General features: G+C 45.4%; 1 protein-coding gene across 2 annotated transcripts; it reads left to right on the top strand.

Moving 5' to 3' along the window:
• Positions 1-44270: 44270 nt before the first annotated feature.
• Positions 44271-143731, top strand: LOC119187864 (fatty acid CoA ligase Acsl3). Of its 2 annotated transcripts, XM_075878750.1 has the most exons (17): positions 44271-44459; positions 46659-46796; positions 75962-76162; positions 77463-77640; positions 81254-81360; positions 88544-88679; positions 90406-90483; positions 104553-104622; positions 104722-104780; positions 105252-105316; positions 105450-105521; positions 125534-125673; positions 130184-130356; positions 132563-132637; positions 137387-137575; positions 138669-138947; positions 143169-143731. In XM_075878750.1, the coding sequence occupies exons 2-17, from the start codon at positions 46680-46682 to the stop codon at positions 143435-143437; spliced, it is 2208 nt and encodes a 735-aa protein (XP_075734865.1). In that variant the 5' UTR covers positions 44271-44459; positions 46659-46679; the 3' UTR covers positions 143438-143731. The 2 variants fall into 2 exon arrangements, with proteins under 2 accessions (XP_075734865.1, XP_075734866.1); XM_075878751.1 differs by lacking the exons at positions 44271-44459; positions 46659-46796; positions 75962-76162; positions 81254-81360 and having other exon boundaries at positions 77504-77640.
• Positions 143732-144179: the final 448 nt, after the last annotated feature.

Below are 144179 nucleotides of genomic sequence, written 5' to 3'. Positions count from 1 at the left end.
AGAATATGTTTTTGAAAATATGTTTCTTTAGATTCTGGGATATTGTGTCCCAGACTTTCAACTTGCATTGAAGAGACGATTTGTCATAGATCCCGTTATGGGAAACAAGTTCATAACGTCTACTCCAAGACGTCATTTAGATTTTTGTCCAAACGCGCGTGCGCTATGACTGTGTCAAAATTTAAGGGAAGTGATCGTTCCACTCAAAAAGTCTATCCATGTATGTTTTGCAGATAACGCGAGAATGGCAAACTACACATCAAAAGAGCAATGACTGTCGTGTTCAAAGAAAGAAATACCGTAAAAACTCCCAAGCGTTTCCCCGAGGGTGAACATGGTTAAGTGCGAATACACGGGGTGATGCTATGAGGGGTATTTATTAATTCGCACTATTATATTTATTAATCACACTATGGTGCCTTTATGGTGTAATGGTTCCTGGGAATCGCAATTTGATCACACGGGGGAGTTTACGTTAACTCACTGGCGAATGCCAACGGATTTTAACTTTACTCCCCCTCACGACCCGCTCTCGACGGGAGACTGATAGAGAAGGCGGGCGCGCGAGAGAAAGGGGTGCGCGCGCAGCTGCAGCGAGCGAGAAGAGCGGAGGAGCGAGCGAAGGGGGAGGGGGTATAAGGCGCGTTACTGACACCGATATCAACGTCGCGTCCGTGGCTTATTCAGTAGAGCGTCGCGCTGCGGCCCGCCAAGTTCTCTTTCTTTTAAAGATAGAGAGAAGACTGCGGACGCCGCCGACGGCGGCGGATGGTTTGGGGTCGCTTATAAAGTGTATTCACACTTAAAACAAAACTCATTTCTCATGGCAACGTGATCGACAGTTCGCAAGCATTTTTTTTTTACCGATTACTCGGGTCAGCAACGCTTTCGATGCTTTAGACATGTCGTTGCTTATATTGCTTCGATGAATTGATTCTTACACGCCCCAGTGGCAGCCCAAATTGACCGTCGTTATTGAGTACATAGACGTTAAATTTTTATTATGTGCGCTACGTTTTCGTGGCATCTGCAATGTGACCGCATTTGCGCATTTTTAACGTCGTAAACATGAGGCTAGTCTCGAAGCTGCATTTTATATGTTATTATTAAACAATGCAATCAACCTTGATACTCGATATTTTTTCAATCGCTTTTTTATTAGAACTTGAGGCCCGTATATTATGCCTCTTTGCGTTGTTTTTGCCAGCGGTGCTGGTGTACCGATGTCCTGTTTGAGCGTGTTCAGTGCGAATCAACTTTCTAGCGTGGCCCCTTTGCCAAAGCGAGCGGTGGTAGTCTGTCTTTGTGTGAAAGTTGGATACTGGGTGCGTCACGCTTCAGTGGGCGCCAAGCATTTCCATTGCTAACAATATAAATGCAGTTGGCCCACAGTGACGGTAAGAAACTGTACCTTCTTTAAATTGCGCACGCGAATTTAGTTTTGGTGTGAAAGTCATACCAGTCATACACTCATATTTACGAAGAATATTTTTGGTTCGTGGGGTAGGCTCATTTTTTAATTTAAGGGTGAACACTTTCAGGCACTCAAGCTGCGGTAATGGAAAGAAAGAAAAAAAAACACTGGAAGCTTTATCTCGACGACAGAAGCAACGTTGACTCAATGCTGTTGTCAAGCCATTGATGCGGGACTTTGCCACACCTGTGAACGTTGCAAAGTCACACAACTTGTGAATGAAGGTTCAATTGATACTGACGGAATGCGTACATATAAGTCAACTTTTTTTTCATCATGTTAGTGTTGCATCAGACGATATTGGTGGAGTTGCCTCTAAAAGTGGTGTGTTGGACTCGCTTAGGGGTACTGTGCTTGGCTCTACAAGTGATGTGGTCCAAGACTCGTATGAGTGTGCCGTGCCTGGGCGTATTGCATTAGACATAGGAACGACTACCGTGTTTTTTTAGATGAACATTTCCTCTTTATTGCTGTGTTGCAGCGTAGCTGCCATTTTCCTGCATCAAGGTAAGCCAGAACTTGAATGTTTTGCAATGTCGTTCAATATCAGTAGTTGTTACGTCTTTCCTCTTATGTGATGTTGATATGGTAGAATACTATGGAGATTGTTCGTGAGCATTTTTGTTTTCGTGGAGAAATGGCATAGCTTGTAAGGGAATACGCCAGGAATAGTGCACACAGAAATATTTTGTGTAAAGTGCCCACTTGCAGTGCGCATGCCATACAACAGCTGCTCTGCATTTTTCAAACAAGTAATTAATAACTTTGCAAACTCACTTAAAAAATAGCAGATCCCACGTACAGTGGGAATCGATGATATGTGAAGCACGAATGAGGAATCTAGAATTTTCGCATTAAAATCATCACAACGTTACAGAGCAGCTGTGAATTATGCCGTACCAAACCTCCGCGTCATGATTATCATGTTTGTGCCTAGCATTTGTGTCGTCCATTCACGTCACGTATTACCAAATTTGGTATGTTTGAAGCTAATGAAACGGCTGCGAGCGCGCTAAGAGCGTAGCATGTAGTCACGTTTTACATGACACACATGCCATTATTATAATGTTTTCACCAGTCATATACATTCGTCATGCACTCTCATCATGTACCACAAATATTGGTACATGCGATGCTAGCGTAATGGCTGCGACCGCACTATGAGCGTGACATGTAGTCATGTTTTACATGTAGTCATGTTGTTACATGATATGCATGTAATCATTATCATGTTGCACCAGTCATATACCTTCGTCATCCATTCTCGTCACGTAATACCAAACTGGGTATACATGAAGCTAGCGAGGTGACCGCAACTGCATCATGAGCGTGGAATGTAGTCATGCTCTTACATGACACGCATGTCATAATGATCATGTTTGCGCCTGTCGTATACCTGTGTCATCTATTCACGTCACATATAACAAATTTGATATATGGGAACCTTGCGAAACAGCCGCGAGCGTATCATGAGCGTGGCATGTAGCCATGTTCTTACATGACAGGCATATCATGATCGTCATGTTTGCACCAGTCATGCACCTTCATCACCCATTCACGTAGCGTAATACCAAATTTTGTATATGCGAGGCTAGTGAAACGACCACGAGCACATCATGAGCGTGGCATGTAGTCATGTTCTTACATGACACGTATATCATGATTATCATGTTTGCGCCAGTTATATACCTTCGTCATCCACTCACGTTACGTAATACCAAGTTTGGTATATGTGAAGCTAGTGAAACGACCGCGAGGGGACCTTAAGGGTGGCGTGTAGCCATGACTTACACGACACGCATGTCATATTTTTCAGGTGACGGCCTGTCACTTATGTTCGCCATGCAGTCATGTCATACTATACTAGTTTTGTAATATGTCATGAGAACAAAACCACTGCAGGAGCATGCAGCAAGATCATGACGTGTAAATTAGGATATTTATCACATACATGTCATGATTTTCATGTTATGACTGGTCAACAATGCTTGTCATACAGTCATGTTACACCATACCGATTTTGGTATCAATTCCATTATTCAAACGGCCAGGAGAGCAAAAAGTCATTGGCGGATAGATAGATAGATAGATAGATAGATAGATAGATAGATAGATAGATAGATAGATAGATAGATAGATAGATAGATAGATAGATAGATAGATAGATAGATAGATAGATAGATAGGGTCAAACTCACCGTAGTTTGCTAAGAAATGATTCAAATTAAAAAAATTACTAGCTCTATTTTATTCTGAAATAGAGCTCATATTTTTTTAAACTACTTCTGCGTGTCTCGATAAGTACAAATTTAAAGAGCTGGTCAGTTTGAATCTGATTATTTTTCATGATGTATCTGGTCTTCATAGTTGAAATTTCAGCCTCATCAAATGCCTATCATCTGAAGAATGCTTAAGGTAGAATAAATTTATTACAAGTTATTGATATGTAGGGTTTAACGTCCCAAAACCACCATGCATATGATTATGAGAGACGCCGAAGTGGAGAGCTGCGTAAGTTTCGACCACCTGGGTTTTTTTAACGTGCACTATAATCTGACAACGCTGGCCTACAGCATTTTCGCTTGTATCGAAAATGCAGCCGCCGCCAGTGGGATTCGATATCGCGACCTGCGGGTCAGCAGCGGGTACATTACTCACTAGACCACCACGGTGGGACAATTTATTACAAGTTAGTTCACTGGCGTATTTCTTGTTATTTAAAATGTCTTACCACAGTGCTTTGTTAAAACACGTATCTTCTTTACTTGTTTTTGTCTTGTGTGTAGTTTACCTTCACTGTTGCGTTTGAGCATAGCACGTGGGGTCCACTACAGTGCGAGGTTCTGTAGCATGCCCGAGCCCTGGAGCACATTGATGGAGAAACTGATTTTTTTTTTTTGTCTTCAGGCACCGTCATACTCGTCCTTGCGGACGCGCCTTACTGCGCCTGTAGTCTGACCTTCGTGTCTGACCTTTTCAATTACATTTTGTGCAGTATTGTCTATCACGAATAAAGCCTCTTTGCAAAAAATTAGAGTAATTACTACATTTCAGAATGCCTGCCTGCTCATTTACATGAAAGTTAATTTTGAAGTGTGCATATTTTGTGCTTATCCGATTTATTATCAGCTGAATAGAAGCTTCCATGTAGATCTTTGAGCGTAGGGTAGACGGAAAACTATATTGCGAATTTTCTTGGTCACCAGCACGACGTCTGACACAGTAAGGGAGTAAAACGGCAATAAAGCGCTTCCTGCTCCTTTTACTTTCGGTGGTAGTCGTCAGGCTACTAACCAAAGAAATTATAATGGTTTACTTGTAAACTTTTGTGCATAAAAATTTACTGGCACAGACACGCACATAACAAAAAAAGCGAGACAGGCGATATAACATGTTAGAAGAGGGCTGACTTAGGCTTGTTGGTTTGCCGTACTCGTAACTCTTGCACGTAAAAGACGTAAACAGGAACACAGATAGGCCTTTCCATGTTCTTGTCTACATCTTTCACGTGCAATAGTTTAAGAGTATGGCAAACCAATAAACCGAAGTTGGTATCCTTCTAATTTGTTGTAATTGCTTGTTTTAAATTTCTAGTCTACTACAGCAAAAAAAAAAAAAAAACGTCTAGGAAACGTTTACCTTGGTCTTGCAGGACTTCTTTTAGATCACAACTAGCGATACGCAAAAAACTAAAAAAAAACATCTAGAAAACGTATAAACTTGGTCTGGCAATACTTCTTTTAGATGACTTCTAGCGGTAGATCAGCACAGCTATCCAACGGTCAGATTGCTGTCTACGTCTATGAAATGTCTCCACCAAGACGTCTATTAGCACTTTCGACTAGCCCTTCAAGATGTTTATTAGGCGTGAAATAGCTTCTTTTGTGTTTTATGGAAGTTAGGATACGAGGGGGGGGGGGGGCAAGCTAACAAAATGATTGTTATTTGAAGGCAAGCGCATTTTCCTGCACGTCGTGCTTACGCAGTGCAAGAGATTGGCATTTGTTTCCTTACCCGATCAGCTGCTGAGACAGCCTCAATGCGCATGAAGAGCTGCACTCTGTATAGCTTCAGTCCGTTGTTTAGCTTCTCAACGCATACAAAGTACTGGATTCAAAAAAGCACTTCTTGATATATATATATATATATATATATATATATATATATATATATATATATATAACCCCAAGGTATTGAATTTTCGGAAGTCGTGGACACTGCATACGCTACTATTTAAATTAGCCAGTTCCATATTTTTGTGTTCGGTGAATCAACTTTTTAAGAAAAACAATATTATCTAGGCTTTTATGGGCAACCCCGCCAAGGTCGTCTATTGGTTGTGGCACTAGAGTGCTGACCGAAAGGTCGCGGCATCGAATCCCGGGGGCGGCGGCAGCATTTTCGATGGAGTTGAAAATGTTCTATGCCCATGAACTTATATGTACGTGCACGTTAAAGAACCCCAGCTGGTCTAACTTCCTGAAGTCCTCTACGGCGTCTCCTATATTCATACGCTGGCTTTCAGACGTTAAACTCCAGATATTACAGTTATATTAGGCTTTCATGGGCAAAAACCGCGATATATGAAACACACCATCGTGGAGGGCACCGGCAAATTTAACCACCTGGTGTCCTACACGGACTTCTAGCATCTCGCCTTCATCGAAGTGCGACGGCTGCGCCTAATTAACCTTTTAATTAAGTACTTTACCTCGTACACTGCAATGCACTAGCATGAATTGAAGCTTATATTTCAACAAGGCATTCCGATGGAGGCGGAAATGTCGAGGCCCGTGTGCTCAGATTTGGGTGCACGTTAAAGAACCCCAGGTGGTCAAAATTTCCGGAGCCCTCCACTAAGGCGTCTCTCATAATCATATGGTGGTTTTGGGACGTTAAACCCCACAAATCAATCAATCAATCAATCAATCAATCAATCAATCAATCAATCAATCAATCAATCAATCAATCAATCAATCAATCAATCAATCATTTCAACAAGGCAGACCCACTAGTAAAGAACGTCGAAACCTGCACCAGTGTTCAGATGGGCGCTGTGAAACTTACTTAAAAACTCACGGGTGGTGCGCTTAATTTCACACAACGCCAAGAATAAGGACACGACGAACACAAACTTAAAATGGTGGTAAGACTTGGGATGGGGGGGGGGGGGTGGATTGATGTAGTGTCGTATTCTGAAGCTCAAATGTTACTTGAAGAACACTGCCCTTCGTGGCAAAGTTAGGGAACTTAAAACTGGCATCAACCTCAAAGTACTTTCAAAGTCGATATGACCTTCAATGTAAATGGGTACAATTTACAGCAACGTATTAACTAGGTGCTCCTTTTGGACCGACTCATGAGGAGAGCACGCAAAATATCAGAAAAAAAACACGTGCCCACGCTCCCATGAGATCATATCATTTTGACTTCCTACCTGAGGGTAATCCCTTTTGAGCCCGTTACTTCCTGATGCGCGCTGCAGTCTAGTGACGTGTCATTTTTCAGATTTCGTAGACTTTCTTTATTACCCCCCCCCCCCCCTAAAAAGCACACATAGAATTAGTACGTTGTTGAAAATAGCGCAGTTAGATGACATTTCAACACGCCTGCATATGCCTTATTGATAATTTGATAATTAGGTGAGTACCTATTGAGTTAAATACACAATCGGTGCGAATTAAATAGACCTTATTACCGAAAAGGTAGCATCAGCTACTGCAGTGTAGACCCTTTTCCTAATTGTAAAGCTAGCTTTCCTGCTATGCAGTTTGCCCTACTAATGGCAGCTAGTGAGTGACTTTCGCCTAACAGAGTGTTCAAGCGTGGAAAAACATGGAAAATATGGGTTTACATATCTCAACATTAATGCGCGTAATATACAAGCCCCAGCGCGTTTAACTAAGACCTGGTCTCCATTTGAAGTAGGACAGGTGCCGCCATTAGTAGGGAAAAGATGCAGGGCCGAGAAGCGCACTTGCGAATTATGAAAAGGGCACGCCCTCTAGGTGTGCCTCGCGTATAACGACGTCGATCCCTCTTCAGGACACCTTGTATGTTCGGGACACACTGTATGCAACAACGATTACTCTCGTGCCGTGCATGAAACGTATTAGAATATGGTACATTGATCTGAAATGAGCAAGTTTCCGATCCCTCAGCCTATTTTGTTTTAATACATTGATCCTAAAGAAAATTAAGCCGATGCGAGTGCGTGTATCACAAGAGAAAGAGGACAGTGCGAAGTCTAAAACAACCATAGTCATGTGTAAACCATCGTCAATGTATACGCCGCATCACAATTGAGAAATATATTGCCATGCATGTTTCCAATTGCTTCCTTCTCGTGTCTTCAGCTTTCATCTGCAAAAACCGCTAAGCAACGCTCAACGCAGAACGTGCCGCAGTGTTTTAGAAGTCTCGTGATTGTTCGAGCTCATTTTGTCAAGGTTACGCGTTGGGCGTGAATAGTCGAGTTTATTCGATAGCTTACGCGAGTACCTGCGATAAGGATCGAATGTACGTTGTGGCATGTGTAAGTACCAACGGTCCTCATCATAGACAAGATTATCGATGGCTGGCGCGCTGTTCAACACTATCACTGTCAGTTTGTATTGCTTGTAGTTCGACTTCGTGTTTTACAGACACAAGTTCACCCACATAAAACATTTCGTCTTGAACTAGCCGACTGCGACCTTCTTCAACGTCATGTCTACGTGACAATATTAGGTTAAGAAGATCTACATTGACGATGTATTACGCAATGTCATGCGAAGTGACCTAAATAAACTTATTTGACCACTTTTACGCAATAAGAGAACGTAAACATTTATCATTGTTACCATTCAGGGCTGCACCATGGTTTCGTCATATAAAATGAATGTTATGCAACTGGTCGCTTCCCCACTAACCTTTAAATGTTTCTTTTTAAATTCCAATTAATCTTTAGGAAAATAGTTCAACGTCGTAATATGAATACATTGACGTGATATCATCATGTAGAGAGTGTTGTCTTTGTTATTTAAAACGAAAGCTTAAACGAAGCTGAACTTGTCCTCGAAGATATCCCCAATACGCTCTTTTGTCGGCAGGCTGAAGTTATGTAGGCACCTGGTAATAATTCTTCGTCTTTTTGCTCGTGCTTTTTTTACATCTTTTACTAACCTTTGCACTGACGTTTGCTACGCGCAATATTGCTGCGCAAAAAAACAAACAAAAACGACACACAGGGAGGCTTACCACGGGGGAAAGAAGTTAAGAGAGCGTGTCATGGCCTTGAGCGCGAGCGATGAGTTCTAGAGACCGGATTATAGGCACATGCCTATTATGTTCCTTGGTTCATATCGTGCCACTTCAATATATGAGCATGAATGAGATGTGTAAAAGGGCTTTCATAGTGTTGTTATAGTGCCTATAGACGCCTATTTTTGACCTTCGTGCCTTAATTTTAATAGGTAACTATGAATACTTATTTTACAAATTGATGCCTCTACAAATGCCATTTAAGCTAAATGTTTGCTTCCGAGTACAGTTGGAGACAGTATCCAAGTGACCTGGCTAAATTGAGCTCTAGGAGCTCTATAGGTAGCAACCTGTACTCAATCTCAGAAGTTCCCTTCAATACTGTCAGGGCTACAAAGTCCCCTAGAGAATTGAAAGTCTGAATAGCCTATATACATGTATTCATTCACGTTGCGTCATCTGCTCAACATCTCCCCGAGAACGAATGCGAAACCGCGTAGTGTCATTGGAGAAAGGTAAAATGTAGGTAAAAAAACACAGAGTTCTGCGCGCTTTTTCTTTTGTTTGTGATATACGTCTTAACGGGCACTTCACCAGGTCACATGAGAACTTTTAGACACGGGAAGTTGTTTCGTTCCACGGCTTTATACAGATTTATACCACAAAAATTACTTTGCATGCATGGTTCATTGCGAAGCGCGAAAGCATGATGCCAGGAGGTGAGCTTGAAGCCCTTGACACTCGCCCTGTGCAGGCTTCGCAGGCCAAATTTCTCCCCTGCCCTCTTCGGTATTGAAGCCCCTCGGAGCTGGAAGATTACACAACGCAGACGCATCAACACGTCATGCGCACACAGGGTTACATTCGCATGGCATGCCAAGTGATTTTGGCATTCTTTCTATTGTATATACCACCTGTTTCTGTGGAATGTATTCCTGTATTTGCGCACGTTTGGATAAGCTGGCACGGGTCATGTATCCTATCCCCGAACCACAGCGCTGCGTCGTTTGAGCTGTTCCAAATAGCAATGCCCAGAAACAAGCCAAGCATTGTCAGAGCTGGTAACGCAGCATAATGCGCGCGAACGGCGAGGACACTCAACGCACCCGAAATGGAGGCAGCTTAGTTTCGCATCTCGCTCGATACGAAGGTTAAAAAAATGACTGCGTATCACAGGGTGAATAATGGTGGAGAGTGGGGCGAAGCTGGGTCCGCACGCCGTTGCCGCGCCAATTCGGCCTCCCGCGCCCGCACGGTGGGGTCGCTTCTTCGAGCGCGAGCCGCCACCGCCCTTCGCTCACGCGGCTCGGCAGCCTTGGCCATCCTCCGTCGACGAGCGCCTCTTGGCGCGCGCGCCAAAACGGTGCTTTTATAGTACTATAGAGCGCCCCCTTGCACAAGGGGCGCCATCTATGACCGGATTGAAGACTCAACGAGCGGTGGTTACAAACAATAACAGGAGACGAACGGGTGACGCCACAAGGACCTTCGCCCTTAAAGAGATAACGTGCACAGAATCCGTATGAATATTTCGATACATTTATCAACCTTCATACTTCCATTCAACCAAGATATTACACATATCACACACGTACACTCGAATAATGCTCTCGGTGTCATGTACTACTTTTACATACACAGGACCATTCCTTGTTGTATACATTACCTCCACTATGTTGTGGCGCGCGTCTGTTAAGTGAAGGACAAGCGGCTTTCAGTCACATTTCACCTGTTTCCAGGGTGCGTAGCGTAGCCAATCTTGGAAGCCATGATCGTGAACGCCCAGTGCATGCATTTCTGTTGCCTGTACGAAGTGTTGAAATGTGGTGAGGGGCCGTTTAAGGTGGTCGGAGACAGAAAAACTTGACCCTTTATGATTAGACCCAGTTAATACGAGACTAAAAGACCCTGCTGGCTTATTAGCACTAAGGCTATATGCTTCAATGCTGCCCTTACTCAGCCATGCCGGAAAGAACAAAACCCGGGAGCATGTTTATTCGATAGTGGACACTTAGCACACCATGCTGGACAATAAGGGCAGAAACCGCGTTCAGGAAACCTTGCTGAAAAGCAAAAGACTGCGTGGCTATGCTAATTCATTCGCGCCTTTGTACCATTATAAACTAGAACACATTTTTTTTCTTTCTTGTCGTAGACCCAGGTCCCCACATATTGCTTCAAAAATTTGAATTTTTGTAAAATGCCATTGTGCCTATGATTGTTATTTTTGGGGCATAAAACTACGTTTTGCCCGCCAAATTTTGGCGGCTAAAACCGAATTTATAGTTCCTATGAATCCGGCCTGGGACATGCGGTTTCTCCCTATTTGTGTCATTCATGTGTGCGAGTACGGCTACTGTGTAATCTTAGCACACTATGGAGCGCGGCACAATCTCCCTGTGGCAAGATGCGCATCTGACCCAAACGGTGCTCTTCGGTTATATCGGCTACGAGCCAATAGCATGTCATCTGTTATTAGACGTAAAGCAGCAGGCATTCCGCTCACTGACAAGAGAAAGGAAGGTCCTATAAACATATTCCGTGCTTGTAAACATCGGTGGGCACCGTCGAAATACTGAGGCGCTTGTCACCGCTTGAGGCGCTGTGTCATTGAGGCGCTTGTCACACAGCTCGCCACCGCCGCGGGAGGCTTTCCTACGCGCTGTGCTCGGAGGCAGCTTAGCAGCTGCTGTCTCAGTTGCCACGTGATCATAAAAGGTGGCACAAAAATTGAGCTATAGGAGGAATACCGTGCCGCAACGTCGCTACAAGAGCCTCAGTATACGTAAACGGCACCTAAAGTTGTTCACAAACAAGAAATAGGTCTATATGAAGAGATCTCGCTTGAGAAAATGACCGCGCCGCGCTCCGCTTCTAGACTCCTTGACGCGTGTGCCTGCAAGATTTGGCTGAAATGTTCATAGCAGCGTCTGCAATCCACAGCATGTGTTTTCTTACCAAGCAGGGATGGTTGGTGACAAACAAACGCTGGGAAGAGAAAGGACACAATTTCACATACGTAAAATATGTATCCCTCCACTCTACTTCGTTTTCTTTTCAAATGGTCCCTGCATCTCATTCCCTCGATTCCGGATACTAAACCGGACTTGTGAGTATGGTTTTATTACCTATGTTGCTCTCGATCGCCTTTCCGCTCTCTGTTTGTCTGAAATGAAGGCAGAGTCTAAATTGGGCGGGGTAACGTACTAGATTCGCGTTTGGATGCTCGTACATGACTTGCAAATATGACTAAGTATGCTGACAACACACCGTGAATACAGGTTTATGAGCCTTGAGTACAGGTCACACATTTTTTTTCTTAAAACCATCTTTCTGTCTCTTTCACTGATGTGTTATCGCCTGTTGTAGTAGAATATAACTCAGGATACATTTTTTCTTTATTTTCTTTATTCATCAGACACCCCGCAGTGCCCGAAGGCCTTATGGGATTGGGGTTGCATCAATAAGTGAATTACAGTTTTGTAAGCACTCAAATACACGTTTGTTCATACATAAATGACTGAAACACATCTTCGTTCACACATATAATATAAATTTGTTCCCCAATAAGTACATCATCGTTCAGGTTACAGTACGAACTTACAACACAGAATAAAATATATGATCATTCTTTACTATTATTGTGACTGGCGCCTGAGCTGACGAGGGAGCGGCGCTCTTTGGATCCTCAAACAAGTAGCCGACCGGCCGGCTGCCTATGACCGCCAGGCATTGTCCTTCCTAGACGGAGGGTGAGGCGTCGTGTCGCCAGGACGGAGTAAGTGGTTCGGGAGACGACAACGAGTACAGCATCTTCTTTGGAAGAGACCGCGGTGGCCGCTGCAAATCACCTCGCTAATTAAGCGAGCAGTTCGGTGGACCCTTTGATGTATGCTGTCATGAGCTTAGGACCCCTCGACCAGCGGCACACACACGACGAGCCCGCTGGCGCCACCTTGGATTTCAGTGATCACGGCTCAATATTGGATGTTCACGTGGGCCGTGCATGCTCGTCCCCCTCGCCAGTTGTGTGTGATATGTGATTGAACAGTACCATCTTACCCTAATCTAGGGATCTGGGGAGCACATAACCTTTAAAATGAGCCACCCGGCTCATTTGAAGGAGCGCCATGTAGAGGAACGCCAGATTCGAAAGCTCGTCATATAAGAAAGAGCTCGTCATGTACGAGAGCTCACCTTGTATATGTTGTAAATAAACCTTCATCAAGTCTCTCTTCCTCCTGACTCGACAACTTCATCCCGGACCTCTGGTGCCTGCAAACCTTGGTCGCAACAACTGGTTGGCAGTGGTGGGATACGACTCAGCGACGGTTAACGACATGAACCGCACGTCAGCCGAAAGCCCTGAAATTCCGCGGGATCCGCGCAGCGCACCACAACCGCACGCAATGGGGTGAGGGCCTGGCTTTGCGCTTGAGATATATCGAGTCTTTTAGCCGTGACCCATTGAAAGATAGATATAATCAACAAAAGCGTGGCCACTGTGGTTGTTATCGCAGCACAGAGCAACAGTGAATGTTTATCTGATCTAGTAGGTTAAGGAAAAGAAGCTTAGGTAATTCGATAGAAACAAGTGTTAAAGTTTGTGGTAGTTTTAAGGGTAAGTTGCGGGAAAATTAGTGATGTGAAAATCAGTAGTGAGGATTCAACAGGAAAACAGGTTAGAGAGGGAGGTTGGTCACGCAGTGGTACTTGTGTGCTTAAGCTTGTGGTTTCCACTGTGGAACTTGCCAGGCTTCAATTTCTCCAGACCTAGAATCGAAACGCTGGTGGGTTTGTGTTTTGTCACAGCTGAGCCAAGACAAAGAAGTAGTCATGGACCTCAGGAAATTGACAAGAGAGAACCTGCTGAACCTGTGTTGGGATCTTGACCTAAATTTTAACGACGATATGCCAGCATCTCAACTCCGTGAAATAATTATTGAAAGCAAAATAGAAAAGGCGGAAGTCGAGCATTTCGTGAATATGTATTTATTAGATCAGGAAGAGGAAGAGAAGCGCAATCGGGACAAAGAAAAAATCGAGCGCAGAAAGGAAGAACACAGGAAGAAGATGCAGGAATTAGATGAGGAGATAAAAAAGGATACATGGTAAAGTGGAGGTATTGCAGCAAAGAGGCCAGACATCCGTAGATGTAGCGCACGAACGGTGCGATGTAGCGGTGGTGCCGTTTAACACCGAAGAGAAAGCTACAGGCCGGACATTTACAGATGTAGCGCACAAACGGTGCGATGTAGTGGCGGTGCCATTTGAGTCCGAAGAAAAGGCTAGTACCTATAAGGACATGGTTGAGATTCGAACCCGTTTCGAAGAAAAAGAGCTCGCGGTCGAAGCAGGCAGTGTAAGGGTTTTGTGGTTGCGGAAACGGAGTTAAGATTAACAGAGTGTTCCACGAGAATTAAACTTTGCAGCCCTATAGACGATGTTGATGAGCGTCAGAGGCGGACGAAAGGCTCCAAAGTTGGCACCAAGAAGTGTTCAAAACGGACAAAGCGTCCGAAAAACGAAAGCGCAGCAAGGCTCGCGATCAGCGCGGCGCGTTTGACGAGGACCTTCAAACGGCGTGGCGGATTCGCGAGAAAAGGCCCGTTGTCTTCTCTGACTGGATTGAATTGCATGCGTCTGAGCGGCCGGAGAGTAAAGAAAAGAAAAGCGCAATCTACGCGGCCGCAGTCTAACGATGAACTGATAGGCAATCATCAGGACTGTGTGCGCGAGACCGCGGAGGAGCAAATCGATGATGAAGAACGTCAGAGTGGGACGAAAGGCTCCCAGGTCCGCGCAAAGAAGCGTGCACAGGGAAGAAAGCGTCCGAAGGGCAACCGTAAGGCAAAGCTCGCGATGAGCACAACGCGTTTGAGTAAGGGCTTCAAACGATGGAATGAAATCGCGAGAAAAGTGCCGTTGTCATCTCTGACGGGTCTGTATCGTATGCGTCCGAGCCGCCGGAAAAGAAAAGCGCATTGTACGCGGCAGTGTTCGCAGGATAAATTGCTAAGCAATCATCAGGACAGTGCACGCGAAAGAGCTAACAAGCATGTGGGTGCTGATGAGCATCAGAGGTGGGTGAAAGACTCCGTAGACGGCACCAAGATGCGTGCAAAACGGAGAAAGCGTCCTAAAACATGCAAGAGAAAATCGCGACGCGTTTGAGGAATGTATTCAAATGGCGGAGCGCAATTGCAAGAAAGTTGCCGTACCGCAAGCGTCGGAACAGCCCGAGAGCAAAGAAAAGGGAAACGCATTGTGCGCGTAAGCGGTCAGAGGGCAGGGGACCCTTCTGTTGTTCTCGCGGCGCATTGGACGGGGTGCGCAACACAGAGGTAGGTGGGTTTTGCGAAGTGGCGGGAAGAAACGACGGCAAGTCTGTTTCGAGGAACGTCGCGGGGTTCGCTAACGAAGGGATTTACCTTTACGCGTGTTTTACACCCCGCTTGACGAGAAAAGCCTTCCGGGCGCGACCACCGCGAGTTCGACTCAAAGTTGTTGAGAATAGCTGTTAGCTTCTCAAGGATATTGATTCAGGACTGTTGAAAGGGATGTTATGTTTGTTTACCTTAGTGATTTGGTACATAACTAGTTTGAACTTTGTTTTCGTTAGCGCTCTATTGTTTTGGTAGCCTATATGCGTTTTATATATATCTATCGGAAAAATAGTAATACGCATTAGAGTGAGTTGCAGGGTTTAAGAGATGAGCTACTTCAAAATTAGGTGACAACAGCTGACGGAAAATAGTGTATGGTGTTTCCGTTACATGTAATGCGTAGACACAAAGAAATATAATGTTTTTGTACCACTAGTTGAATAGTGACTACGTTGCAGTTGAGGTCGAAGCCGTAGAGAAGAGTCTAGCAACTATGATGGTAACGGCAGGTTCCAGAATGAACTGAGTTTGATAACTGCGAATGTTGCTACGTATGAGAAGAGGCCGACGAAGGCCAGAAAAAGGCCAGAAAAAGTACAACCAGGTGCTTTGCCAGGTTAAATCTAGCGAAACAGCTAAGATAGTTTTAGAACATCTGGCACAGACACAGCGAGGCTGTCTCGATGGTGAATCTTACATGCAGGGTCCAAGCAGATTTCGGATTCGCTCGGAGGATTTCAAGCTGGATGGTCGTGCCCTCGCGATCTCCGACGCCAGCGTAGCTCCCACCGACTGGTTCGCCCTCCACGGTCTCCTGACGCTGTGCAGCTCTCGCATTGTGGTGCCCCACCCTTGGACTGCTTCGACAGGATCCCCACTTTCCTATTCTTTCTATTTTCCGTCGCTTGCCTCTCGATTTCTTCATCTATTTCCTTCTGCTCTTTTAGCCCTCCTTCCCCCCACCCCTATAAGGCACTGCGCCGTGTAACCACTCAGGCAGACAGAAATTAGGTGCCTTTTTCCTCTTCCTTACAACCACCACCACCACCAAGCAGATTTCGACCCGCTAACACCAGCTTCGGACGAGCAGAGTGTACAGAAGATGTGAGCAACAGGCTCAGAAATGCCCCTTAAGAAGAAGCGTAGACGGAAGCGGCATCGTAAAGCAAAGAGTACGACAAAAAGCACAGCCGGCTTGAAGAACTTTGGTAAACGTTCAGAGGGCAGTTTAAAGAATTATGCGTTTGTCGTCGGCGCCGGAGTGGCTTTGTATGCGTGCGAGCCGCTGAACAAAACGAAACAGAAAAAGCACGTAGGGTGAACAGGCAAACGGAAGGAAGGGGACAGTCAGCCTTTCGTCGCTCTATCGACCACATGTTTGATGGGCCGCGGTAGTGCGAGGTCCGTGGCTCGCTAATAGTAACTGAGCGAGAGTAAGAACGCTGGTTGCCAGAGAGGAGCTTTGCGGGGTCGGAGGCGAAGCGAATGGGTTTTGCCATTGTTTTATTTCCCGTTCGCCAGGAAAGACTCACACGACGCGACACCACGCGTTCGTCTGAAAAGAAAGTAGACAGCCGTAGGCTTTTGACGATGTTCACTGGTAAATTCGTTTTGTTTTGAAGTTTGAATTTGACAGTTAAAGTTTGTTTTGGGTTTTAGAATGTTTGCTTTAGGTCTGTAGACTACTAGACAGTGTCTAGGTAATTAATTTTTGTTTTTTTTAATTTCTTTGGGCATAGTACGTTTCTATAAGGTAAGCGTTGTGCGATTGCATAAACGACACGCATAGGAGCCTGCATCATGGTAGATGCGTGTAAATGAGCAGGGGCGTCGTTATGAACTACGTACGACTGAGCACAGAGACGCAAAGGTATTTCTTGCAAGTTTTTTCAGGGTTCATGCGAAGGATTCTTTTGTTCTAATGTTTTCTTCGCATGTGTCCGGTGTGGACATCAGTACGGAAAGTTAGTTCGAGAATTAATGTGCTTTTATAAAGATGGTAACCGCAAAGAAGAATTAGTAGTTCATCCACGCAGGTGAAGCATGACAGTTGTCCCTTCGTCAGCTCTGAGGGAACTGACGACTAGCTTTGGCGGCACAAAATTTTGGGAACTAAAAGATAGCGTGAAGCAAATGGCTTTATCTATGAGTATGAGGCCTGCTAGTTGACAGCGGATTACTCACGCTTGCACACGGATATGCCACGGGAAACGCATCTCTTCACAGTTAGCTTTCTTGAAAACAGTTAATGTGAAGATTATTCTCGAATCAGGATTGGGAGTTTTGGTGAAAGCTCAGAGAGACGTTCCAGTTGCTGCTTTGTGTTTGGTGATAATAATTACGGAAGGTTGTTCAGGAAATTTTTCGGACTCGATGTGTCTCTCAGTGCGGGCAGGGCGCTCTCCCATGTCTGTGGTGGTGTGTATGAATGCTTTTCCCAGACGATGGACACAGGGAACGAGTGGGAAAGAGTCTTTAGCTGGGCGTCATCGGCAGTGGCCTGGAAGACGGCCCCACACTACGACACTTCGGGCAATCTGTGCAGCTGGTCACCCTAAGGTCGAATCTCCCACCGGTGGACGAGCTGTTCTGACTGGCGCCCGAGCTGACAAGGGAGCGGTGCTCTTTGGATCCTCAAACAAGTAGCCGACCGGCAGGCTGCCTATGACCGCCAGGCATTGTCCTTCCTAGACGGAGGGTGAGGCGTCGTGTCACCACGACGAAGTAAGTGTTTCGGGAGACGACAACGAGTACAGCATCTTCTTTGGAAGAGACCACGGTGGCCGCTGCAAATCGCCTCGCTAATTAAGCGAGCAGTTTGGTGGACCCTTTGATGTATGATGTCATGAGCTTGGGACCCCTCGGCCAGCGGCACACACACGACGAGGAGGAGCCGCGCTGGCGCCACCTTGGATTGCAGTGATCACGGCTCAATATTGAACGTTCACGTGGGCCGTGCATGCTCGTCCCCCTCGCCAGTTGTGTGTAATATGTGATTGGACAGTACCATTTTACCCTGATCTAGGGATCTGGGGAGCACATACCCTCTAAAATGAGCCACCCGGCTCATTCGAAGGAGCGCCATGTAGAAGAACGCCAGATTCGAAAGCTCGCCATGTAAGAAAGAGCTCGTCATGTACGAGAGCTCACCTTGTATATAATTTAAATAAACCCTCATCAAGTCTCTCTTCCTCTTGACTCGACAACTTCATCCCGGACCTCCAGTGCCTGCAAACCCCGGTCGTAACACTATGTGTACTTGCTTTACAGTTAGCCTATTCCAATGTTTAATTGTTGCATAAAAATATATTAGCACACATGTTTGTTTTAGCTGAGTAATCCAGGGTTTTGCGACTATGAACAAAAAGTTTTGAAATGTAATGAGGTGTGTAGGTAAAGGTCTTTGTTAATTCCAGCTTTTATAGAGTAATACATCTAAATAAATTTTATACTCTGTTTGTGGCGGCGGTCAGACACTTCAATCCTAGCTCAGCCTTCATTGTAGTGCAGCTCTTCCTTCTGCCGTACCATCCCAAGGCGAACCTGGCTGCAAGCTTTTGTATTTACTCCAGAGCAGCAATGAATGTTATCTCGGCGGGGTCCCACAAGACACAACCGTATTCTAAGATAGGTCTGATGCAAGTAGTGTACCCTGCACGTTTTAAACTGACATGCGAGCATCACAGGTTTCTTTGAATTAAATTAAAGCTTTATCAAGTTTGGTTATGAGAGTGTCCACCTGCGGCCTCCATGAACTTTCAGATGATAGCAGTACACCTAGGTACTTGTGTGTACTATCTTGTTTTAACTGTACATTCTTCAGGTGGTAACGTGACTGAAATGATTTTATCCTTTTGATGAATGAAATATGTACGCACTTTGTTATGTTCACATTCATTTTCCATTTCGTACACCAGTTATGAATGAGTGATGAATCTTTAGGAAGTTCTAATGCATGATTGTGATCGGAATTTTTTTCCGCCACTTCGCCGACTTTGAGCGTATCTATCTATCTATCTATCTATCTATCTATCTATCTATCTATCTATCTATCTATCTATCTATCTATCTATCTATCTATCTATCTATCTATCTATCTATCTATCTATCTATCTATCTATCTATCTATCTATCTATCTATCTATCTATCTATCTATCTATCTATCTATCTATCTATTTATCTATCTATCTATCTATCTATCTATCTATCTATCTATCTATCTATCTATCTATCTATCTATCTATCTATCTATCTATCTATCTATCTATCTATCTATCTATCTATCTATCTATCTATCTATCTATCTATCTATCTATCTATCTATCTATCTATCTATCTATCTATCTATCTATCTATCTATCTATCTATCTATCTATCTATCTATCTATCTAGCCGCCAACGACTTTCAATTCTACTGACCGTTTGGATAATGGGATCTGTTCGAAAATTGGTGTAGCATACATGACTGTATGATTAGGATAATAGAGCAGTCATAACACGAAAATAATTACATGTGTGTCATGAATGTCATGATTTACATGTGAAGGTCTTGGTGCTCCTGTGGGGATTTCGTTCACATGACATAAAGCAAAACTGGTGTCACGGGGTCATGACGTGGCCGAAGACTGGAGACTCCGTGTTGGAAGTCTCCTGTCATGTCATACGTGACACTGGTATGGTATGACATGACTGCATAGCGAACATAAATGACGGGCCCTCACATGGAAATCTTGACATTCGTCTCATGTAATAAAATGGCTACATGCTACGCTCATGATTCGCTCGTGGTCGTTTCATTAGCTTCACATCTACCAAATTTCGTATTATGGGGCGTAAATAGATGACAAAGATATATGACTGGTGCAAACATGATAATCATGATATGCATGAAATGTATAGAAACGCGACTGCATGCCATGCTCATGATGCGCTTGCGGCCATGTCGCCAGCTTCGCATATACCACATTTCGTATGACGTGACGCGAACAGACGACGAAGATAAGTGACACTTCCAAACATGATAATCATGACATACGTGTCATGTAGAACATGACTACATGCTATGCTGATAGAGTGCTCGCGGCCGTTTCGCTAGCCTAACGTATACAAAATTTGGTATTAGGTGACGTGAGTGTATGACAAGCACAAATGCTAGGCGCAAACATGATAATAATCGCATAGAAGTTATATACGGTATAATCTACGTCCACCTCGTAAAGTTGCACTGATTTCAATGTGACAATTCAACCTTCCTCATTTGTGCTTCGGATATAATCGATTCCCTCAGTACACGGATTCTACCCACTTTTTCCTATTCTATTAACACTAAGCTCGACAGGAAGCATAGGCAGAATGCCCATAATTGTTGGATGATAATTATAGCTCTGTTTATGTAAGAGTAACGAGTGGAAAAAGTTGTTTAGGCATGCTGCTTTATCTGCGTCATTGGTAATTACCTTCCCATTAGATTTTAACTCATGTATTGCAAAGAAATTTGAGCGACACATTTTTTAGTACTTCCAAAACATTTTGGGTTTTAATTCCAGAATTCGTGCTCGATTTGAATACTTCCTCAAGCCACGGCCAACAAAATATGTACTCGACAAATTAAAAAAAATGAAAGTTCGTGAAGAATGAGTTCTTCATGAAGACAGACAGACAAAGACACAGGCAGGCAGGCAGGCAGGCAGGCAGGCAGGCAGGCAGGCAGGCAGGCAGGCAGGCAGGCAGGCAGGCAGGCAGGCAGGCAGGCAGGCAGGCAGGCAGGCAGGCAGGCAGGCAGGCAGGCAGGCAGGCAGGCAGGCAGGCAGGCAGGCAGGCAGGCAGGCAGGCAGGCAGGCAGGCAGGCAGGCAGGCAGGCAGGCAGGCAGGCAGGCAGGCAGGCAGGCAGGCAGGCAGGCAGGCAGGCAGGCAGGCAGGCAGGCAGGCAGGCAGGCAGGCAGGCAGGCAGGCAGGCAGGCAGGCAGGCAGGGGACTCAATCGACGTCCTGAGGAGCCAGTCAATGCAGTCCTCCAGAGAAGCCCTGGCTTGCTGTTGGCTAATGCCATGTTGGAACCGGTAGACTATGCTTGTCTGCTTTCTCACGGGCCTTCTGGACTGTCTTAAACTGTTCTTCCTTTTTGGAGCTCCTGACATTTTCCTTTTATTGTTCTGGTGGGGCTGTGAAGAGAGCTTCAATATCATTTTGCAATATAGAAAAGCTTCTTCTAAACTCCTCGCTAACCCTCAACGCCACCTCTACCTATTGCAATTGTTTAATGCAACATAAGTTAACCGGTTGGGCTGTATCTCATATTCCATCAGGCTTTGAGCAGGCAGGAAAGCAGCAATTCCAAGAGAAGAAGCCGTAATACAAATAATGAACAACACTGATGTTACTTAGAGCCACGCTCCACTGACTGTATTCGGTGTAGTCGGGTGGAGCAGAAAGACAATGAATAAATCAGTCAATAAATAAATAGAAGATAGGCACAGGAAACGGTACAACATGGTCTATTTTCACCAAAGTGGCGACACGCATGCTGTTTTACGCTGGCATGGCACTGGATTCAAACTGGTCTGTGCATTTTACATGACACGTAACATGCACCACTGGTGCAGCAATTACGTGACCGTGGCGATTCTTGTTCTCTTTTCATTAAAATCACAGTCTGGGAAGTCGATTTCCTTTTTTTATGAGGCACTATCTGTACAACTCTCATCTTCTGGATGAGCCTATGCTTATGAATGGATATAAGAATAAAGACCTTGACGAGCTGCGCTTGTCGGGATGAAACGAAGCGCACGAGGGTTGTGCGAGCGTCGTCCCTGTTTAAAGACGGACATGGGCCAGCACGATCGAGATCGCTTCATGCGTGAAAGCGACGAGGCTGTATGGAGAGCCCTCCGTGCTCTTCTGTGCCCCAACCCTTCTGCAGCGTCAGCGAAAGAGACTGTTGAGCACGGCAAAAGTGTGGGCTGGCGCAAATGCTTCAATGAGCACTAGGTCACAACCAAGGGTGTTCGTGCGAGGATGAAATTTGCGAAGAACGAGCATGGTGGACGAACGAAAAAAATTAACAAGAGAGAACAAATGCATTACTGCTTTATTCCTGGACGAGTAATTCAAGCGAGATGAAAGGCGGAGAAAATGAAAAAAAAAATCGGGACGGAATGTTTGTTCCAGTTCACATTTTTTAACAAAATTAATCATTCTAACTAATGGTGAAATAAAAGATTGCTGAATAAAGCAGCAGGTATTCATTTAGTTGTTCAAAATGTCTGGTATTGTTCTGTTTGTAACAAAATTTCCAAATGTGAGAAGATGAAAATTGGTGTTAAAGAAAGAGAAGTTTTTTTTTGGGAGGCTTATTAGCTGAGCTGACAGCGCAACTCTCAAGGGTATTGAAATGCGCTTTTAGATGTTCTCTTGGGGAATATGGGAATAAATATGTGCATTTCACCACAAAGGGGGAACCTTAAATGCGGTAGAAACAAACTGGAATGTCACGCAAAAAACGGAAAGCAGCTGGAAGTTTGCAGCATGCTGCACAAGGATGTCCGAAAAAAACACAAGCAGGACATGCATGCACTACCAGCTGTCACAGCTCAACACTTAACGCGTGCTGCTCAGACACAATGAGTGACGCGCGAAATGAACGAACTGGATTACACAGGACAAGCGCGGACTAACAACTGTCGCCGCTGTTACATTCATTTCTTGCAGCGTAATGTTTTCCCAAGCGTACCCGTTGCAGTGAGCGAAGTAAGCTTCGAGCGTTTTGTAACTTCAATGCAAACTTTGCAGTGAAAGCAAACTATGTAGAAACTGCTCCTACGCCTTATCCCGGGATAAGTGCGCGCGCGGGTGACCCCACCCTGTAGGGAAAAGTACAGAAGGTAGATGCTAGAGGTGTGTGCGCATTGTAACGAACACTGCGCCTACCTTTCAAGAGCATCCTTCGTGCCTTCTGCTAAAAAAGCACATTGAAGCGCTCTGAACTCCAAGTATTGCCAGTGGTAAATTGTGTATATACATAGCTCACCTAAAAAAAAAAAATATATATATATATATATATATATATATATATATATATATATATATATATATATATATATAAATATACATATATATATATATATATATATATATATATATATATATATATATATATATATATATATATATATATATATATATATATATATATATATATATATATATATATATATATATTATACTACACTGATGGGAAAATTCAATGCCAAGGTAGGGAAGAAGCAAGCTGGCGACCAAGCAGTAGGAGATTATGGCCTCGGTACTAGAAATGCCAGAGGAAAGCTACTAGTAGAATTTGCAGAACGCAATAATTTACGGATTTTGAATACTTTCTACCGAAAGCGAGGGAACCTTAAGTGGACATGGAGGAGCCCTAATGGCGAAAATAAGAACGAAATAGACTTTATACTGAGTGCACACCCAGGCCTCGTGCAGGATGTGGAAGTGGTTGGCAAGGTAAGATGCAGTGACCATAGAATGGTACGGTCTTGAATTCACCTAGACTTGAAGAAGGAACGACAGAAACTGATATGCAAGCAGTCAATCAATGAGATAGCACTGAGAGGAAAAGTACAGGAATTCAGAGTCTCACTTCATAACAGGTACTCGGCTCTTAGTGAGGAAACCAACCTTAGCGTAGATAAAATGAATGATAATTTGACAAGTATCATTACGGAGTGTGCAGTGGAAGTTGGAGGCAGAGTAGTTAGACAGGACACTGGCAAGCTTTCCCAGGAAACGAAGAATCTCATTAAGAAGCGTCAAATAATGAAAGTCTCAAGTACAGCAGACAAAATAGAACTGGCAGAGCTTTCAAAGTTGATTAATAGGCCTAAGGTATGCGATGTGAGAAGGTATAACAAGGAGAGAATAGAGCACGCTCTGAAAAACGGAGGAAGCGTCAAAGCAGTGAAGAGAAAACTTGGAATAGGCAAAAATATTATGTATGCACTAAGGGACAAAGAAGGCAAAATAACTACCAATATGAATAGGATAAATAAAATAGCGGAGGAGTTTTACACAGATCTGTACAGTAGCCGGAACAACCATGACTTTAATACTGTAAGAACTAGCAGTAACCCAGATGACACCCCACCAGTTATGATAGAAGTAGTCAAAAAAGCTTTGGAGAGCATGCAAAGAGGCAAAGCTGCTGGTGAGGATCAGGTAACATCAGATCTGCTGAAAGACGGAGGACAGATTGTGTTAGAAAAACTAGCCACCCTGTTTACAAGGTGTCTCCCGACAGGAAGAGTACCAGAGTCTTGTAAGAACGCTAACATCATCTTTATACATAAGAAAGGAGATGACAAGGACTTGGAGATTACAGACCGATCAGCTTGCTCTCCGTCGTATACCAGCCATTTACAAAGGCAATTGCTAACAGAATTAAGAATACATTAGAATTCAATCAACCAAAGAAGCAAGCAGGATTTCAAACAGGCTACTAAACAATCGACCACATTCATACTATCAATCAGGTAATAGAGAAATGCTCAGAATATAACCAACCACTATACATAGCCTTCATAGATTACGAGAAGGTGTTTGATTCAGTAGAAATATCAGCAGTCATGCAGACACTGCGGAATCATGGCGTCGACAAAGCATATATAAACATCCTGGAAGAAATATTCTGGAAAAAAACTGCCACCCTAATGCTCTATTAAGAAAGCGACGAAATACCAATTAAGAAGGGTGTAAGGCTGGGGGATACAATCTCTCTAATTCTGTTTGCCGCGTGCTTACAGGAGCTTTTTAGAGGCCTAGGATGGGGAAAGTTAAGAATAAGAGTTAATGGAGAATACCTTAGTAACCTACGCTTTGCCGATGACGTTGCGTTGCTGAGTAACTCAGGGGACGAATAGACACTTATGAATACGGAGTTAGACAAGGAGAGCAGAAAGGTAGGTCGTAATTAATCCGCAGAAAACTAAAGGGATGTACAGCAACCATGGAAAAGCACAGCGCTTCGAGTTAGGTAATAGTACACTAGAAGTTGCAAAAGACTGTCTACTTAGGACAGGTAATAACCGAGGAGCCGAACCACGAAATTGAAGTAACTAGAAGAATAAGAATGGGGTGAAGCACATTTGGCAAGCACTTTCATATCATGACAGGTAGATTGCTACTGTATTCCAAAAGGAAGGTATATAACAGCTGCATCATGCGGGTACTTAGCTACGTAGCAGAGACCTGAGGACTTACAAAGAGGCTTCAGCCTTAGTTGAGGACGACGGAGCGAGCAATGGAAAGAAAAATGGTTGGTGTAACCTTAGGAGACAAGAAGAGAGCAGAGTGGATTAGGGAATTAACGGTGGTTAAGGATATCATAGTTGAAATCAAGAAGAGGAAATTGACATGGGCCAGGCATGTAGCGCGAATGCAGGACAAGCACAGGTCATTAAGGGTAACTGACTGGATTCCCAGAGAAGGTAAGCGGGTTACGGGGAGACAGAAGGTTAGGTGGGCGGACGAGATTAAGAAAATTGCGGGTATAAATTGGCAGCAGCAAGTACAGGAGCGAATTAACTGGCGGAACATGGGAGAGGCCTTTGTCCTGCAGTGGACGTAGTCAGGCTGCTGCTGCTGCTGATGATGATGATAGTAAGGATGATGATGATGATAGTAATGATGAAAACGATTATGATGATTACGATTATGATATATACCGGTGATCACACACTTCCCGGCCATTGTGATGTGACCGAGGAGCGGACCCAGGCTGTCATACAGGCGCCGGGGCCGGAGGAACCTTCACGAGGCTTCTTGATGACAAAAAACACACAATTTATTTACATATTTACAGGAGTGCAACATTCTAAACGTCGAGACGCGCCTTTAAACGAGACATCCCAGGCCGAAACAAAGGCGAGAGAGAGAGCTCCAGTGCACTCTCGACGCGCTCTTCTTATACACCACAGAGTATCCTAAAATTAACAAGAGGGGAGTCTGACACTCTGAACATTCAGCGACCATGAGAATGATGGGTAGTACACAAATTTGCCTAGTCTCCGAACTTGTGCGCGGCGAGTCACACTTGCGGCAACGTTTATTGCTGGTTTCGGTTTCATTTTGAAAGTAAAAAATGACTCCTTTTCAATTTTGTGGCCCAATTCGAAATGGCAACTCTAAAAGAATAAGGTGGTGAGGCGGAATTGCTTGGCATTTGTTAATTTTTGTTTCGTGAGGAAACAGCTCTAAGCCACACGAACATACACGGAGCTAGAAGCAGGCCAGAAGTACGAAGATTATACAAATTTGTGCGCTACTCATCCTTCGCACGCTCGCTGAAGCGCCATGCGTTGCAGCTCCCATAGGAACTAGCGCCGGAGTTCCCTCAAGTGTATATTGTGAAACTATATGCTATATACATCGGTTAGTGCGTGTGCTTCTTGTCAAATGCCGACTGCGTGTCCCAACGACGCTGATGAGCGTTCCGTGTGGCACACACGGACACCTCTCGTGTTTTAGCACGACGTGGACCGTGTTTGAAGGGTATGTCGTTGAGCGCCCCTTGCGGGCCGTATCCTTGCATTGCCAGTGATAACAGCCTGTCCGCTGCCCGAAGAGGTCACTTAAGGGCTGCAGTGACACTGCTGCCTGAAGTGGCTGTTGTGCGTCTCCGTAGGCTCCACGCTGATTAACCACAAGGCACGCACCTACGTCCCACAGTAGATCATACAGTAGGCACACTTTGGCATCGCCATAACTTACAGCACACCAACACACTCTCGATACCAGCAAGCCGCTCAACAGCTGCCGCAACCCGGTTACCGCTGCTTGGCTGTTTCCTGATTAGCTATGGCATGAAGCAACGCACTACACCCAATGCATATCACGCTTAAGTAATTGAGTCCCAAACCATGCGAGTGAAACTATTCACATGCTCAAGAAACTCCAGACCAAACACGTCTTTAAATGAGCTTTTTTGAGACGCATGTCTTTAAACCTGCGTTAAACCACCGGCATGCTTCAAGGAATTTCCTTTCACGATGCAGTAATGCCAGGATTCAAACCAAAGCACTTGTTTCCGGACACGCGCAGATGGGAGCGTCCGAATGACCCTGGCGTGCACGCACGCAATTTCCTTTGGCTCAAACTCAAGCAGACTAATTATCTTTTAGTAAGTGCCCTCAGTAACACTAAAGACTACAGAGAATACCTCAGCCTTCTCGCCGTATTAGAAGATGTGCCCTGGCAATATGCATTGTCAGTTAGTGCCGCTGTATCATTGTATGCTACCCAAATGACAGTTCCACTTTGGCCGTCTGGCCCATCCACATCGCTATCTACTTACGATAGCACCTCAGGCTGCCTGCTTTCTGGTTTGACGAGTGTGTATAAGTACACTATTGCTGCTCAGTCGAAGATACCTCATCTACCCTAAGCAAAGAAAAACTTTTATCCACGAGCGAGTCATCTTGGCTTCCGGCCATGCTTTTGACGCTTGTTATCTTCGACTGGCGATGGACGCTGCATTCACCAGCTAGCCCAAACACGCCTTCCATTTATATGGTGCCTGGTCTATCATGAATCTCTGCATTTACTCTGGCTTGACCACCGGCACGTTTCACCAGGACGATACGAAGCTTAAGCCTCAATCGTTTCGTTTTCCTTTTCATGAGCTGCAGCTTCCTCTTTACGCCTAGTGGTCTCTCTCTCAAGCGCAAGCCGCTCTCGTTCTTCGGCTTCCTAACGACATGCCTGTATGAATTTTCAACAATCGCAAAGCCTCCTCATCCACGCCGGAATTCTTAATCGCATGTATCAAATGTGGCTTCCTATGTATCATGGTCACGTCAATACTCAGCTCCTCGCACAAGCACCAAATCCGGTTCCCTCAACCTGTTCAAATCCGTGGTCACCAGTGCAGACTTCCGTGGCTCTAACTGCTGTCAAGGTATACCTCTATAAACACTGCCTTCCCAAAGCAGTACCAATATACTGCTTTGTATAAACATCACCATCTATCCATAAGACCGCGTAGAATCTCTATGGAAAGCGAGCACTCACCAGCATTGGTACCAGGAAACAACGCGAACCGAATCCAACCGAATCCAACCAAATCCCACCGCTACCAACCAGTTAATGTGAACGAAGAGCAAGGCATAGGCGTTTATCCAGGAGCGGGGAAGAACCCTTGTGAGGCTTCTTGATGACAAAAACACCAAATTTGTTTACATATTAACACGGGTCAAGCACACTAGGCGTCGAGACGCGCCTTTACACGAGACATGACTGGCCGTAACGAAGGCTAGAGAGCGAGCCCCAGCGCACTCTCGATTGCGCTCTTTTATATACCCCGGTTCGTGCTCGCGCTTCTTGTCAAACGCCGACTGCGTGTCCCAGCGACGCCGTTTCGCGTTCCGTGTGGCGCACACAGACACCTCTCGCGTTCTAGCAGGACGCGAACCGTTTGGACGGTATGCCAATGAGCGTCTCTTGCGAGCGGGATCTTTGCATTGCCAGTCCTAACAATCGGCAGAGAAACATGTTCTATAAATGCTCATATTTCCCCAGCCGTACAAGTTGACCCCAGGGTGGTCAATACTGTGAACGTGATTCCGAAGCTTTCGTGTAAGCAGAAGGAACAAATACTCAGTATTTTATAAATGTTCAGTGACTGATTTGCTTCTACCAAAAAAAAAATGCCCAGCTTACTGAAGCGTATCGTGAGGGAATGCGAATGCATTGCGTCCATAACGACATTTCGCACGTGAGAACCCAGCGTTTAGAAGAATAATGGTTTCTTCTTTTTCTTACACCGTGCAGCCAATAGCACCGTTGGCCGCACGTGGTACTTTCTGGTCGCGAGAAACGTGGTATGCGTTTTCATTGATTTAATTGATTGATATGCGGGCTTTAACGTTCCAAAACCACGATATGATTATGAGAGACGCCGTAGTGGAGGGTTCCGGAAATTTCGACCACCTGGGGTTCTTCAACGTGCACCCAGATCTGAGCACACGGGCCTACAACATTTCCGCCTCCATCGGAAATGTAGCCGCCGCATCCGGGATTTGATCCCGGGACCTGGGGGTCAGCAGCCGCGTACCTTAGACACTAGGCCACTGCGGCGGGGCTAGGGTAGAAGACTAACGAGACGTCCATGTACGCAGGCAGATGAATTCTTTTTGTTTTTGTATCAATGTTTGACGAGTATATGACCACATAAACCGGAAACTGCTACATGTGTCAGTTCAGAGAGGTCACCGGCTGTGAGTGTTAATTAAATAAGCAGGCCGTGCGCGTGCCTTCAGAACTGCGTAAACCCTGTGATCTTGCTTCTGGTGGCCATGGCATCAAGCAGTGTGAATATGACACTCAGCACCTCTGTTTTTGACTTCGGGCGATGAATGCACAATGTCGCAAATCTCAAACATGGTGAAAGTTGAACAGCTCCTGCCGTGTTCTGTATGGTAGAATAATGCTCGCTCGTTACTTTGTGATGGACGAATGATGAGCTGCCGGCCAGTTTTTCAGCAAAAAAATTTGCGTTAAGTGCGGGTTAAGCTGTTGGTGGTGCCAGTACATAATAAAGGATGGGTTCAGAGCATTAGGACATGGAGGTTTGCGGTGGCAGTCACATTGTGAACGAAGTTGCGAATAATGAAAATTGCAGTTTTTACGCTTCTCCTATGCAAAAAAAAAAGTAGATGATTTAAGTATTCTCCAAGAAAATTAAAGATACAATACTTTAATAGACACATTTTTATTGTTTCATACACGCAATAATGCGGCATTAGGCTGATTCAGATATTTTTCGCGGTTCCACGAAGTCCGAACTCACGAGCTTTTACACTAAACAATTCTGCAAATCTCTTTAAATATAGAGGAAGGCTTATTTATACTCAGACCTACTCCTACAATTTTGATAGAGCTCTCTTATAGACAACAATTAGTTGTGCATTGTTGCAGCCACGTATTCAGGTGTATTGGGCTTTATATAGACCTCGAAGCACAAATATATCTAACTTTCGGTCTTTTTTGGACGTTTGCCTAAGCTGTATTATTGAAACAGTTTAAAAGTCATCATAAAATCAAATAACATCTTTATTTCCACTATGTACAATCTTACAGATGGAGGGTAGTGTTATCAAGCACACGTACTGATGTATAACAACACAGTACTCTTCACACCTGTCATGCTCTTGCTTATCATGAAGGGTAATGTGACCTTTTCTGTTTAGTTATAAAGCCAGTAACATTTCACATTGGTTTTTTTTTCTTAAGTTAGTAAAATCATATCTTTAGGAACGCAACTTCGAGGTAGTCTTAATTAGTCACGCGTCCGATATGAAACTACTTGCAAGAGTACCACAAGGAAGTATTTCGGGCACCTTAATTGATTGTATTTATACTTATGATTTGCGAGTATTGATCATCGTGTAAAATTTATTATATATGCAGGCGACTCTACAATGTATTCAACCACTAAAAGCTCTGAACATGTCACGATTAGAGCCAGAGAAGAGTGATATCAGAATTATCATCTTGGGGCACCGCAAACTGGTCAAGAATACACGTCAATAAAACAAAGGCTGTAATTTTTTGGGGAAAAATCAAAACATTGCGATTCAAACAAATTTACATCTCAATAACTCCATTCTGCTCATTGTACATACGAGGATGTCTTGGTGGGCTAGTTGGTAGTGTATCAAGGAAGGCTACAAGCGCACATCTATAGACGGTTGTGAAGGAAGAACACACCAGACAGCTGGTGAACCTCAAGTATTGTTGTAGTTCAGTGCTTGCCTTGTGTGTTCCTCATTCACCCTCGTCTATGAGCGGTGTATCCTATAATACTGGGCTCACCTTTTAATATTTTTGTGTTCTATTTGTAAGACATTTATCATTGAATGTTCGCATGGAAATGGTAGTGGTGAGGTCTCTAAGCTGAAAAAAAATACTATAGGTGCCGAGTTTTTTTTTGTCACAAAGTATCGAAGTTATTTCGCGAAAATTCCTGTTTCTATCATATATGAATTACTGTCATCTTTTATAGGGTATGGCAACACTTTCTAGCATCAGTAGCATGTACATAATGCAGAAAATAGCTGTCCGTTGTCATTACTTGACGCCAACAATGTCCCACACTTTACGCCAAAGAACTGTATACGAAAAACTGCATTTTTTATGAATGCCCTACATACGCGAAAATATATTTTAAGAAGCTATAAGAACAGTATTGAACGACATGATAAAAATTATTTTGAATTTAAAGCGAGAACATAAAACAGCCAATACAAGGAGATCTGAAATGTGAAAACTGCCAAGGTGTAGAATGAATTATACATGTCACATACTATTTTTTAACTAAACCCTGTCACTTAAACACACACACACACAAACACAAACACACACACGCACACACGCACACACACGCACACACAAACACACGCGCACACACACAAACGCACACACACACACGCACAGAAACATACACACACAAACACACGCACACACACAAACACGCACGCACACATAATTTCATGATGCTTATTGTACGATACATAATAAGGATGTATGCAACTGCAAGTGTTAATGTGGTAATGCTTATGATGCAGCGTATTTCCTGTAGGTATAAAAAATATTGGCTTTCTCTTTTCTTGTACCATCAGTATCAATTTTTATCAATCATATCATATCATAACATATCAATGTTATCAATCATAACATTTGTGTATGTAGTGCCAAATACTTCCAGATTTCTGTTTCGTTTTTATGTTTGCTCTCGAAATTGTCGTATATTGTGTATGATAGCGAGTAGTGATTTCAAGTATGTATAATGATGTTCTTTTTCTCAGTTGTGAGTGTGAATATCCCATCGCTTCTGTTTTATTGTGTGAAAATGTTTTTCTTAATTGTTGTTTTGTTGCTGCTTGAAAATGGGGCCATGGAGCACGTCAAACCTTGCTACACATCATCTGTATGAAGTTGTGTACTTGATTTGATTTTACTTGTTCCACCTTTCTAGAAATCACTTTAAAATATATATAATAAATTTGGAATGTCCGTTCCACAGTTGACATTGCTGCAGTAAGCTATGCCAGTTTTTCAATGCCTTGAAGTGACGGCCACTGTCACTAAAGAAGTGCATTGTGAGCATTGTGAGGCAGAATTTTAATGTAGATAAAACATGCTTGTTTCTTGCATGTGTGCACTGCAAATATTTCAGAGCTACGCCGAAAGCACGTACTACTCATGAAATTTAGCACATATAAACACAATGACGGTGTTTGACAACTTTTCCATGCCCCTCAAATGTACTTTGTAGGCTTCTAGTAAGACAGAAAATTTGGACGTTCAACTTTCCGTTTATCAATACGTCACTGAGGCTTTTCCCACTATTGTTTAGCCTTATGCAATCTATAGGAAACCGCATTCAAAGGTGCCTGTATAGGGCAAGACAGGCTTGCTTCTTTTTTTCTTCGTGGTACGAACATAATTTCTTATCCAAAGGGACGGGTGAAGTGGGCGTAGGGGTTGTGACGTTTGTTGCTATCGAGGTTGTGGCACTGTGACAGCTGGGTACCATATCCTTTCGCTCTAAATAGCTCCGGAGAACAACAAGACCCAGAAGCATGAGTGAGCTGAGACATAAAGTGCGGTTTCTTCTCATCGGTGCAGCGTGACCTGAACCGAGTGAAAGACGTGAAAGGGTGTGCCACGTTTTTTTTTTTATCTACACAAGCTCTTTGTGCGTGTTTTTTGATAGTTGCTGTCCCTCTCATTTTATATCAGCCATAAATACGCCACGAGCTTCAAATAAGAGCATTTGTTTGTAACCTTCGATGCCATATTAATCATGGGTGTCACCAACCACAATTCACGTTTGGCCAAAGACGGCGCTTTTTGTCGGTGAAAAAGCTATCCATGTGGACCCTTAAGGCGGTACCACTACTTTGATGGTAGCTATAAGAGAAGTGCTAATCTGGATGGATATGCTTGTACTCTGTCGAAGTAATCAGCATAATAATGGCATTGGATTTAGCGTAAATTTCGTTGCTGGAAGTGCGGAAAAATAGAAAAAAACATTGCCAGATTTGACGTACAATGGGAATCGATAATATTTGAAGCACGATTGAGTATGGTTACCACGTCACTTTAAAATCAGTACAATGTTACGAGGTGGATCTAACTTATGCCGTACGTGATTTCCATGTCATGATTATCATGTTTGAATGTGTCATATAGCTTCTTCGTCTATTCACGTCTCATGATCGCAAATTTGGTATATGTCGAGCTAGCAAAACGGCAGCGAGCACGCTATGAGCGTAGCATGTAGCCATGTTTCAGATGACACGCATATTATGATTACCATAAATAGACGTGTCATTTACGTTCATCGTCCATTCACGTCTCCTAATACTAAATTTGGTATATGTGGAGCTAGCGAAACGGCCGCGAGTGCGCTATGAGCGTAGCATGTAGCTATGTTTTACATGACACTCATGCCGGGATTATTATGTTCCCGCCACTCACATACCTTCGTCATCCATTCAAGTGGCGTAATACCAAATTTGGTATCTGTGAAGCTAACAAGACGGCCGCGAGCGCATCATGAGCGTGCCATGCATTAATGTTGTTACATGGCACGCATCTCATGATTATCATGTTCGTACCAGTCACATACCTTCGTCATCCATTCACGTGACGTAATACCAAATTTGGTATATGTGAAGCAAACGAGACGGCCGCGAGCGCATCCTGAGTGTGGCATGGAGTCATGGTGTTACATGACACGGATGCCATGATTATCATTTTTGGACATGTCATTTACCTTCGTCATCTATTCATGACGCGCAATACCATATTTGGTATATGTGAAGCTAGCGAAAGTGCCGTGAGTGCATCATGTTACTTCATGACACGCATACCATCATTATCATATTTGCACCAGTCATTAACCTTCGTCATCTATTGATGTCACGTAACACAAAGCTTGGCATGTGTCGGGCTAGGGAAATGGCCGCGAGTGGACCTTGAGCGTGGCTTATAGTCATGTTCTTACATGATACGCATGTCATGATTTTCACGTTTGGGTCTGGCACTTGTGCTCGCCATGCAGTCATGTCATACTATACCAGTTTTAAAACATGTCATTTGAGCGAAACCTCCGAAAGAGCAGCAAGACCATGAAATGTAAATCATGACATACATGTCATCATTTTCATGTAACGAGTAGTCACTTATGCTCATCATACAGTCATGTTATGTCATTCCAATTTAGGTATCGATACCATTCTCGAAACAACCAGGAGAGCGAAAAGTCGTAGGCGGCTGATAGATAGATAGATAGATAGATAGATAGATAGATAGATAGATAGATAGATAGATAGATAGATAGATAGATAGATAGATAGATAGATAGATAGATACGCTACATGTCGCTGAACTTTGATAAGAAATACTTCGCATTTAAAATAAGCAAGCAGATATTTGATTGGCGACCTTTTCTATAACGTTGTGCTGCGTTCTGGGCTTACTGGCTCGCATGTGGAAAGGTGCAATGGTGTAAGCGACAATGAGTGGTGACTATTGGTTGGCGAACTCACTCATCAGTCGACTCACTCAAACCCAGATAAAGCCGTGAGTCTTAGTCTGAGTGAGTCCGGGTCAGTAATATTTTGGTGAGACTAAGTCAAAGTTTGTCCAAAGAACAAAATCAATTTTTTGAGTGAGTATAAGTGAGTTCCACTTTCTTTTGCCAGTCTATGGTGGTGACAGTAAAACAGTGCAGCATGTGTTGAATACAACGCACCACGTGTATGTTATGAACCGTTTCCGATGGAGGTGGAAATGTTGTAGGCGCGTGTGCTCAGATTTAGGCGACGTTAACGAACCCCAGGTAGTCTAAATTTCCGGAGCCCTTCACTACAGCGTCTCCCATCATATGGTGGTTTTGGGACAGTAAACCCTACATATTATCGAACCGTAAGCCTGCCATATATATATAAGTGATGAAAGAAATGTTCGTAAGCAATCCCATATATAACTCTCGCCCCATACCTCATAATGGCTGAGCACCATTTGAAGAAACAAACAAACAAACAAAAACTAACAAAACAATAACCCAATCTAGGTGGTACAAGCTATCTCTGCTTCGTTCCATACTGAACCCATCATTTGTTCGCCTCACTGGTTTCAGCCTCTGTAAATATCCTGAAGATATCTTTGGGTATACTCTTGTCAAGCACGTTAATAGCTCATTAGGTATGTTGTGCGTCGGCTGTTTCATATCTGGGAGTGGCGCAGCGCTTCGAAATACGCCATACACTGACGGATTTGTATAGTTCTCTCAGGCCGTAATTATTTATTGTGAATTAAAATGCAATAAAGGAGAACTTTCGCGTTCAGGAACCCTGAAACTCACCCTTCATAACCTTCAAGAGAACCCAAAATTTTGGGCTTCTTAAGACAGTGACACGGTGACTGAGTCGACCAGTGTGTACATTTTTCGATAAATGAACTTGGTGGGAAACGGCAGCCTACATCAAAAGCGAGGAGTATTGAAAATTATTGAGGTGCCTTTCTGATTTCAAATAACAAACGAATGAATGTTACAATACGCGATAAGTTTTGTTCATGTAGAGGAATACTTTTGTGGTGAGTTTTCAGATTTACCTGTTGTAAACACGAGAATTAAATTCCGCGTGGTGCAGTGCATAGAAGTAGTATAAATAATCGCGCTAGTTTTATTAGTCTACGAATTTTCAGAAAATCTTGACGTTGCCTCGTAAATTTTATTCCTGGCTAACATCATTTTTTTACGTAGGCTCCACGTGCAGGCTATGTCAAAGTGTACTTCAGTCGTTTGAAATATTTAACAATTAAAGAAAACAAACATGATTAGTGAGATGAATACTGATTTTATACCAGTGGAAATGTACAAGACTGAAATTAATTTTGTAGACTCCACCTACAAAATTTACCTAAGTCATTCGGCAACACTCGTTCATTGTATGTATTTTATTTAGCTTCCACTGCATCCAATAAAATAGAGAGTTGTAGCTTTCTTATTTGCTTTATGAGATGAAAAGCCTATTATACAAATTCATCGTTTACTTATTAGGGGAAAGCACTTCGCTTCCCCGAGAAGCATGTAACCCCCCATGATCGAGTCATAATATTTTGACAGCCCTGCGGTGGCAATACTTTTCTACTCTGTTTTCACTCTTACTCTGCCCCCCCCCCCCCCCCCCAAATGTAACTACGAAACGGAAAACAGGTGCTCGCTGGCCACACTATTGGCTTTGTTTAAATGGTTTAAAGAAGCTATAGTGCCTGAATTTCTTTTATGCGGTCACCGTACTAAGAAAGACACCAACTTAGGTTAGAGTGTGATCTTGGTATCAGCCGGATATATCACAAGGCCAAATTATAGTGAGCGGTAACCAACGAAGGACTCTATTTTATACCGTTTATTTATTTATACATTTATTTGGTTAGTCAGTTAGCAAGTTAGTTAATTTGTACATTGTTTCAAGCACAATTGGTCAACACCAAAGTGGAGAAGAGTTCTAAAACAGGCAAGTATGGAATTAGTATAAATATAACGAACCCTGAAAAGAAAGAATTTCAATAATCAAAAAAGTTCTTTATTTAGAGGACGCATTTTCTCTAAATGAGTCTACACTAGTGTACTTCAAAGAAATTCAACCGCACTCACATAAAAGACACGGTGATTTTTTTTTTTTTTAAGATGAAGAAGCTCGGGCGCAAGACCTCCGTTTTCTGCCTCTGGAGGAGTCAGCCAACAGTGATTCTACGGGAGGGTTGGTATTCTGGCAGCAGCTTAAATCATATAGAAAAATGTTTCTCGTTGCTTTACTTCGCCGCATTAGGCTACCTTTCACTCACTCTCATGTTACTTCCGATGGATCGACTGTTTTACGGCCCGTTTACCTCCAGCACTGCCGGCTGTGTTCTAGCAGTACTGGCTAATGGTTTGAATACCATATCAACATGGCAATTGCAGCTCCTTTGTTCTCCATAAGTCCGCAAACTTACCGAAAGTCATTTATACATAGAAAAAAAATGCGGTTACCTTAAGTCTCTCCTTTAGAAGTTCAACGCGATAGCGATATCCTAGTCCGTACTTTCAAGCACTTGGTGCATGAAATAGTTTCGAACTTGCTAAGCACTACTACGTAGCCTTCAGGAAATAAGCACAGTGACGAGTGTGTCTTTTGTAGTGGGCGACCGGTTTCAAACGGTGAAATCATTATCATAATCGCAAGTTTTGACGCCCGATGACAATGTATACACTTCTACTATGCATTATTACTGCAATATTGTTACGAGAAGGAGACCAACTTGGAGGGGTAATCACCGAAGTATTTACAGCCGGCTAGGCGAGCAGCGCCAGCCACACAGATTAGCTCGCGCCAGTCTATCTGCTTTGTCTTCTTCAACTCCATGCACTGGCACGTAGCATGAACCCCGGTGGCGGAGGCACCGTCCCGGTGCTTTAAAGGTCGTTATCTGACGCATTCTTGTAGGGCTTGATCCGCGAGACGTGTACAATATCACTGGGCCGCATAGCAGATGATAATGAATAGATGGGGCTGATCTCGTAGGTGACAGGTGTTACTTGACGCAATATACGGTAGGGTCCCGTGTAATGAGACAGAAGTTTTTCTAATAGGCCCAGCCGACGATGAGGGGACCAGAGTAAAACGAGGGTACCGGGAGCGAAATGTACGTCTCTCTGTTCCGCATCGTACCGATGGCATTGGCTGGTTTGCGACGCCATCAGCCGAGCGTGAGCGAGCTGACGGGCATGATCGGCTCGCGCAATCGCGCCGCGGGCATGCTCGCTGGTGGAAGAGGTGTGAGCTGAGATGACTGTGTCCAGTGGTAAAGTCGGCTCTCTTCCGTACAATAAGTAGAACAGTGAAAAGCCCGCTGTGTTGTGACGGGATGAATTATACGCGAAAAATGTGTAAGGTAGGTCAAGGTCCCAGTCTCGGTGGTCGGGCGACAGGTACATAGCGAGCATATTTGTTAAAGTGCGGTTAAACCATTTCGTGAGGCCGTTTGTTTGAGGGTGGTAAGCGGTTGTCAGTGTGTGTTGCGTAGAACAAGAACGCAGAATGTCGGCGATGACTTGGGATAGAAATGTACGGCCACGGTCTGTGAGAAGCTGTCTCGGAGTACCGTGAATCAATATAACGTCTCGTAACAAGAAGTCAGCGACGTCGGTTGCACAGCTGGTCGGTAGAGCTCACGTAATAGCGTAGCGTGTAGCGTAGTCTGTAATAACGGCTATCCATTTGTTTCCCAATGTTGATGTGGGAAATGGACCAAGCAGGTCTAACCCAATACGGTAAAATGGTTCCGCGGGCATGTCGATTGGTCGAAGATGGCCAGCGGGTAGCAGCGGCGGTGTTTTACGACGTTGACATAGGTCACACGTGGCTACGTATCGGCGTACCGAGCGAGCAAGGCCTGGCCAGAAGAAACGGTGCCGGACGCGCACGTACGTGCGGGATACGCCAAGGTGTCCAGCCGTGGGAGCGTCGTGAAGTTCGGTGAAAACACAGCGACGCAAATGCTTAGGCACCACAATGAGAAGGTCGGGCCCGTCTAGTCGAAAATTGCGACGGTATAGCACACCCTTTTGAATGACAAAGTAGCGGACGGAAGCATCATTTGGGGATGATTTCATACGGCTGATGATGTCAAGCAGCTCTGGATCACGCTTCTGTTCTTTCCCAATATTAAGGAAGTCGGACACTGACAAGATAGAGTTCTCCGTGGGCTCGTCAGTGTCCTCAGGATCGTCGACAGGGTACCGGGAGAGGCAATCGGCATCGTGGTGTAGGCGGCCAGATTTGTAGACCACGGAATAGGAAAACTCTCGCAGGCGCAAAGCCCAGCGACCAAGGCGGCCTGATGGATCTTTTAGAGAGTTGAGCCAGCAGAGTGCGTAGTGGTCGGTAACTACCGAAAATGGGCGTCCGTATAGATAAGATCGAAATTTCGCCACTGCCCATACAAGAGCCAAGCACTCACGCTCTGTGATCGAATAGTTACGTTCAGGGGCGGGTAAGAGGCGGCTGGCATATGCAATAACGCAATCACGCCCACGTTGTTTCTGAGCCAGCACTGCACCAATGCCATGTCCACTTGCATCTGTACGGATTTCTGTAGGGGCAGCAGGGTTGAAGTGTGCCAGAGTCGGAGGAGTAGTGAGAAGAGCGATGAGAGTCGAGAACGCAGAAGCCTCTTCGGAGCCCCATGAAAACTGGACTTCTTTCTTGAGGAGCTGCGTAAGCGGCCTCGCTATTGGCACAAAATTTTTCACGAAGCGTCAGAGAGAGAAGGTGATTCTTAAGAAAGAAAGGAAGAAAAAAGTGAGCCCCGTAACTGTCTGCTTCAGTGAGCGACACCTCAACAGTAGCTCACAAGGGATGGGGGTGAGGAGGGATAAAAGGGGTAAGATTAAAGGTGTATAAAAGAGGAAGAGACGTGAGGTGGCAAGCCAGAAGGAGCGACAACAAACTGAGGGGATAGGAGAGATCTGAAAGATGGAAGCACGGTCACTGGAGTCCGTGGACGAGGCACACTTGCGAGAGCTCTTCTCGGCGTCGGTAGATGGCGTAGGGCAAGTCCAGTCGTTCAGAGCGACACTGTCATCGAAGGTGGTCGGTACAGGAAAGTTTTTGACAGTGCTGATCTTGGCCGAGTCTGGTTGTACACCGTTGACGTCTACTAAATGGCCAAGCACTGTGATTTCATGGCATCCAAAGTGACATTTGGACGAGTTGAGCTGCAGGCCAGCATGACGGAAGATTCCTATGACGGCGGAGAGGCGTTCTATGTGAGTTTCAAATGTCGGTGAAAAGACGATGACGTCGTCGAAGTAGCACAAACAGGTGGACCATTTGAATCCTTTGAGCAGGGAGTCCATCATTCGTTCGAGGGTGGCTGGAGTGTTACAAAGGCCGAAGGGCATAACCTTGAACTGATATAGGTCATCGGGGGTGATGAATGCCGTCTTTCCACGGTCCATTTCATCTACCTCTATCTGCCAGATGCAGGAACGAAAGTCTATGGAGGAAAAATAGTGGGACCCATAGAGGCACTCAAGCGCATCATCTACACAGAAACGCCGTGCACCGTCTTTCTTGCGGACTAGCACTACAGGAGAAGCCAAAGGACTGCAGGATGGTTCAATGATGTCCTTGGCGAGCATTTTGTCGACCTCACTTTGGATAATGTGACGCTCGGCCGCCGACACCCGATATGGACGCCTATGAATAGGATGCTCATTACCAGTGGTTATGCGGGGTGGCTCATACCAGTAGCTTTTCCCAACTGATGGCCGCTGATGTCAAAAACGTCGATGTAGGACAGCAGAAGCCGGTGGAGCTCATCAGTCTGCTGCGGCGTTAAGTTGGAAGCGATCATCGACGTAATAGCGCTGTCGGAGCAAGTGGCAGATTGATGTTGAGCGTGGGGGTCAGAAGGAGCGGCCATCGCGAAAACATCTGTCTTCTAAGGTGCAGAGCAACGCCAAAGAGATCCGTTGTGGCGAAACTTGAGGTGTCAAGCTAAAGTTGACAACTGGGAGGCACGTAGAATTTCCTGCGACGGACAGAATGGTGTGCGGTAATGTAATGCCACGGTTTATGAGGACATCTGTGATAGGGGTCTGAACATAGTCACCGTCGAGAACTGGTGGTATTGAGACGAGCTCTATGTAGGTCAGTGTCTGTGGAGGGAGGCACGCGTGTCTCGTTTCGCAGAGGCGACTCGGCCGTTGTGGAAGAGGTTCTGTTGCGGGCAAGTGTAGACGGAGCATACTGGTCGAACAGTCTATGAGGGCAGAATGCGCGGACAGGAAGTCGAGGCCTAAGATTATGTCGTGGGGGCATTTATCAAGGACGGTGAAGAGAACAACTGTGTGTCAATCCGCAATGCTCACACGAGCGGAGCATATTCCAACGATACATGCTAATCCACCATCTGCAACACGGATGAACTGAGTGGTCGCAGGTGTGAGAACCTTCTTGAGCTTGTGGCGAAAATCACTCGTCATCACGAAAAATTGAGCGCCGGTGTCGACAAGAGCAGTGACATGTACGCCGTCTACTTGTACGCCTAGGAGGTCCCGTTTTGTCGATATTGTCAAAAGAGGATTTTCGGTCAGTACGAGCGATGCAGCGCCACCTCCGGGGGCTGCAACACTTAGTTTTCTGTCGGGGAACCTCGCGGGAAGGCGGGGAAAGATGGTCGGTGGGGCTGTGGAGAACGAGACTGGCGAAGTTGGGGGGATGGAGAGCGGGAGAAGCTGGGTTCAGAAGCAGGTTCCTGGGCAAAATGGTCGCGGCTGGTCTCATGGCGATAGGCAGGACGTGCATAGAAAGTACGAGAGGACGGTTGTGCAGGAGGACCCCAGCGACTTCTGCAATGGCGAGAAATGTGCCCGATTCTGTGACACGAGAAGCAGATCGGCTTGTCATCGTGTTTTCGCCATGCGGACGGATTGCGTAGCGTTGAGGGAAAGCCGGTCGGGAAGGGACGTGCAGGCGTGTATTAGGGCTGATAGTCGGTGCGGGGAGGCGGTGAGATAGAGTGAATTCCCAAGCTGGCGATTTCCTGCCGAACGACTGCTTGTGTGAGAGGCAACGTAACTGGCGGAGAGGGGTCAGGGGACGTTGGTCCCACCTTAGCTGGAGCAGCCGCTTCAAGTTTCTATATAACGAGTTGTGTCAAGTTGTCACAAGTGTCTGGTGGATGATATGTGTCGAGACACGAGGACGTCGTAGTGGTGTTCGGGAGGCGCTGGAACTCATGGGAGATGCGTCTGCTTTTAGCTTGTTGGAACCGGCGGCACTCTTGAATGATAGCATCAACAGATTGTTGGATACCAACAAGTTGAACGCATCGTCGGCGATACCCTTTAGGATATGCGCAACCTTTTCAGGTTCGGACATGTTTTCGTCAGCTTGGCGGCATAGTGAGAGGACAGCCTGAATGGAACCGATGGAGGGCACCGTGGAAGATTGTGCGCGAGTCGACAACTCATTTTTCAAAGCTTCACGACGACCACAGATGTTGCCAAAAAAACTGACGGATCATTTCCTTGAAGCTGTTCCAGCTTGTTATGTCATGCTCGTGGTTGTCAAACCAAACACGAGGGGTTTCGTCGAGATAAAAGATGACGTTTGCGAGCATAAGAGTGGGATCCCACCTGTGAGTGGCGCTGACACGTTCGTAGAGGCGTAGCCACTGGTCGACGTCGGAACCCTCGCTGCCCAAGAACACGCCGGGGTCTTTGAGTGCGGGAAGCGTCACGAAAATTGTTGCGGGTGCTGGGTTGACAGGCCGGGCAGAAGGGCGGGCGACCGGAGAGTATGTAGGCGAGTCTTCAGTGGTCATGTTGTAAGCGGCGAGGGAGCGTCCGCTTCGGAGTTCCGTGGCGAGGACGGGGATTGCACAACTCCACTAAATATGTTACGAGAAGGAGACTGACTCGGAGGGGTAGTCACTGATGTATTTACAGCCTGTTAGGCTAGCAGCGTTGTTGTTGTTGTTGTTCTCCTATTGTTAGTGGCGCATACCCACTGTGGGGGATTGGCCAAGAGCAGCGCCAGCCACACAGATTAGCTCACGCCAGTCTATCTGCTTTGTCTTCTTCAACTCCGTGCACTGGCACGTAGCAATATTTCATGGTGTATGGTGAACAATGTACAGAGGGCACGCGCGTTCAGGTAGCATGAAAGTTACTTTAGCTGCGTGTCCGATAGAGAAAGTTATTTTCACTGCTTCCCCAAGCGGCGGCGGGCTATGTGGTAGAACATCCACTTGCCATGCAAACGACCAGGGTTCAATTCCAGTCGCACTCAAACGACTGGGGCTCAATCATCCCTCTAAAACAGCGTTCTCTACCTATTTTATTTGCATCGTTGTCCATTTCCAGCCACGCGTAAAATGATTTTCGCTAAAAAGCGACGATGCCAACGCCGACACCGGAATTTCTGTGAAACGAGCTCTTCCACGCTATCACGTTAAAACCAGTGTTCATGAGGCTCTTCTTCATTTCTTGTGACAAATATCACGAGACTGTTGCATCATCAAGTGTGTGACTAATTGATCCAATCCCTTTAATTTTTTTGTTATGGTTCTCATGCGAGTCCATAGAGCCACTAGGTCTTCCTGATTTGTCTTTTTCAGAAGCTGCATACTGGTTTTGCGATGGCACCTCATGCATGACCGCACACTCTCGGCATACCGCCGCTTAGTTTCGTTTGTAGTTGTGAAGCGCTTAATTTAACATGTACGTTTATTTCTTTTCGGAGATGATTTTATTAGTTCGTTGCTAGGGCTCATGGTGCTGTATAACCTTTCGGTTAGAAACGTAACTATCAACGGGTTAATTTTCTCATTTTCGGATTACATTTCACTACGCTTCACTACAGCATTTCGATTACATAACGCCGTAAACCTTTACCTACCATTCTTACTGACTGTTTGGTAAAATGCACTGCATTAGTTTGGCATAAAATGGAATTAAACCCTACTTTCTTTTTCTTTGATTATCTTCTGTTCAGTGTTTTTCTGATTGATTGATATGTGGAGTTTAACGTCCCCAAACCACCATATGATTATGAGAGAGGCCGTAGTGGAGGGCTCCGGGAATTTCGACCACCTGGGGTTCTTTAACGTGCACCCAAATCTGAGCACTCGGACCTACAACATTTCCGCCTCGATCGGAAATGCAGTCGCCGCCGCCGGGATGTGTTTTTTCTGCTATGGGCGGTGAATGGCTTGATGATTTCTGTTTCCGGCTGTTCTAGACTATCCTCTTATTGGTTAAACACTGTGGATAGGAACATCTTAATAGTCATGGAACATCCTAATGATCATCATCTATGTCACCCAGTCTTGCGTTGGCGTCAACGTTTGGATGAACTATTACTTTTATTTATCCGTTACTGTTATAACTGCTTCTGCGAATTACCATCCGGTTCATCTACATCCTTGTCCTTCCTCTTTCCTTCTTCCCTCCTTTTCCACCCGGTTCGTGGCCTTTCACTCACAGTGGATGCCTGCCAACCATATTACGGAACCATCATCATCGTCTTGGCAGCACAGATTCTGTTACGACGAACGAGGACGACGAAGAGGGCACAGGCTGGCGCTGTCATGGCACGTCGCCTGACTGGTCCACTCACTCGCATGCCACCGTAAGCAACTCCTGCGAAATTGGCCTCCCAAAAAGAGGCCCGGGCACGCACCTGATTGAGGTCTGAAGGGTGGCAGCCCCTGCAAACGCCCTTCGAAAGATCCGGTCAGTGAGCGGTGAGTGTAAATTTCTTCGTTCGGCATTCGTAATAGCAAATCCCTTTCTTCAGATGACAACTAACTTGTAAGTAAGCATTAGAAGGCTGGTAATGCTAAACATTGAACTGTGGCACAATTGCGTCGGAGCGAATATTAGCCTTACATAAATCGTTTTTTTTATTTAGCGTTGTAGCTAATATCTGCATTACCTGTCGGAAAGAAAGCTGTAAACTGCTTTCTGGAAGCTGGTTCCTTCAATCGATTTCTATTCTTGCTCGGCGACGGCAAGAAGATATTCACCTCACCAAACTATTCTCAATTTTCTATCCCCACACCGCGGTGGTCTAGTGGCTAGTGTACTCAGCTACTGACCCGCCGATCACGGGATCTAATCCCGGCTGTGGTGGCTGCATTTCCGATGGACGCGGAAATGTTGTAAGCCCGTGTGCTCACATTTGGGTGCACGTTAAAAAAACCCCAGGTGTTCAAAATTTCCGCAGCCCTCTCCTATGGCGTCTCTCATAATCATATGGTGGTTTTGGGATGTCAAGCCCAACATATAATCAATGAATTTTCTATCTAGTACTGAAAAGGCCATTGAGCAGAAGTGTTGCCTACATGCACAACATTTTCCCCTAATAGTGAGCAGATTCGGTAAACGCAACGTTCATCCCGTGTTTTCAAGCAGCATTACTCTGTGATACGTGTAATGGCATAGAGTTTCTCACAATCATACCTAGAGAGAAATCTGGCGCTAGTGAGCTGCTAGATGCAAGGGATTGACGGGATACGTGAGCTTCGAACTTGACTCGGATTTGTATACCTCGAAGACGCCTCTGGCTTCAGGTTAAAATGATATATCTCGCTCAAAGAGCACCTAATTAGCTATTTAGTTTTGTCATTGCGCGGAAACATATTTTATTTAGCACGGGAACCTTCTACGTTGATGTACAATTTTACGAATCGTAAAAAGTTACGAACATCCGGTAAACTTGGCAGGCAGACGACAAAGCAAGCGTTCTTTCCGCCACGTTTATGTCGTCTGTTTCTTTCCTTCGCCGTTTTGTTGTGCCGTCAAGGTAAGTGCACTTTCATTTTAGAATCTACTACGAGTGAGTGAGATCCGCTTATGAACGGTTTGTTTTAGAGAAGGTTTGTTTACGCAGTCCTATTCGCTTTTGAGCTAAAGCCTCGCTCAACACCAGCAAACACAAGCCTCGCAGACACATATACCGTCATTCCCAGCGCTCCAACATCGCACCTTAAGAAATTCGCATAGACGGTGGCGCCACACTTTTCTTTAGGTATTTGTGAGAAACTCTATGTGTTCTGGCACGTATGAGTACTATACACTTCTCTATAGCGTAGCGTGCAATGTTCACCTTTCGGTGCAAGATACTGACGCTAATAAACACGAGAACTTGAAAATCAGACACGCCTAGCCACTAATTTAAGTACAACACTTTGAATATGCCCTAAAGATGCAAGAACACAGGTTGCGTGCGAGTGGGTTCACCGCAGATATATGAGGAAGGAACCAACAAATAAACACGTATGCAAACCAGAATATAACAAATATACTTTTCCAGTCCTGCTATTTTTGTGTTAGTGAAACTGGCCGTTGCCTGAATGAGCATGAGCAGACGACACGACTGTTTGTGAAGTTTAAGACGACATTAAGCAGAGCTAGTTGGTATGTGTTGATCATAAAAGAAGGCAATGCGTCGAAACACGAAAGCAAGAAATGTGAAGCTGGAAGTACAATTTTGTGTTGTCTCGTGCTTGTGCTTGCAGCTATACTTCAGGGCTATTCTTGACTCTTGTTTAACAGACTTGCGAATGCCGTTACGCGCCAGTGCACGATCGTCGTCCAAGCGGCACATGTTCATGCGGGCTAAGAGCATTGCTAAGTCGATACATGATTCCAAGCCCACCGTGGCGGCTCACATGTTTTGGTGTTCAGTTGCTAAGCGTGAGAGCGTGGGTTCGACTCCCGAATACCAAGGGCGCCCTTTGGTGTGGGTTAAATTTTAAATATTCGTTTTCATAGCTTCGCGTGCGTGCTAAAATTTCCTAGGCTGTCAAATTTAATATGGCGCCCCTCACTGTGGCCTTATTTGTAGTAACTTGGGGCATTTTGCACGTATAAATCTTCACGTTTTTGTGTATTTGCATGAAGTATTCATTTGTAACGTACATCTCTTTATTTAACCGTAGGTTCACCTGCAGTCCGCAGCGATGATATTCGGAATTTTGCTGCGAGTTATCGTCATCGTCTACGACTTCATCACCTTGCCAATTTACCTAATCGTACAGCGGCCATGGATTCAAATGCGAAAGCAAAGTGTCGTTTGGGTAAGTTGCGCTGCGGAATGCGGCTTTTCTGTGTCTTTATTTAATCATTATGAGGACTGTTCACAAAATGTGTTAATATTTCGATTGGTTTTGAGCCGGCATAAGGATAATTCCTTCTCACTCTTTTTTTATGCTATCGCAATTACATTAAAACTCTCGAACGACTTCGTGCCATCAGTGTTAGCACCGCCATCATTTCCCTTTTTGATAAGATAACCCCGCATATTGAATATTTCATCCGCGAGTAGAAGATTCACAAACGCAGGTGACAAACGCGGCTGATGCAGAGATGGAATGTGCCAGTCGTCTCTGTCGCATGGATGGAGAACGCGGCAACGACATCACCACGAGTGCGAGGCCTGCTGTCGATTGCTCGTCAGACAAATAAGAAACACACCAACCGTCTTCGGTAGGGAGCGTAAAAGGAAGCTAGAGGGGAAAGCGCGGGGGGGGGGGGAGCTTTGTTAAAAGGGCGCGGTCGCTAGGGTGCCGGCAGGCATCAAGAGACGGCTGGTGAACTTGCTGTGCTCTCGACGCTAGGCTACTTCTCGTTTAGAGGACATCACGAAAACCACTTCGGTGCCTCTAGCGTCGAACAAAACAAGAATTTTGTTGAGCTAGGCGAGATTGGATTCAAGAGACCCACCTACTATCCATACTTTGTATTACATACATATTAATTGTTGCCACATTCTTTGCTTCCCCGCAAGGTGAAAACGTGTTTTTTTTCTCCGCGGATGCCGTTTTTGAGATTTTTCCACGTTTCTGCAAATTTATAAGCGTGGATATTTTTAAAATCTGCCTTACCACGTCAGCGGAGGAGTAAGCATGGCTCTGGAGAGAGTGAACGATGGGTATGCAATTCCTCGTTTGCGCCGAGTGCGTCATGCTGATTATACGTCAAGTTAATTCGTTGGCAAGTAGTGTCAGGACAATTACAAATATTGGTTCAATACATAACTAGAACACTGCCTTACATTAAGCATTATGTCCACTGATGTTACTGCCTGCGTTACCTCTACACAATGCAGCCTCAGCCGCAATTGTCGGTGGGAAAAGTCGAGGCTGATAGACTGTTCATGGGCTTTGAGGAAGCTACTCAACAATTAACAACATGTATAATGCTGGTATACAATTATAAGCATTTCATTGAGTTGGTGGTGAGCATCACAGAGAGAACTTAACGTGCACTATAAGTGCCCAAGGTAACATCCTATCGAATGTAGGCAAAATCACGGCTCAAAAAATAAGTGCGCTGCAACCTTCCATCGCGCAAAAGGAATGGAGGGGGTGGAGGGACTGTATGGATCCGGCAGAGCCTTACGTACTTTAAGCGGCCGGGCTTGGTCGCGTGTGCGCTATATTGACAGCGATTAGTAGACAGCTGATACATTTGCACGCGCTGTTTTTGCTCATCCCCAACAGTCAACAGTTTTCTGTTTGCTCAGTTCGCACTGACGTGATAGGTAGCACGAAGGTTGCTTCATTTAATGCAGTGGCCGCACGTCATTACGCCTGCGTTTTGTTGATTTATGGCAGATCAGATGCTAAAGAACTTAGCTGCGGGGCTTACTTCATATAATAATCCAATTTGTTGCTGTCGTATTGATCGCTTCACTCTTGAGGTCAAACTGTGACTTTTTTTTTCGCAGCTTTAAAAGGGTGTTGCCATCAATTTTCGAGGCAATACCAAGCCTGTTGTGCATTTGCTCTGTATGCAAGTACAGTCGACACGAAGGGTCGGACAGCAATGTTTAAAATATATTATAATCACTTTCCAACGTGTTCCTAAATGCTTGTTCTCCCAATAGAGAACCATCGCTAGCGCGTCCAGCACCGACGTAGCTCTGTAGGATGGGCAACGAAAGTTTTCGTGAAGTCGCGCCAAATCTGTAGTGACGTGAGTGAGATCTCCGGACCTCTGCTCCCTCCGCAACGTGCATACCAGCAAAACATTGGTTACAGGATCACTCGTGGCTGCTGCAGCTAGCCATGGCAACTGTCAGTGCATTTCTTTTGCTGGTGATCTGTAGCACGTGCGCGTGAGAGTGGATCATACTCAGCTCTACATGCGTCACAGCCTTCTGGGGTCACGTGACCAAGCCACCTACACTGCTACTACGTCACTGTCCGATTCAGCCCCAGAGACTGAGACCAAAATGTGTCCACTTAAGTAAGGCAGCATTAAATTATTTTGCGAGGATACATGAATCTTGGTACGTGAATCATGCTTCTGGAGCTGTAAAAACTTGTAGCAAAGCCACTAGCAAGCCACAAATTTGGTGGCAACACTTCATTAAAATCAGGAATGGCAAGATTGGTGATGTTTTTTCAAGAGGCTGGAAATAACCTGTTTACGAGGTGGTCATTAAAAGTGAGGAAAGCGGGGATAGAAGGGCGAAATTTTAGGCCGTATAAATTTATATCAAGGTAGCAGAGATTGGTGGCGAGAAAGTCAAAGGGAGCTTCCGTGAACGTAAACTCCGCTGTGCTTGCATAATTTTCCGCTCTAGTCTCGCCATTTGCGATGACAAAATGAATATATTTTCAAGCTGTTATAATGCGTTTCTGACAATTGTTTTATGCGGAATATATTTTGCATCACAGCTGATGCAGGGTATATGAACACTTGCAGTGAACCTTCTGTAGGAGCCCCTGAGTCAAGAAGTTGGCGGTGTGTTTCTACCACAGCCTTCTACGTGTCGTGGGAACAACTAAGAGTATTAAAACATGTCAGTTTCGCCAAATGAGCTAAGCAGTGAATGCTACACAAGTAATCGGGATGTCACGTAAATCACGGCAAGCAGGTCAAAACTTGGAGCGCGCTGCTTTAGTGCAAAAGACGCATGAAATGAACACACGGGACGAGTGCGTACAAACAACGTTCGCAGCCCGACACAGAACGCTCTGACCAAAGACAAAGGGCGCACGAAATATACGCACAGGTATACAGGAGACAGGGGTGAACTAACAAGTGCCACAGTAGTTACTTCATTGTGTTTGAACAATGCGCTCTTTCGCAAACGGGGCCTCTGTAGCAAGCGAAGTGACCTTCGTATGTTCTGTAACCTAAATGCGAATTATCCGGTGAAAGCACACGACGCAGATATGTCCCCACCACAACATAAGAGCTTCCCCTTGGCCCGGGAGACTATGCCTCATGGGGCAAAGTGAAGATTTACGCGTAACCCATTGCATCGGGTGAGGTGCAGAGAGCTCACTTCGCTGGTAAGGCAGAGAAAACGTTGATATTCTCCGGAGATCGGCATACCACCTGGGGTAAATGGCATATATAGTTAGCCGTTAGTTCGCTCAAGGATGTGCGCAGCTGTAGCCAAGAGGTTAGTGCCATGTGCTACAGAGCGAGAGGTCAACTGATTGATACCGCGAGTCGGAAAAAATCTTCCTGAATATATATGAATTGTAACAGACAACAATGCCAAGGAAAGTATAGGGGAAGTTACTAGACCGAGTTGTAAGGTGAATGTGAAGAAAGAAAAGTGGGTGAAAAGATAAATTGGCGTAGGCAGGTTCCTGCCCACACCAAGTTATCTTTTCACCCACTTTTCTTTCTTCACATTCACCTTACAATGCGGTTTAGTAACTTTCCCTACACTTTCTTTGGCATTATTGTTTGTTAGATTTCTCTAATATTGTGTCAAAACACGGAAAAGCGAGCCCTTAAATAAACACTTCTCTGCCTCTTATATATGTATATATATATATATATATATATATATATATATATATATATATATATATATATATATATATATATATATATATATATATATATATATATATATATATATATATATATATGTATATATATATATATATATATATACGACGATGGCGTAGTGGTTAGAGCATCCGCCTCGCATGCAAGAGGTCCGTGGTTCAAATCCCAGTACCGCGCAGTTCTCAACCAGATTTAAAAAAAAAACTGCGTATTAATGGAACTGCATTAAGAGGCCTGGGGTGCGGCCTCACCGGCAAACACCGCCGAGAACGCACTCCCTCACCAGAGAAGGATTGGCCACCCTGGTGCAGTATCTGGCCACTACCTCCCACATGCTTACGTCAAATAACTCACGGCCCTCAGTCCCCAGCAGCTGCGAAGCAACTGACCACGGCGGCGGTCAGATCTGCAACGCAGCAGAGGGTGCTAAGAATCTCTGGATCCGGACAGGCCGCCATTGGAACCTGAACTTGGCAACGTTTAATGCTAGAACCTTATCTAGTGAGGGAAGTCTAGCTGTACTATTCGAGGAGCTAGAGGGTGTTAAATGGGATATAATAGGGCTCAGTGAGGTTAGGAGGACAGATGAGGCCTATACGGTGCTACAGAATGGGCACGTCCTTTGCTACAGGGGCTTGGCAGACAGAAGAGAACTGGGAGTGGGGTTCTTAATTCACAGAAACATAGCTGGCAACATAGAGGAATACTATAGCAATAATGAAAGGGTGGTAGGTATCGTAATTAAACTGAATAAAAGATACAAGATGAAGGTAGTACAGGCTTACGCGCCTACATCCAGCCATGACGACGCTTCAGTTGAAAGCTTCTATGAAGACGTGGAATCGGCAATGAGTAAGGTAAAAACACAGTATACTATAGTGATGGGCGACTTTAATGCAAAAGTAGGGAAGAAGCAGGCTGGAGACCAGGTAGTAGGAGAATATGGCATCGGTACTAGAAACGCCAGAGGAGAGCTACTGGTAGAATTCGCAGAACGCAATAATTTACGGATTTTGAATACCTTCTACCGGAAACGAGAAAACCGCAAGTGGACATGGAGGAGCCCTAATGGCGAAAATAAGAACGAAATAGACTTCATAATGAGTGCACACCCTGGAATCGTGCAGGATGTGGAAGTGATTGGCAAGGTACGATGCAGTGACCATAGAATGGTACGGTCTCGAATTCGCCTAGACTTGAAGAAGGAACGACAGAAACTGATACGCAAGAAGCCAATCAATCAGCTAGCACTGAGAGGGAAAGTACAGGAATTCAGAGTGGCGCTGCAGAACACAACGTTTATAGATATATTTCAGTTTCGAAACTCCGCCGCCGAAGCCGGGCGCGTCTTACTCCTAGGGGGTGTGAGGGCGCTGCGGTCGACTTTTGCGCGGTGCCGACGGGCCGGCCGGTGCAGGCCTGCGTTTCGGTGTGCCAGTGGCCATGGTTTTCTGGGTCGTGCTGTGGGGTTGCTCGTTGTTTTCTTCTCGTTTTGTGGTTGTGAACTGTGTATGTGCTGTTAGTGAGTGACTGCCAATAGATTTGCTCGTTGTTTTCTTCTCGTTTTGAGGTTGTGAACTGTGTATGTGCTGTTAGTGAGGGACTGCCGATAGATTTGCTCGTTGTTTTCTTCTCGTTTTGAGGTTGTGAACTGTGTTTGTGCTGTGAGTAAGCAACTGCCGATGATAGATTTGCTCGCTGTTACGAACAGTCAACAAAGTCGCCGGCGTTCAAGGCCAGCCGCTCTCCCCCACGAAGTGCTGTCCGATTCCTTGCCGTGTACCAGGCTTCACATGTGAAATGCCATAACATTCAGCCAACATGCCGACGTGTTTTGTGCCTGGCTGCACAAGCGGATATAGGAGTAACCCCGACAAGCGGCACTTTTTTGCCCCACCGTCGGACCCCGAGCTTCTTGACAGGTTGCGAAGGGCCATTCCCCGCGCTGATAAGTTGCTCAGCAAAACATGCAAGGTGTGCGACGTTCACTTTCAGCCGGCAGACATCACAAAAACATATAAGCATATCATCAATGGTGAAGTGGTGGAGGTTGAGCGGGGTGCATGGGCTCTGAAAAGCGGTGTCGTTTATTTATTTATTTATTTATTTATTTATTTATTAGAATACCCTCAGGGCCCGTAGGGCATTACAGAGGGGGTGGGTAGAACATATATAACACACAAGAAAAAAAGACAAAATAAAGAAACAAGTATCAGATGCGCAAATCAGGAAGGCAACATAAGTCAACTAAAAATGTATAAGAATTCAAGCACATACAAGACAAAGATAGATTATGGAAACTGCGTATAGTTACAAGCATTGCTGAGAAATTGCAGTCTTGAATAACAAAGTTCCGACGCAATTCCCGAACTTAGCCTGCTATCTGCATTCTGCACCGAAGAGGCGGCGGTCGCCGAAAAAGAGAGCAAGTGCTTGTCGGCGTGCAGAGACTGTGTCTTGCCACCCACCTCCCGAAGAGCCAAATGAGCTTCCGAGTGATTGCGAGAGCACTGATCTCGCGTACATTATCGAGAACAGTGCCTCACTGCGGCTACCTCGGAATTGGCAGTTGTCAATTGTGGAAGATGAGCCAGAAAACAGCCGTCAAGCAGTTTTCTACGAGACAGGGATGAGCGCAGGTGTTTTCTCTATCATGAAGAGCGTTGTGATACGAGAAGGTCTTACGTTATTTCAGCGAACGGAAAACTGCTGCAAGAGTCGCTTGTTGACGTGCGGGTACGCTCCCAGAAAGACGTTGAAGCGATAGTGCAAATTGTGCACAGTATGAAATTCTGCCTTGGGTGCACTCGCAGTGAGGTCAACGGTTCCGGAAAATCTGCAGAAGGAAGTGAAGCTGTGCACCACAAAGACTGTACAGTTTTGACAAATGCTGACAAAGGAATGTGTGCCATGTGTGTTGGCACACATTGAGAGAGAAAGCAGGCAAAACTTGTTTGAAATTACACAGTTGTTTCCTGAAGTGTGTAAATAAAGAAGATTGCATTTTGAATTTTATCACTTGATTGTCTCGTGTTCTTCACCTTAGTTGCATGCATGCGTGATTTTTTGTCTAATGTGGGAAACTGGCAGTAAAAATACCAGCGAGAAATATATGCAAAGCATTAAAATACTAGTGAGGACGAGGCATACCCGGCCCTCGTTTGGGCATACCCGGTCCAAACGAGGGCTGGGTATGCAGGGCGCAGTTAAAGCATAAGCTTGTGGCCTCGAATGTTCCGAATGCGTAGAAAATAATACAGCGGTGCGTTGCAACACGCATTAAGAACATCACACACCAGAAAGGAGCGCTTAAGATTTAAAAGCTGCAACGGGCGTAATAAAATCAGACGGCTTGCTAAGCCCGCTGCGCAAGCGCAACGTTGGAGCTAGCAGACGACGCTCGCAACGATAGCGCAATTCTCGACTGCAGCGCCGCGGTGTCAGGAACCGCAGCGGGCCGGCTGCATTCAACGGCCGCGGCGGCGAGTTTCTAAACTGAAATATATATTTATAAACGTTGGCAGAACAGGTACTTGGCTCTTAGTGAGGAAACCAACCTTAGCGTAGATACAATGAATGATAATCTGACGAGTATCATTACGGAGTGTGCAGTGGAAGTTGGAGGCAGGGTAGTTAGACAGGACACTGGCAAGCTTTCCCAGGAAACGAAGAACCTAATTAAGAAGCGTCAAATCATGAAAGTGTCAAGTACAACAGACAAAATAGAACTGGCAGAGCTTTCGAAGTTGATTAATAGACGTAAGGTATGCGATGTAAGAAGGTATAACATGGAGAGAATTGAACACGCTCTGAAAAACGGAGGAAGTGTCAAAGCATTGAAGAGGAAACTTGGGATAGGCAAAAGTCGGATGTATGCACTAAGGGACAAAGAAGGCAAAATAACTACCAATATGGATAGGATAGTTAAAATAGCGGAGGAGTTTTACAGAGATCTGTACAGTAGCCGAGACAACCACGACCTTAATACTATAAGAACTAGCAGTAACCCAGATTACACCCCACCAGTAATGATAGAAGAAGTCAGAAAAGCTTTGGAGAGCATGCAAAGGGGCAAAGCTGCTGGTGAGGATCAGGTAACATCAGATCTGCTGAAAGATGGAGGACAGATTGTGTTAGAAAAACTAGCCACCCTGTTTATGAGGTGTCTCCTGACGGGAAGAGTACCAGAGTCTTGGAAGAACGCTAACATCATCTTAATACATAAGAAAGGAGATGACAAGGACTTGAAGAATTACAGGCCGATCAGCTTGCTCTCTGTAGTATACAAGCTATTTACAAAGGTAATTGCTAACAGAGTAAAGAAAACATTAGAATTCAATCAACCAAAGGAACAAGCAGGATTTCGAACAGGCTACTCAACAATTGACCACATTCATACTATCAATCAGGTAATAGAGAAATGCTCAGAGTATAACCAACCCCTATACATAGCCTTCATAGATTACGAGAAGGCGTTTGATTCAGTAGAAATATCAGCCGTCATGCAAACACTGCGGAATCAGGGCGTAGATGAAGTATATATAAACATTCTGAAAGAAATCTACAGGGGATCAACTGCTACCATAGTGCTTCTTAAAGAAAGCAACAGAATACCAATCAAGAAGGGTGTAAGGCAGGGGGACACAATTTCCCTAATGCTATTTACCGCGTGCTTACAGGAGGTTTTCAGAAGCCTAGAATGGGAACAGTTAGGGATAAGAGTCAATGGAGAATACCTTAGTAACCTGCGCTTCGCCGATGACATTGCATTGCTGAGTAACTCGGGGGACGAATTGCAACTCATGATTACGGAGTTAGACAAGGAGAGCAGAAAGGTGGGTCTTAAAATTAATCTGCAGAAAACGAAAGTAATGTACAACAACCTCGGCAAGAAGCAGCGCTTCGAGATAGGTAATAGTGCACTTGAAGTTGTAAAAGACTATGTCTACTTAGGGCAGGTAATAACCGCAGAGCCGAACCACGAGATTGAAGTAACTAGAAGAATAAGAATGGGGTGGAGCACATTCGGCAAGCACTCTCAAATTATGACAGGTAGATTGCCACTCTCTCTCAAGAGGAAGGTATATAACAGCTGTATCTTGCCGGTACTTAGCTACGGAGCAGAAACCTGGAGACTTACAAAGAGGGTTCAGCTTAAATTGAGGACGACGCAGCGAGCAATGGAAAGAAAAATGGTAGGTGTAACCTTAAGAGACAAGAAGAGAGCAGAGTGGATTAGGGAACAAACGGGGGTTAAGGATATCATAGCTGAAATCAAGAAGAAGAAATGGACATGGGCAGGGCATGTAGCGCGTAGACAGGATAACCGCTGGTCATTAAGGGTAACTGACTGGATTCCCAGAGAAGGGAAGCGGTTAGGGGGAGACAGAAGGTTAGGTGGGCAGATGAGATTAAGAAGTTTGCGGGTATAAATTGGCAGCAGCAAGCACAGGACCGGGTTAACTGGCGGAACATGGGAGAGGCCTTTGTCCTGCAGTGGACGTAGTCAGGCTGATGATGATGATGATGATATATATATATATATATATATATATATATATATATATATATATATATATATATATATATATATATATATATATAGGCATGGTGGTTGAGTGGCCGTAGCGTTGCAAGTAGTCAAGTAGATCCTCCGTGAGCGGTCACAACGTGGTTTATTTCGACGTTTCAGCCTACAGTCTGGCCTTCATCAGGATGGTGGGTACAGTTTATTGGTGCTCAGCTTTATACAATCTTGAATCAGAGGGAGAGACAGAGAGAAAGAAGAAAAAAAGAAGATAAAAGAAAAAAGGAAAAAAAGGAAAAAGAAAAGAAGAAAAAAGGAGAATATGAGGTGGACTCCCCCAGGCGCCCCCTTTCACTTTTCCTTGTCTTTCCCCCTCCATCTCTCTCCCTTTTCTCCTTTTCACCTACCTTTAAGACGTCTGCGGTCTGTGTATCCTTCCTTTCACTAACGCATTGTTCCCGACCAGATGGCGTCTCCTGGCTCTGGCGGTTCGGTGTGGGGGAAAAAGAGCTTTTTTATGAAGTTTAAGCCTTTAACTGCTCAGGGCCCCGTATATATATATTGTAAAGCAACGTTTTGGCTGCAAGACACTTCTTTTACTTGCCGAGCCTCTGCCCCACAACACAGGTCAGACTGATGATGATGAGTATGTACAGATGATAAGATGACGCGCATGAATAATGCTCACACTTATCCTTCCCCCCCCCCCCCACGCGTGATCGGCCAGCCCGGACACGTCTTAGACGGAAACGGAACGTCGAACGAATGGCTTGAGACGCGATACGTGGACAATCTCCGAACCACGACAGCGACAATTCGAAGAAACGTCGCTGGGAGTGACATGGTAGTTCACTGGTGACGTCTGTTCATTAATTGTATAGGGTCCAATGAAGCGTGACTGAAATTTATCGCACAATCCTGGAGTACAAATGGGCGTCCAAAGCAACACTTCATCCCCCGGACTGAAGGAGACGTCGCGATGAGAGCTGTTGTAGCGTTGCTTGCGATCTTGCTGATTGGCTTCTGTATTAAGGTGAGCCCGTTGCCAACATTCCTCGAGCCTTGTGATGAATTGCCCTGATACGGTTGCCGAGGCGTCAAATGGAACATTTAGGAAAGAGACGTCGATGGTGAATGTCGATGAAAGGCCGTACACGCGGTAGAAAAGCAAGTAGCCAGTAGTTCTTTGAACAGCGGTGTTATGGGCAAATGTCACAAAAGGCAAAATCGCATCCTAGTTGTCGTGGTTTGGTGCGATGTACATCGATAGCATGTCTGTTAGTGTCCGATGAAATCTGTCAGCCCATTAGTTTGGGAGAGGTAGGCTGACGTCGTCTTATGTACTGTACCACAGGTTGTGAGCAGGGTTTCGATTATGGTGGACAGGAACGTTTTGCCGCGATCACTCAGGAGGACGCGAGGTGCACCGTGACGCAATACAATGGCATTGAGAAAGGAGTCTGCGACATCTGAAGCAGGACTTGTGCGTAGTGCAGCAGTCTCTGCGTACCTTGTCAGGTGATCGACAGTAGTCACAATCCAACGATTACCTGCTTATAATGGAAAGGAACATCTTGCCGCGATCACTCAGGAGGACGCGAGGTGCCCCGTGACGCAATACAATGGCGTTGAGAAAGAAGTCTGCGACGTCTGAAGCAGAACTTGTGCGTAGTGCAGCAGTCTCTGCGTACCGTGTCAGGTGATCGACAGCAGTCAGAATCCAACGATTACCTGCTGGCGTGATGGGGAGAGGTCCTAGTAGGTCTATGCCAATGATGGCGAAAGGAATCTCGGGAAACGGGATGGGTTGCAGAAGGCCAGCGGAAGACGAAGTTGGTCGCTTCCGCCGTTGACACAGATGGCAAGATGCAACCTACTTCGCCACAAAAGTAGAGATGCCAGGCCAGAACAAACGTTTCCTGATGCGGCTTTGTATTTTGTGAAATCCCAAGTGGCCTGCATTCGGGTCGTCGTGAAAGGCTTCGAGGACTTGGTGACGTAGAGAACGCGGAAGTACTGGAACCCAGCGGTGTCCATCAGAAGTGTAAACGTAACGATGGAGCACAGTGTTATCGAGCTTAAATTGCTGTAGTTGTCGGCGCAATCTAGCATTAGGAGTAGGTGATATACCATTTAGGCGTTGAATAATGCTATTGCAACGTGATCATCAGGCTGGCGTGTGGCGAACTCGGTGCAGTGATTTGAAGCCGGCGTGTCGATAACCGCAAGTTGTGATAATGTGAGGGGTGCCGCAGTGTTTTGCCCACCAGACGAGCAATCACCTGACGTACTCGATGATGACAGTGGAAAGGGGCAGCGAGAGAGAGCATCTGAATCTTGGTGTCTTTTGCCAGACTTATAGATGACGTCAAAATCGTACTCTTGTAGGCGGAGCACCCAACGACCGAGGCGACCAGACAAGTTTTTCAGTGACGATAGCCAGCACAAGGCGTGATGGTCTGTAATAACTGTGAAGTGGCGTCCGTAAAGATACGGTCGAAATTTTTGTATGGCCCAAACGACAACAAGGCACTCCTGCTCAGTTATGGAGTAGTTGTGTTCAGTAGCCGTAAGAACACGAATAGCATACGCAATAACTTTTGCCGTGAAGTGGCATCCCGCTGTAGAAGAACTGCACTAATGCCATGGCCACTTGCGTCGGTGTGGAGACATGTAGGTGCGTTCTCATCGAAATGGCACAGAACAGGGTCGCATGGTAAAGCATGCTTCAGGGCTTAAAAGGTACGCTCGCAGTCGTCGTTCCAAGCGAAATTTCATCCGGATGTCAGCAGCTTATGCAGTGGCGACGCGATGGCTGCAAAATGGCTGATGAAGCGGCGGAAGTAGGACGCCAGGCCCAGGAAACTTCGTAAGTGTTTCTGATTTTCTGGCTGAGGGAAGCGTATTACGGCAGCAATCTTGTCAGGATCGGGGCGAACGCCATCTTTGCTGACTAGGTGGCTCAACACCTTGATGTTCATTGTTGGCGAAATGGCATTTCTTTGTGTTTAGCTGAAGTTAAGCATTAAAAATACACGTCAGAACTTCGTCCAAACGATCAAGATGCTGACGAAAAGAAGAGGAGAAAATGACGATGTCATCTAGATAACAGAGACATGTTTCCCATTTTAGGCCGCGAAGAACTGTGTCAATCATGCGTTCAAACGTGACAGGAGCATTACACAAACCGAATGGCAAAACGTTGAATTCATACAGCCAGTGTGGTGTTGCAAAGGCAGTTTTTTTTTTGTCCGCTTCGTGCATAGGTATTTGCCAATAACCAGACCGTAAATCGAGGCTGGAGAAAAATTTAGCGCCTTGCAGAGAGTCAAGTGCGTCGTCGACTCGTGGGCTTGGGTACACGTCTTTGCGCGTGATCTTATTAAGTGCTCGATAAACGACGCAGAATCGCACCCAACCATTCTTCTTTCGGACTAGCACTACAGGTCATGACCACGAGCTGGACTAAGGCCGGATAACATCTCGTTTGAGCATATCAGCAACGTTGTTCTCCATGATTTTCCGCTCTGCGGATGACACTCGCTATGGGCGGCAGCGTATATTTGTATTGCCTGCCGTTTCAATTCGATGTACGGCGACGGAAGTGCGACCTAAAAGCTTGGAATTGACATCAGGTGAAGCGCTGTGTTTCTGAAGGATACCCAAAAGTTCTTGCTTTTGCGCAGACGTGAGATCGGGATTTATTGTGGCTGTTAAAGCAGCCATTGAAGCATCGTCATCAGTACTCGTAGAGAAAGATGGCGTGTCTGCGTGAAGGGGCACCAGAGAAAGTGGTTCGGTATCTGTGAAGCAAACCACACTGGTGCCCCGGGGCAGTGCAACAGGCAAAGAAGTAGGGTTAACTGCCGTAACTAATGCTCTGCCATCATGAAAGCGCACCAGGCTAGGAGCGATGGTAAGCCCACCAGAGATGTAGCGTCGACATGGTGCTAGGAACACATCATCAGTACTGATCTTGTCTAATGTCAGGGTCAGAATATGCTCCTTACCTGGAGGAATAAAACAGTCATCAGCGGTGACGAAGCGCTGGCTATGAGCATCTTTATCGGACGAAAGCGCAGTATCTGACATGCGAATGACCCTCTGACGGCAAGATATCACGGCTGAAGCTGAGGAGAGAAAGTCCCACCCTAAAAAGAGCGCGTTAGTACACGATGACAGAACGAGGAACTGTACATGGTGAAAGATGCCCTCAATAAGAACTCGTGCTGTGCAAACACCAGAAGGCTGAACAAAAACCGCATTAGCACAGCGAAGGGGAGGGCCATCATACGGTGTCTTCACTTTGCACAAACGGGAACACAAGTCCACACCAATAACTGAGAGCGATGCACCTGTGTCCACCAAGGCTTCAGTTCATATACCCTCAACACACACTGAAAGTACACTTGAAGGGCGTTCCGGAGGAGTTCGATGCAGTCCACTAATTGCAGCTTTCCCTCCTGAAGCTGCGCTGTTTAGTTTTCCGGGTGGTGATCAGACGCCGTGGTAGCCGGACGAAGTGATGACGAGGAACGGCGCATAGGCGACGGAGAACGACGGCGCAAGGAGCGGAAGATACTGGCTGCATCGAAGTGCTGTGAAGATGGTGAGCGGCGTTGGTGCAGTTGGTACGGGTGGCGATGTTGTGGAGCAGGGGAAACTCATCCCTCTCGAAGTCACCATAGCCCCGCCTTTCGTCTTGTTGACGTCGACGACAGAACCGTGAGATGTGACCACGTATTCTGCAATAATAGCAAATCGGTCGAGATGGACGCCAGGCATGGAAAGAAGGGGGTGGTTCCCTTGGAATGAGGACATTCAGTGAAGGCTGCGTAGCTGACACATACTGCGGAGATTGCTGCGAAGGTGACGCTGCAACCACCTGAGCGTATGTCGGCTTTGGAGTGGTATGCGAGTTCGGGACTTGCTCACACGTCATAGATGCTACTTCCTCCCTGACGATGTTGCGGAGGCTGCCTGCAGAAGGCGTTATGCGGAGCTCACAAGACGACGAGGTGGCCTGGAGTTGCAGCTCCTCGTAGATCCTGGACCGTATCAACGCACGGAGCTCATTGTCATGCGCTGGCCTGAGATCTCCTGTGTCAGGTTGTAAACGTATAAGTTGAAGGTCGTTGAGTCGCTGACACGTACTGATGATATCTGCGACCGTGGTGGGGTTCTTTGCCGCTAAAGCGATAAATGCGACGGGGCCTATGCCCTTGAGCAGGTGGCGAACGCGGTTATGTTCCGCCATCGAGCTGTCGACGTGACGGCATAGGGCGAGGACATCTTCAATGTACGAGGTATTAGACTCGCCGGAGTGCTGAACACGTTCAGCAAGCTTCCATTTGGTTATGTCTGCACGGACAGAAGGGTTGGCAAATATCTGACGGAGCTGCTGCTTGAAGGTAGGCCAGTCCGAGAAATCCAGTTGATGGTTGAGAAACCATGTCTTACCGACCCCCGTCAGATAGAATGGTACGCGGGATAGCTTCACAGAATGATGCCAATAGTTAAGCGCACTCACATGGTCGTACTAATCCAACCAGTCTTCAACGTCTTCACCGCGAAGGCCGGCGAACATCGAGGGATCTTTTTGAGGGGCGGTGACAGTCCATGAAAGCATGCCCAGGGGTGTAGGCGGGGTGGATGGAGCCATGTTGTTGTGCTCGTCTTGCGACATAACCGTGGGCTGACTACGCAAACGGCGACTCGACTGCAGCTCCAGGGATGGTTGGTTGTCGAAGATAACAAAAAAGCGCTGCAGGGAGAGGACCAGGGGACCGGAAAGCACTCTCCACCACTTGTAAGGCAACGTTTTGGCTGCAAGACACTTTTTACTTGCCGAGCCTCCGTCCCACAACACAGGTCAGACTGATGATGATGAGCATGTACATGTCAGATGTCGCGCATGAATAATGGTCACTTTATATATATATATATATATATATATATATATATATATATATATATATATATATATATATATATATATATATATATATATATATCTTGTGATGTAACAGTAAAGGCAACCTTTATTAGGCCCGGAAGACACGATGAAGCGACCACGCCCAAGGCACAGAACTCAGACAAACCAAGTCCCCACAGCAGAAGAAGATGACGACCACTCATGATGATGAATATTTGTAAAGATAGATGATGTGCTTAATGAATGCCTACACTAACTCCCCCCCCCCCCCCCACGTGAAAGCGGTCATCCTGACCGCAGTTCTTGGCCGCATTTTAAAGCGAAGATGAACGCCGTATGAAAGGCTTCATGCGGGATACGTGGACTATTTCTGCTGCCCTGTAGCGGCGGTCCGTCGGAAGGAGAACGGGTGCCACGCGATAATTCACAGGAGACGTTTGCTCCAAGACAGTGTAGGGGCCAATAAAACGTAATTGAAACTTCTCGCACAGTCCGGGAGTGCAAATGGGTGTAAGAAGGAGGACTTCGTCGCCAGGGCTGAAAGACACGGCACGATGGGAGGCATCATATTCAGGCTTGCGATCCTGTTGCTTGGCTTCAGTGTTGACGCGAGCCAGCTGGCGGCAATGAAGTAGACGAGACACGTATTCTTCACTTGAAGATGAACATGGTTTGACAGGCGCAGAGAAGAACGAAACATCGAGGAAAGAAGAGGGGAAGCGACCGTGGACGAGGTAGAACGGCGAGTAACCGGTTGTGCGCTGTACAGAGGTATTATACGCAAAAGTGACAAATGGCAAAATGGTGTCCCAGTTTCTGTGGTCGGGTTCGATATACATCGCAATCATGTCTGACAGTGTACGATGGAAGCGCTCAGTCAGGCCGTTCGTCTGAGGATGGTAACTGGAGCTTGTTTTGTGTGTAGTGCCGGCTGCCTTGAGCACTTCTTCGACGAGTGCTGAAAGAAATAGTCTTCCACGGTCGCTCAGGATTACACGAGGAGCTCCGTGTCGAAAGATTATTGCTCGAAGGATGAAGTCGGCCACTTCCGAAGCTGATGCAGAAGGTACGGGAGCTGTTTCGGCGTAGCGGGTCAGGTGGTCGACAGCTGTAACTATCCAACGATTGCCCGTGACAGTCATAGGAAGCGGACCATACAGGTCAATGCCAACTACCTCGAATGGTTGCAGGGGACACGGGAGCGGTTGTAATTGTCCACTTCGAGTTGATGTAGGTAGCTTGCGACGCTGACAAAGGGCGCATGAGGCAACGTACTTCGCGACAGAGGTGGACAAGCCTGGCCAGTAGTAGTGACATCTTATGCGGTCATACGTTTTCTGGAAGCCCATGTGTCCAGCAGACATGTCGTCGTGATATGTCTTCAGGACTTGAGCCCGAAGAGAGCGAGGTAGAACGGGCACCCAGCGTTGACCATCAGGGTGGTAGATATGACGGTACAGGACGTGGTTGTTGAGCTTGAATTGCGTCAGCTGTCGGCGAAGACGGGCGTTAGGGGGCCGGCAAGTCCCGTCAAGACGGTCCATGATGCGGCGACAGTAAGGGTCAGCACGTTGGTGAGATAAGAACAAACCACACTCGCTTGGAGAAGTTGGGTCCAAAGTAGTTAATGACGAAACATGTAGGGAAGAGACGGCCGAAAGCTTCTCGTGTGCAGCAATGGCGGGTTTGTTAAGCGGCTCCGAAGAGAGCGGGCAACGCGAAAGGGCGTCGGCGTCTTGATGCTTGTTTCCCGACTTGTATGTGATAGTGAAGTCGTATTCTTGTAAGCGAAGAATCCAGCGACCAAGGCAGCCGGACAAGTTCTTGATTGTCGAGAGCCAGCACAAGGCGTGATGGTCCGTAACCACAGTAAAGTGGCGGCCGTGGAGATAAGGTCGAAACTTTTGTATCGACCATACGACCGCTAGGCACTCCTGTTCGGTGATGGTATAATTCTTTTCAGTAGTGGTCAGTGCACGGCTCGCGTATGCGACGACTTTCTCACGTGAAGATTTGTCTCGCTGTAGAAGAATTCCACCAATGCCTCGACCACTAGCGTCTGTATGCAGGAGCGTAGGCGCGGTTTCGTCGAAATGGCAGAGGACTGGTTCGGATGTGAGTGCACACTTCAGTTGGGCAAACGCCGCTTCACATTCAGGAGACCACACAAAGGCGACGCCTGATCCGAGCAACTTGTGCAATGGTGAAGCTATTGAGGCGAAGTCTCGAATGAATCGGCGAAAATAAGAAGCGAGGCCGAGGAAACTGCGCAAATCTTTGGCTTTTTCAGGACGCGGGAAGTGTTGGACAGCGGAAATCTTGTCAGGATCGGGACGAATACCGTCCTTGCTTACGATGTGGCCTAGCACTTTAATCGTCTTGCTCGCAAAACGGCACTTCTTGGTGTTCAGCTGAAGGCCTGCGTTTGCAAGGCACGTAAGAACTTCGTCCAGTCGTTGCAAGTGCTGAGGGAAGGTTGACAAGAAAATAACGATATCGTCTAAATAGCATAAGCAAGTCTTCCACTTCAAGCCTCGTAAAACTGTGTCGATCATCCGCTCGAATATATATCACTCTTAGCAATATTGACATACATGTCAGCAAAAAGACATTCATATATACGCAGCATTTTGTAGATAGCGGAGCAGCAGTGCGCGATACAGAATATGGGAAGGCAAGGTGACTTTAAAACATGAGATACAGATAATATGACGGACACTCGTGATATCGCAACATTTGTGAATGAATAGAAACAATAAAAGAAGCCAATACCATGTTAAGTTATGTTCGTTGTCAATGAAGTATACATGAGCATAATATCACCATTGATGTCGCAACGTGGTAACAGAGTGTGCATGCGTTCTGGTCAACTAACTGATGTGTCACCGATGGCACCGCAACGTAATCACAGCAGTGAACAAACCTGTATGTGGTCTACGGCGGTTGATTTATCTGTTTTGCCGGCAAAAACGTAAGCCTCCCTGGGTTCTCGTTTGGTCCAGACGCTATTGCGTTAAATTTATGAATAAGAAAAGATTCACGAACTTCCCTTTCGTAATACAATTTAAAACCAGATTCGAGTATTGTGGCAGTTATGTTGTCGAAAGAGTGGTCTGGTATAGCGAGGTGTTTGGACAGGGGAAGGCTAGGTAGGCCCAAGACGTGTGACCTGTGATTATTGAAGCGAAAGCGGAAAGCTGTCTCCGTTTGACCAATATATTGGAGGTCACATTATGAGCATTGAAGCAAGTAGATTTCATTGTTCGTGTCGCAGTTGAAATTTCCTTTTATCCAGACTGAAGTTTGACGCAGAGCTCGTCGTACGCACGTATTCCCTGACGAAGGCCGGTCCCCGGACGTAACGTTGGCAATAAAGCATCGTTTTTCGTTTGCTCGTTTGCTTCATCTGGTGACTTATAACTCGACCCGAATCCAGGAAGACTTTCAAGAAATACCAAATACCTATGGATTCTGGTAGGACGGCAACGAAAACGATCAAATGGAAATTTCCGAAGACGACTGTTTCTATGGCTTTCGTTGGCGACTCCCAATCGAAGTATCTGTTTCAGCACAAGTGTTGCGATATCACAAGTGTCCGTCATATTATTTTTATCTTATGTTTTCAAGTCACCTTGCCTTCCCATATTCTGTATCGCGCACTGCTGCTCCGCTATCTACAAAAATGCTGCGTATGTCTGAATGTATTTTTGTTAACATGTATGTCAATATTGCTAAGAGTGATTATTCACAATTGGGGGACCCCATGCTATATGTCCTTAAGAAGTGCGTGTTACTGTCATATGCACGTATGCCCTGACGAAGGCCGGTCCCCGGCCGTAACATTGGCAATAAAGCATCGTTTTTCGTTTGCTCGTTCGCTTCATCTGGTGACTTATAACTCGACCCTATATATATATATATATATAAATATATATATATATATATATATATATATATATATATATATATATATATATATATATATATATATATATATATATATATATATATATATATATATATATATATATATATATATATATATGTATGTTGTATACGAGGGACTATTGGTCAGCTACCAGCTCGTAAAAAGTTCATGTCTTCGTGACACCACACAGGCTTATAAAAAGAGTGTGCCACACTCGCCGCCATGGCTACAGATAGCGCTGACTGACACTCCAACGTTTAAATTCATATATTTACCCAATAAAGTGGCTGGGAGGATAGCCGCCGTTGTAGCTCAGTGGTAGAGCATCGAATGCGTTATTCGAAGGTCACAGGTTTGATTCCTGCCCATGGCAAGTTATCTTTTCTCCCACTTTTCTTTCTTCACATTTACTTTACAATTTGGTCTAATAACCTCCCCTATACTTTCCTTGGCATTATTGTCTGTTAGATTTCATTATTATATCGTTACGGGGAAGATTTATTCACCGACAGCAGGTCTTGCTAACGGCTTAAAGAGAGAACAGTCATGCAGGTCAACGGGGGAAGCTCGAGAGACCAACCCACAACAACCACGTTGTCGTCTTCCTCCTTTCGGGTGCCATTTCAGCTGTGCCGAAGTGACAGTTCCATACACGTATCATCATACACGTCTCGGTGCCTGTTAAATGAGCGAGTCTGCTTTGTAGGGCTTGAGACGGGAAACGTGGACTATTTCCGTTCCGGGTGCAGCAGCCGATGAGTTTGTGGTAGCGGCGATCTCGCAGGTCACAGGTGTGACCTGACGATGGACTCGGTAGGGCCGAGCGTATCGTGATAGTAGTTTCTCGCAGAGGCCGACCCGTTGAGATGGGAGCCACAGAAGAACAATAGATCCCCCAGAAAAAAACGGCATCCTTATGTGCACGGTCGTAAAGGGACTTTTGTGCTGTCTGCGACGACGATAACCGAGCGCGGGCTGCCGTGCGTGCCGTGAGAGCACGGGTGTGCGCATCCTGAGCGTACGAAGTGGAGGATGATTGGTCTGATGAAAGCAGTGTGTAGAAGGGCAGTAAGAGATGACGTCCGAAGAGTAGATAAAATGGGGAGTAGCCTGCTGGTTCATGACGCGACGAGTTATAACCGAAAGTGGCGAACGGCAGAGCTATGTCCCAATCAGTGCGGTCAGTAGATACGTACATGGAAAGCATGTCTGTCAATGTGCGGTTTAGGCGCTCTGTAAGGCCGTTAGTCTGAGGGTGGTAAGATGTGGTGAAGTTGTGACGAGTAGCACAAGATTGGAGTAGATCATCAACCACACGAGATATAAAGTAGCGACCCCGGTCTGTGAGCAGGTGAGACGGAGCGCCATGCTGCAGAATAATGTCGTAAGCAGGAAGTCGGCAACGTCTGTTGCGCAGCTGGTTGGTAGCGCTCGAGTGACTGCATACCGAGTGGCATAATCTGTGGCCACTGCAATCTATTTGTTTTCAGCTGATTGATTGATATGTAGGGTTTAACGTCCCAAAACCACCATATGATTATGAGAGACGCCTTTTTATTTTCAGCTGTAGAAGTAGGAAAGGTACCTAGCAAGTCCAACCCCACTCGAAAAAATGGCTCGGCTGGAACTTCAATAGGTTGAAGAAGACCGGCAGGGGGAGTCGTAGGCTTCTTTCGGCGCTGGCAGAGGTCGCAAGATGCGACGTAACGGCGAACGGAGCGGTAGAGACCCTTCCAGAATAATCGTCGTCGAACGCGGTCGTAAGTTCTGGAGACTCCTAGATGTCCAGAAGTTGGAGCGTCGTGGAATTGACGCAGAACATCCTTTCGCAGGTGATGTGGTACGACGAGTAAACGTTCCGTGCCGTCGGGGTGTAAGTTGCGGCGGTACAAAACGTTGTCTTGAAGCAGGAATCTGCTAGGGGAAAGGACAGCATGACGCGATTGAAGGCGGTCAATGATGGTGAGCAGCGATGTATCTCGGCGCTGTTCGTCGGCCACGTTCAGAAAGTCAGTGATGGCTAAAACGCAGGCATTAGATTTCAAATCAGTGGAGTTATGTGGATCAATGGGATTCCGGGATAAGCAGTTAGCATCGCTGTGCAGCTTTCCAAATTTGTACACAACCGAGAACGTATACTCCTGTAATCGAAGTGCCCATCGGCCGAGTCTTCCTGTAGGGTCCTTAAGCGTTGACACCCAGAAAGCGCATGATGGTCCGTGATGACTGCGAACGGACTTCCGTATAAGTACGGATGAAATTTCGCAATGGCCCAAACGAGGGCTAAGTATTCCCACTCAGTGATGGAATAATTTTTTTCCGCTTGCGACAGAAGGTGACTAGCGTAGGCTATTACACGGTTGGTGCCATTCTGTATCTGAGCGAATATAGCACCAATGCCATGGCCGCTTGCATTGGTGCGAAGCTCTGTTGGAGCTGCTGGATCAAAATGAGCCAACACAGGTGGTGAAGTGAGGGCGGTAATCAACGACGCGAAGGAATGTTCTTGGTCCTTCCCCCAAGAAAAGGCCACATTCTTTTTAAGGAGATCCGCGAGGGGCCTAGAAATATCCGCGAAGTTGAAGGCAAAGCGGCGGAAGTATGAGCATAGCCCAATAAAACTGCGAACTTCTTGTGTGGAACGCGGAACCGGGAATACTCGGACTGCCCGGACTTTGTCAGGGTCGGGTTGAACACCAGTGGGGACAACAAGGTGGCCGAGTAGTTTAATCCTCCGGCGTCCAAGTGAGCATTGCGACGAATTTCTTTGGAGACCAGCGCAACTAAAAACGTCAATAATTGCCAAGAGACGAGACAGGTGGCTTTCGAAGGAGGGCGAGAAAACGATTACATCGTCCAGATAGAAAAGGCTGGTCGACCATTTGAAACCACGAAGAAGAAAGAGAGTCCATGATACGTTAAAAAGTAGCAGGGGCATTGTACAACCCAAAAGGCATGACTTTGAATTGTTAAAGGCTTTCGGGTGTGATGAATGCTGTCTTCTCGCGGTTGTGATCATCGACCGAAAATTGCCAGTATCCGGATCGAAGGTCAAGAGAGGAGAAATAGTTGGCGCCGTGGAGGTAGTCGAGCACATCTTCGATTTGGCGTAGAGGATAAACGTCCTTCTTGGTGATCCGATTCAGGTGGCGATAGTCGACGCAAAAGCACCAGGTGTTGTCCTTCTTTTTAACTAAGACCACATAAGATGCCCAAGGAGTCGATGAAGGCCCAATGACGTCTTGCTGAGTATTTTCTCGACTTCCGTCTGTATAACTTTGCGCTGAGCACGTGACACGCGAGAAGGACGTTTGTGGAGTGGTCTGGCGTTGCCGGTGTCGATGCGGTGGGTTACGGCACTTGTGCGGCCCAGGGGACGGTTGTCGACGTCAAAGATATCCAGGTAAGAAAATAGAACACCCCGGAGCGCTGCAACTTGGGAAAGTAAGAGGTCGCTGGATATCATTTTGTTGAGGAACGCCTTATATTGCGGGGTGATGACAGGTTTCGCCACGGTCTTAATGCCAGGGGTAAAAGAGCAACTCGAACATTCATCAAGGGTGGAAGGATCGGCTAAAGTGATGCCTTGGGGAAGAACTTGGTTCGACATAGAGAAGTTCAGAACTGGAAGTAGCACCGTGTTGTTAGCAACAACCACTATAGTACGTGGTAGTGCGAGGTGGTGCGTAAGGCTCAAATCAATGAGGGGAGCCACCAGATAGTCTCCATCAGAAACAGACGGAAAGGGCGACATAGGAATGTACATAGTAGCCTGGGGCAGTAGCCGTAGAGACTCCACGGATTGTAGCCGAGTGCGACTTGGAGGAGTGAAATCGGAGCACAAAGGCAATTCGAGCCGTAATATACCGGTAGAACAATCGATGAGGGTGGAGTCGGCGGTTAAGAAGTCAATTCCAAGGATTAGTTAGGTCGTGTGGGCAAGCATCAAGGACTGCGAAGAGAACGGAAGTGTGGTGGCCGGCAACAGTAACGCGGGCAGTGCACATGCCAAGCACCGATGTTCAATTTTCGTTGGCCACTCGAACAGTAGAGAACATAGCAAGTGTGAGAATCTTTTTTAGGCGAGATCAAAGTTTTGAAATCTTAACAGATACTTGGGCACCAATGTCAATTAGAGCAATAACGGCGTGGCCATCAACGAACAGCCGAAGTAAATTGCGTCTTGAGTTTGTAGCCGGTTGAGGGTTTTCGTTCTGAGTCGTCAACGCAGCGCCACATCCAGCAGCTTCACTCGTCAGTTTCCCAGGGAATGACCAGAATAAGCCGGTGACGGAGAGCGGCAGCGTTGAGGGGACCGTGACGGCCAACCCTGAGGTGACGGCACAGCGGCTAGACCAGTTTTTTTGGGCGACGACGTCAGCGTAGGACGGTTCGGAGCCTGGAGATGAACGGCGATGTGAAGGGTCCTGAAGATGGTCATACGAAAAAGCTGGTTGCGAATAGTCTTCATGGTCCTGACGGTGGTGGAAACCGAGGAGACCAAGCTGCTGCAGCGACAAGTGGAGCAGAGTGGTGGTCAGCGTGGTGGACGGGAGTGCTCATGGGCTGTGGCATGATCCTGGCGGGCTGGGGAACCTGGATACCCAGGTTAGCAAACTCCTGACGTACGACGGCTTGAATAAGCGAGACTGTTGCCCAGTTGTCTTGCGCAAGGGGCTGATATAGCGGGTGCCATGGCCTCCAGCTTCAGGCGAACAATCCTTTTGATATTGGCAGGAGACGCAAGTGAACGGGGCACTGCAGAATCCTCGCAAGACGAAGTCGCAGCGGTGTTTGGTAGTCTAGTGAAGTGGTGGGTTATTCGCCTGCTTTTAGCTTGTTCGAATCGTCGGCATTCAGATATGATGGAGTCGACAGTGGTACAGTTCTTACACATTTGTATGTTGAAAGCATCATCAGCAATGCCTTTGAACACGTTGCTGATCTTGTCCGCCTCGGAGATGTTTTTGTCAGTCTTCCGGCACAGTGCCAGTATGTCTTAGACGTACGTGAAGTATGACTCCGTCGATAAATGAACACGTGACGCGAGTTCCTGCCGGGCTGCCATCTGACGAGCAACTGACCGACCGAACAAGTCGCGAAGCTTTTGCCTGCACGTATCCCAGCTGGTTAATTCTTCTTCATGCATCTCATATCAGGCGCGTGACGTACCCCGTAGGCAGAATTGAATATTTGTCAGCATAAGCGTCTCGTCCCTCCTATAGTGCTTGCTGACGTGCTCGAATAATGCAAGCCATTCTTCGACGTCCGTGCAGTCCGTCCCGGAAAACGTTCCAGGGTCAAGAAGATGGAGGAAATTACAGGTGATGGAGCCGGTGCGGATGGCGAGGCCTGAGTGCCGGTTTCAGGCATCGCGGCTGGACAAAGCTGGCGTCCACTGTGGAGTTCCAGAGCTGGGTTGTGTGAAGACCCCGCACCTTCCACCAAAAGATGTTACGGGGAAGATTTATTCACCGACAGCAGGTCTTGCTAACGGCTTAAAGAGAGCGCAGTCATGCAGGCCAATGGGGGAAGCTCGAGAGACTAACCCACAATAACCACGTTGGCGTCTTCCCCCTTTCGCTATTCGGGTGCCATTTCAGCTGTGACCAAGCGACAGTTGCATACACGTATCAATATATATATCATTTGGTTTCGTTCTCAGTGTTTACAGTGGTTCTTCCTCCTTTTACTTTCTTTCTTTTTTTCCTTTTCGTCTTTTTTCTTCTCTTTTTTTCTTTCTTTCTTTATTCTTTCTTTAGTTCTCTCTCACTTTCGCAAACATCTTTCAAGGCGAGAGGGACGCGGCAGCAACGAAGTTTGGAAGTTCATGTTAGTATAACTCATCCCCTGATAAAGGGAGGACCCCTCCCGAAACTGTTGGGAAATAAATATATTTATCCTTGTTGACAACGCTCCCGTTGTAACCGGAGGCAAGAAAGTAACCGCCACTCCTTCAAAGCGACTACGTAAGAGGCCGGAAGTAATCATTCCGCCGGTTCCATATCACCAACGTCGGGTTCTTTTGCTCGCCACTATAGATGACGGGAATAGAGGCATGGTTGCTGTCGCTCGCTCCCGTTTGAACGTGCTACAAACAGCCACCAGAGCACGCGGGCCACGTGTTCGCGTGTTGATTGATTGATATGTGGGGTTTAACATCCCAAAACCACCATATGATTATGAGAAACACTGTAGTGGAGGGCTCCGGAAATTTCGACCACCTGGGGTTCTTTAACGTGCACCCAAATCTGAGCACACGGGCCTACAACATTTCCGCCTCCATCGGAAATGCAGCCGCCGCAGCCGGGATTCGAACCCACAACCTGCGGATCAGCAGCCGAGTACCTTAGCCACTAGACCACCGTGGTGGGGCGTTTCGCATGTTCCCTTTCATAAAAATTGACACTCTACAAGGATACGTCCTCCCTCATTTCTAACTATTGTCGCAGCCGAAAAGCAGCATGCAGTACCACCAGCACCTTTGGTTTTGTTTCGGCACTGCGCATTCACACCGCCTCTAATAGCCGCCACTCTCATCTGCGGTAGTGGCCGAGAAGTGCGTGCTATAACCACCAGGGCACCCCGGAAACTCCAGCGTTGGTTCCCGATAGTCACGCTTTAAACGTGTGCCCATGCATTGATGTCTGTGGCAATAGGTTTGCGGCCACTTTTCGCTTCAGGGTTTGTGCCTCATAGGAATAGACCTTGGCAGATGTTCAAACTAATGGTATACAGAATAAAATTGGGGCACTTGCCGCAATAGGGAATCATGTGTAGATGCGAAGCAGCGGGCGCTAACGCTTACACTGGCGGTGATGTTGACGTTGGCGCTCATCAAGCGAAAGCTAAGGCGTCATTGACTGAATTCCGAACATGCGGTCCAATGCCAACATATATGGGGGGATCAGTGAACGGTTGTGTAGAGCGAAAAGTCGATTTTGTTATAGCAGGCAGCCTTGCGAGGAGATAGAGGGCTGGGCAGGGACAGTTTTGCGACTGTCTAACACGGTGAGAGGCTAGGCAGACAGTGTCTTCAATGCGCACACTGCGAGAGAAAGTGTGACCTACTTGGCACCGCCTCAACACCTGCAGCCATGGGAGCGTGGGGCGGACGGAGGGACAGCGTTACACAGGCAAGTTAAAGAGCTGCTTCGCATCTAAAAAATTTATTTGTTTCCCCTCGTAGTTTTCGTCCACCCAAAAACCCGTGTACCGCCATAAGCAACGTCTGTGGCCGGATTTCACTTATGAATGCGTGCAGTGGACCCAAAAGTTGTCACTTAAACAGAATGAAGAAAACTCTGAGCGTCTCAGTTATCGACAATCAGCGTACAGCATGCTAACAAACGCCATTCCACACGCACGCTGTCGAAATCACGCTTATCGCGATCAGGTTAGCGGCTATATCTGTGAATGCGATGTCGCCCAGCAAGGTGGTGTGCGAGAAGTTAAAGCTCAAGCGTTGTCCCCTAACTGGCGTGGTACACGGTCACCGCTGTAGATAGCGCGCGCTTCAGGCATTATCTGCTCCACATGACATTGCTTGTTACAACGCCTCCTTTATTTCTTTAAACGCCAATGCAAACGCACGCTTATCAACGGCAGTCGTCGGTTTGCCTTAGTTCATGGAGTGGTCGTGATGCGGCGCTACGTGAGGGGTCGTGCTGTTTATGTCACACGTGCTTCCGAGCTCTTTCCCCCGGAGAGGCGATCAATGTGTTTCTCACTACAATATCATGCGTCTGACGGATTGGTTCCTTCGTGTTCTTTTTTTGTGGCTCGAAGCAACGCCTCCGCCTCATCCCGGCGCAGCGCGTCCAGTAGCGTTGCAGTGACGCTTCCCCATTGGTTGCCCACATAGCGCCATGAACGGCGACACGCTCTCTGAAAACACCGTAACTTTTACAGAGCCAGCGGGACCGCCAACATAGTGACCACGAGGAATTCAAGACGCCACCCCATAGATCCGCACACAACTGAACAAAAATACTTCGTATGATTTCTGTCGTGAGGCACTACATGATGGGCTCTTTTCCCCATGACCGCAAAAAACACTCATGAAGGCTAGGTGATAAGCGAGAGCAAGGAAGGGCTATAGTAGACGGTGGTGAACGGCTGGATAGGGCACATCTAGCTGGCACTGATAGTTGGAGTGTTGTTTGTGAGTTTGTTTTTTGAACTAGTTGTACACGGCTGATGTAGAATTGATGGCGCAAATAGACATGGACGAGTGAACACAGGCAACACAGACGGGGACAAGAACACTGCACCCTGCGCTTGTCCGCGTCTTTGTTTATTCGTCCATGTCTGAATATTTGCGCCATCAATTCTACTTAAATCACATGAAATTTAGCGGCCGTAGCGCGTATTACACGATCCTAGTTTGACGATGAACCAAAAGTTGGTGCCGATTAACTGTGTTTTCCGAGAACGCATTGACTGGTGAAAAAAAAGTGTGAGTATAGTGCATTTCTGTGTTGCCGTCGCGAACATTGATACTGAGAAATGATAAGAAATGGGGACGAGTGAACCAGGTTCTATTTAACCACAGGCAAGTTTTATGCAGGTGCTGCTCACTTGGCGCTCCCTACGATTTTCTGAAAACAGTAACGCATGCCTCTCACATTTAGCCAAATAAATTACAACAGGCAACCTACCATAGACGGGGGAAACTATAGGGGATGTTAATTGCTTTTTTTTAATAGTGTATCAGTTGCGGCGTAAGCTGAAACAAATTAAAGCGGACGAGAAATGTCCCTTTTCGTCAGTAGTATTACAACCAACAACCTTCCAATTACGCGTCCGATGCTCAACCACGTGGGCTTCTATACGAAAGTGCTTCCTCGTAACTGAAAAGTAAAGTCATGTCAGTTTACGTCACAATTATATACTTTAAAGACAACAGTTGACATGTTCAAGTTTTGCGTGGTGTAACCCTCCGTTGGAATTTATTTGGTTGTGGGTAAGAAAGAAACCTGATAAAGAAGGTTGCAGGGAGACACGATCTCTCCAATGCTATTCACAACGTGTTTACATGAGGTTTTCAGGACCCTACATAGGGAAGAGTTAGGGATAAGTGTTAATGGGAGTATCTTAGTAATGTGCCATACGCTGACGACAGTGCCTTGATGAGTAATTCAGAAGACGAATTACAGTCATGATTACTGAACTGGACACGGAAAGCAGAAAAGTAGGTCTGAAATTATTATGCACAAAACTAAAGTAATGTGCAACAGTCTCAGCAGAAAACAGCACTTTGCGATAGGTGGAAAGATGCTGGAAGTTGTAAATGAATATGTCTAATTAGAACAGGTAGTAACCATGGAGCCGATCCATGAGAGTGAAATAACTATAGAAGAAAAAGAATGGGGTGGATCACATTTGGCAAGCATTCTCAAATCATGAATAGTAATCTGCCACTATTCCTCAGAAGAAGGTCTCTTACAGCTGCATCTTGCCAGTACTCACCTACGAAGCAGATACCTGCAGGCTTACATAGAGGCTTCAGCTTAAATTGAGGACGACGCAGCGAGCGATGGAAAGCAGAATGATAGGTGTAACCTTTAGAGACAAGCACAGCAGAGTGAGTCGGGGAACAAACCGGGGATAAGGATACTATACTTGAAATCAAGAAGAAGAAATGGATATGGACTGGGCACGTAGCACATAGGCAGGATAACCGCTGCTCATTAAATGTAACCGATTGGATTCCCAGAGAAGGCAAGCGGTGTAGGGGGAGACAAAGTTAGGTGGGCAGATGAGATTAGGACGTTTGCGGGTATAAAGTGGCAGCACCAAGCACAGGACCGAGTTGACTGGCGGATCATGGAAGAGGCCTTTGCCCTGCAGTGGGTGTAGTTGCGGCTGATGAAGATGATGATGATAATGATGAACAAAGAAACGAGCCCCTCGCAAAAAATTATCTTTTTTTGTTCCCTGTATGTCAAGTGTGATACGTAACTCTAGGAATTCGGAGGTTTTTCTTTTATTGCCCGAGTGTCCCGAGCATGTTCATCGTACAACAACGCAGGGAGGACCACTTTTGAGCAAGAGGGATGCACCGGTGGTTCGATACACGCCAGATGTCATGAGAGCGCAGTTCAAAGGGTTGGAAACAATTGATTCATTCTTCAGACATGCAGTAAAAAAGTACGGTGACAGGCCATGCTTCGGAACACGTGTATGCAAGAATCACAAGTACGAAATAGTCGATGGCAAGCGAATGATCAAGGTAAGCATTTCTCTATTCTTTTCGGCCTCAAAGGTCCCGAGAATGCGTTAGTCATTGGCGATAATTACGTCCTCCACTCTGCTTTCCGTATTTGTCCCAGAATTAAAGCGGCACCCTGTTCTAGTGCATGTAGCCACTTCACTGCACGTATATAAGTATGGTAATGCGTACCGGAACAGGGAGTACTTCTTATCACATCACCAGTGCCTACCAATGTTTTGTTATCATCCTAGATAGATACGTATGTAGCCGGTATGCAAATACTGATACAAAAATGATAAAATTATAATTTGGCAATTAAGCAGTATAAGAATACTTAGCGTTGTCAATGTGCGCTTATGCAATAAATACACCGTGATTGTGCATGGCTGACAACACTCATATGCCGTTATATTGAGGTAATATAATCCAGATATGCAATCTGTTGCAATATTGGAGCTTTCCTTGGTCGCCTACAGAGACTGATTTATGTGCTAGGCTGCTTGTGCTCTTATCAAAGAAATAAACATTCATCGTCAGTGTTCAGTATATATAACTCGTTCTTGTTGGAACGTCACCAATATACTAGTAATGAAGGAGCTCATAGTGTCGTAGTGCCTGTTTGATTACGGTTGTCGCAGGCTTCTTATTCCCACAGCTTCAGGTGCCTTTCGCAAGAGTAGTATTTTGCCCAAACTGAAGTGCGTAAGTTATGGTGCAATGCTAAAGGGTGCTTAAAAGTGTTGTTCTGGTCAACCTTCATTTATTTTTTTGCTCAACCACAGGTGAATCGGGCATCTGTTACATGACGCACCTGATCGCTGTGCTTCGGGATCTGTTCTCAGTGATGCCAGCTTTATTCCTTTATCAGAAATTTCGGTGTATGTGCTACAACTACGATATATAGGGACTGTTTCAAGCGCTTTTTATCTTTATTTTTTCAGAAGCATAGGCAGGAACAATTAATATTACACTTCAGTTGTAAAAGAGTTATTCCTTAGAGCAGATTATTTTACTCTCGCAACTACGTGCAGAGTAACTCTTGACCCTAGAGCTGTCCTCTTTCCACATAGCCAGCACAGGGACTGGGGGTTTGGTTACGTCAAGGTTGATGACGAGTGAATGCTGGCGGCAAGCATGCGATAAGGAGACACCAGATGCGATCGTGTTCGTTCGTTCCACCTAACCCGCAGCCCCCGGCCAAAAGTGGCTGCCCACGACAAGCGATTAACATTCTGGTGTCTCGTGCGCAATGGTTTCGCAGAAGCATTTGTTTAAATCCCCGGCGACTAGCATGCTCATTCACTAACTGGCTCCGCAGTATGAATTAGGTGATTATCGTTGGAAGACGTTCAAGGAGGCCGACGCCGCCGTGGAAGCCCTCGCGCGAGGTCTCACTACCCTCGGCCTACTGCCCTACTCTCGACTCGTCATCTTCGCCGAAACACGCGAGGAGTGGATGCTTGTAGCACTCGCCTGCTTCCGGAGGGCCATAGTCGGTAAGCAGGCCTCTTCCACTGCACACTTCTGGAGCTAATTACTCAATTTTGCGCTGAGTGTATTGAACTCAACAGAAGTCTAGCTATCGACTTGAAGACTTCGGATGCCACAAAACGATTCAGTGGCCGCAACAGTAACAACACTCGGCAGCTTCACTATCAGTGCCGCAGTCATCAAGGAAAAAGTGCATGCGTGTCTTCCCACCATGTTTGAAATCTACTGCGGAATTCAAGGTGAATATGGGAGACTTAGTAAAGAATACCGGTCTCTGTATGAACCTTTGTTTTTCCGCGCTCATTCAATTCACATGAGCTGCTGAATTTCAGAGAAGCAACAGTACTGGCATCGAACGCTTGCGCCAACGTTTCGGCCATGTGAAGGCAGCATTACGGTTGCGACCACTCGGAGTAATCGAGGGAACGCTCATGTGCACCTATCTTTGGACGTGTGAAGCTATTCTTGTTTAGTTAGCGAATGCTTACTGTACTACTGTACCTTACTAACCATAACTCTCCGAGTGTTGATACCTGTAATATTAGTTTAATTTCGCTGATACCCACAGTATGATTATGAGACTCCCGGATTATTTTTGACCATTTCCATTTCTTAGCTATTGATAGCGATATGAATAATTCATATCCGTAGCGCCTCAAAGTAGTGGTCTTGTCCAGTGTAGGGCTTATTGCAGCAAGTATTCACTTCAGTTTTACGCACACACAGACACACACGAACGGACGTTGCTCGATGACAGCGAATGCTCGCTGTCACAGTGCTGGCAGGATTCTCCACGCAGGCAGATGTGAGCAAACGCCCATCGTGCGATATTTTAGCGCATCGGCAAAACATTAAGATAGCACCTACTCGGGCAGACAGTGCTCACAAAGTGACCAGCCCTATCGGATCACTCTGTCTCTGCACCCGTAGCAGATTACCTGCAGAATAGGGCGCGCAGGCCGCTTGTGCTCTCACCGGCTACGACGCTCGCACGGCACCGCCGCTCGTGGCCACGCACGGCCGCACTCACTAGATACACCCCTCACATGTTTGCGCATCAGCATTCCGTCTATCAAATTAAGTCAGAAGACCTGGCGCAAGGGCAATTGACGATACCAGGATGATATTGACCCAGTTACACAGTTGTGCACGCAGTAAAATAATTATACGAGAAGGGACACCTTGCGGTGTTTCCTGCTTGCTGTACGATTCGCCCGTGCTCTTAAGGTGGAAAACCTTTGATGCCTTATCAAACAGCGTCACATGACATCACACGATGACGTCAACACATGAAATCTTGCTTGACGAAAGGTGGGCCGGTAACGGAGGCAGGGCAGAATGAGGTGAGGTGCGCAAGACTTGCCATGCCTCAGATCCTAAAGGCTCTGCGAAAGAACGTTTGGGGCAGAAATAATCGACTGAAGATAAGGCTTCGAATCACTTTAGGCGAACTAATAAGAGATCCGTCAAAGTTTTTTATCTGCGTAATTGACTTCATGAAAGTAGGTAATGCGAAAATCTATAGCGAAAAAAACCAGAAGCTTGAGGCCCTTGTACTTAGATTTAGGTGCACATTAAAGAACCAAAGGTGGTCCGTGATATCGTGGTTTTGGGACATTAAACCCTAACAACTATTTAGAAAAGTAGAAGCTGTAAAATATATAAAATTAGAATAGGTGATTCGTGGGTGGTGTGGCAAGTCGAATATCTCCATTACAGATGCGACTATACATTTACGTACATGCACGTAACGAATGAAGAACGAGTATTTTTCTTTCGTTTTTTTGTTTGTGGGGTTGTTTTCTTTTTCTTTGACCGGCGGTACTATAAACCAAAGGCTTGGCTTATAGTAGTGTCCATCTCACCAAAGTTACAACGCGAATTACAAAGTCGTGAACTTTAAAACTGGGTACCAGCAATACACAGAAACACGTATATACGCAAGAAAAAGGCGTTACACACCAACGAATGCTGAACTAAAAATTAAAATTTATGGAGTTTACCGTCGCAAAACCACGATATGATTATCAAATACGCCGTGGTGGAGGGCTCCGGAAATTTCGAGTAGTGGGGGGCGAACGCTCGACTTCTAACTGTGCTTTATTGAAAATTGCATTGCCTCACAAGACTTATCATGCATGCAGGCGCATTGCCGCCACATTCAGCTTTCGCCCTTTTGTAACAGCTTATTGTGTGCGTGTTTCTCTGTATCGCTAGTACCACGTTTTAACTCGATAGAGTTATACCGAGCTCTTATCACAGAAATTCTGGTGTCTTGTGTCTTGACGTAGACGTCATTGGTTGTGAGCGAAAAGTGTTGTCCGTGATCAAAAAAAAAAAAAAACGAAAAAATGCAAATAAAATAATAAAAATCTTCAGTTCAAGTTATATTCGAACACAGGTCTTCTGCGTAGAAACAAAGCCACGCTATCGCTTGAAACGGCTGCGGAAAAAAAAAACACTATGTTAGTGTCACATAGCGAAGATAGTTTCCATAACGAATGTAATATGGCGTAGCAGTAGAGTATATTATAAAATCGCACCAGGCATCAAAAGATGTGAATTGAGCGATGAGTGGGCGTTTTGAAGGCCCACCCATTACAAAGCGCTGACATATTTTATTATCATCAGCTACAAAAGCATCAACTAAGTGAGCAGCTGCGTAGGTTCTCGTGTTGCCTTACGGATGCATAGTGTGCCCTCCACCGATTCACAAAAGAAATAATTATGGCGTAGTAGCCACTTAAGAACTATACTTGCCGTATAGGCATTTTATAATAGTTTGAAATGTTACGTGCACAGTCAATAGTTTCCTTACGGCATGGTTGACGCGTGCACCGAGAACCGAAGCGAGGCTAGCGAATGAGTCCTGGGGCCCGATTGCGCTATCGCGTTTTACTCTGGAAGCGAAGCTCAAGCGCCCTGCAAAGTTTTTCAAGTTAATGACGCACCAACTGGCCAAAGAGCGTTATGCACATTGCAAAGACACCGATTTTTTTAGATGTTTGCTGCAGATGGATTTGTAAAAAAATCGCATTTATCAAAAACAAAATAATAGTTTGAAATAGTTTTGAACAGTTTGAAATGTTACGTGCACAGTCAATAGTTTCCTTACGGCATGGTTGACGCGTGCACCGAGAACCGAAGCGAGGCTAGCGAATGTGTCCTGGGGCCCGATTGCGCTATCGCGTTTTACTCTGGAAGCGAAGCTCAAGCGCCCTGCAAAGTTTTTCAAGTTAATGACGCACCAACTGGCCAAAGAGCGTTATGCACATTGCAAATACACCGATTTTTTTAGATGTTTGCTGCAGATGGATTTGTAAAAAAATCGCATTTATCAAAAACAAAATAAGGAAGACCATGTTCACCATTGAATTTTTATTATTATTATTTTTTAAATATTGTGCAAGCAGACTTCGGAAGGGAACAGGTGGCCAATGTGAAGTTGAACCGACTAATAGGGCAGGTGGCCATTTAAATACCAATAGCTCTCTCGAGCGAAAATGCTTGTAGGTTTCAGCCCAAGCGATCCAACGTCTACATTTAAACAAAAAGCAAGCCATTGTCTATAAGTGTTTGTTTTACTGGCAATACAGCAGTTTTTTCTCTTCATCGCAGTGTGTACTATTTACGCTACGCTGGGCGACGATGGACTTGTTCACGGAGTAAATGAAACGGAGGTCAAAACTATAATTACAACTGAAGAATTACTTCCAAGGCTGGTGGTATGTCACTATAGCTTCATTCTACTTTGTGTGAGAGGTATATGCCGCCATTGTTTGTAATTACAAGCACATGACGACTTCATTTTAAGAAGTGACCCTTAGTAGGCATGATGCCTTGCAAAGCGATCATTGTTTAGTCACAGGTTCACCTATTTGCAGCTTTGTGCATTTCATTTGTGCTCTATGCGAAAGCGCGCAATAAGAAAGCTGTTTGAAGGCTGCGTGGCGCACTTGTACTCCAGTGAATTTCTGACAATATTGAGATAATAGCATTTTCAAATATTATTAACAGTCCTGTAACAAGTGTAGGGTGGTTAATTTTGCCAAATCCGCTCGTCAGTAATTTCAAATAGGTAGTAAACATCAAGTAAAAACTGAAACAGCGAACTGCACAGTGCTGGGTATGCGTGACGTCACAGAATACACTGCACGCCACCACGTCTGCCCATGGTGTAAATATAGAACATGTTCTTCTTCACACTCACACAAAAAAACACATCTGACGTGGAGTCAAGCTTTGCCAGCCCGTCTGAGCTTACCTGTGAAGAGTTCAGCGATGCTTGTAGCTACTATGTGAGTGTGCAAGCATCACCCTTCGATTTTGACCCACCGCTGCGTGAAGTAGCTGACGTACCCCGCATCGATCACCTCGTTGCTCAGTATTTCTACGTACAAGTGGCATGGAGATGAAGAGGACAAAGATAGGCTGGCGCGAGCTAATCTGTATGGCTGGCGCTGCTCGCTCAACCAGCTGTGTCTACTCTGTCTGCTCTTCAGAGTCAGTCTCATTCTCGTAACATACTTGGCGGAGGGGTGCGATCCACGTTCTCACCACAGAACTCCGAAGTGGACGCTCGCTCGCGGCTTTCAACAGGACCACTCAGAACTCGACTACATCCTCTCTGGTCGCCCACCCTTCTGCCCGGCCTGTCAACCCAGCTGCTGCAACAACTTTAGTGACGCTTCCCGCCCTCAAAGGCCCTGGCGTGTTCTCGAGCGGCGAGGGTACTGACGTCGACAAATGGATACGCCTCTACGAACGAGTCAGCGCCACTTATAGGTGGGACCTCACGCTCATGCTTGCGAATGTCATCCTTTACCTTGACGGAACTACTCGTGTCTGGTTTGACCCCGCTGAGCATAACGTTGCCAGCAGAGACAGCTTCAAGCAACAGATCCGTGAGCTTTTTGAAAGCCCGTTTGGTCGTCGACAAGCCGCGAAGAACGAGTTATCAACTCGCGCACAAACTTCCACCAAGGCCTACATAAGCTAGGTTTCAGGAAGCCCTCGCCCTATACCGCAAGGCCGACGAGAACATGCCCGAGCCTGATAAAGTTGCGCATATACTCAAAGGTATCGCTGACAATGCGTTTAACTTGTTGGTATTCAACAATGTGTCCTCTGTTGATGTCATTATTCAAGAATGTGGCCGGCTCCAAAAAACTAAAAGCAGGGGTATATCCCATTAGTTGCAGCGCCTTCCGTATACCACCGCGATGCCATCGTGTCTCGACACATATCGTCCACCAGACACCTGTGACAACTTGACGTGACTCATCAGGCGGGAACTTAACACGGCCGCTCCCTGCAGCTATGGTGAGACCAACGTCTCCTGACCCATCTCTTTCAATCAGGTTGCCCCTCATTCAAGCAGTCGCCCGGCAGGAAATTGCCAGCTTGGGAAGTTGTTCTATTTCACCGCCTCCCCGTACCGACTTCCAGCCCCAATACACGCCTGCACGTCTCTTCCCAACCGTCTATCCCTCAACGCTCCGTAATCCGTCCGCAAGGCAAACACGCGATGACAAGCCCATCTGCTTCTCGTGTCACCAAATCGGGCACATTTCTCGCCGTTGCAGAAGTCTCTGGGGCCCTCCTGCACAAGCTTCCGCTCGTATCTTCCATGCTCGTCCCGCTCATCGTCATGAGACCAGCGCCGACCATTTTTTCCCTAGGAACCAGCTACTGAACACCGTTACTCCCGTCTCTATCCCCCCAACGTCGTCAGTCTGGTTCTCCAACGCGCCGCCGACCATCTTCCCACGCCTTCACATGAGGTTCCCTGGCGAAAAACAAAGTGTTGCAGCCCCCGGAGGTGGTACTGCATCGCTCAGACTCACAAAAAATCCCCTCTTGACCATACAGACGAAACGAAACCTTACCAACGTTCAAGTAGATGGCGTGCACGTGACTTCTCAGGGCTGGGCGGTATCGAAGATACATGTACCTGAGATACTATTTGAGATATTTGAGATATTCTTTCAGTATTTTGTATGTGTATCGCGATACATCTCACAAGGCGAATATTGGTATCTGTATTTCTATTACATTTGATAATGTATCATGTATCTTAAGATACTAGATACAGCGGTCTCAACGCCATACCTTGCGAAATAATAATCACTGACCTCACACCGCTGCTCAGGGTGGTGCTGGTGCCGCTAAGCCACCTGCATAAACCAACGGCAATGACAATTAATCTTTTCGCCCGACTCCGACAGTCAGGGCAGGCGATGAGGTTTGCGTGTCCCTTTCGGTGAAGCAGGTCTCGCGCAGTCTCGACGAAAATTAAATTTGCATGCTTGCCCACGGGCTTTTTGTTTTCGAAATTTCTGCCCTCTCTAGTTACGTCAGAGCCATGAAACTTAGCCTTAGCCACTTGCAAGCACCGCGTACCTCAGTGCGTGGGGTAATGATAGCACAAATTGTGGTGCCACTCTTCAGCGGGGAACTTTAGCACCACTGGCAATGATGCTGTGTCCAACAGAACAAGCACTTACCTATTAGACGATATCTTGATGGTACATGCCGCCTTCTTCCTGCAGTTTTTAATCAAAGAGCTCATGAAATTATAAAATATATGTTAACACAAGTGCTATCTCATTTTTTTCTCTTGCATCCCATAATCACCTAGTGCACGGAACTGTTTTTTTGGTCTAGTGAATGCAATATGAATTTTTTTAATGTACAACTAAAATAATATTTCTTATACATATACATATTCTAATACGTTTATATTCCCTTGAGTTTACTCTTCTGGCAAGGCGATTTGGGAAACAAATACTTCCTTATGTGGGCGGGCGTTATACAGCACCGTGCATTCGGCTTACTGCTTCGTAAAATAACAAAATTCAGTTAGTAATAATCATGGCAATAGTGAGGAGCCACAGGAGAGATCTCAGAAAAGGTATTCGAGAAACATTGTTCAGCCAAATTGTCTGTTTCCTATTAACGTCCCAACAAGTCATTTGAAGTAGTTTCGCATAATAACGGATTTCTTTATTGTCTTACTCTAACAGGTACGTAGACGATACTTTATGATTAATTGTCATAGCTATTAGGAGTGCCTCCTGTATCGTGTATCTCGACTTATTCACCACGAATCCGTCCGTCCGTCCGTCCGTCCGTCCGTCCGTCCATACATACATACATACATACATACATACATACATACATACATACATACATACATACATACATACATACATACATACATACATACATACATACATACATCCTTTCTACCCCAAGTCATCGCCGAAATTCTGCGTTTTTCTTCCACGCAACACACACTGACCACCACTTACCACCCCCAAATGGCCTCACGGAACGCTCTAACTGTACTCTCACCAATATGCTCGCTATGTACGTGTCGCCCGACCACCGGGACTGGGACCTTGGCTTACCCTACGCAACTTTCGCGTATGATTCATCCCGTCACGAAATAGCAGGCTTTTCGCCATTCTATCTATTGTACGGAAGAGAGCCGACTTTACCTTTGGACACAATCATCTCAGCCCATACCTCGTCCACCAGCAAGTATGCCCGCGACGCGATTGCACGAGCCGATCATGCCCGTCAGCTCGCCCGCTCTCGGCTGGTGGCATCGCAGACCAACCAACGGCATCGGTACGATGCGGAACATCAAGACGTACATTTCGCTCCCGGTACCCTCGTTTTACTCTGGTCTCCTCATCGTCGGGTGGGCCTATCAGAAAAGCTTTTGTCTCATTACACGGGACCTTACCGTGTATGACGTCGAGTAACACCTGTCACCAATGAGATCAACCTCATCTATAGATCCATCATCACCTGATGCGCTGTCCAGTGATTTTGTCCACGTCTGGCGGATCAAGCCCTACAAGAGTGCGTCAGATAACAACCTTTAAAGCACCGGGATGGCGCCTCCATCGCCAGGGGTCATGCTACGTACCAGTGGCAAGAAGATGAAGAGCACAATAAAGATCGACTGGCACGAGCTAATCTGTACGGCTAGTGCTGCTCGCTTAATCGGCTGTAAATATACCTGTGTCTACTCTTCCGAGTCGGTCTCCTTTTAGTAATAGTATTGAGTATGCTTACTCTAAGACCCGAGGACAATGACGACTGACATGGCATGCAGCCAACAAAGCTGAACTGTGCCCGCGTCATCGTCGCCTCGTAGAAGAAAGCGCGCGCCGCATCCATCAGCTGCTGGAGGTGGGGGTGGAAAATAGTGGACCCGTTACGTCGCAGATCAAACGGGGTAGTCCAGAACGTTAGTCCAGAGTGCTTACAGGTGTGTTTCGGTATTGGCTACCAATTCACATGCCGCTTACAAAACTTTGGGTTTAAAATAAGTATACTGATTTGACCAGCTAACAATTAGTAACAAGTGGATAATTTCCAATTTTATATCATGACAGCACATGGTTTGGTTCGTGTTCTTCACCAGTAAAAAAAACTAAACAAAAAACCATTATACTGACAAGACCGCAACAAGGGGCAAAGGAAAGGAAGAAACACAGACGTGTGCTGAACTTACAAGCTAAGTTTATTTCCGGAACGGAGCAGTCGGTTTTCTTTATATTCAGCTTCATTTCGAAATAAACTTCAGTAGTAAGTTCAGCGTTCGTCTGCATTTCTTCCATTTCCTTGCCCCTAGTTGCATTCTTTTCAGTATGATGGACCACCACCACCATCATCATCATCATCATAATCATCAGTTCCTAATAGCTCTGAACTATTTATTTATATTTTTCACAAATGTATAGTGACTTCCTGAAAAAAGATGTAAAGTGCAGAGCTAACTGAGTTGGGAGCCTATATAGCTTCTGTAGACACTTGGTCGGTAAGATTTTGCGGCTTTATTGCTCCTATCAGTCGTTAACTAAAACCCGCGCACTCTTCCCCTAGTTACGCCATCTCATTAGGAATGTAAGAGAAAAACTATACTGCACGTTCTCTACAGTAAGCTTTCTTTTTTTCGTTTGTTTAATGCATAACGGCTTGCAACTGTGGCGTAATAATTCATTACAATGGCAGCAAAGGTCTTTATTCGATTCTAGTCATGCCACTTAATAACAGTGTCATTCGCCTCGTTTGATATTGTAGGAGCTGAAATTAAACGTCTTGTTCGCCGTTTCGTAGTTACTTCACACTTGACGCTTCAGTGTTGCAGAAGGAGGAAAAAAGTCAGAAGTCAGCGCTTCACGAAACTGGACTGCTGTAAAATAATAGAAATCATCGACGTGAGTCACAGTCACAAAGATGAACGACGAAATCAACAACAGCTTTGACGAAGATTTATATTAAGGGGCGTCCGATCAAAGTGTCAAACGCATGGTTATTGAATGAAACTTCCAAAGATGAGTTCAACAGCTGTGACAATGTGTTTTGTGTCCAGCGAGCGCGGAGTGTTATGGCTCGCCTTTAGTGCGGTAACAAGTGTCGGATAGCTTTTAATTGCAAGATAAGTTTATAATAGCAATCCAGACAACAAATGCTTACTTATACTGAATCAAAATTTACCAATATTGCGAAAATGCTGAAAATAAAGGCTCAGTGTGCGATCACACAGAAAAAAAGTCGTCCCTTATTGAACTTTAAAGTGGGTGGTCGTAGTACGTTCTTGTGATCCTGTGCCAAGCCACTCGGCTAACGCGAGTTGGAACTCATGAGGTCATGACTAATGCAGTCAGTCGCCATCTTTTGAAATGCACATGTCATCGAATAGTTGCAAACATTCATGCATTCATACATTGTATGCATTCATGTTGTGGTCCCTCTATCAGAGATAAAGTCACCTCTGATGATGTAGAACCATAGTCAGACCATAGAGAAGAAATGACGCTTACGAGACTCCTGTTCCAAGCGACGTGGGGGAGAAGGAGTCAGACAATCCGGGCCAGCAATTTGGTTCAACGTTCATCGGGAGCAGTAGATTAACTAATATTACAATGGATGTAAAATACATTGTTATATGAGCTTCGTTGAGGCAAAAAGAAAATCATTACGGATGAATCCAGGCATCGTAGTTCATCGCTTTGCGTTTGTGTGGTCTACGTTCGACCGCTGCGCAGTTCGCTTTTAAGCACGGCGAGGCACCACATGTGCGGAATTTCACAGCTGTTTCATAGCTCTTTGCATAGGGCAGGTACTCTCATATCCATGCTGCCTCAAGCCATTTACACGCTGAATCAATCGAAATCGGTTGACTTTGCCACGATGGAGTGCGTGATATATTGGAAAGCAAGCCTCGTTTGTCCACATTTAGGCAGATGGCGCCACAACAACACGCATTTGCTGTTTTTTGTTTGTTTGTTTTAGACATAGTTAATAAATGGCGAAGTACTCCGAACTAGTGAATGAAGCCAATTCATAAATATGACCAAGTTTATCATGATAACTGAGCAACACGTATTCAAAGTCTACGCCGCTTGTCAATTCTATAGACGTATGCGACGGTGCATCGCAACCAACGATATCGGTTATGACAGCCTTTAGCCTATTGCAGAAGCTAGGCAGTTCTTTCCACCATGACGAATGCTTCAACACAATAGACCGTTTGGGGGAAAGCATTTGTCATACAAAAAATTAAGTTTCCTCGATGTTTTAGACCGACCACCATTGCAAGCGTGTAGTGCCTATAGCAGTGAACAAGCACCGCGGCAGCAACGCGCGCGTGGTGTGTCATGGCGTAATTGCAGCTGCTACCGGCGTCTTCCAGGGCACTAGGTATGACGGAAAATGGCTGGAAAGAGATGTGTTTCGTCTTTTTTTTTTTCAAATCATTTTGCTGTATTTGTCATCTTTAGCAGTTCAACTTTTGTTCTGCTAGAAAAGGCCAATATCTAAATTATCGTTCCGTATCCCTTCAACAGCGAAGTGTCAAACGAGATCACTATTTTTTTGCTTCTGCAGAATCTCATGCCAAGGTTGCCGGCTGTGACCCACGTCGTGTGCATGCCAGCGAGGGGCACTACCGAGCCGCCACCACCCATGAACTCGGCCACTGTGCTGCCCTTGGAGTCGCTCATGAACGCCAATCCTACAGAGGGTCCGCCTCTCTACTTGTCCTAAGCAGAGAAGTCAAATTTAACGTCATACGTTTGCTTTCAGCCACCTCATTCATTAGCTTGAATGAAGTTAGCCGCTTCGTTTTCTAGAAAGAATAAAATGAGGAAAAGGCACGGAGGTTAACCAGAAATTGGAGTATCCGGCTTGCTACCCTGCACTAAGGGAAGGGAGAATGGCGAATAACGATTGGAAAGAAAGTGAAGAGCGAAATAGACGCGCGAAAAAGAAAAGAAAAAAAAAACAAGTGGGCTAGGGTGCTATAGCCTAGTCAACAGGCCACTACCACGCGAAAAGTTCAATAAGGTCTTCACTAATTTTTTGTGCGAAGACTGATTCTGTAGCCTTTCCAGCAATGAGTGTTCTGACAAGGGTCTGTCGTCAAGTCTAGCTAACGCAGCATCTAACTGCCTTCTTTGCACGCTGTAACGAGAACAGTGACAGAGAACGTGCTCTATCGTTTCATCGTTGCCGCACTGATCGCAAGCATCACTGTTTTCCATGTCACTTCGGAAGGCGAAAACTTTGGTGAACGCGACACCAAGCCACACTTGCTTCTAAGTCACTGTGGCATATTGGGCATTGAACATGCCGATGCAGCTGCTCGATGAGCACACGAAAATGGGGAAGAAGAATCTATTCCATTCTCAAGGACTGATGCTTAAATGAAATTCTGAAAAATTGCTTATGAAGAAGTAAAATCCGGTGTGAACACAGTGCTTACAGCACACGCGACTGCATAGGCTGGACCCGTCTCGTCGACTTCGGGTTCGTTCTATAGCTACTACAGATAGTAATAGCCTGAAATGTTTAACATCTACGAATACAGCTAAAGTTAGTTGGAGATGTTTCACGGCCATCACGACAACACAACCATATTTCTTTGGCTTCTGTACATTGGTTTGCTGTATAAAACTTTCGCGTAGGAGGCACGACACTTTCAAAACAGCTGTGGTAATATACGTGCATAACGCAAACCACCAAGCCCGAATAAACAAGAGGGTTTTCTCGCGTGAAATATGATGAAGTATAGTACCTCAGAAAATCGATTAAGCACCTAGAATACCAGCTAGTAGAAGAAAGCAGCATAAGTGAGTTCACCACATGTACAAAAAATTAATGGATTAAAATTTTCAAGGAAATCAAACACCTAACGTGATTAAATATGTAGTTGTAGTAGCTGTACTAATTTCACCATGTCGCCCCGGCACTGGGAGTATGCTATCATCTGATAACAGCTGTCTTCTCTTAAGGGCGTTCTTGCGGAGGCTACTCGCTATACTGAGCACTGACGCCTCAACATGTCCCCACTACAACATTTTGAACATCGTAGAAAGGTGGCATTTTAAAAATATGAAATTAGTGAACTAGCAAGAGGGCTGCTACCGGTCATCTTTTACTTTTTCTCTTGCTTATCGTGTTTTTTTTCTAGCATCTGGTTGAGGTACAGACGATTTAGGCTAACTTGTATTATGCGTACTCGGCGGTCTCGCAAACCGCCGCCTGTGAAACGGCGTAGCATCTGTGCGTACATGACAGATGTAAAGTTTCTGCCTACCAGATTACGTAAAGATCAACAGTGACAACTTGTATGGTCTATTCTTCAAGAAGCTGTACCACATCTTCTTCCTACTGCAATGCGGCTATTGATGCGGAGTTCTCGATTTCTTTATTGGACAAAGTATAACGTTCTTGCGCAACTATTTCAGAGATGCCACAAGTTATGCCAAAGCCACAAGATTCAGCAATTATTATGTACACTAGTGGTTCGACCGGGCAACCTAAAGGTGAGCCTTTTATTTAACTTCGATTTCTTAAGCTGGTGTCAATATCATTCAGAAAGGTGATGAGCAGGAAACAAATAAGCTTCATGGGGGCGTATTATTGGGACATTACAAAGCGTCAACCGCAGATTAAGTTACAGTTGCAGTGCGGACTTCGAAGGCGCATAATATTGCGTGCTAGTAACTGGCAATTACACAACAGATAAGAGCAAACGGACAATAAATTACTTTACAGCCCATAAACATCTCCCAATTATTAACGAGTTTCCCAAGCTTTCTCCACAAAGATACTGCAATGTGTCTTTTTATCACTAGGCTTTCAATAATTCGTTATTATTTACTACCACTTTCAAAAACAAAAACCAAAACAACCAACAGCAAAAGAAGATAAATAAGGACACAGGCGACGTGCTCAACTCGCAACTGCACGGTTTATTGAAAAACAATTTCATGCAAAAGTAAAAGAAATGTGACAAACTTTAAATATAAAAAATATACAGGATCAGGCTAAAGGGAAACTATCTTCCGGACATACGGAGCCCCATTTACCTGTTACGCACGCTGAAAGACATACCTGTCTCTATGTTCATTGAAAGTGTTTGACTGCCACAAAAGCACCTGCCGGTTGAGCAAGAATCATCTCAATGTATTCAAAATAATTGCCTCGAATAAACGCGATTTTACGACAGAAAGTGAACGCTAATGAGACTATCAAAACAGGACCTTTCACTCGGTTTCATGTCGGTGTAACCGCATCGTAGAGAGGTTTGATAAACAATGCACACTTTGAATTCCAAATATCCGCTCATGTAATCCACTGCGCCATAGGCAAGTGTCCTGTGTCATTATTTTTCGTTTAGAGCTTTTGATGAAGCTTTAAACGCATAACACACAAATGTATTCGAACTCGCTCAGTTTATATTGTTACGAATATGAAGGAAAGGAAGAGGAAGATTAGAATCAGCGGACAGGCGCGCGAGCGTGCCAATCAGCCATTGTGACTCTTGCCTGTGGTTGTTCCTCTGTAAATGCATTTTGTACAGAAGTCACCGACCCCGTAACATATTGGTGAGAGGTGCTGGGTAACCATTAGGCAACGGAGCTCCGCAGAGGACGTCACATCGGTTTTCCAGCCATGGCCAATGCTGAGCCCTCCTCGTCAACGTCAGCATCTCCGATGAACACGGTGTCGCACCCACACTTTTCACACCACTTAAGGATCCCGGTACATTCTGCGGGACTGATGGCGTCGACGTTGACGATTGGTTGACCATGTTCGAACGAGCGAGTGTGCCGAACAGATGGGATCCCACACTTCAGTTAGCTAATGAGCTGTTTTACTTGAGAGGCTTGGCGAAGGAGTGGTATGAAAACAACGAAGAAGAACTCACAAGCTGGGACAAATGCAAAGGAAAGTAGCGAGAGGTGTTTGGCAAAACCGCCAGTCGTAAGATCGCCGCCAAAAAGGAATTGGCCTGCCGTGCCCATTCCCCCACGGAATCGTACCTCGCATACATTCAAGACGTGCTGGCCCTCTGCCGAAAGGCCGAAAGTGACGTTACAGAAGGGGACAAGGTCGGGCGTGTCCTGAAAGGAATTGCCGACGACGCGTTCAATCTCCTGATTTGCAAGGGCTGTTCCACTGTGGACGCGATCATCAAAGAGTGTCGTCAGTTTGAGCAAGTGAAACGTCGCCGCATCCTGCAAACATTCGCCCGACTTCCAAACACCGCTGCAACATCGACTTGCGAGGACCAGACCGCACCACAACGCCCGTCGCCGCAGGGACACCTGACACGCATTGTTCGTCGCGAACTGAAAGCAATGGTGCCCTCAGCGTTCTATTCGTGCAGTACTGATAGCACTTCTCTTACTGTTCTTCTTGTTCAAGCCATCGTGCGCCAGGAGCTTGAAAACATCGGAGTGCATTCTATGTGCCATGTCACCACGCCCAGAGTCAGCAAACGCCCTTTCGCGATGCCCTCCTCCGACCGACGGTTTTCTCCACGTACCGCAACCCGGCTGAGTGACGAACTGCAGATGACCGCCGTATATGTTTCAACTGCCACCACGTTGGACGTATTGCGCGTTACTGCCGCAACACATTGTCCTCGGCACCTCGTGCAACGACAAATATGACCCGATTCGACAGTACCGCCGGCACCTTTTCACCTGCCGAAGAGTCCAATGCCGTTACCCATTCACGGAACACTTAATACAGCCGCTCGTCTTCACCACGTGGGCACCAGTCCCGTTCGCCGCAAATACGTCGCCCATCGTCCCGTTCGCCGCAGCCACGGCACTTCTCGTCCCCCGTGGCTTCTGGACGCATCGACTCAGAAAACTGAGAAATGCAGCCCCATAGTTGGTGCTGCATTGACGACTTCCACAGCAAATCCTCTCTCCGTTCCCACCAGACGAAATGTAATAGACGTTGACGCAGACGGCGTACCTGCAGAAACACTTGTAGACACCGGCGCAGTAATTTCGGTCATGAGTTCAAGCCTACGCACACGTTTAAAGAAAGTTCCGACACCAGCGGCTGCACAAATGCTCCGTGTGGCCGATGGCATACGCCGATGGTTCTTGGTATGTGCACTGCCCGCTTAAGTATAAGGAACCACACTACTTCTGTCATTTTAGCCATGATTGACCACTCCCCTTTTGACGTTATCCTAGGCCTGGACTTCTGGTCAAATCATTCTGCTCTGATCGATTGTGCTATCGGCGTCCTTCAGCTATAGCTGCCTCAGATAGCCGCTGAACCCCACACTGCCCCGCCGCACCTGTACTCTCTTCATGATGTGCGACTTACACCTCAGGCAGCCACCTAAGTCGTTTTGACCACACAGCCACAGTTTCCCGATGGTCAATATGTCCTCCTTCCTCTCACCGACGTCCTTTTAGAACGCAACATCGCCATTTCCCATACGCTTGTGACTGTCACTGACAACTGTACATCGCTCCCACTTCTCAATTTCAGCTTTTGCCTCAAGCACTTCTTCGTGGCATGTTCTTAGCTAGCGTATCTAATGCTGACGAATTCGAAATAGCGGCTCTCACCACCGAGATTGATTTACTTCAGTCTCCTGTAGCTATAACAGCACCTGTTCTCTGCCAGATTGTTTCTCAAAGATGATTGCACCCGACCTCAATCCTGCGCAAGCTAACGACATCCATCACCTTCTCGCGTCATATACCGACATTTTTTATTTCGACCACAGACCTCTAGGACAAACATTCACCGTTCAGCACCGTAAAAACACCGGTGACGCCAGTCCCATTCGCCGACGCCCCTATCGTGTCTTCCACACTGAGCGCAGAGATATCTAAGCGTAAGTTGACAAAATGCTCAACAAAGTGTCATAGAACCATCAAGTAGTCCTTGGGCCTCCCTTGTCGTCCTTGTAAAGAAAAATTATGGTACCTGGCGTTTGTGCGTTGACTATCGCCACCTCAACAAGATCACGCGAAAAGACATATACCCGCTACCACGCATCGATGACGCGTTGGACTGCCTGCACAGCGCTACATACTTCTCGTCTATTGATCTTCGGTCCGGCTACTGACAGATTTTTGACGATGAGATGAACCGCAAGAAGACGGCCTTAATTCATTGCACCAGATGGTTTATACCAGTTTAAGGTGATGCCTTTTGGACTATGTAATGCCCCTGCCACATTCGAAAGAATGATGGACTCTCTGCTGCGTGGTTATAAGTGGTCTACTTGTCTCTGTTACCTAGACAATGTGATAGTCTTTTCATATACTTTCGATAGCTACCCGACCCATGTCGCTGAAATTCTCGCAGTCTTCAGAACAGCTTGGCTACAACTAAACTAAAAAAATGTCAATTCGGGCGCCGTCAGATTACCGTTCTGGGCCATCTTGTAAACGCCGATGGCGTCCAACCAGATCCTGAAAGGATTCGCGCCGTCCTTAGCTTTCCGGTTCCCTGTTCTGCATTCGACGTCTGGAGCTTCATCGGCTCACGTTCCTACTTTCATCGTTTTGTGAAAAACTTCACCGACGTTGCCAGGCCACTCACAGATTTGCTGAAAAAGAATACCACATTCTCATAAGGCCCTGATCAGGCTTAAGCGTTCACCAATCTCATCGGCTGCTTAACTATGCCTCCATACTTGCCCACTTTAATCCTTCTGCTGCAACAGAAGTTCGCACCGACGCACGCCAGTGGCGCAGTTCTCGCTCAGTGGCACCACGGCAGACAGTACATGTTAGCTTACGCCAGTCACCTGCTTTCTTCCCCTGAGAGGGATTATTCCATCTCCGAGAAAGAGTGTTTAGCTTTAGTTTGGGCCGTCGCCGAGTTCCGGTCATATTTATATGATCGTTTGTTCTCCGTATGGATGGATGGATGGATGTATATAGCTGTACCCTTTAGATCGGGTGGTGGCTAGCGCCACCAAGCCGTAATACTTAATGTAAAGAGTGAGGTTGAGGATTCGTACTTTGCAGTGAAGGGCTTAATTTTCACTCGTGCCTTGACTTTAGCCACCAATCAGATAACCTCCTTCTAGTTAATTCTACCCGCTTAAAGTCTATTTTGCCCTCACTGTCCTTAAACCCCAGTGCTTTGAAAAACTCTGCGCCATCATCCTGAACTATAGGGTGAAGCCCCTGACAGAACATTATCAAGTGTTCCGCAGTTTCTTCTTCCTCTCTACACGCACTGCATACCGTGTCTACCCCTTCGTATTTGGCTCGATATGCCTTGGTTCGCAATACTCGCGTCCTGGCCTCAAAAAGTAGAGAACTACCGCGAGTATTATCATAGATCCTTTCCTTGGTAATTTCCTGCTTAAAAGTTCGATAAATCTCTAGTGCGGACTTCTTAATTATGCCAATTCTCCACATACCGGTCTCGGCTTCCTTCACCTTCTTCTTAACCGATAATTCTTTTTGGTTTGGCCCCCGGCTGTTTTCCAAGTATTTACCAGTGAATTTTATGGTTCGCTTCCGCCATTTTGTATCGACTTTCTTCATGTACAAATAGCTGAATACCTTCCTAGCCCAACGCTCCTCCCCCATTTTTTTCAATCGCTTCTCAAATTTTATCTTGCTGCTAGCTTCCCTGCCTTAAAATGATGTCCATCCCATATCACCTTGTACTCCATGATTTGGTGTATTCCCATGAGCTCCTAAGGCAAGCCTACCTATTCCATGTTGCTTAATTTCTAATCTTGCTTGAACTTCTGATCTCATACACAAGACCGCATTGCCGAACGTCAGACCAGGAACCATGACCCCTTTCCATATCCCTCTCACAACATCATACCTATTGTAATTCCACAGTGCCCTGTTTTTCATTACCGCTGCATTCCTGTTACCTTTAGTCGACACGTATGTTTCGTGTTCCATTAGGTACTCGGCCCCATTGCTTATCCATACGCCTAGATATTTGTATTTATCTGTTATCTCTAGCGTGACCTCCTGTATTCTAAGCTCACTACCTTTATTGTCATTCAAAATCATGACTGCTGATTTTTCCTTACTGAATATGAAATCTAACCTATCTCCCTCATTACCGCAGATGTCCACCAATCTCTAGAAATCTTCTTTGTTGTCCGCCATTAGAACTATATCATCTGCGTACATTAATCCTAGTAGTGCCTGATCAATGAGTTCTCCTTGTTTGACTAAAGAGAGGTTGAAGCCAAGTCCACTTCCCTCTAATTTGGCCTCTAATCTTTGTAGGTACATCATGAATAATAAGGGTGACAGGGGACACCCCTGCTTAAGCCCCCATTTTACCTCCGCGGGCTTGGATACCTGTTTTTTCCACATTATAATTACCTTGTTACCTTTATAGATATCCTTTAAAAGATTAGTGACTTCATCTTCCACGCCTAGTGTGTCCAGTATTCCACACAATTCCTCTTGAACCATGCTATCGTACGCTTCCTTGATATCCAAAAATGCTAGCCACAGGGAGGGGCCTGTGTTCCTTTTCTGCTATTTCGATGCACTGCGTCAGTGAGAACAGATTGTCTTCCAACATCCTGTGTTTCCGAAGCCCATTCTGCAGTTCCCCCAGAACCTTCTCATCCTCTATTCATGCCTGCAGTCTCTCCTTTATAATCAGCATCGCCAGCCTGTAGACCAGTGATGTCACTGTTATAGGAAGGTAGTTGTTTATGTCAGCTTTGTCCCCCTTTCCTTTATAGATCATGCTCATTCTGCTAAGTTTCCATCCATCGGGAACTTCTCCATCGATTATTATTTTGCTCACTGCCTCTCTCAAAGCCTGCTTAGACTTCGTGCCTAATGTCTTTATCAGCATAATCTGAATGCCATCTGGGCCTGTTGATGTACTACTAGGAACCCTTTTCTCAGCTCTTTCCCACTCTTGTTGTGAAAATGGAGCCATTGCGCCACTTGATTCATCCTTGTCTATTGTGGTGCATAAAACACTTCTTTGTTGAAAATTTTCTGTCACCCTTGTTCTTATATGTTCGATAGCTTCGTCCCCTTCTAGCCTAGCACCTTGAGCTGTATTTATAAACCTCTGCTCTAGGCTCGTCTCATTTCTTAGGAAGTTTAGATGGTTCCGAAATTTCGCAGCTGCCTTTCTATCTTTTTATGTACTTCTGCCAGCCACTGGGCTCCCTTTCTTCGAATCTTTTCATTGATCAGAAGGGATGCATTCTTTCTACAGCTTAGAAAGATTTCCCATTTTCTTTCAGCATCATCTGTCGGTTCATCCCGCTGCTTAGCATGTCTGTGTTCCCTAGAGGCTTCCTGACGTTTTGCTATGGCTCTCTTAACTTCCTCATCTCACCAACTTTTGGGTTTGTGTGTTCTTTTCCGGGGTGACTTGTCACGTGCCTTAGCAAGCTCTAGCTCAAACAATCTAATTAGATTCGTGTATGTCCACACTGTTTTATCATCCTCAGTGATTACTTTCTCACTTTGTTTAGTGGCTATTTCAATTTGCCTTTCTGAATAAAAATTTTCCTGTAGTTGCTCATCTTGTCTCCTTCCCACTTTCACTGCTCTTCCAAAACTTAGCTTGATACGTTTGTGATCACTAGCCAGACTTCTGGAGCCACCTTCAACTATGTGCATTCCCCTGAGCTTATCATACATTCTATGTGACATCAGTGCGTAATCTATCATCGACTGCAGCCTTCCTAGCTCCCATGTTATTTGCCCTTCACACTTCTCGGCACTGTTGCAAATGAACAAATCAAGCCTTTCACACATATCCATAATCATTTTGCCTTTCGGGTTGGTATACGCATCTATATCTTCTATGTGTGCATTCATATCTCCTAGTATAATTATCTCGCACTCTCTTCCTAACTACTGAATGTTCTTTGATATAAACTCTACCATCGCCTGGTTTTTCTCTCTGGCTTTTGCTCCCGTTCACAAGTACACGAAATCAAGAAGTGTCATTTGCCCTGCCACTTTACCTTTTAGCCATAAATGTTCCTTGCACTCCTGCTTGAACCTTTGCCAGTCTGTACTTTTATGTATGAATGCCCCAATACCACCCCCCTTTCTGATGCCTTCTGTTTTATTACAATATTCCCACGCATAATCTGCATTGTTAGGAGGTTGTTCCATGTCCTTGAGATGTGTTTCTACAAAACCGTACACCATCGGGCTCTCCTCCCTTAGCTGTTCTTTAATCTCTTCCCACTTCAGCCTGTTTCACCCCGCATGTTAATATATTCTATGTCTGACGGCTCGGCGCTCATGGCTACGTCTATTTCTGCCCCGGACTCTACCTATCTTAAATACTGGTGCCACTTTGAAATCGTATCTGTCCATACCACCTGTCAAAAAGTCTCTCTGGTTGCTTACCTCGTTACTAGCTATTCTGCACCCCGAAGGGCCCGCTTGCCCCCCAAAAAAGCTACTACGCGTCCTGCAAGTCGCCAACCCACCTCATGACCTAGCCGCCCATCGAAGTGAATTCGTGGTGGTCCGTCGTTACGGAGCACTATGCCCTCTGCTGGCTGACTTCCCTGAAGGACCCGACTGGACTTCTGGGTCGCTGGGCTCTGAGTATCGAGGAATTTTTGTTTAGCGTCAGCTACAAGTCTGCCCGTTTGCACAAGGACGCAGACTGTCTTTTTCGTCATCCGGTGCACCCTCCTGATCCCGTTGCAACTGACCTGGAGAGCAGCGTAATGGCGTTTGCTGACATCGGTGATATGCGCATTGAACAACAACGGAATGAGTCAGTGCGCACTATCATCGACGCCGTCTAGTCGGACAGCCATGATACTGAATCCCGTATTTTCATGCTACATGACGGCATCATCTACCGCCGAAACGTCAGCACCGAAGGCCCTCAGCTTCTGCTAGTCATTCCTCGTCGTGTACGGCCTGCCATACTTGAATAACTTCACGACGCACCAACAGCGGGACACTTCAGTGTTTCCCGCACATACGACCACGTGCGACGTCGGTTTTTCTGGTCAGGACTGTATCACAGCGTGCTTCGATATGTCCCTACTTGCGACCACTGCCAGCGCCGGAAAAGACCTTCTTTGCTTCCAGCTGGATATCTTCACCCTATCAAAGCCCCATCTGAACCATTTCATCGCGTGGGACTTGACCTTCTTGGCCTTTTTCCGACGACGACACTGGGAAATAAATGGATAGCCGTCGCCACAGGTTATGCGACCCGTTACGCGATAATGAAGGCCATGCCAACCAGTTGTGCCACTGACGTTACGGATTTTCTTCTTCCTGACGTCATCATACACCATGGTGCACCCCGACAACTGCTTACGGACCACGGCCGCTCTTTCTTGTCCAAAGTTGTCGACGACCTCCTTCGATCATGTGCTACAGCGCATAAGCTATCTACCGCCTACCACTAACAAACTAATGACCTAACTGACTGTCTCAACCGCACGCTCAATGAGATGCTTTCGATGTACGTTTTCGAAAATCAACATGACTGGGACATCACGTTGCCCTATGTGACTTTCGCACATGATTCTTCTCGACATGACACCGCGGAATTCTCACCTTTTTATTTTTTGTATGGTCGCCACCACATATTGCCATTTGAAACCACCTTACCTCTCAAGCCATCTGCTTCCGAGTACGCTCGCAAAGCCATTGATCGGGCTCACATTGCTCGTCAAGTTGCCCAGTCTCGTCTTCCCTGGTCACAGGATATGCAAAATGTGCTGTTTTTATCTCTCTTCCCTCTCCGCTCTGTATATTTCATCTCCTCCATCCCCCTCCCATGCGCAGGGTAGCAAACCACCTTACCTCTCAAGCCATCTGCTTCCGAGTACGCTCGCAAAGCCATTGATCGGGCTCACATTGCTCGTCAAGTTGCCCAGTCTCGTCTTCCCTGGTCACAGGATATGTAAAATGTGCTGTTTTATCTCTCTTCCCTCTCGGCTCTGTATCTTTCATCTCCTCCATCCCCCTCCTATGCGCAGGGTAGCAAACCAGCTGCCTATAGGCTGGTGAACCTCCCTGACGTTCTTTTCCTCCTATTTTCCTTCCTTCCTTCCTTCCTTCCTTCCTTCCTTCCTTCCTTCCTTCCTTCCTTCCTTCCTTCCTTCCTTCCTTCCTTCCTTCCTTCCTTCCTTCCTTCCTTCCTTCCTTCCTTCCTTCCTTCCTTCCTTCCTTCCGCTACGACCACCGGCATCGTAATATAACGTTTGCCTCAGATGACCGCGTGCTCCTGTGGTCACCGTGTCGCCGTGTAGGCTTCTCCGGAAAACTTTTGTCTCGATACGCAGGACCCTACCTAGTCTTACGTCAAGTCAGCGAAGTCAACTGCGAGATAGCGCCATTGCATTCCAATACGTCACGAAGTTCGTCACTTGTTGACATTGTCCTTGTTTCGCGCATGAAACCCTACTTCTGTCGCACTTCTCTGGACTCATGCTGAGACGGCGCTTCAATGCCCGGGGGTCCTGTTATGGAGATGAAGTAAAAGAAGAGGAAGGATAGAATCAGCTGACATACGCGAGAGTGTGCCAATGAGCCATTGCGACTCTTGCCTGTGGTTTTTCCTCTGTAAATGCATTTTGTGCGGTTACCGACCCCGTAACAATATCCAGTGTATGAACTCCTATTAGAGCAATAAGATTCATTAATAAGTTCTTCAGTTATGTTGTTCGCCATCATCGCAAAATTTGGAAGCCCTCTGTCATTGAGGAGCAAGCAAATTTTGTGTCTTCTGTTGGTCTGAATTCCACAAGGTTCAGCCTCTCCCTTTCCCGCGCGCTTGCAATCTGGAGAGAGCCGCTGGGAAAAGCAATGTGACATCATGTCTTTTCCCGTAGGCAGTATCTTCGAACATGCATTGAGACATCAAAGGAATAAAAAAGTGGACGCGTACTTGCGTGCCCCGCTGCAAATGTCGTCGAAAGACAATATTCTTCTGCTGGCCTTGTTTCTTGCATAGCGTCGTATTTTCATAGCAGCGTAAGAAACCAAAGGGTATCTAGAATTATGCACGTGTGTATTTTCTGGTAAAGAAGCACATCACCTAATACTTACGTATTGATGTTTCTTCTCAGATAAGCATAATATTTGCTTTTTGATCGAACATGTTCACAGGTATGAATGTAGCCACCAGTTCTAGACGGTTGGGCGTTCATCGAGTGCTTAAACTTTGGCTGGGGGGGCTGAACCTTGTGACAGACACACAGATAACCGGAATTTTCGTGTTCAAATATCTCAAGAATGATTATCGTCTTTAAAGAGAACATAGTAATAATGTTTGGTGTTTTACGTACCAGAACTACTAATGATTAGCACATGCGCCATAGGGGAGGTCTCGAGCAAAATTGCCCAGAGGGTGTTTTTATAAAGGCCATTAAATAGGTTGACTTTTTTGTACCCCCCAAACAACCTCGCTATGGCGTACTACAAACCACGGCGATAACATTTTACAAATATTAAAGCGCTGTACTTGACGCTGACTATCCATTTCAAAAAACTATTCCCTCACTCCTTTCCTATATCTGTCCAATCCTCTTTGTATGGACAGTGACGAAATTTTGTTCGGCGCAAAGGTGCATATCCAATCTCGTACTCGTTCGAGGTGAAATATGCTTGCGTGGTAGATGCCTTGTTTGGTGCTCGGTTGCGCACCTATGATGTAATCGCTGACGTCGTGATACGTTGACGAAGTGGGCGTAATTAAAATGTAGCGCCTCTCTCCGCTCTGAGAACGGGTGGGAAGGGCCAATTGGCATTACAAAGGAGGAGCGAGAAACCACGACCAGACAAAGTGGGTCGTTCAAAGCCCTGTGACTTTCTTTACTGAAGTCGCACTTATGCGCAAAGTTCTCGCGGTGGCACGTTCGCATTGTACAAGGGCACAGCTATTTCCCCATTAGAAATTTTGGATCACGAGGTTTACTGGTCCTTTGGCGGGCACTGAAGTCGCACACTACATGGGCCTCTGCAATTTAGCATCTACCAAAACGCACACAATGTTGAAAGAAAGTGGTTCAGCGAAAGCATTGTTTTTTTTCACAAATGGGAAACATTTGGCACGATGGGATACTGATTTAACTTGGATGCACGATACGTCAAGTCGGCTATGGACTGGGGAGTGAAATGGGGCAAAGATCGCCCGAGTATATTCTTAGCAATTTTTGTCAAAAAAAAACAGGCCTTGTTTCATCCACCTGATCGAATGATCCTAATTGCCATTTGTTTGAATGTAGTATTGGGAAAGTGACTTCTCCTTCATTAGTTTTCAGACCAAATATAACCATGGGGACTGCTGGAGAACGACTCCCAGCGCACTTATAAGCTATAAAAAGCACCCTGTCATATAGTATGGACCCTTAGCTTTATGTGACGTTCGTAGACGGGATAAGCCATGGTGGGCTACATCTAAATGTGACTGAACTTCCTACCCGGTGTTTTCTGAATCTATAGTGCGAGGGTGATATCACTACTAGCACCAATACTACAACTTTTTTTCTATAAGGTAACAAGGTGGTGGAGAATTTATGAATGTTTTCGCCGGAAGTATCAGACTAAGGGAGAAAATGAGGCAAGCAGCATCTATCGTATAATAAGGCAGACATCTGCAGTTTTCATTACCTGTGACACCCAAACGCCTTCAGTGTGATTTCTCGTGATTTTTTTCTTACTCATGGTTTGTGCTCAGTTGATCAATGCATGAAATGATTCTCATCAGTATATGTCCTGTTTCCACATGGTGTGGGAGTTAGTAAGGACGGCTCGTGTGTGCTTGTCGAAGTTTTTGCAGAATATGCAGCACACACACGTAAAGGCTGAAAGAAAGGTGACGTAGTAAGAAAAGAAGCCAAAGAGGGATGCACACTGGCACTGAATAATGTGCAGAATGTTTAAAAAAGAGCAGGATGTTTAAAAAAGTCACAGCTTTACCGCAAAGATAAAGCAACGAATACGATAGCAACAAATTGAAAGGTCACGTGCAGAATGGGAAGCAGATCAAAACGAGCCCCACATTTCTCACACACAAATAACGCACGAAACACACTTACAGACACAGATGAACACAAGTAAGCGTCTCAGTTGTTTCTTCGCTGTGTCTGAAAAGCGCGCTCTTTTCGCAAACGGAGACTGTGCAAGGATTTCAGTGACCTTTGTGCGCCCGGTAACAACAGAATCGTTCCGGTGACAGCTTAAAGACAGCCAAAACCTAAAATGCTCCCTACTACAAGATAAGGGCGCGCGAGTGTGCGTTCATGGGCTATGCAACCACCTTCTCCTCTCCGCGAGGCAAAGTACACGTGGGAGATGAGGGTGCACGCCGCCGCACGCTCATGGCGCCATCTTGCTGGTAATGCTGAAAACACGATAGTTCACCCCTCAAGATGCCCGTCAACAGCGGTAAGTGGTAGATTTAAATAGCTTGCCGTTTGCCCGTTGGAGGACGTGCTCCTTGGTGGCTCAGTGGTCAAAGCCTCGCACTCACGACGCAGAGGCTCCAAGTTCGATTCCGCGCGCCGATTCTGCCCCGCAGTGAAGCGTAGCGGCACATGCGTACACACGGGAGATATTTCGTGTCGTTGACTCAAGCGCGCCACTCAGTAGCAGCCAGGCACTGGTCTTGCTTGGCTCCAGTACAACAAAAACAGCACACTCGTGTGCACCTGCGCCTCTTTTCAGTTGATGCGCGGCTACGGAGGATGCACTGACACTCAGCAGAGCGTTGCCACGCTGAGCCGTGCTCACTCTAAGAGTTGACGCCACTCTAGGTAAACCAACCACCCACAAGCGCTTTTCTCCTTATTCAAGTTTCTGACTTTTCAAAAAAATCAGAATTGCCACAAACCTAGAAATAACTTCAAGCGTTAAACCATAATGCTGTCAACATTCACTTCAGATAGCTTTGAGGCGCCTCTGTGTTTTTCGTGGTGGCGTGGTGGTCATGGTGCTCGGCTGCAGACTGGAAGGTGCCGGCTTTTATAGTGACCTCGGCAGTCACATTTCGATGGAGGCGAAATGCTAGAGGCCTATGCACTGTGCGATGTTAGGGAACGTGTTAGAAACTCCGGATGATTGAGATTTCCGGTGTCTTCTACTACGGCGCCTCATAAGTGGTTCAGACACGTAAAGCCCCAGACATCATTTTATTATAGGGCGCCTCTGTGAGAACCTCGCGCACTGTGACCATAAGAACATTTATGTAGAACGACGTTTCTCGCTGAAAGCCTTGATCTAATGAAAGAGTGAACAGGGTAGTATATCTGATTGTATTTCATTAAATTAGATGTCTGAATAGCGACCTTATGACACCAAACACCTCAGCATCTTCTTTGTTGCTTTCTCTCTACCGATGATTTCGATGTTTCTACTAGCCTTAGTGGCGCATCCTTTCAGGAATCTTTTTAGCGTGCCACCAGCTTCGTGGATACCTTCGCAATGTCATAACTTTGAGTGATAACGTTTTTCAAGTTTGTCCAACTAGAACATACATATATTTATTCTAAGTAGTGTACTTATTTCCGGGCCCCTTGGGGTCAAATCTGCGCCTCACATGTGTATGTTCTTCAGTTATTCCTCAGGAAGCTCATTTATTTATTTATTTATTTATTTATTTATTCTTGTAGGTGTGGTATTGACAAATGGCAACGTAGTCGCCTTCATCCTGGGAATAGCCAGCGTAATGCGGGAGTTCACGTAAGAACAACTCGTTTCCGGCGTTTTCTGGTGCCTCCTCGCGTAGCAGTGCTCTTCCTGCAAACAGTCTTCTTTGCTCGCTTTCGCCTTTCTTTCCAGGTGTGGGGACAGATTCGTTGCATTTCTTCCTCTTGCTCACGTCATGGAAATTGCATGTGGTATGTCCACTGTGTGCTTTCGAAAATCGACAGTAATCGATTGTGATTCAAAACGCTTGTCTATTCAATAACACTAGATGATAAATGCAATCCGCTGTCTTTCCATTCGCGTAGGCGTATAAACTTTTTTAACACAGTGCTATATATTCTGTTCGCCATTGCGGTTGCTCGTGAACTAGCGGCACTTCGTTTGAAAATTGTATTAGCCACATGGTACCACGCAACTGGCTTTTTATTGTTCTCGCCTATATGTATATAACTGAAGGCCTGCAAACTCTGTACCACTACCGATGAAATGCACGTGAAGGACGACATAACTTGCAATGAAATCAAGAGGGGTGACGCGCAAAGTATAATTACATCAAAAAGCATATTGCTTTTGTATGCGCGTTACGCGTACTCTAACGTGAGTAAATTAGTTCAGTGAATCTTCAAACAGAAATCTTCCAACGAGAATTTTGATCTTTCCAGAAATTACATTTATGTCATTGGGTCTACAGATCGGTTACTCCAGCCCCTTCACGCTTACTGATCAGGTAATCAATCATTCTTGGTGCTTTGTTGATAGAGGAGGTTAGATCGATGCAACAATCAACGTAATCGTACAGTGAATATTAGTCACTTCTACGTGATTTGTTTCTGTTGGTGCATTCTTTTTATACTTCCCAGGGCACCGCGTTGATGCCTGGAGTCATTGGAGACACTAGTTTGCTCAAACCAACTGCTATGATTGCGGTTCCGGTGAGTATGTTCTTCCTTGTTTTTCTACAGATAGTTCGCTCGCTTAATAATTTTCATTTTCACATTTTGAATTTATGCTCACGACGTTTTGCTACATATCGATGGTGCCAGTTTTTAGTATTTAGCTTGTTTGATTACATTTTTACTCTTGAGCACTTGTGCAGTGCCTGCCAGCTAACACAGGGCAGTCGGGCCGCACATCAGCCAGCACATTTTAGTGCCACCGGTGAGCTATAAAAATATTGAACTTGTTCATATTGTGCACTATTAAAGAGGGAGGCTTGGTTCCGTATTGTGACAGCAATTAACCACCCCTTCCGAAATCAAAGTGCTGTTAGCGGTGATGACGCAAAGTGCCGGCTGCCAGGCTTAACCGCTGAACACTGTGAATTAAGTGCATTCCCTGTCTAATGTGTACCTATAATCCACCGTTTTGTTTAAAAAATAAACATCACTCCTGTCGTTCAATACATTCAACTTCATTTAATTCTTACCCGAATAATTGAACTAGGTATTGTTTGAGGGCACCTAAGTGTAATAATGCTTGATAACTTTTGTCATTCCAAAATTGTGCTTGTAATCAGTTATCATCGCCTTCCGGCGTAAAAGAGACCGAAGTCACCAGCATCGTTGATCTGCACGCACATCTACACTCGCGCACGTCTGTAGAAGCATGGTCTTTTGCTTTGCGTCCTTTTCTGCGTTTTTCTTGTTGTTTTAAGAACAACAAATCGAGCACCCGGTATCCCTTACTATTCTCGTTCACTGTGAGGAACAACTTTGTGCGACCAGCAGATTTCTTATAAACATCAGCATTGTTAGCCTTTGCTAAGTATCTTCATGAGTAAGAAATTAGAATCTTTTGCCAGATATTTTATTTCATAGGAGGCCCGCTTTATGTTTAACTTAAAACTAAACCTAGCATTGGCAGCGTACTCGCGTGCGCACTCGCGTAGCTTAATGAAGTGTTTCTGTCGAAGCTAGTTTTGCCACAGTAGTAGTCAAACAAAGGAGAAGCCAACTTTATTTTAGCACAAACTAAGTTTTATTTATTGCCTATTTGGTTTCGTTTTGTATTTGACTATCCGAAAATTATGAAAGTATTTTGTGAATAATATATATGAGTGCATATGTGCAAACACATATACACCTAAGGAGCAGAAATTTGGAGGCTTACAAAGAGGGTTCAGCTTAGATTGAGTACGACACAGCGAGTGATGGAAAAGAAAATGAAAGGTGTATCCATAACAGACAAGAATATAGCAGAGTGCATCAGGGAACAAACAGGGGATAATACTACTACTACTACTACTACTACTACTACTACTAATAATAATAATAATAATAGTCAGCCTGACTACGTTCATTGCAGGAAAAAGGACTCTCCCATATTCCGCCAGTCAACTGGGTCCTGTGCTTGCTGCTGCCATTTTATACACACTAACTTCTTAATCTTATCTGCCCACCAAACTTTGTCTTACCGTAACCCGCTCGCCTCCTCTGGGAATCCAGTTAGTTGCCCTTAATGGCCAGTGGTTATCCTGTCTACGCACTACATGCCCGTCCCATGTCCATTTTCCCCGTTTTGATTTCAACTATGATATCCTTAACTCCAGTTTGTTCCCTGATCCACTCAGCTCTCTCCTTCTCTATTTAGGTTACACCTACCATTTTGCTTTCTATTGCTCATTGTGTCATCCTCAATTTAAGGCAAACCCTATCTGTGAGTCTCCAGGTCTCTGCTCCGTAGCTAAATACCGGCAAGATGCAGCTGTTATATACCTTCCTCTTAAAGGATAGTGGTAATCTACCTGTCAAGATTTGAGAGTGTTTGTCAAATGTGCTCCACCCCATTTTTATTCTTCCAGTTACTTAAATCTTGTGGTTCGGCTCCACAGTTATTACCTGTCCTATGTAGACATAGTCTTTTACAACTTTTAGTACAATATTATCTATCTGGAAGCACTGTTCTCTACCGAGGTTGTTGTACATTACTTTTGTTTTCTTCAGATTACTTTTAAGACCTACCTTTCTACTCTCATTGTCTAACTCCATAATCATGAGTTGCCATTCGTTCCCTGAGTTACTCAGCAGTGCAATCTTATTAACGAAGCATAGATTATTAAGGTATTCTCCATTAACTCTCATCCCTAACTGTTCCCATTCTAGGCATCTGAAAACCTCCTGTAAGCACGCGGTAAATAGCATTGGGGAGATTGTATTATCTTGCCTCACACCCTACTTGATTGATATTCTGTTGCTTTCCTTATGAAGCACTATTGTAGCAGTTGATCCCTGGGAGATTTCTTCCAGGAAGTTTATATGCGCTTCGTCGACAGCCTGATTCCGCAGTGTCTGCAGGACTGCTGATATTTCTACTCAATCAAATGCCTTGTTGTAATCTATGAAGGCTATGTGTAGTGGTTGGCTGTATTCTGAGCATTTCATGATTTCCATATTGATAGTATGAATGTGGTCGGTTGTTTATGAACCTGTTCGAAATCCTGCTTGTTTCTTTGGTTGATTGAATTCTAATGTTGCCCTAATTCTGTTACCAATTAGCTTTGTAAATAGCTTGTATACGACGGAGAGCAAGCTATCGGCCTCTAATTCTTCAAGTCCTTGTCATTTCCTTACTTATGTATTAAGATGATGTTAGCATTCTTCCAAGATTCTAGTACTCTTCCCGTCAGGAGACACCTTGTAAATAGGGTGGCTAGTTTTTCTAACACAATCTGTCCTCCATCTTTCAGCAGATCTCATATTACCTGATCCTCACCATCAGCTTTGCCTCTTCGCATGCTCTCCAGGGATTTTCTGACTTCTATCATTACTGATGGGGTGCTATTTGGGTTACTGCTAGTTCTAGTAAGGTCATGGTTGTCCCGGCTACAATACAGATCTCTGTAAAACTCCTCCGCTATTTTAACTATCCTATCCACATTGGTAGTTATTTTGCTTTCCTTGTCCCTTAGTAAATATATGTTATTTTGCTTTCCTTGTCCCTTAGTGAATATATGTTATTTTTGCCTATCCCAACTTTCCTCTTCAATGCTTTGACACTTCCTCCATTCTTCGGAGCGTGTTTAATTTTCTTTATGTTATACCTTCTTACATCGCGTACTTTACGCTTATTAATCAACCTCAAAAGATCTGCCAACTCTATTTTGACTGTTGTACCTTAGTATTTCATGCTTCGACTCTTCTTAATGAGGTTCTTCATTGCCTGGGTCAGCTTGCCAGTGTCCTGTCTAATTACCGTACCTCCAACTTCCACTGCACACTCCATAATGATACTCGTCAGATTATCATTCATTGCGTCAACGCTTAGGCTGGTTTCCTCGATAAGAGCCGAGTACCTGTTCTCAAGTGAGAGACTGAATTCCTGTACTTTCGCTCTCAGTGCTAGCTCTTTTATTGGCTTCTTGCGTATCAGTTTCTATTGTCCCTTCTTGAAGTTTAGGCGAATTTGACACCGTACCATTCTGTGATCACTGCATCGTACCTTGCCGAGCACTTCCACATCCTGCACGAGGCCTGGGTGTGCACTCAGTATAACGTCTATTTCGTTCTTATTTTCGTCATTAGGACTCCTTAATTTCCAGGTATGGTTCCCTCGTTTTCAGTTGAAGGTGTTCAAAATCCGTAAATTGTTGCGTTTTACGAATTCTACTAACAGCTCCCCTCTGGCATTTCTAGTACCGATGCCGTTATCTCCTACTGCGTGGTCTCCAGCCTTCTTCTTTCCTATTTTGGCATTGAAGTCTCCCAGCAGTATAGTTTACTGTCTTTTACTTTACTCATTGCCCTCGGCTGCTGACCCGTAGGTCGCGCGATCGAATCCTGGCTACAGCGGCTGCATTTTCGAAGGAGGCGGAAATGTTGTAGGCCCGTGTGCTCAAACTTGGGTGCACATTAAAGAACTCCAGGTGGTCGAAACTTTCGGAGCTCTCCACTACAGCGTTTCTCATAATGATATGGTGGTTTTAGGACGTTAAACCCCACATATCAATCAATCTATCAAATGTGAGGCGTGTTCGTATGCATAGCGTGCCAGCTATAGCTTAGACCACGCAACTTCAAAGAGAGGACGATGAGATACAGTGATAGGGTAAATGGTTTTGTTTGTTCTTTTAGCCAACACCTTGCGCAGACTGCTTAATTTTCGTTAGCATTTATTACATACATCTCTTGTAAAAATAAGTTACACAATTTACTAACTGGTTGCCGAATTGCCTACGCTGGTATATTAAATTCTAGACCCCGTCGAAATGCTTTGTACAATCGTTACAAGCTAAGCTGCAGTATTCACTGTTATTTCTTTCATGCTTCAGTGTTGTGGCGTAAAACGCGAGTAACGGGAGGCTCGCCTCAGCAAAAAGAGCGTGAAACGAACACGACTGGAGAGTAGAAGCAACACAACACAGTCTGCAGTGTACAGCCTTTGATTTAGTGATTGTTTTCTTTGATGAATACGCAACAACTTGATGAAATTATCTGCTTTAGTTGGTACAAACTTGGCATGAACTGGCGTCTATCACGCGGGTCAACAACAGTGCTCTCAAAAATGTCTTTGAAGTAACGTAAATTTATACCTCTCATTTTTGTCCGTAGCCGGTGTAGTCGGTGTGCACAGCTTTCACATACAGCGTCACCTTGGTGCTTGCTGGAGTACAAAAGAAACCGACAGCTAAACTGCTGCCCTGCCACATTTTTTGTGGTCGATGCAGTCTGGCCCTGAGCAGTTCTCTTTCATTCGATTACTCGACAGTGTCATGCGTTCCATTTTGACTCTAGTTAGCGTTTTGGTCCACAGCTTTGGAACGCTGAGCAAATCATCCAGAAAAGATAATAACTGCCCGGGTGTAACGTTCCAAAACCATATTATGATTACGAAGGACACTGTGGCGTTAACGCGCACCCACACTTAAGTATATGGGCCTCAATAATTTTCACCTCTATTGAAAATTAGACTGCCACGCAGCTGGTATTCGATCGTGTGGCTTGTGTGACAGTAGCCGAGTACTATAGGCACCATACTACCATGGTGCGTGCAAAAATATATAGCGAAACGATCACTCAGCATGGTGTTTTCTAAAGTGGTGCTTAAAGTGGCCACGGCACTTAGTTTTACTCATCATCTGTGTTATGCGGGTTATTCCTTGTGCGTTCACAAGCAAGATGGCGACATTTTAGCGCATTTGGTTGAGTACGTTACTTATAATGAAGTACTTTTTATGAACAAGTGAGTGGTAGAGTTGGGCAATACTGGCGCAGTCGCGAGCTGTAATGTAAGAAGCAATTACCTACATGCACGAGCCTTTGCATTCGAGTGAACGATAAAGTTCTGGGGTCAGTTGAGCGTAAAATCGAGATATTTTAGCTTTTTTTTCCATTTGGCACAGAATCTGAATGATTTGCAGCGGCTGACTCTTTGTTACAAGATTGCTGTGGCTGCGGGGGTAGGGGTTGACAGGCAGCGATTTTTAGGCTTCGTTTTACTCTGAATTAGTTTTTATACTCATTATTTACCAATGCTCTAGACGCTATTTGAGTCCAAGCAAGAGGGCAATGCATGAATACCCAGCACCTCCACCAAAATGTTGCGGGAGGTTACACAGAGAAACGAGCCTAGTTCCACTATGTTCACTGAACGAAAATTCGGATGTTCCGAACACTTTTCCTCATCGCAGCGTGTCGCATAAACTTTAGTAGCAAAACTGTGAAATGAAGGCTGAGAGCAGCGTGCTCGAAGCTTCGAAAGGACGCACACGGCCAGTGCACGCACTGTCAGAACTGTGGTTATCGTTTGACACAACCTTGCCCCGCCACGATGGTCTAGTGGCTAAGGTACTCGGCTGCTGACCCGCAGGTCGCGGGATTGAATCCTGGCTGCGGCGGCTGCATTTTCGATTGAGGCGAAAATGCTGTAGGCCCGTGTACTCAGGTTTGGGTGCACGTTAAAGATCCCCAGGTGATAAAAAACTTCCGGAGCTCTCCACCACGGCGTCTCTCACATTCTCATAGTGGTTTTGGGACGTTAAAGCCCACAGATCAATAAGATCATCGTTTGCAACAGCCACTGTGGACAAAAGCGCGATCTCGTTTGACACAGATTTTCGAAAGTGCACGCGCGTTCAGCGCTCGACCAGTTAAAGCGATGTTGCTTTCCACAAACGCTGCGGACAAAATCGTGGCATATGCAATCATAGACAGCAAAAAAACTACACCATCTGCTGCTGAAGAGAACCATGTGTAGATCCGAAGCAGCGGGCGCTAACATTTGCACTCGCGGTGACGTTGACGCTGGCGCTCATCGTAGCGTTGCGCAAGAGAGAAACCTAGGGAGGTGCAATGGACGCAGTGATGAACCGGTGTTTCCTAGAAGAACATGCCAATCGCTGCTAATCGGCAATAAGAGACGGATGACTCCGAATGAACACAAGGACCCGAAGTCCGCTTTTAGCTAACACGCACGCTTGGAATCATTTTATTTTTAAACCGCGCAAAAGAGAAATATCCCACCAGCACTATCTTGGGGGTAAAGATTGAGCACCTATATATACGGGGTGGCCAGTGAACGGTTGTGCAGTGCAAGCAGTCGGTTTTTCCAATAAGAAACTCGCTTGCATATGCTGCCTGCGTCGGCGTTGAGAGGTGAAAGAGGGAGAGTGTACTAGAGGAGAGAAAGGGAGGGGACGTGCATGCGCAATGGGGTGTAAGCGCCGCGTGGAGAGAGAGGGAGAGCGACCGTAGGTTAGCCGGTGCTCCATGTTTCGGCGTTGCGAGGCGGGAGAGGAAAAGCGTCGGAGAGGAGGGAGAGGAGAGAAGGGAGAGTGGACGTTTATGCGCAGTAAAGGTAGTCACGCCGCACACAGGATTGAGCTCGACCTACAGTGTACTAGCTCGACCCTAAGCTGATTCGCATCTAAAACGACTTGGTTTCGAAGGCACGTGCGCAACCAGCGTACGTGGATCGTAAATGAAACTGCCGTTTTCCGCAAACGCAACGTACGAAACCGCAGTCCCGGCGACGTGATTATCAATAGCAACTACTAGCCAAGGGCACGTGGCTAACGTAACGGTAGATTAAAAGCAATAAACACGTAAAAAAAGCTTGAAGCGTTTTGGTGATCATTTCTCAAGAATCTATACTCTGTTTCACCACTTTAGTACAGCACTACCAAAACTACGGTGTTTAAGAAAGCCACACGCTTGCGTAGTGAAACACAGCGCCAAATAAAAGTGCCTTAAAAATGGCAGGGTTGTCTAAAATTGGCGTTTGTTTGCTGTTTGTTGTGCCACATCAATACGCGTGATGTTTTCTTCGTCGCATTTATTTCCCACACATTATTTATTTGTGTTGGTTACCGGCAGTAACTATGGCAACAAATCAACATGACAGCCCCCATGCAAAAGCGACGGCCCGCTTCGATCCGAACTTGCTCCGGCTAAATGCCCACAGCGCTGATAGCAACAAATAAATGGTGAAATCTGCCATCAATTTCTTTCATATTGCTCTAAGTATGAAGCATCAGGTACGTTTCGCTTTATTAGGGAGATATGCTGCTTGAGTAGTCATATCTGATAAGCCTAACGCGCCGAGGCCACGGTTTGGGCTTTGGTCTGTGTCGCCAGACCAAGAACGTGGCGTCTCCAAATATTGGACATGCAATCTCGCACAGCGTTTCGCGTGCGTGGAATCCTTTTTTGGCGAAAACTAAGATGGAACAGAAGAATTGCAGTGAGAGACGGGAGAAAACGCGTCCACAGAGAAGCAGTCATGCCAGAGCCACGAACAGCGTCGGAGAGGCAAGTGAAGTGATCCGCCGGCATGAGCGTCTACTGATATTCGTAGAGCCACAAATCATATTGTTAAGACTCGAAGCTTCCTGAAGTTGAAGTGTAATGGCTTGTTTGACAGTTTTACTTACTCTTTGAAGTTAATAAACCACCCATGCTACATTCAATGAGCGTGCAAGGGCAATAGAGCGAGCAGACGCCTTGAAAACGGTGAGCAGACGGCACAGGGCGGATGAATACATTTGGAGGGGCTAATCGCCTTTCCTATTGACTGGGGGCCCTGTAGCCTCCACAGTGCTGAAAGAATCTTCTTAAACAGAGTATAGTGGCATACTTTGTTTTTCACTTGGTCTCAAGTGAAGTTTCGACCCTCGCTTTCTAGGCAGCCGGCTGTGCCGTCCCGTTCATTCACGTGTGTCCCAGGAAGACTATTATATATCGTCTTAATGACAAGTAAGCGAAGACGAGGAGAACGAAGTGGCGTGGCCGAGGATTCTGAACTCGTGACCAGGCTGCTGCATTCAGGGTTCTGGACATGAATTAAAGGGGCATTATAACACTCGCGACGAGTAAACGAGTCTCATGAAGCAGGTTCACCCTGCAGACGATGTCCAATCTCAAGATACCAGATTTTGTGCCCGGCACCGACTGATCATCATGGGTAGAGCACCTGGAGTTCTACTCTGAAGCCAACGACATCGTAGAACCAGCCAAGAAGCGAGTGGTGCTTCTATCGCTTTGCGGTGAGCAAACCTGCGAGACGCTGAAGGCCCTGGTTGCCCCACAAAAGCTTTCCGAGGTGAATTAGGTGCACATCATCAATATGTAGACACAGCACTTCAATCCCAGGCCGTCTGAGTTGCTTGGCCGTAATGATTTCCAGAAATGAGACCAGATTCCGAACGAATACGTCAAAGGTTATGTGACAGCCTTGCCAACCTTGGCAACAGGCTGGAACTTTGGCAATGTAGGCTCCACGACGGCGGAACGAGAGGCGTCAGGTGGTAGCACCGAGGTCCAATCTCAAGCAGCGAGTACGAGGCTACCTTTGGAAGTGATGCTTCGAGACATACTGGTATGTGAAATCCACGATTCTCATTTTCAACAACGGTTGCTAGCAGAGGATAAGCTAACGTTTAAAAAAGCCTACGAGCTCATGTCGACGGCTGCATCAGCAAAAGACCTGCAGAGGCAGATACAAGGCAGTCAGCAGCAGGCTGACACTTTCGGTGTAAATCATTAGAATTTTCAGAAGTACATGACAAGCAAGCCGTCTCAGTGCTTCTGATGTCTAGGAGACCATAAGGCTGAGAAGTGTTTTTTTTTCAAAAACGATATGTGTAACATCTGTCATAAGAAGGATCATATCACCGAAGCTTGTCTTTCTAAGAAGGCTAAAGCACAGAAGTACCAAGGAAGCCATTGTTTAGAAGACGAAGACGAACTGTTAGAAGAACAGGACGACTGCATCCTTACAGTTTTTGACACGAAAGCACAGATGACAACCACACCTAGGTTTGTCGCGACAGTTCTACTTTTTGGTCAGCCACTCAAGATGGAAGTCGACTCGGGAGCGGCGTTCTCGATAAATGACTGAAGTTCGCTCTCCTCTGCCCTCATGATGCTCCCGTGTTAAAAGAACACAAGCTTGCTTTTCGGACATGGTCGGGAGAATGTCTAGACATCATGGTTTTCATGCCCATCGATGTTTGTTTGAAACACAACAAAGCTCAGCTACCATTGCTCGTAGCTGGAGGATTGGGAGCAAGATTGTTGGAAAAAAATCGTTTCGAAAAATTGGGATTTACGATGCATGGACTCAACAATTTCACTAGAAGAAGCATTAAGGAAAACTTAGCCATGTTCTCTGTTGTTTTCTGCGAAGCTCTCGCTAGACATTTAGGCCCGCCTGTACGCATCGACCTGGCTGAAGACGTGACACCCAAGTTTTTGTAATGCCGGCAGGTGCCATTTGCTCTTCGCGATGCCATCTGTCAAGAACTCTACAAGCTCCAGGGTAAAGGCATAATTGAGTCCATCACCGCATAGGACTGGGCTACGCCCGTGGTAGTGGTAAGGAAGAAGAATTGATCTTTGAGGTTGTGCGGGGACTACAGAAGCACTGTGAATGTGAGAATCAAGCCAACTATCTTTTGCCAACTGCAGCTGGCACAGGCTAACAAAGAAAATTGCATATTTGGTGTACGTGACGTACAGCTCTTGGGCTACAAAGTGAGCTCTAAGAGAGTTGAGCCAATGTCTGAAAAAGTCGAGGCAATAACGAGTGCACCAGAACCAACAAACAAGGCGAAACCGCAATCCTATTAGGAATGATAAGCTTTTACATCTGGTTTCTCTGCGACAAGGCATCCATTTCCAAACCTCTACATCGCTATTGGACAAAGAAACTAAGTGGCGATGGGAAGCTCCGCGCAAGGCTGCTCTCAAGAAGCTTAAAGACGCGCTACGTCAATGTACGGTCCTTGCGTATTACGACGACTCTCGTCCACTGATGCTGAGCAGTGATGCCTCGCTTTATGGCTTCGGAGCAGTACTTGCGCTGCTGAACACGAACGGACAAGAAATACCATTAGCCTTCGCATTAAGAACCCTCGAAAAATGAGAGAGAAATTATTCTCAGCTTGACAGGGCAGGCCTTGCAAGTGGGGTTGGAGTCACGCATTTTCACCAGTATATTGCCGGTCGGCATGTACTCATCGTGACTAACCATAAGCCACTTCTCATAATCATGTGCCCTAACAAACAGATTCAGCAAGTGTTATCACCGAGAATTCTTCGTTACCCAACCGTTGTGGTCTAGTGGCTAAGGTACTCGGCTGCTGACCCGCAGGTCGCGGGTTCGAATGCCGGCTGTGGCGGCTGCATTTCCGATGGAGGCGGAAATGTTGTAGGCCCGTGTGCTCAGATTTAGGTGCACGTTAAAGAACCCCAGGTGGTCGAAATTTCCGGAGCTCTCCACTACCGCGTCTCTCATAATCATATGGTGGTTTTGGGACGTTAAACCCCTCATATCAATCATTATCAATCAATCGAGAATTTTTCGTTGGTTTGTGATTTTGAGTGCCTATGATTAGAGTTGGTGCACAGAGAAGGGAAAAGCATCAGAATGCAGATGAGCTCAGTGAATGAGCTGACGGAACCAGGGGACGTGTTAAAGATTGAAGGATGCAAAAACCTCCACTGGCTGCTGAGAAGATAGCCAGATTGACAATGGAAGATCCCCCACTTCCACAAGTTTATCATGGGCTACAAATCGGATCAACAGCATCATGGCAGGGCACAAGTTTTCAACCGTACGAGAGTCGGGTGCGAGAACTTTCCACGCACCATGGTTGTGTGTTATCGGACCCATGAGTCGTAATTCCTACGAAAGAAAGAGAGGAAGCGCTGGCTCTCTTTCATGCAAATCACCCGGGAATGACTGCGATAAAACGTTTCGCTCGCAGTCACTTGTGGTAGCCTGGTTTGGACGCTGACATAGAGTCGAAGGTGGGATCATGTGACACATACGTCAAGTGCATAGCCACCTTCCTTCCGCGGTGGTGATTCCGGAATGGCCTCGCCCAAATGAACTATGAAAGGTCGTTTATGTTGACTTCGCGAGACTGGTGAGAAACAAGAGTTTTTTAATTGTAGTGGATGCATTCTCCAAATGGTTAGAAGTAAGACAAGTTCCGTCACAGTTTTTCCGCTGCAACGGATGTGCTTCGATTACTCTTCTTATGTGGTTATAAAAGGGGAAAGAAAAAAAAAGTGAGCCCTGTAACTGTCTGCATCTGGTGCGACACCTCAACAGTAGCTCACAAGAGATAGGGGTAAGGAGGGATTAAAAGGTGATGATTAAAGGCATACAAAGAGAGATGCGCAGGGACATGGAGCCACGACGGACGGGAAGTAACGAGAAGACACGAAAAATGGAACACGGGCACAGGAGTCCGAGGATGGACACCACTGGCGAGGGCTTTTGTCGGCAACAGGAGATGGCGTAGTGCTAATCCAGTGGGCCAGAGCTACGCTGTCGTCGTCGTCGTCGGGGACCGGTGTCAAAAGGTGGTGTAGGACCAACCCAGTCGGCCAGAGCTGCACTGTCGTCGGAGATCACGAGGGCACAACCAGTCGGCACGGAATCGAGCAAGCGAGTGACGATCACTGTTCGCCACTTTCCACTTTTGGCATACCCGAAGACATAGTTTCTGATGATGCAATGGCATTTCTTTCGTCTGAAATGGCAGCACTTTTTCAAGATGAATATGATCAAGCATATAACATCATCTTCATATGATCCGGCAACAAATGGGCAAGCGGAACGTGTGATGGCAGAAGTGAAAATGGCTCTCAAGAAATTGACTGATGGAAGCCTTTCCTGCCGTCTATCGAGGTTTCTATTCAAGCAGCACACGACACCACACACCACAACGCAGAAACCCTCTGCAGAGCTGATGTTTGGAAGGCAGCTGCCATCCCACCCATGGATGTGCTACACCCACGAAAACTTATGCTAGAGAGAAAGTTGAATAACATCACAGAACAGTATGCGCCAGGCGACAAGGGGTGGGTTGAGAATTTTCTCATTATTCTCGCATGGCTACCCGCTGTAGTATTTGAAGAATGCGGCAAACGGTCATTCGTAACGGTAACTCAAGACGGCTAGAGGCGCAGGCGTCATGTAGATCATATGAATAAAAGGCACATTAATATTGAAACTGCCGTTCAAGATACACCATACTATTCGTGGCCAGGAGACGAATCTCACGAAGGCAAACGTGCGACAGAAGATGCACCTGCAGCGGTTGGTTCGCCTGCTATAGTGCGTCCGCGGATCAGGCCTGTGAAGCAGAAACGCCGGAAGAAACGCCCACGCAACGCCCGGAAACCATTACTGACTGTATGCCACGCAGCCGCTGTGGTCATATTTTGAAGGCACCACGGAGACTGAATATGTGAAGATACCGAAATAGACTACGATCACTAGAGGGGGGAAGTATCATATATCAAGGACAAGCGAGCGAAGACGAGGAGAACCAAGTGGCGAGGCCGAGGACTCCGAGCCTGTGACCAGGCTGCTGCATTCAGTGTTCTCAACATGAAATCAAGGGGTATTTTAATAAAGACATACGCGAGTTATTTTGACCAAAATATACTGTGCTAGTTGTTGTGGAAGGCGCTAAATTTCTGGAGAGACGAGTATTTTCACCCCCCTTTGAGACTCGCACCTTCTACTGTTCTTTGAAAACCCTACTCGCGTATGTTAAGCCACTGCAAACGATTACAAGACCACAACGCCAATGTTTCGGGACACCCCCACCCCACCCCGCTTTTTTCGCTATGTTTTTTTGTTTCTTTTGGTGCAAAAAAACAAACAAACGGGGAGGAATATATCAACGTCACCCCCCCTCCCCCCTGTTGTGGAGATCTCCCGGATTTAGAACCCCTGAACTTGGCAGGTATGCACTGTTTGAACTATATAAAGCTTACAGTAGGCTACATATTGTTTTTAGACCCACTTTTTATATCTATTGTCATAATAGACCCTCTACTTCTAGTTTTCACTGGAAACCCGAAATTATTAGGTGACAGTGCTATGAGTCTTTTTACCTTTACATGTGAAATTGAGAAGCTGCGCAAGAAGTCACAAGAGACTTTGGCGTAATCAATGGTTAAAAAACATAATCGATGGTTTTTAGTTGTATTCAGATAAGGGCAGTCAGACGGTGACTCCGTTCATCTCTTTCTTACACGTCAATAGAATTTTCACAAGACATATCAAAATCCCTCCACACACAAGACAATAGTAACTTTGGGAAACCACGATGAGATAAGGGACGCCATAGTGGAGGGTTCCGGAAATGTTGACCATCTGGTGTTCTCTAACGGGCACTGACATCACAGAGCACACGAGCCTCTCCATACATATGAACTGAACTTATATTTTCAGAGCACAAATAGGCTTATGGAGTTACGATTTGCTCCGAACTTGACAAAATTGAAAAAAAGAAAAGTTCTTTCCAATTATTCATAACAATTACAACTTACGTTAAAGAAGTTTGATTATGAAAAAAAAATAGGTTCAATTGTGGTTGCTAACATTGATGTACAGTACGGTCCACTGTTAGGCAGAACGCGCGAGCACGCGGCCGGCGGACCACAGGACGCCAACTGCTGACGAGATTTGGAAACGTGGAGCATGCGCACAGAATCCTGAGATTTTCTCGGGCCCTGCGTCGTCTGATACTTCCCCGCCCTAGCGCTCGGCGCGGTCTAACGCCGTGCTGTGTTTCATTGGTTGGAAGAAGCCGGCTGGGCTCGTTGCATGAAGTACCGATTTCTTTGTATGTTATCAAACGCAGCCGAATGGTTCAAGCGTTCTGCAAATTTAAGCTTAAGACTCACATTTCTGTGAGCATTGACATTATAGGTTAAGCAAGTGATGGACTTCGTTATCGCTTTCACAGAATTCCTCAGCTGTGGGCGTAATTCTTTGTTGAACGAAGTTTTGGTGGTGCCAGTTATTATATGTGGCCAGGGCACCTGAGGATGAAAGGCTTCTCACAGTCGAGCTCTAAATCATACATTCAGCGTGCTGTCGCTGCCGTGGTTAACAGGCCACTGGAGACCATGACGATGCTTACGTGCCTCCACTCCCCCCCCCTAGCCACCTGACTTTAACCTCATTGAAATTGTGCGGGACAGAATGCAATCATCACCCTCGCCAAACTCTCCACGTCAAATTTATGGATGACTTCTGGGATTCCGCAAACTAGTGGGAGTGGCTTAGAAGCGTGATCCATCCTTCACGGTAGCTCTGCACATGTCTTAGCCTGAAACCGTACTCAACGTTGGAGGTGACATCACCCGATATTGAACGAAGATTTTCATTCTTTTCATTTTAAGAGGTCGTAGATCTGGCCTGCTCTATCTTTTGCCACAAAATACGACGAATTGGTTTTCTCTTTCGTGTTTTACGCATTTAATTTCTCATGCGCTCCCATATTGGAGAAGCGCCGCACTTTTCATGTTATCGTAAGTTCGAAACATGGAGCTTCTTGAGACGTTGCTTCCTTAATAAAAAAATCACACGATTTAGAACACTAGCACTAATATTTGCCGGTATGTAGCAAGACAGAGCCAGAACATAGGGATGACGCCATTTTGATACTTCGAGGAGATTTAATCCTCAAGTGTTTAGGTGTTTTCTAACTCACCACGATGGTATAGGGGTTATGTTACTCGAGAGCTAGCCTAAGGTCACGGGAAAAAATTCCGGTCGTGGCAGCCGCATTATCAGTGAAGGCTGGAATATTCGAGGCCAGTGTAGTTTGATTGCAATCCCAGGTGGTTGAAATTTCAGGAGCCTTCAACTGTGTCACTCATAATCGTACCGCTATTCTGCGGTGTTCAATTCCAACATTTCTTACTAATAAGTGTTTATTACATGCTTCTAAATATAATCGCACGGCTTTCACCGCTGTGGTTGTTAATCGCATCGTTTCAAAACTGGCAAGATATCACACAAGAAAAAGGTTGGATACTGACTACATGACGGGGCGGCGGCAGACCAGCGGGGGCATGAATCGCTCTGCGGAAAAAAAGTGCCGCCATATCCACGAAGTGAATGATGATGAGTGGGCGAAGCTCCGGAGGTAAACCTGGTAAACCATGAATCCTCTGTACATTTTGCCCACTCGATTTTATTACATCGCTCCCCCTAGCGTACGTCGCCGCACTAAATCGAACGATTGCCTTCAACCAATGACACGCGCCATATGTGACATCATTCCTATTTTATAAGATCTCGCGTCTTTCATCAACTACAAGTACCGCTTTCTAGTTTATAACATCTTGCATCTTTTCATCATCAGCTACAAGTACCACCATCTAGTAAACACTACAAGAACTAAACGAGAGGTGGCTACATACAGGAGACGGTACCGCCATCTAGTGAACACTGCAAGAACTAAACTAGAGGTGGCTACATACAGGGGACGGTACCGCCATCTAGTGAACACTGCAAGAACTAAACTAGAGGTGGCTACATACAGGGGACGCACAGCCCACGCCCTAACGAGCTTCGCCCCTAAAACGAAAGTGCTCGGCAAGCGCAGGAGCGGAAAGTAGCAGACGAAATCCGACAAGCGCCGCCTTCGCGCTTTTATGAGCGTGCGCCACGTTTACAAATCCCGTCACCAGTTTGCGCCACGTGGCCACGCGTTTGCGTGTTCCCCCCAAGGGCCAAGCCCCATTACCGCGAAAATGCTCGTGACAGCGACGAGCGACGCGACGTAGATTGCCTTCGCGCGAACAGTCGCTTGCTCAGGCAAACCTCAGTCACGCGACGGCTTCGGCAAGTGAACTCAACTGTTGCAGGCGTGAGGCCGTCTACTTGTAGCAAAAATTCCGCGTAGTTGGCAATATTCAATGTAAAAATGAAATGTGTTGTTTTATAATGGAACGGAAGGGGTTTATTATTGCCTTGCAGCACTTACTTTATGGGAACGTGCATAAACATTGCGTTATTCCTTCGTCGTGCACACGTGACTCGGGTGGAGAGGAGCATGAGAGGAGGTGGTGGTTTCCCGTCACATGGAGAGAACCGGCAGTTACGTCAGTCATGTACATCCTGTTCCGGCGCTTTTCGCACGGTTTCCGAATCTGGAGAACCAAGCGATCGCGCGAAAACTACCGCGCGACACGTCGCGCGAATGCCTTGTTTCGTCGCTCATAGCAGCACTCGTCACTATCGCGGGCATTTTCGCATTTATGGGGTTTCGTCCTAACAGTGGACCGTACTGTACATAGAACTTGGGAACAAAAAAAAAAAAGATGAAAAAGTTGGCTGTCTACCCCAGAGGGTAAAAGTGGGCAGTTTTTGCGTATATTTTTTGTTTCCTATTAATACTTTTTAAAGTTGAAAAACATTTCTCTGCTTTCTTTTCAGCATGTTAGACATGTAGTAGAATGCTTTTAGCGTCAGATATACTGCAATGCGTTTACTGTAGGGGCTAATTCTAAAATATCTGAAAACATCGAATATTTGTGAGTGCTTGCACTTGAAGTAAAAAAAAGAGCAATCATCGGCAATTTTATCCAAATTTACCTTGGATTATTTATTGTCAGCAATAACTTGTTTTGTGCCAAAGTACGCTGCATCAGTTTGTTTTGAGTACTGAAGAAAAGTGCGAACATGGATCTATAGATAGACCGTCATGTCTAACGTCCCACGATTTATCTACAGGTTATCACACTTTGTAGGCATCAATTTTATTGGGGCCTCCGTTTATGCCGCTAGCTAATAATCATCCGCGTGGGCTACAGTGGGTGCACGAATGTTTATAGCATAAGAAGTGTAAAGGCACGACTGGTTCCCTATCTACACTAGCTAAAGGATATAGCGTTTTACTGAACATGTTGAGGAGAGGGGTGTTTTCTGCCACAAGGGCGCTCTTTCAAATGAAACCAGTGCCGAAAGTGCTTATACTACATAGACAAAATAAACGGCAGATCCCACTGATTATGGGAATCGATGCAATTCAAAGCAGCCAGCTAAGGGCAAATGATGGTGTACACAACATGCATGACACGATTTACATTTGATGACATGTATTGGATTTGCGTCATCAGTCAGGTCACGCATTACTAAGTTTGATGTATATCTAGCTAGCGAAATGGCCGCGAGTGCACATAAGAGGTACATATAATACATGCCGTAAATGACATGAATGTCATGATTTTGATGCCACACTACTTTTAGTCGGCGTTCGCTATACAGTCACATTACGCAATACCAATTTTGTGGTATATCAAGCTATAGCGGGCCCACGGCAAGTGTTCCACGAGCATCGCATGTAAATTATGATGTAACATGTAACGCATGCCATGGTTTTCACGTTCCCACCTGCCATTCATGTTCGTCATGCAGCCACTTCGCGCATTGACAGTTTTGATGTATATCAAACTAGCGAAACGGCCGCGAGCGCACCAGAAAAATTAATGGAAATTGTTTAGGCTCGTAGCGCGTAGGGAGTATAACCGTTGGTCATTAAGCCCCGCCGCGGTAGTCAAGTGGCTAAGGTACTCGGCTGCTGACCCGGAGGTCGAGGAATCAAATGCCGGCGGCGGATGCGGCTGCATTTCCGATGCAGGCGGAAATGTTGTAGGCCCATGTGGTCAGGTTTGGGCGCACGTTAATGAACCCCAGGTGGTCGAAATTTTCGGAGCCCTCCACTACGGCGTCTCTCATAATCATATGGTGATTTATGGACGTAAACCCCACATATATATTAATTGTTGGTCATTAAGTGTAAATGACTCGATTCCCAGAAAAGGCAAGCGGGTGAGGGGAGACAAAAGGTTAGGTGGGCAGATGAGATTAGGAAGTTTGTGGGTATTAAGTGGGAGCAGCAAGCATAGGACCGAGTTGGCTGGCAGAACATGAGAGTGGCCTTTGTCCTGCAGAGGGCGTAGATGATGATGATGATATCAAGCTAGACAACACCCGCAGGGCGATCATAAACACGGCATCAATTAAGTCATGCCGACATGATATGAATCTTATGATTTTCATATTGCCACTGGCCCTGTATGTTCGTCATACAGTCGCGTCACGCAGTACCAAACTTGGCGTATATCAAGCAAGCGAAACAGCCGTGAGCACACCATGAGTCTTGCTTGTAAATCGTGTTGTACATGACATGAATATCATGTTCTTGAGTTTACCATTCGTCATTTATGTTCATCATGTAGTCACGTCACGCGGTACGAAGTTTGGTGTAGATCAAGCTAGCGAACTGACTGCAAGCGCACCAGGAGCATGAAATCGTGTTCTACATGACATGGATTTTCTAATATTCATTTTGCCATCTCTCATTTATGTTATTCATACAGCCACATTTACCGTAGAATTGTTTTCATATATCCAGATCGTGAAACCGACGCGAGCACACCATGAGCGTGACATGTAAATCACATAGTACATGAAAGGCATGTGATGGCACGTGCTGTCATTGAAGCTTATTAGAACATGCATGTGCGATCATTGTATGTAACCGCAGACAAATCAAGATGGTAGAAAAAAATGTCACAAACACACTTCAAAATCTATCAGTACGTGAGGAGAAGCTTGGAGACCAAAAAGAGACGTTAAGGTTTGCCTTTCAAGGTTAGGGCAGTGCGAAGAAATATATGCACCGAAATCAGTCTGTGATGATCTTTCTGTAGTATATGAAGAGGCTGCACGGCGTAAGCGGTCTAAATATCGAACAGAGGGTCGTGCGTCCTTCCATTTGACGCAGGAGTGCTTTGATCGAGAGTAATGCAGGCACTTAAGAATGTCTTTCGCAACTCTTCACACCCCACATGGCTTTGATTAATCATCCATTGTGAAACGCACTATATCACCATTCAAGATGCACCGCGAAAGGAAACAGTAAGAGAAAGAAAAAAAGCTTAGGCGTAGCTGGTCACTTGAAGGAGACAGACAGGGCTCCTGATCTTCGGTATATGGGACGAGCTATATATATATATATATATATATATATATATATATATATATATATATATATATATATATTGCATACGAGAGACTAATAGTCAGCTGCCAGTTTGTAAAAAGTTCACGTGCTACGAACAGTGTGCCACACTCGCCGCCATGGCTACAGGTGGCGCTGACTGACACTTCCACGTTTAAACTCACATATAAACCTAATAATGTGGGTGGCGTGAAAGCCGTCGTAATAGCTCAGTGGTTGAGCATCGAACGCTTCATTCGAAGGTCGCATGTTCGGTTCCTGCTCACGGAAAGTTGTCTTTTCACCCACTTTTCGTTCTTTACATTTACATTACAAGCGATCTAATAACTTCCCCTATACTTTCCTTGGCACTATTGTCTGTTTGATCTCAATAATATTGTGTCAAACACAGAAAAACAAGCACTAAAGTATATATATATATATATATATATATATATATATATATATATATATATATATATATATATATATATATATATATATATATTGTTTGTGTCCTTTCAGCATTGGTTTCAGCATTTGATGGAGTCCTTCCAATTACGAACAGGTTTGAAATTCATGGTAGAACGTTTCTTGGACAGTGTGTAATAACATATAGTGTATAAAGAAATGTTTCATTGGGACCTGGTGAGCTTGACGGGCTGACTTCCACGTTCTTCGCAGCTGTTGCTGAATCGCATCCGCAAGGCCATTGAGCAGGAATTGTCAAAAAAGAGTCCTATTCTGCAAGAGGTGTTTGCCTTCGCCCAAACCTACAAATCTTACTGGAAAAAGAAAGGATTCACTACTCCCATTTTGAACCGGTACGCTCTATGTTGCAATTGCTGTTCGAGGAAGTGGCTGACGTGGCCGCCAGTTCTCCAGTAAACATAACAGCTGACCCCGTTAGCTTGCGCCCGTCGCTGCTGTGCACTTCAACAAGTTGCCGTATAGCGGACAGCCGAATGCCTTTATCCAAGTGAAGAGGTCTAGCGCAACAGGGTCTTGTGAATAAGGGAAAGGATGTTTTTAAAGGAAATAACTTGATACGTGGTCTCTGAAATGTGTTTAGGAAGAACAAAAAAGTAATAGGAAGCTGCTTTCGAAATTGCTTTGTCTAAACTGTAACGTTTCAATACGTGAACTGTTTTATACACACTCAAAAACACGTGTACATCCCGTCTGTCGTCTTTGTTAGCCGTGGAATATTTTACAGCGCAACGGGTTCGATATGGACAGGGAAGGGACACAGCGCTGAACTGAAATTTATTTGGAGAAAGAAAGCACACATATATAGGAGACAATGAGTCATCGAAACTGTGCACACGAGCAGATGTGTTGGGCGTCAGCGCTGTGTCCTTTCTCTTTCCGAATCTAAACTGTTGCGCTGTAAAATATTCCACGATGAGCATCCACCAACTCACCCAATTCGTGATTCTGCGCCTTTGTCAGCATCAGCTTAGCCTGGTTTGTGAGCGTTGCCAAATATTGACTGCATTTTGTTGTAGAGTATGCGTGAATGAAGTGTCGTGTGGCAACGGGCTCTGTAACATGCTCATCATGGACACGTAAATACTTATGTACTTTCAACATATAGCCGCAAGTGTTACGTATGGATGCATACGCATTATCAGACAAACATTAACCTTACATAGTGCCTATAGGTCCTAGAAGCCGTTAATCACTTTTTTTTAACGCCTACTGTACGAAGTCTGGTGCACAGCTTATGCGTTTTGTATACAATTCGACCAGAAAAGCACTTCGCAGATCCCACGTACTGTGGGAAGCACAAATGAGGAAGGTTGGTATGCCACTTTAAAGTGAGCACACTGTTAGGAAGTGGAGGTAAATTATGACGTACATGATTTACCTGTCATGATTATCATGTTTGGACATGTCATTTATCTTCGTCGTCTATTCACATCACGTGATACTTAATTTGGGATATGTTGAGCGAGCAAAACAGCCGCGAGCGCGCTAAGTGTAGCATGTAGTCATGTTTTACATGACACGCATCCCAAGATTATCATGTTTTGACATGTCATTTACCTGTGTTGTTCATACACGTCATGTAGTACCAAAATTGATATTTGTTAAGCTAGCGAAACGGCTGCGAGCGCATCATGTGCGAGGCATGTTGTCATGTTATTACATGAAATGCATCTAGTGATTATCATGTTTGCGCCAGTCACATACCTTCGTCGTCCATTTGAGTCCCGTAATACAAAATTTGGTATATTTATATATTTATATACTTAGTTTACCAACCGAATCCCTGTAAAAGGGCTATTGCAGGAGTGGGGTTATACAATGCAAAAAAAAAATCGCATAAGAAAAGATACATGAGAAGTAACAAAATAACAATAAAACACATTGAGAACAATTAAGGTATTAGGATTTTTTACATAATCATTTTCAACAAGAATAGTAATATAATTATTCAGGGGGAGCGATCGAATGTGACCAGGGAAGGAATTCTATAATTTTATTGTTCGGGGAAAAAAACTATACTGAAATGTATCTGTGACTGCAAAAAAAAAAAAACAGCAATGTTGACCTCGTGGAAGTTACGGGCAGAGGAAGGCTGAGAAAATGACAAAAAGGCTCTGTTTGAAATGCGATATGAATGGTTGATTATGTTGTACAAAATTTTTAATGGTTATACATCACGACGTACCGAAAGAGGTTCCAGCTTTAGCTCATGTAATGCTAATGATGGTGAGAAGATAGCGGTCGTGCCGGCGAAAAATAAAACGGGCAGCTATCTTTTGAACTGCTTCTGGTCTGATTATGTCACATTGTCTGTAAGGTGACCACACCGTGGAGGCACAGTGGATGACAGGGCGAACAAGCTATTTATACCATGAAAGTTTAATATCTTTTTGAGGCTCTGCATGGTTCGATGAAGATATCTTATTTGTTTCAAGGCTTTGGAACATATTAAGGCAATATGAGTAAACCAAGAAATATCATGAGTGACTTTGACACCAAGATATTTGTGCTGCATAATGCTGACTAAAGAGACACTATTGAAAGAGTATGTTGTAATAACCGGCATTACTTTTTTTGTAAATGACAGAAGACCAGTCTTTTTGAAAGTAATGCTCATTTTTCATTTTTCGCGCCAAGCATAAAACGAGGTAAAGAAACCATTCAAACGCTTTTCGTCACCTGCCGAAATGATCACGTCCTATAAAGCACTATCATCTGCGTCACGGCGAATGTTTGAGGATACATGCTCTGAAAGACGTTTATATAAATTATAATATATTATATTATAATATATTATAGTATAATATAATATAATATAATCATGTTTGCACCAGACACATATCTTCGTCATTCATTCAGTCTCGTAATACTAAATTTGGTATATGTGAAACTATCGAAATCGCCGTGAGCGCATCATAACTGTGGAATGTAGTCATACTGTTATATGACATGCATGTCATGATTTCCGTGTTAGAGTCTGTCGCTTGTGTTCACCATGCAGTCATATCATACCATACCAGTTTTGAAACATGTCGAGTGAACGAAACCACCGCAAGAGCAGCACAACCACGAAATGTAAATCATGACATACATGTCATGATTTCTTTGTTATAACTAGTCATTTACGCTTGCAATACTGTCATGTTATGCTGTGCTAATTTTGGTATTATTATCATTATCGAAACGGCCAGGAGAGCTAAAAGTTATAGATAGATAGATAGATAGATAGATAGATAGATAGATAGATAGATAGATAGATAGATAGATAGATAGATAGATAGATAGATAGATAGATAGATAGATAGATAGATAGACAGACAGACAGACAGACAGACAGACAGACAGACAGACAGACAGACAGACAGACAGACAGACAGACAGACAGACAGACAGACAGACAGACAGACAGACAGACAGATAGATAGATAGATAGATAGATAGATAGATAGATAGATAGATAGATAGATAGATAGATAGATAGATAGATAGATAGATAGAGACCGATGGACGGATGGACAGACAGACAGACAGACAGACAGACAGACAGACAGACAGACAGACAGACGGACGGACGGACGGACCAAAGAGTTTCCTACAATACTTACTAGAGGGAACTCTGGCGCTAGTGTCTATGGGAGTTGCAACACACGGCGCTTCAGCGAGCATGGGAATGATGGGTAGTACACACATTTGTCTAATTTTCGTACTTCTGGCTTGCTTCCGGCTCCGTGTGGCTTGGAGCTGTTTTTTCACGAAAACATAAACTAGCAAATGTTCAACGTTCGCTCTTCACAACCTTACTCTTTTAAGCTTACTATTTCGATTGATTGATTGATTGATTGATTGATTGATTTGTGGGGTTTACCGTCCCAAAACCACGATATGATTATGAGAGACGCCGTAGTGGAGGGCTCCGGAAATTTTGACCACCTGGGGTTCTTTAACGTGCACCCAAATCTAAGCACACGGACCTACAACATTTCCGCCTCCATCGAAAATGCAGCCGCCGCAGCCGGGATTCGAACCCGCGCCCTGCGGGTCAGCAGCCGAGTACCTTAGTCACTAGACCACCGCGGCGGGGCAAGCTTACTATTTCGAATCAAGTCCCTAATTTCAAAAGGGTTTGTTCTTTCTTTCAAAGAAAAAACCGTAACCAGTAATAAACAAAACCGCAAGTACGATTCGCCGCCCGCAAGTACGAAGACTGGGCAAATGTGTGTACTACCCATCATTCCCATGGTCGCTGAACGATCGCAGCGCCAGAGTGCCCTCTAGTTAATTTTGGGAAACTCTATTAGACAGACAGACAGACAGACAGACAGACAGACAGACAGACAGACGGACAGACGGACAGACGGACAGACGGACAGACAGACGGACGGACGGACGGACGGACGGACGGACGGACAGACGGACAGACGGACAGACGGACAGACAGATACGCTCAAAGTCGGCCAAGTGTAAAAAAATTCCGATCACAATCATGCATTAGAACTTTCTAAAGATTCATCACTCATTCCTAACTGGTGAGTGATGAATCTCGTGATGAATAACTGGTGAGTGATGAATCGGCTGAACACATGCAATGTCAGTTAGCGTGGTCGCTTGACACACTTGCATAAAATTGCTGGTATCCAAATACATGCATCAAGTAGTAATTTTATATGCCTCAAGTCTGGGCGTCTTGCTTTTTTATTGTTGCGTAACTATTTAGCATGAGGTCGATGCCGATGCGACGGCGCGCCATCTGACGAGAGAACTTACCAACTGGCGTTCTTAGACAGTGCAATGTGGGTCAGTACTAAGGCAACCTCAGTGGCAAAATGGTTCGTGTGTCCACAGAATCATCTTCCGGGGCTCCAAGCAGATCCTCGGTGGCCATCTGAGGGCTTTAGTATCCGGATCGGCCCCGCTGTCCAGTGAAACACAGGAATTCCTCAGCAATTGTCTTGACTGTCCCGTGCTCCAGGGCTACGGCCTCACCGAGACCACGGCAGGAGCTACGCTACAAGATCGTATGGGCCTCTGCTTTCTCTGACCACTTGATGTAACGTGTCTTCGCTCGTGAAACGTAGCATTATGTAGTCTGCCCATGTTTATCACGCATATCAACATACGGAAAGAAGGCACACCTTCCTCTTGGTCTCGGTAGCGCGATCTTTTATTGTGATGCCGCAATCATAAAAAAAGTTGTTCACCTTTCCTGCTTTTGCGTGCCCTGTAATATTGCGTCATTTGTTTGTATTATTTACTTAGAATTCTAAGAAGCTTACAAGATCAAAATCTACATGCCTCGTTGTGAGGATATTTGGAGAAAGGCTGCAACCTAGATTCTACGAGCCAGAGATTATCAGATGTGCAGCACGCAAGAGAAAGGTTATCCCGGAACAAGAGTGGCGCTGTTGGATGCCGTTTTTTCTAAGCGCCACAAACGTTCTTGTCTTGTCCTGGTAGCTGGAGTCGAGATGCTTGTCGCAGATGAATTTGACGTTGAGGAGTCATCAGTTTAAAGGAGTGTTTCAATCAGAATCTTCAAATGAGCTCGAGCAATATTTAACTTAGGACTCTATCAATATTGCGCTATGGCTTTAGCGACCAAAGCTCATTCGAGTGAGGTTGCCGATTGCCATCCTTTAAGTGCGTGGCACTGCAGGGGCCCGCCTTGTCGTCCATCAAATGTATCAGTCAATGAAAGCGTAAAACAAAACATACAGTGCTCAAAATCAGTACAAAATGAGCTAACTCTAAGATAACATAAACTATGAAAATAACCAAAAAATAATGATGATAACTTCGCTAAAATTATGCAAAACACTTCTGACACACAAGGTTGGGTTCGATGCCGTGATGCAGAGAGCGTGATTTTCAATGGAATCATCGGGTTGTTCGTGTTATTCACATTCTCGGGCATCGCGCAAGTGGAGCTACATTTAAGCTTAGAATTGAGATTTAGAATCTACACCAAGACGTACGTAATAAGGACTTTGGCGTAACATTTAGCGCGGGATTCATGTTAAACCGAGACCGACAGAAGAACTACATTTTTATGCATATATTTAAACGACAGATGCCGTAGTGTCATTAAGAAGCTTAAAGTAGACGTTACATTAACAACGACTTCTCATTGTGTCCTTTGAGCTGCTCTAACGAAGCTATAGCGAGCGTATACGTACTAAGTAGTTGGGGTGTATACAAGGTATAACGCTTGTGTCAGGTACAGAGTTAGGGTTTATAGTATAGGTTCAATGGGTCATGTTTGTTTCAGCTTTATATTTCAGAAACGTTTTACATCTTACTGTGAACATTCGCTTGCTGAGGAGGAAAGCTTTTGGTCTTCATTTAGTGCTGTTTGTGCCCAACAGCTTTTGAAACAATTTGGTATTGATATGCCAAATGTTTTGCTGTGAGCTGAGAAAGAGGATCAATTAGATGTACTTTTCTCAAAAACGAAAACAGTTTACACGTCTTACACCTTAGAGGTGGCCTAGTTTCGTCCCATGAAATTACAGGATCCATTAAGATGTACTACAAGTTAGCAGTGCGATCGTATGCGAAGTATTTTGTTGAAATATCTTGCACAAGCAGCAAACTTAGAGGTACGTCCCTGCACGCTTTTCGAAAGTTCAGAACCTTCTTGTGTGACTTCTAATACAGTTACGCATATAATTTGGTGATAAAAACACCCTTAAACAGTGTACAAAATGACTACGTACTCGCACTTGCAATGCAAGCCGCTGCAATGTTAATGTCGAAAACACCACTGCGCCGGTGCGTCCGCTTATGCTATTTAGCATGTTGAACCACGTTTATCTATGTGGTAAGCAAACTTAGCTCAGCATTCACTGCCCGGTGTGCTGAGATCCTTACACGTCATGAAGTAGAGCAGAAAAGTCAAGTATGAACACTTGCAATCACGCCCTTAGCGCTTGTCCGCAGTGGCAACTTAGAACAGCCGCCTCTTACACGGCCTTAGGTGACAGAGCGGAACGTGAAAATCCACACCCTTGGCTGCTCTGTTGTTTTGAATTCAAGGACACCATTGGGCAGTCATGCTATCAGGGGAGGACGTGGACAATAAACAATTTCTTGCCATGTGCTCCTCCTTTTTGGGCTCCGTCATAAGTCTGAGTGGTGCAATTCCTACTCAATTTATTAAATAATTAAGCTAGAATTTTTCGTGTCAGAAATTGCTATGACAATTACAAGTTTCCTGTTTTCCAGTATATGACCTGACGGTTGGAGTGGTTGGGCCTCCGCTGAACGGAGTACAAATAAAGCTTGTCGACTGGGAAGAGGGTAAGCAAAACGGCAAGGAAAACATAGTTGTTTACTTTCATGTGTGTTATGCCATTGCCAAGAGAAACGAAACGCGAGTTACCCTTCATCAATTAGTGTGGCGATTCGGCCATGCTTGAGGTACCTGTTCAATAAGATGTCACGTGACAAGTAGAACGTTACTGCTGTATATGTACAAAATGAGTATACTTTTGACGGCGGAGACAGTGATTGTAACTGAAAACATCAAAAGCAAAACTGCATAAGCAGACCTTTTATTTGGTAGCCATGCCGCATCTAAAGTCTGTATAATGAGATCTCAATGCTGTATTTTACGGCAATGACACTTTAATGCTGCGCATGGGGCGAACAAAAGAGCGTCAAGTTGGGCTAGTTGGTTGACGTTCATTCCGTAATGGCTTAAATGTGTTAATGAAAGACAGCAAAGATAGTAAAACACAGCACGTGCGCAGACTCACGACTAAAATTTTATTGAGTGAAACTGGACATGTATGCAGTCAGCATGAAATAACAGCAGGAGCTCATTGGTCGAATGTGGTCACAAATTATTGCTTCTATCACTTAATCGGAATATAACGTCTAGATATTCTACCCCACACTCAATAAGCAGCGTCCACGAATCACTGACGCACCCACGCATTTTCTTTATCAGATAAGCCCTGAAGAGCTCCCACGTATTCGATACAGAACTCTAGTTCTTACCAGAAAAGGGATGCATTATTTCTTTGCGTCCTTTTCACGGTCACTGCAGTGCTTTGCCACGTGCGGAAAATGATCACACGAATAGTCCTTGAAATTTTCAGTTAGCCGAATAATAATGCGACGGCTCATCTGCGACATAATTTTTGTCGTGAGTCTGCGCACGAGCTGTCTTTTTTTTTTTTGTTCTGTTGTCCCTTGTCTTAGCGCAGTTGAGCCATTACGGCATAGCGCCATCGGTTGTACACAAAAAATGGCCGCTTTTTAGCAGTTGTCTTGCACTCCCTGGCCCTTCGTTTGACCCCAATGTCGCAATTTGCTTGTGCTTTGAGTATGAGCAATGAGCAATATTTACGTGTATTTGTTCAAGACACACTATAGTAGTTGTAGTTCACAAAAGTTATGCGCTTAAATTATCGTGCAACTCCATTGCCGTGAGTGTGTAACATCGTAAACTTTACCGTTTATAAGTACTGTACAGGCTTGATTTTTGAGCAAGTAGTTGGATTGAGTTCGCCATTGAAATTTAGTTTGATTCAATAAAGATTTCATTAGCGAAAAGGCAGAGAGGCTGGCCGGAGTAAAGACTTAGTAATGTCAATTTTTCGGCTTTCACATGCGCGTATTGTTCATAAGACTAGATAGCGTTCATACAGTCGCTTAGAAAGTCATATAGCGTGAACAAAACATCTACCATATACAGTTGAGAAGTCGTTCTCGTAGGAAGGCTTTGAAAGAGTAAGGGTTTGAACAGACTTTATTATAAATGGTTATGGTTCTACTCTGCTCTTTCGTAACTGCATGTGCCGATTGATCCCAGTTAGCATGTACCCTTTCACGTGCAGGTCACCTATGTGTTAAGTCAAAAGCTTCAATGCCAGAGGAGAAACTCGCAATTCCGTGTGCGCGAATGATCCTTTATATACATTAGCGGCAGGCCTGTCGCCAGAAATATATTTCAGGGGGAGGGGGAGGGAGCAATTTTGGAAGGCCTTCAAAAACCCCCAATTTCTTGATTTATTCTTTACCCCCCGCCTTATCCGAATTCTGGGAGAAAACCAGGCCCTTGGCACTCGCCCACTCCTCGCGGCTACGAGACTGATTAGGCAGAAATTAGAAAATTTACATAAGCAACAGCGAACAGGGGGGAAGTGATTTCAATTGAAAGGAAGAGAGAAGTGAGCCACGTAACTGTCTCTCAGGCGGAGGGCACCTCAACAGTAGCTCACGAGAGATGGGGTGGAAAAGGGATTAAAAGGATAGGATTAAAAGGTACAGAAAAAGAGAGAAAGAGAGAAAGGAGAAAGCGAGGCGTAGGGACGGCGAACGACGGAAGTAAGAAGAAAACAGGACAGATGGACACAGTTTCAGGAGTCCGAGGACGTGGCACCACTTTCCAGAGCTCTTGTCGGCAACAGGAGATGGCGTAGAGCAAGTCCAGTCGGCCAGAGCTACGCTGACGTCGGAGATCGCGACGGCACAACCGGTCGGCATGAAATCCAGCGAGCGAGTCCAACAGTGAAGACAAGGGGAACGAAACGCGTCTCATCCAATGCGTTTATTCAATGCTTTATAATTGTCGAGAATCGGTATCAGCTGGAATCTTTCCGGCATATTGCTATTAGCAAACAAAATATTCAAAAGGAAGCTTTTTTAGAGTCGCTCCACCTTTCTATTTGACTGTGCAGGATAACCGCAAAAGAAAGTAAAGTGGTTTGCCACCTGTGTAATTTAAAGACCTCAATAAAGTATCACAATAAAGTATTACACTTAAAAATTGCTGCAGTTCCAAGAAGTGAATGCTGATGATGGAGCGAAGCTGGGTCTTATAAGGTCCATAATGTCGACGTTGATGTCATCAACTAGTATGAAGGACGTACATATGGGCGAATGTACCCACAAATGGACGGCCAGACAGATGCACGGATTGATGGACGCATGCATATGGACAGGCGGACAGACAGGCGGACGAACGAACGGAACAGACACATGCATCGACCGACGGACGGATGGACAGATGTATGAATGGAAGGCTTGACGAACGAACGGACGAAGGGACAGATGCACGGGCTGACCAATCGCTGCATGGATGCACGGAAAGATAGATGGACGAATAGATGGGTGGACGGATGGACGAGCAGTTGCACGGACAGAGTACGGTCTATTTTTGACCATATGCGACTTTACGTTCTATGTACGGTATATGTAACACGTGTGTTTCGGTCCGACGGAGAGGTACGACGATGACGGCGACAACGAACATCGTCAGAACCTAAGGAGCTTCGCTCCTAAAAATGCGTGGTCACTTTTCAGCCTCTTGACTTTTTGTTTTTTTTTTGCTTCAGCAAGTGAACTTATATTCTTTTCTGTAACATATATATGTGCATCTTAGTAGTAATAAATCAGTCGAAAGTCAGCACTCATCCTCGTCTCTTGCGTTCGTTGTCTGAAATTTTTGCGCTGAGAAGTTTATTAATAGATTACCAACTAGCCCAATTCCACACTTTACTTCTTGAGCAAGGTTTGTGCAGGAGCCGTAGCATTAACGTTACTCAGACTTTTGTGGTTCGAGTATGTCTTGTTCTTTTTTTTTCGCAAACTATTCTGACTGTACGAGCCTTTAGAATACTGAAATGATCTTGCGCCCTGTCTGCTAAACCTATCCAGAAAAAAAAACTAGTTAACTTTGTGAGGCTCAAGATGACGTTTAATTCGCGAGAGAGACATTCAAGTTCTTTCTTGATCTCACATGGACTAAATGCTTTGTTTTGACTGTATTTGTTTTGTACAGTCTGACTACAACACAGGTTTTCTAAAAACGCTAATCTGGTTTATACTGGTCAAATATTCCTTTCCAGACTAATAATTTGTCACAAGAGATAGGTAATGTCAAAGTTCCATTTTTTTTTATTTTTGGACCATAACTACTATGCTGGTATGTCACTGAGACGTGACAGATTTTAATGTATCTCCCTTTTTATTTTGACCATCTAGCCGTGGTAAATCTACCTGAGATTGGTTATGTTCACTCTTTCACTCGTGCAGACGACAATGTAGCCCAGCTTTATCAACAATGCGTTAACCGGCCTATAGCACACGCTTGTGAAGTCTATGATGCCAACGAACTTGCTCGTGAGCTTCAAGGCGACATCGTCGCCTGTCTTTTTCTTTTTATTATATGACTTTGCAAGTTCCTTGTGGTGGTTTGAGCGATGTATAATTTTGCATTTGGAGGAGTAAGTTATTCTACTATAAGTGAAATGGGTTTTAGAAAGTCACAGCTTTACCAGAAAGGTGAAGCAATGAATGCGATAGCAACAAATTGAAAGGTCACGCGCAGAATTGAAAGCAGATCGAAACATGCCCCGCGTTCCTCACGCATAAAACGTACTCACAGGTACGGGTGTACGTGAATGAGCGTCTCATTTGTTACTTTGCTGTGTCTCAAAAGCGCGCGCTTTTCGCAAACGCAGACTGCAATGATTGCAGCGGCCTTTGTGCACCAGGTAACTACAGCAGAATCGTTCCAGGTTAAGCCCAACGCCAATCTTCCCCTCCTGGCCGCCGCGAGATTAGGGCGCGTGAAGGAGCGTCGCTACCTCACGCGCCCTTATGTCGCCGGACGAAGTACGCGTATAGTAGATTAGAGCGGGCGCCGCTGTGGGATATGGCGACGCCAGCTCTTTGCGCCATCTTGGTGGTAATACTGAAAACACAATTTCCTCCTAGATACTCGTGAGCAGCGGTAAGTGGTAGATATAAATAGCTTGCCGTTTGAACGGTGAAGGATGTGCTCCGGTGTCCCGCAGTGGTTAACGCCTCACTTTCATGACGCAGAGGTTCCACGTTCGATCCTGTACGCCGGAGTACTCTTTGTGGATTTTTTCTTTCTTGCGTTTTCATACATATATAGGTACGTATACATATACGGTGCATGACATCGACGCTGACGCCAGCGGCAAAATGCAGCCGAAATTGTCCATAGAATTGCTATCGCGACAACATTACATTTCCAACTCCTTCTCACATCCTGGACTCTATCGGGCACAGGTGGCTACCACGTAGCTGACCGGCCGTATCCACGAGGCGAAGTGGTCGTCGGGGGTCCCACTGTGGCAGCAGGCTACTACTTGAAGCCAGAACTTACTGCGGAGAACTTCAAGGATGACGGCCAGACGCGCTGGTTCTATACTGGAGACATTGGCGAGTTCCTGCCTAAAGGCCTCCTTCGGATTATTGGTACGTGCGCACAAATATCTCTCCACTAAAGGGTTCATCCGGGCGCTCGTCTTTTTTGCGGAGCCTTTTAAGGACTAAGACCCGCATCACCTAAGCTTTGGGCTCATAATAGATGTTCGTCCTTTTAACATTACCGCGGCAAACCAAATCGATATCGAATACCTCGAATCATCACTTACGATTTGTATAGCATACGAAACAATCGGTATGATGGATATATTATTGGTGGAGGTGGTCGGCAGGAGGCTGGTAGTAAGTTCGAGCACAAAATATGAAAAAAGAGGTCTAATTTTTAGGTATGGCGGTACTACGACGCCAACTACTCAGAAGGCGGATGGCCTTCCAAACGACTTATTTTTGCCGAGCACCTGAGTGGAAGTGCACTTTCACCTGTTTAACCTATATACGTATACCCTGCTGCAGCAATTTTCTGCGTCTGAAAGCAGATGCAGATGCTCGACAATTTAACAAAGGCTGTAATATGTTGAGGTGCGTCCGGTGGCTTTGAGACACCTTTATGGGGTCATATTTCAAGGCGAGGAGTACCAAATAACCACCGAGCGTAATGTCTGTACTCGTTGACCCATTAGAAAGTCGGTGCCTTTTAGGACGGCACTGTCAACCGAAACCTGTATCTGCGGCATTAAATGTGTACCTTCTGCCAATTTCACCACTGCAGTGTTGGCGAAACTGCCAGAAAAAAAAGACGCTCGCCGTTTTGCGCACAACGTAACATATAGCTTCAGCTATAGCAAAGCCATAAAGTTATGCTGTTTTTGGCTCAAGATCGCACTATTTGCTTGCATGAGGTCGTTTTTCAATAAACATATAAAATCAGCTTATCATCAATGCTTATTTCATGGTTTTTGTACAAGAAAAAAGTTTGTTGAGGAAAATGAAAATCTTATTAGTACTTAGCCCAAATGGTAGACCTCCGCCACCCCTAATGATAGGGAGAAAAATACTGGCAGCACATTAGCATTGGTACTAGTAGCGCTAGCACGTATAATTTCTATATCATTCTTTTTTTTCAAAAGGGTGCGTTAGACATGTGGTGTCGAGGCTCATACTATGTGCGCTTGTTGTGCTGCAGACCGCAAGAAGGACCTCGTGAAGTTGCAGAACGGCGAGTACGTGTCGCTGGGCAAGATCGAAATGGTGTTGAAAACACATCCGCTGGTTGACAATGCCTGCGTGTGTGGAAGCTCGCTGTGTACGTTCGTCGTTGCCTTGATCCAACCAAATGAGGCAACCCTGAAGAGGACAGCAAAGTCCCTTTCCATTGCTGAGAATGAAAGCTTGCCGCAGCTTTGCGAAAATCCCATTTTGCACAATGCCGTGACAAATGAACTGACCAATCACTGCACTAAAAGTAAGTTGATGCTTAGTTTTCTTTTTTTCGTGACAGGCACATGGTTAATTATTTGCCATAAATCATATATGTTATCGTTAGGATTCTCACTGGTGATGTTCGCTGAACGCTTCTAGTAACTGTAAAAGTGTAACTACAACACCCTATTATGTGGCGCAAGCACGTACGTCTGACGCCTATACCTCTGGGCATATATACATTTGCCCGTACATACGTACGTCGTTCCGTCCGTCTTTGGCTGTGAAAAGCATGTATTAAAAACAAAACAAAAGGCGGCAGGCTGGTTACTTCTTGCTTAAGGAATTTCGCAAGCTCCCAATACAAATATATCCAAGGAAACTAAGAATGGCATAGTATTTCATTAATATATGTCCGAATATTTACTTCTAATGATTTGGGTCCATGCATATAAGTGCATATAAGTTTAACACCCTTTAGCTCCTCTATTCGAGGAGCTAGAGGGGGTTATATGGGATATAATAAGGCTCAGTGAGGTTAGGAGGAGAGATGAGGCTTATACGGTACTACAGGATGGGCACGTCCATTGCTATAAGGGCTTGGCTGACAGAAGAAAACTGGGAGTGGGGTTTATAATTCACAGAAACATTGCTGGCAACATAGAGGAATACTATAGCATTATAGAAAGGGTGGTAGGTATTGTAATTAAACTGAATAAAAGATATAAGATGAAGGCGGTGCAGGCTTACTCACCTACATCCAGCCCTGATGACGCTTCAGTTGAAAGCTTCTATGAAGACGTGGAATCAGCAATGAGTAAGGTAAAAACACAGTATACTATACTGATGGGAGACTTTAATGCAAAGGTAGGGAAGAAGCAGGCTGGAGACCAGGCAGTAGGAGACTAAGGCATCGGTACTAGAAATGCCAGAAAAGAGCTGCTAGTAGAATTCGCAGACCGCAATAATTTACGGATTTTGAATACCTCTTACCGAAAACGAGGAAACTGCAAGTGGACATGGAGAAGCCCTAATGACGAAAATAAAAACGAAATAGACTTTATAATGAGTGCACACACAGGCATCGAGCAGCATGTGGAAGTGGTTGGCAAGGTACGATGCAGTGACCATAGAATGGTATGGTCTCGAATTCGCCTAGACTTGAAGAAGGAACGACAGAAACTGATACGCAAGATACGCAATAAGCTAGCACTGAGAGGGAAAGTACAGGAATTCAGAGTCTCGCTTCAGAACAGAACGGCTATTAGTGAGAAAACCAACCTTAGCGTAGATACAATGAATGATAATCTGACGAGTATCATTACGGAGTGTGCAGTGGAAGTTGGAGGCAGGGTAGTTAGGCAGGACACTGGCAAGCTTTCTCAGGAAACGAATTATCTCATTAAGAAGCGCCAAATCATGAGTCTCAAGTACAACAGACAAAATAGAACTGGCAGAGCTTTCAAAGTTGATTAATAGGCGTAAGGTATGCGATGTGAGAAGGTATAACATGGAGAGAATTGAACACGCTCTGAAAAACGGAGGAAGCGTCAAAGCAGTGAAGGGGAAACTTAGGATAGGCAAAAATCGGATGTATGCACTAAGGGACGAACAAGGCAAAATAACAACCAATATGGATAGGATAGTAAAAATAGCGGAGGAATTTTACAGAGATCTGTACAGTAACCGGGATAACCACGACTTTAATACTATAACAACTAGCAGTAACCCAGATGACACCCGACCAGTAATGATAGAAGTCAGAAAAGCTTTGGAAAGCATGCAAAAAGGCAAAGCTGCTGGTGAGGATCAGGTAACATCAGATCTGCTGAAAGATGGAGGACAGATTGTGTTAGAAAAACTAGCCACCCTGTTTACGAAATGTCTCCTGATGGGAAGAGTACCAGAGTCTTGGAAGAGCGCTAACATCATCTTATTACATTAGAAATGAGATGACAAGGACTTGAAGAATTACAGGCCGATCAGCTTGCTCTCTGTAGTATACAAGCTATTTACAAAGGTAATTGCTAACAGAATAAAGAAAACATTAGAATTCAATCAACCAAAGGAACAAGCAGGATTTCGTACAGGCTACTCAACAATCGACCACATTCATACTATCAATCAGGTAATAGAGAAATGCTCAGAATGTAACCAACCACTATACATAGCCTTCATAGATTACGAAAAGGCGTTTGATTCAGTAGAAATATCAGCCGTCATGCAGACACTGCGGAATCAGGAAGGCGTCGATGAAGTATATATAAACATCCTGGAAGAAATCTACAGGGGATCAACTGCTACCTTCGTGCTTCATAAAGAAAGCAACAGAATACCAATCAAAAAGGGTGTAAGGCAGGGGGACACAATCTCCCCAATGCTATTTACCACGTGCTTACAGGAGGTTTGCAGGAGCCCAGAATGGGAACAGTTGGGGATAAGAGTTAATGGAGAGTAGCTTAGTAACCTGCGCTTTGCCGATGACATTGCATTGCTGAGTAACTCAGGGGACGAATTGCAACTCATGATTACGGAGTTAGACAAGGACAGCAGAAAAGTGGCTTTTAAAATTAATCTGCAGAAAACGAAAGTAATGTATAACCACCTCGGAAAAGAGCAGCGCTTCGAGATAGGTAATGGTGCACTTCAAGTTGTAAAAAGACTATGTCTACTTAGGGCAGGTACCTAAGGACCTTGGAGCCAAACCACGAGTTTGAAGTAACTAGAAGAATAAGAATAGGGTGGCGCAAATTTGGCAAGCACTCTGAAATTATGACAAGTAGATTGCCACTATCCCTCAAAAGGAAGGTATATAACAGCTGTATCTTGCCGGTACTTAGCTGCGGAGCAGAAACCTGGAGACTTACAAAGAGGGTTCAGCTTAAGTTGAGGACAACGCAGCGAGCAATGGAAAGAAAAATGGTAGGTGTAACCTTAAGAGACAAGAAGAAAGCAGAGTGGATTGGGGAACAAACGGGGGTTAAGGATATCATAGCTGAAATCAAGAAGAGGAAATGGACATGGGCCGGGCATGTAGCGCGTAGACAGGATAACCGCTGGTCATTAAGGGTAACTGACTGGATTCCCAGATCAGGCAAGCGGATTAGGGGGAGACAGAAGGTTAAGTGGGCAGATGAGATTAGGAAGTTTGCGGCTATAAATTGGCAGCAGCAAGCACAGGACCAGGTTAACTGGTGGAACTTGGGAGAGGCCTTTGTCCTGCAGTGGACGTAGTCAGGCTGATGATGATGTGATGATGATGATGATGATGTAAGTTTACTGATGAGAATTTTATCATACTGTATGCTGCAATATGCCCAAAAATCTTAACATGCGGGTTATCAGTACATGTGTTGTGATTTACTACAACGAAAGCTCTTGGTAGATCACAACAACCACCGATTTTTGGGCCATATAGTCGTCCGCCGGTGCTGGTGTCCGGAGCCGCTATCGCGCGAAAGTAGGAAAACCGAAATGAGAAAAAAAATTCTAGGCTCGGATATAATTTTAACCCGTGTCCTTTATGTGGAATTCAGGTATTCTATCACATAGCCTTGGGTTGGGGTTTGAAACTTCTTTGCGAAAAACCTTGTAGTATAGAGGCGTAATGTCAGTCAAGCAATTACGTTTACGTATCTATAATGTAGCGTGGTTGAAGATACAATAACAACCAAACGTCACATAATGCGAAAATGCACAACGACTGAGTCGAATGCTTTCAACGCGCTATATAAGGCTCAGCCATAGTTCATGATCATCAGGCACAGCACAAAGCAGAGTTCCCATAATGCCTACAGGTGTGTAACAGGTGCCACGCTTCTCCACAGAATGACGAATAATGGCGTAGTGGGCGCTTGCCTACTTCACAGGAATTGCGATGATTTACGGCGTAGTGATAATCTTACAAAGAATGCTGTTACAGCTTTCGCGATGACTGAGTTCTTTGTGCCGCGCAGGCCTGGCGATTATTTTTTTACCCAAAGGTATTTTCAAATATATTAGAGATAATTAACGACAGAATTACACATTTACGGCAAAGTGAAACGCAGACCCATGCGACTCAATCATTTACTCGGCCATGAGTAAGCCTCGCAAGCGTGCTGCATGAGCGGAAGATACAAGTCTGCGTAACGAAAGAGTCGCAGAGCACAAAATGACGTACGGTGCTTCAAACTAGGTTTCTGCCATTTTCCTAACAAGTGCATCTGTGTTCCTAAACTTGCGCCTGGCTTTCGTGACCTCGCTTCCACATTTTTTGATATAGGTAACCTCGTAAAGTATGAAGTTCCACTCAAGTACAAACTCTGTAAGGAAGTGTGGACGCCTGAGACGGAGTTAGTGACGGCAGCTCTCAAGATTCGACGCACACAGATCCAGAAGTTGTACCATGAGGACATCCAGGCGATGTACCGGGGAGTGTCGAACGCAGCTTCTGCAACTGATCTGCTGTCATCGAGACGGGACAACAGCGTTACGTTTCCGTTCGAGAAAAGTGGAAACGAAGCTGCGGATCCCAAAGCCGGCGCCAAGTAGCAAGGGCACCACCACGCCCTTGAAAACCTGAAAGGGCGGCTGAACATGGCGCACAGCTTCGTTCGTCAGCAAAGTCTCTGCACCCGTCCCCATACACACGCATTGTCCACACTTACCTCGGCTTTTACGTTGCTACGACCTGTTCTCAAAGATACGCCAGAGTGCGTCTTCGAGCTTGCTGACGGAGCGCACGCCGTGCCCATGACAATTGCACTGTGCATCGTTGCTTGCCTCTATGAGTGAAGGTTGTCGCCAGCGTTGAGACCATTAAATTTTTATATGGCCAGTTCACTATATCGGCGAATATAGAATTTTTTTCTGCCAAATCACCTACACAGTGGTCATTTCTACATCTAAAAAAAGGGGGGGGGGGGTTCATAAGCAGTTTACGATCAGGCTGGTGATCACGTACAGAGTGTCCTCATAACACTGTACAGTAAGTTATCCATGAGTTCGAGCTTGATGGTAGGAAGCTGGACGCTCATATTTGTTTATGGTTCCACCGAATATTCGGCCCACATAATGACAAGTTCAAGCGTCTAATTAAACAATCGCTGATGAGCTTTTTATCAAAACATAACAGCACTGAATGTAAGAACTACCTTGGGCTTTTATCTGGTCTGAGGTTCGGTGCTTGGAGTGCGATATAAGGGTGAAAAATGGGTAACAAAATATTCAACGATAGTTTGGATTAGTTTTCTACTTGAGTCCCATAATCGAAAGCTCTCAGCTGTTGTGCTAG

This window comes from Rhipicephalus microplus, chromosome X (genome assembly GCF_043290135.1).
Source record: "Rhipicephalus microplus isolate Deutch F79 chromosome X, USDA_Rmic, whole genome shotgun sequence".
Taxonomy (NCBI): Eukaryota; Metazoa; Arthropoda; class Arachnida; order Ixodida; family Ixodidae; genus Rhipicephalus; species Rhipicephalus microplus.
Note: the sequence above shows the minus strand (reverse complement) of the source record. Positions and strands in the feature narration are given on the sequence as shown.

Bases quoted from the DNA above. Each gene is read 5' to 3' on its own strand.
- LOC119187864 (XM_075878750.1), top strand. From the start codon at position 46,680: ATGATATTCGGAATTTTGCTGCGAGTTATCGTCATCGTCTACGACTTC. The intron at 46,797-75,961 runs GTAAGTTGCGCT...ACAACAACGCAG, and splicing joins GAAAGCAAAGTGTCGTTTGG to GGAGGACCACTTTTGAGCAA. The intron at 88,680-90,405 runs GTCCGCCTCTCT...CAACTATTTCAG, and splicing joins GAACGCCAATCCTACAGAGG to AGATGCCACAAGTTATGCCA.